A 121,896-nucleotide genomic window follows, 5' to 3' on the forward strand; every position below is an offset into this window, starting at 1 on the left:
GGCCTTCCTTACAAGATGATAACAAATGAAGCCATATTTACAGGTAACCTGATTTTATAATTGAAAGTCCTAGATTCATCTATTAGAATTAATAACCAAATAAATGAAGTACTAAAGATTAGAGAGAACAAAAATCAGCCTCTGAAAAGTCTTATTTTTATATAATAACAGTGAACAACTGGAAAATAAAATGATGAATGAAAATCCACTTTCATTAATGTCACACAAATAAAATGCCTAGGAATAAGCTGAGTAAAAAGACAGAGAATATATATGGTGCAAGACATCAAAGATTTTCAAAAGAAACTAAATTACTAAATAAATGGAAGGGAAACAATATTAAGCTAGCTTTTCCCCTCAGAGTTCAAAAGACTCAAAGCAATCAACATCAAAAGCTCACCATGTTTGTTTATTTGTTAGAAATTGGCAAGTAATTCCTACTCAGAGAAATTCACTATCATTCAAGCTATGTGATTCAAACCAGGGACAGTGAAACGCATGATATTCCTATTTCAATACTGCATTCTTTCTAAAGTGTTCACTCAGTCTGGTAAAAATGTAAGGGTCTCTAGTCTAAAGTCTTGTTTAGCTCAGAGATGAGTGAGAAGCAAGGCCTGAGTCATTCTGACATGAAGTTTTACTGAGTACTGAATCTGTGAAATCTAAAACCTCCTGTACTTCTAAACGACAGAGCATGATAGAACAGCACAGCCATTGCCACTTTAAAAGGAGAAATAAGAGAGTGGAGAAAATCTCCACACGAGCAAACAACAGTGCTAGCACTATGACTCTGAGGCTTGTTCAAAACCTTTGACATGATGGGTGCTCCAGGACTTGTGTAAGACCTGATAAAAGTGGGCACCCTAGCATCCCATGCCTTGGAAGGCGACACCCAAATCACTCACGAGAAACAGCCTTGATGCAATAGCAAGAGGATTTTTTATTTCAGAACTCTGGGTTCCACAGCCATACACCGTGCAGGGATAGAGGATTGTAGACCCCGAGTGCAGAATTGCCACAGCTTTTATAAGTTTACAACAAAGCCCGTGAATCACAAACCAATCATTCCTTAGCATCGAGAGCCAACGTAGTGTGAGCCAATTGATTTGTACCACTCCATAGTTTTTATGCCAATCAGTTTAAATTATGGGAGCCTGTGCTCTGTGGACCAATTAGTTTCCTATTTTCTTGGAGGTCTATAGCTGCGTGAACTCCTGAATGGGGGTAATGGCGTAAGCAGTTTACAGAAGCAAGATAAGCAGATAATTAGCTCATTTCCAGTTACCTTATGAGGCCAGGTTCACCTATTTAAGGCCTTTTTGCCTAGCTCTTAACAAAGGGCGGGATCTGGAATATGACCTTTTACCTAGTTTCTATCAAAGAGCACAAAGAGCAGGCTCTGGAATTTGAAGTGTTTGGGGCTCCTTAGAAGGCTGGAGTTAGAGCTTCTTTGGAGCAAGATAGTATTTTAAACTTCTGACTTCTTGGGGTCATTAGAGTTAGGCTGTATTATTTTTTATCCTTTCACTTCCTACCCTGGAGCAGTGCCCAGCCAGTCTTACTGGCTGCAGCTACATCAGCTGTTCTCTTAAACCAGAATCACCGGCCATTGGTTGGACTAATCTGAGGTCTAATTGGGCCTCTTTACCTGGCCTCCCTGGATATTGTCCTACTTAGAAGATATTGGTTTTGCTTTGTTATTTGTTTTGTTTCGTTTTTCATATACTTGTCTTTCTCTACCTGGGTGCCATGGTTCTCTGAGGCATCTCTGCCAATGAGATACAATTACCCTACAGCCTACTTAGGGACACACACTGAATCTGCATCTATGCTGCTGGAGTTGTACTTACAGTGAATACTAAGTGAGGGCCCAGAATTGAATACAAACATCTTCTGAAAGATAGGAGCTGGGGTAATGACGTTTCCTTTTGAGTAAGTCAGCCCTCAAACTTAAACTTGAGACTTATGCATGGAAAATACCCTGCAGTGGCCTTGGAAAGTCTTCTGGGTCAAAGCATTTGTTCAGGACAATAGATTTTGCCTTCTGTCCAGATTGTAGACTGATTTTCCAAGTATCTCAGTGTAAAGAAGCTGACTTTCACTAAGATGCTAGATCTACAGGATTATCTTCTAATTTGCCATCATTCTTAATATTTTCTCTGGAAGTATTTCTCAGTTTTTGCTGTTGATGTTGGGTGTTTTTGTTTGTTTGTTTGTTTTTCTTTTTGTTTGGGTCTTTGTTTAATAGAAAAGCTAAAATCTTCCTACCTACAATTTTGAGTTCTGCTTTCCTTTTGCGTAAACTGTTCTAGGTCATCTTTCTTCCTGTACTCAAGGATAAAACCACCTGGCCCCACTGATGCTTTCCTTAGAAGTTACCCTTGCCAAACATTCCATTTCATTTCTTATGGGGTTTACAAAGCACTGAGATCTGAGCACAATAGCCATGTTTTTGCTACTTGATAATAAGCTTTCTTCTGCTTTCTAATAGCATCTTCTCGTTTCTAGCTGAGACCCTGAACCATGGCGATGTTTACAGCATGTGCATTCTTCCTCTCCTGGCTCCTTCCAGCCTAACCATTTGGAACTGCTGATTCATGGCCATCATCTTCCTTAGCTTGTACATCACCTCTCTTTCGGTGTCTCCCTCTTACCCAATTTCAAAGCTATTTCACATGGTTTATGCATCCCTTACAGCAGCAACCAACCTTATGAGTAATAATTTTCAGGTTATTGTGACAAAAATATTGCAGAATATGTGGTTAATAAACAACAGAAATTTACTTTTCATAGTTCTAAAGTCCAAATCAAAGTACTGGCAGACTGAGTATCTAACAAAAGCCAACTTGTTAATTAATAAACTTTCATGAGAGGGCTATTTTTGGAAATACAGACAGACATATCTACGTCTCTCCACAACATCATTGTTTATTGAGCAACAATAAATTCATGAGCCGTATTTTTTGTGCCTTTAATTCATCAATTCCTTTTAATTTAATGTGGTAACCATGACTATTGGCAGTTGCAGGTTCTTTTTTTTTTTCTAATCTTAATTACTAACATTAACTCTCAGATTGTACATTACATTTCAGGAGATGCATACACACATGTGCATACACATGCATATGTATTATAGAATGGATGTGAAAGGATTATACAAATTTCAGTGTTCCAAGAGGGCTACCCTCAGGCATAGAGCTGATATAATGGCCTGGAGAGTCATGGGAGTTGAGCCTTGAAAACGTCATGCCAAATGATAGAATTCAGTCTCAAAAGACCTACAAATCACTCAATTATATATTATATATATTTTTTGGTGAAATGTGCACAATGGGCAAATTTAGAGATTTAAGAATTAGTTTATCAGTTCTAAGAGCTGCACCTGGAAGTACATAGGAATGAATGTTAATGTAGGCAGAGCCTTCCTTTGGGTGATGAATAAGTTCTGTAATTTATAATGTTCATGGCTGAACAAACCATAATTGTAAACCACTGAGTTCAGTATTTTAAACAGGCAAATCAAATGCTGTGTAAATTAAACCTCAATAAAGGTATTTTAGAAAAGAAGACAGAACTGTGATTAGCCTCAGTTTTGTGATATGGTTTCTCTCTATCCAAGAACATCTTCCTTGAAGGCTATCAGCAGAATATAAAGCAATACCTTGATGACCAAAATATTTTACGGAAGTCATTTTTGCCAACTTTAAGTGAAGAAAATATCTTTAAGGGAAGTATAGATAAATTTGACTCTGAATAAAATTCTGAGATAGGAAAGTTCTGACGAATGTCTTTTTCCTTGCAAAGCTGACACACCATGATGAAAACAACTGAAATTTGTTTTTATTTACAAATAAATCAACACTTTAGAAACAAACTTGACAACAGCAAGCTGTTATAAGATCATTCCACTCATAGAATGGAGTAACATTTATTGAACAATGATCAACGGTCTTCAGAAGTCAACCTCCCTCTGAGTTTTCCATGGTGTTAAATAATATGTTGGCTTCAAGTTCTGACTGATAATCAGTCAGAATCCCAGTATTTGATAGCAGGGTTAAGATGGATGTAGGTTACTTTAATCATGGAATTGCAAGCATACTCCATGAATTCAAGCATATTTGCTGAATTTTCTTACCTTGATGCTTATTTATTTCACAGTGTTTTTATTTGTTGCAAAAAATGACAATTTTTCTTATGCAATTTTCAGTATACTACAATACTAAGGAAAACCTTTTGGCAACACACATTTTAAGCAAAAGCTGCATTGCTTGGGATTCTAAACGCAATTACAGGGCAAATGTGGCAGCCCGATACTACTACTTAAGTCAATAACGCTAGCAGTAAAAGCAATAAAACAATTAAGATTTAGATAGATACTTAGTCCATGCATATTAGTTACTTTGATCTTCATAACCTTTGAAGTATCTATTATTAACTATCCCAACTTTGCTGATGAGAAAATTGAAGTTAATAACTTGAAATACATGCCTGAGTTCTCAAAGCCAGTAAGAAATTTCATGTAAAGAACTGTGTACTTTCAGATAATTGGGTAATAATCATAGCTTCGAGGTCATAGCCCCTGTATTAGCTTGTCTTTGCCTCATGTTAAGCACCTAGAATTAACTGCTAAAAGGTTACAACTGTCATTTGTGCTATTAAAAACATTCTTGACTCACTGCCTACAGAGCACACAGTGAGACTGTACTTCATAGCTTTCTTTCTATTCAATAGTGCCATGTGATCTGTCCTGGCCAATGATTTGTGCCCAAGCCAATAATAATAGCACAATAGTAATGATGATGAATTGCTTCTGAGCCAGAAAGGATAGATGGAAACGGAGGTGCATGTTAGTGTGTTTTGAGGGATACAGTGAGTACATTACTCTCACTTTCATTGGTCTATGATGGGCCCATGTGCTCCACCCACATGTAGTCATGTATCCACATGATTTAATGTATAACGATACTTGGTGCATACTGCATCTTCTTAGAACCCTGCAAGGAACAGGAACACTGTTCACTAAGCCAGTCCATATTTTGTTCATTGTAATGTCTAGGCTATGTGTGAAGAGCTGATTTCTTGCCTGTAAGCCCATGGTGACTCCCTGTGCAGTAAAATGTGCCTCTTGATCAGATGTAATGTTATGTGAAATGCTTATATTGAGCATGATTAAGACATCATATATATATATATATATGTGTGTGTGTGTGTATATATATATATATATATATCCATTTATGGTGATGTCAGCAGAAATATTAATGGCACAGAAAGCAACATTCACATCTGGAATGTGTACATTTTGAGTAAGCATGAATATCTACCCAATCCTCAAGAACAGAAGTCCAATGTAATCAGTCTGCTGGCAGAGGGGGTTGCTGGCTTATCCCATATACCAGGCATGCTGCTCCAGGGAGGGTGTCATTATTGGTCTGTGCTGTAGGCAGATGAGACATGCAGTAGTAGAACCTAGCAGGTCAACACTGGTGAGGAAATTCCTATATTACTGACCTGTACATGAGCTCTGTCTTGGGAGAGTTATCCCAGAGTGCATGGCTCTGTCTACCTTACCTTTGAGTCACCTCTATAAGGTGGGATGATTCACATGCTAGAAAGTGAATCTTTTTAGGCGGTGGCTTTGCATTCCTTGACAACTCAACCCAGTCATTTCCAAGTATCCATGAATTGGTATAGATTTAATTTTCTAGGCTTTTTTTTCTCTCAAGGCAGAGTATCCAACCAAACGGTATAATAGAAGAATAGTTCTCAACCTGGGGGTAGTAACTCCATCGGGGGCCAAATGACCATTCACAGGGTCTGCCTAAAACCATCAGAAATATTAGATATTTACAACTCAGTTCATAACAGTAGCAAAATTATACTTACAAAATAGCAGCATACATAATGTACTGTTGGGGATCACAACATGAGGAACTATATCAAAGGGTCACAGCCTTAGGAGGGTTAAGAACTGCTGTACTACAAGCTTTGTCTCCTAGGAGGGTGCGCCTTCATTGCTGTTTTCAGTGATTGAGGGGAATGGGACTTTTATCTTTTTCTTCCCCATTTAAATTGGTATTAGCCTATTATGAAGAATAACAATCACGCCAATATTCTGGCAATAAAGGGACAAGATGGACCTGGGACCTTCATTACAGTGCCACTACTAAAAGTTTTGGCCCTTGTTAATTTAGACTATGGTCTAAATAAGAATTCTTCCATTAAAGTAGTCCCTTTTAATGGGGAGCAGAGATTTCAGGAGTCTAATGGGGCAGAGCGCAGATGCTGAGTGATGCAGCTGGACAGGCTTCGGAGAGGCTTGCCACCTTTGCAGACAGCAACTCTAGTCCTGGGTACCGGAGGCGTAGCAGACTTGGGTTTTTACATTAAGGTGAAGCTGAGTATCGCAAGAAAGATGATTTGGATATTAGTGAAAGGGGTGAATTAGAGTAGAGACTTCCTATTTTCCCTTATTGTCCTCCCCTTTCCCTCTTCATCTTTGATGACAATCAAAAGAATCAATATGGTTTTCTCTGCCTTGTGAAACTTCAAGATACCTAATGACTTGAGTTAGACATGGGGCATAAAGAAACAAAACATAAAGGGCCATTTTTTATGACAATTGCAGGGATGTTCTTTAAAAAAAAAAAAGCATAATGCTGATATCAGGAATATCCGTGCCCATAGCAACATGGGAAGGTGATTTGGTGGCTCAAAATCAGGCAGCACTCCCCAACCCGTGGGGCATGTTTTAGGCTGTGATCTGAGCTGCATATCTGCCATTCCTTCTATTGATCTTTCAGAGTCTGTTTTATTTTTTATGTTGTCTGGGTAATTCAGTGAGTCACAGTATCATTAAGAGTTTCCCGGTTCAAAGTCTCCACATTGGAAACTTCAGGCATCTCTCCTTAGCTACAGTGAGATTAGAGAGGAAAACATAAATTGTTTTAATAGCTCGCATTCTTTGTAGACCTCAGCAAAGATTCATTCTGAAGGAGTATGTCTGGTAATGTGCTTTACTAATATATTTCATGGTTCTCAACCTAAAAACCATTACAGTTTGTTTACTAAGGAATATAAGACAATCTGTATGATAAAACCGAAGGAGAAACTGGGACCAGACTGTCATTTCACAAGTCTTACTAAAATTGACAGGACTATAGATAATTCCTGGAAGACTGACACAACACAGTATTTTGGGGACAGAAACCATAAGGCAAAGAAACATTTTATATATTTAAGTGGCCAGTGACCAGGCTGGATGCTGTGTGGGTCATATCCTGAAACACATAGGAGGTCCTTAAATAGTGCAAAGGGAATATATTGAGGAACTGTCTCAACCAGAAATAAAAATATTTAAATCGGGAAGCTTTTTATCTGTTTCCCCTCCCCATTTTCTTTTTTCAAACTGTGTTATAATCAGCTGGCCTCAAAGTGGAAGTCCTCTCTTCAGCCTACCCTGTGCTGAAAGGAGAGACACACACTCCCATACCTGGCTCTTAAAAGAATCTTCATTTACATATTCTAAGAAAAAAAAAAGATAAGACCAAAAGGAATCAATAATAAAAATGGAAGCTAGTTCTAACATATATCAATTTGTACTCAGTTTTTCATTAATTTTGAATCTATCAAAAACAAGCAATGAACAACTTAAGAAGCTCCAGCTTTGTACTGACTGTAGGAAAAGGCACGCAAGATTGTTTCTTTCTCCTTACAATAATACCCAGGGCTGCTGGCAGGCCTTGAAGCTTGGAAACATTCTTGCACATTAACTTCAGGAAGAGTTCCAGGAGAAAGCTATATTAGAAAGTAGCTGAAAATAATTGTTCAGCCTCAGCTTCCTTAACTCGACAGTAAAAGGACCACAAAGTCCAATTTCTTTAAGTCAAAAAAAAAAAAAATCAATCGAAAACCAAGAGGTTCTGATGTCTTTAATTTTTGGATTAGTCTTTGTAAAGACAGACTTGGGAAGGAAAAAAAAATGTCACAACCCAGGAAAAGGGCACTTTTAGGTACAAGAAATCAAGCTGGGTCAGCTAGCTGGTAGAGATCCTGCTACCTCACTCACAAGCTTGGTAACCCTTAGCTGTGTCAGCGCGAGAACGCCACCTCCTGTCCTCTGGGTCTCCACTGCCCACCCTGGCGGGGTTCCTAGAGTCAGAATTTCAAGCCCAGCTGCGGATCAGAGCCAGGTTGGAGCTTGGCAGGCCCCACCGCTCTCCCGCCCCGGCCCGGCGCCGCCGGCTCCGCAGTTCCGCGTCTGCGCACGGCGAGGGGCAGGAGCTGGGCTGGCCAGGGAGGCGCAGGGCGCCTCGGGAGCCAATGGGCGCGCGCGGGGGAGCGGGGCTGGCGGCGGCGGCCGGCTGGGCGCGCACTGCCGCGATGGACGGCGAGCGCTTGGCGTCGGGCTCCTCGGAGCTGGCGGTCGGGGAGAGCCCGCGGGGCGGCGCCCCGATTCCGAGTGGCAGCGGTTCCTGCAGTCTGCTGCAGGCCGACGTGCTGGATCTGGACGAGGACGAGGACGATCTGGAGGTGTTCAGTAAGGTGAGGGCAGGGGGCCATGGCCGTGGCAGGGACTGCCTGTCCAGGGAAAGTTCCAGGGTGACTCAACTCTCTGATGGATCTGGAGCTGGGGATAGTACACCCAAGCCTGACCCAGTGGTTCCCTTCTCCTCACTTTTATCTTACCAGTGGCAGGGCCAAGGCTCATGGAGTCTGAAAAGTTCTGATTTTTTCCCCCCTTCGTCTTTGCATTTTTCCTAGCTTGACAGGGACATTCCTTACAGTGGGCGGGTAGCCTGAAACTGCTCCTTCCTCTCCAGGCTTCCTGACGACAATCCTAAAGTCTAGGAGAGCGATTGCCTTGCTGCAGGGAGGTTGATTTTTATTTACTGTTGTTATGTGTAACTGGGAGAGTTGAGTCATATTGTAAGAGCGTCTGGAAACCTGTGACCATTGGGTGTAGAAATCCTTTCAGGATTGAGAAAGCCTGGCCTCCACCACAGGCAGAGCTGAAGACTTTAAGTTGGGCAGTTATTCTGGTCCAACCCTCAGCTCCAGCCTGCATATTTCCTTCCCATTTGCCTTGGAAATCTAGCCTCCAAGGCGCTCCCTGGCTAGTGTTATAATTAGACAGAAATGGACAAGCGGGCATTAGTGAGAGACTTGGTGCAAGCTTGCTCTTCCTGAAAGTTGGAAACAAACAACCAAAAAATACCTTTCTTGGGGCACAATCCAGCCTCACTGCAGTTTTTCAAAGGTGCTCAGGGGGAAGCATTGTATCCCTGACTGAGGCGCCAGTACTGTAGTGAGGTGTTTCCTTGAGATGTTAACTCAGCCCACCAACTTAAAGCTGTTAAACAGAAGTTAGCAAGGAACTGACACACTTGGACTCCAACGCCGCCACCAAACTCACAAACATCATTTTGCACCCCTAGAGCATGGGAGGGGGTACAGCCTGTTGCATTCTAAGTAGATGGTGTATCAGTTATGTGTGCTTATCCTTTCTTTTTATTCAAATTATAAAACTGAAATTATTTCATGTTTAGTTTCAATATTAGAAAATTTTAATATCTATTTGTGTGTTTATGCACACAAACTTGTGTGTGTGTATGTGTGTGTGTGTGTGTGTGTGTGCGCGCGCGCGCGAGCATATGTTTCTGTATTGCACAATTGGAGATCAGAGCTCAGCCACCATGCGGGGTCTAGGGGATTAAACCCAGGTCAACAGGCCCCACAGCAAGCATCTTACTGAGCCATCCAGCGTCCCAATACTGTTTTTTTTTTTTTAATTTTTTTCTTCATTATACACATACTTTATGTTCAGACCAGTGTGAAATGTACAAAACTGAGAATGGAGTGTTGAGATTGGAAGTTGTCTATCAGAATAGCCTGGAATTGCTGCGAAGTCTCCAGATGGCCTCTTTCTCCAGGCTTTGTATCCCAGGCCTCCCCGGGAAGATCCCCATCTTAGTGAAGCCCTGTGGTCAGAGATGCCTCTAAGGTGGTAGAGCTGTTTGCTTGCTTGGGTCCTCAGGAATGTGAGTTATAGATGCTCTCCGTGAGAAGGAAATGACGGATTGGAGCCATAAGCCATTGGAATGCACGTTCTTCCTACATTGCCTAAAGCAGTATCAGAATTGGGGAAATCTCCTTAGGGATCCAGCAGTTTGCTGAGCTTTCTTTTTTAAAGGTTATTATTGGAAGTCATACACTCCACAGACAGCTGTACTGGTGGTTTTGTAATCTACTTTAAAAAAAAAAATGGGATTCTAGACCTTGTATGTTTCAGACGTGTACAAATGCTCCCGCCCGACTTGCTGTTGCTTAACTTCTTGTCCTTGCTGCCTGGAGAGCGTTAAGAACTGTGCCCTTGGAGCCTATGGGTGTAGTAGTGGTTAAAGTCTAAAGAGAACACTCTGCTGGAACACTATTCAGTTACTCCCAGGCTTATTCCAAGTTGTTAAAACTTTCAACCATTAACCACAATTAGACAAGCAAAATGATGAAAGACTCCACTGGACCAATCTCTCCATTTTCCTCTTCTCCTCTTCTCTCTGGAGCTCTGCTAGCATCCAGCCTGCTTCAGGATGGGGTCTGCTCAGGAGTTCGGAAGCCAACTCTCTCCGCCCCATAGTGCTTTAAGATTGGTGACGTTTACATCGATAGTCACATTTTCTCCATAGACTATTTGTGAATCCATTCCCGTGTCCCTCTCAGATCACCCTAAAGGATAAACACTTCGATGAAAATATTTTCCTTCCACGGTATATTCTACACACACGGCAAATACATGTTCTTCTGTAAAAAGCTCTAAATGTTCTTGGGAAAAAATGTGCAGTATGTGGTTCTTCCTATCATAGTCTTGATGCCTAGATGTCAAGATAGACAGACACTAAGCAGCAAAATGCCCAGGGAGGAGTGGAAAAAAAAGCAAGCTGGGTTGAGTTGAGTTTTCAAAAATCCACCAGGAAGGAATTGATCTCAAGTCTCAAAAAAAAAAAAAAAACAGAGACAGAGAGAGACAGAGAGACAGAGAGACAGAGAGAGAGAAGAAGAAGAAGAAAGAAGAAGAAGGAAAAGAAGAAGAACAAGAACAAGAAGAACAAGAACAAGAACAAGAAGAACAAGAAGAAAGGAAGTCTTGGTTTAAAAGAATAACTAAGGAAACCAGAGAATATAACCAATGTCACATGGCATTAAGGTAAAAAGAAAAGAATATTCAAATAACCGCAAATCATGTAAAATTTGTCTTTGAACTTGGTCATAAGGAAATGAAAGAAAAATTAACTGAAAGAAAAGAGGCAAGTTTCTTACTTTTTTTTTTTTTTTTTTTTTTTGGCAGATATAGACATGTGTTATACAGGTATCTGGTTTGTATAAATGTTTCCATGAGCATGTGATGTTCACTTGGGTCCTGAGGTTGACTTCCGGTGTCTTCCTTGTTCACCCAGTGAACCCAGAGCGGGCATTTTTGCTAGTTTGGATAGACAATTTGCTTCAGGGGAGTCCCTTTATCTTTCTCCTGTGTTGGAATTAACAGGCTACTTCCTGTTAACTAATTGGCAGGCGGCTTCCAGCCCCACCCCGCCTTTTACTTTGGTTCTGGGGATCAGAGCTCTAATAATCATGTTGTACAGCTAGAACATTACCTGCTGTGCCACCGTGCAAGTTCAAAATCTCTTCTTTTAGGGACACATTGAACATTATTTGAAAATTATATATATACATAAAGCTGTCCTTTTATTATACACCATCACGTGTACTTACTTTTGATATGTAGGACTTGTAGCTTCAAATACAATAGATAAATATGTTTCTACAAAACAGTCGATCAGGGCTGGAGGGATGCCTCAGTGGTAAATTGTGTTTGGTGCTCTTGCAGAGGTCCACAGCTCGGTTCCCAGCCCCCATGTGGTACAACATGTAACCACCCATAACTCCAGGACATCCTAGCCTCAGTGGACACCTCCACATCCACACATGCACACACATCCACATATAGTCATATGAACTAAAAATCAAATAAGCCCTTAGAAATGGACCTTAAAGAAGTTTTGAAATATGAGGATCAGGAACAGATCTAGTTTCAGTCTCTATCAAGACCACGGAATGAGCCACTTTGTGTTTTGTTTATAAACTTTGCAAACAAAGAGCTGACCTGTAGAAGCCACTATGTCTTCTATGAATATGGAAATTTTTAGGTTATTTTATGATTAATAGAAGTTTAATAACAGACTAGCAAAATAATAATAATAATAATAATAATAATAATAATGTTTGTTTTGGAGGGGTTTAAAGGAATAACACATTCTTGTATAAAAGGCTATTTTTGAGAGATAATACATTATGATTATTGAGACACTCAACTTTTTTATTGCTATTATGGAATACCTAAGACTAAATCACTTTATGAATAACAGAAAGTTACTTATCAAAGGGTGCTAGAGGCTCAGGGATAGGTGGTCAGTTCAGCTGTGCAGAAGCTCCTGTACATAGCACTATATGGCTAGGGTAAGTGGAAGAAGGAGTCCGTCACATTTCCAAACAGGAAGCCAGAGGGACCAGGCGAATCCCCAGTCTTGTTTTATATAAAAGATTCTCTCGAATGAACCAAGTCTGTATCCCATGAGTACTCCTTTAAGCCTAAGCATCTCGCAGTGCACTGGCTGGTTTTGTGTGTTAACTTGACGCAGGCTGGAGTTATCACAGAGAAAGGAGTTTCAGTTGGGGAAGTGCCTCCATGAGATCCAGCTGTGGGGCATTTTCTCAATTAGTGATCAAGTGGGGAGGGCCCCTTGTGGGTGGTACCACCTTTGGGTTGGTGCTCTTGGGTTTTATAAGAGAGCAGGCTGAGCAAGCCAGGGGAAGCAAGCCAGTAAGGAACATCCCTCCATGGCCTCTGCATCAGCTCCTGCTTCCTGACCTGCTTGAGTTCCAGTCCTGACTTCCTTTTGTAATGAACAGCAATGCATAAGTGTAAGCTCAATAAACCCTTTCCTCCCCAACTTGCTTCTTGGTCATGATGTTTGTGTAGGAATAGAAACCCTGAGTAAGACACCCAGTAAATCTAACCTTCTTTGGATTCCACCACCTCCAGTAACCACACAGTGACAAAAAGCTCCTAAGACTATATGAAAACCACAGCAGTGACAGAGGGACATACAATACCAGCCAACTGGTCTATCGGATATATATCTATCTATATAAATATATAATATTTGTAGCTATAGTATTATCTATTATTATATTATATATCATTAATATATATTAATTATATATGTATCGTATATTTATTATATATTAGTTATATATTATTTATCAAATACCATATAGTCTACATTCTATTTATTATTTATTTATAATTATACAAACATAAATATATATAAAGTTTAGAAATCTATATACTTCATGTGTGTTTTCCCAATTTCTTTTTTGTGTTAGATACTCTACCAGTAATTATCCTGATAAAAATCTTTCTTTCTTTCTTTCTTTCTTTCTTTCTTTCTTTCTTTCTTTCTTTCTTTCTTTCTTTCTTTCTTTCTTCTTCCTTCCTTCCTTCCTTCCTTCCTTCTTTCCTTCTTTCTTTCTTTCTTCCTTTCTTTCCTTCTTTCTTTCCTTCTTTCCTTCTTCCCTCTCTCTCCCCTTCCCTCCCTTCCTCCCTTCTTTCTTTCTTTCTTCTTTCTTTCTTTCTTCTTTCTTTCTTTCTTTCTTTCTTTCTTTCTTTCTTTCTTTCTTTCTTTCTTTCTTTCTTTCTTTCTTTCTTTCTTTCTTTCCTTCCTTCCTTCCTTCCTTCCTTCCTTCCTTCCTTCCTTCCTTCCTTCCTTCCTTCCTTCCTTCTTTCTTTCTTTCTTTCTTTCTTTCTTTCTTTCTTTCTTTCTTTCTTTCTTTCTTTCTTTCTTTCTTCACTCTGTAGACTAGGCTGGCCTCTAACTCAGAAATCCACCTGCCTCTGCCTCCCAAGTGCTGGCATTAAAGGCATTCGCCACAAATGCAGGGATTACTTACAAGATTTATTGTCTGCATTAAGGCACCAACAAGGTCCAGTGAAACACTAAATCTGAGAGTAACAGAAATGCATTTGCATTGCTGTGCTCTAAAGGGACAAGGTGTGAAACCTGTCCCAGGCTGCAGTTGTGGAGAAGGGGGGCAACTGTGCTTAAAGGGCAATGCGGCCACTGCCAGCAGGGCTGCAGTGACAGTAGAGACACAACATGGCACATGCATTCTGAGTTCCCCTTTACCTTCATTGGATGACATGCTCATGTTTCTCCCCAGGAGAGCTGCCACAGTGAGATCATGATAGGGGCAAGCCTTCTAGCATACAGCACTTAGAGGGAGCCTGAAGCTGAAAATGAAGGATAGCTTAGTTAGACCATACATAGGACCAAAGGGCAAAGAGTAGCTTCAGATGAAGATTACCAGTTTGTATCTCTCAGTTCATTTGTTCATCTATGATGCAACCTCCATCCTTCTATCAAGCAACGGGATCTGTGTCTCTTTCCTGGAATCTCTGCATGGAGAGGGTGTGATTCTCTTGACCAATACTATGGTATGATAGAAATGGTGTTTTACTGGTTCCAAGGCCAGTTCACAAAAATTACTACAGGGTCCTCTTTGTATAGAGCACTGTCTGAAAAGTGTGTGTGTGTGTGTGTGTGTGTGTGTGTGGTGTGTTTGTTTCAGACTGCTACATTTTTGATATTACTTGTCTTGAGGAACTGGATATTGAATACAGGGCCTTATGCATGCAAGGCAAGGATTCTCCCACAAGTGCCATTCATATCCCCTAACTGATGCAGACGGATGGATTGTTCCATAATAGTAACAACTACAACAATTACTAAGCTTGTGTAATGTCATCAACATTCCCATTTAACAACTTTTAGTAGTGGTTTTGGGAGCAGAGCTATGACATTTAATTGGGCTGAATGTTAATTAATGAGGAAGATTCTAGTAGTCACTGTGAGAATTCAGCCAAGGCATATCTTAGTAGTTAGGATCAGAGCATCCTTCATGAACCATCCTCCACTGCCTGTATTTGAAATCCTGGCTCCACTGATTAGAAAATTAGAAAACAGTTTCTCTGGGGAAGGTCATTTGATGGCAATGACTCAGATGAAGACAAACAGTAAATGTGAGGATTAGATGAATGTCTCTGTCCCTCTTACCTTAAGGCCTGTTTCTGTATTGTGGCTCAGAGGGGTGAAAGCAGAGGGGAGGAGATAGGGACAGAGAGAAGGAGGGAGGAAGGGAGAAGGGCAAATAACTGTAGAGCTGATCATTTCTAGTCCACCCACTGGAAATTTCTCTGCAATCACAGCTCTCTCACATGTGAAGTGCTTTTGTCTATTTTTTTCTAAATGAAGGAAGGAAAGACAAATATGAAATCCCCACATTCTCTGTTTGAGTTAGCATATATGATCAGTTTTAATATTAAAGGAGGAAATGTCAGGCTACGATGCACTTGGATGAGACCTCTTTATAGGGCTGTTTTATAGGTAAGCGTTTCATGTGGAGTTTGGTGCCTGGAAGATCAATACATACAAATTACCACAGGAGTTCCTCTAAACAAATGCTGCTTTTTCAAGGTCACAAGGAGCATTTACTGTGCTGTAACCTGAACTATCTGTGCCTCCTCTGAAGGTGTTCCTCCCTCCTATGTTGGCAGGGGTATGGGGAGGCGTTGATAGACTTGTGTCAGAAATGGCAAAGAATTGCTGTCTCATCTCCAGACGAGGATACTCCATTCTCTGGAATGCTGTATTAAAGTAGAGCCTGCAGCGATGCCATCATCTTCATTGACATCTGAAGTTGACAGAAGTTTTGCTATATCATTGCTCTTCCCGTACCCCTCCCCCACACGCTGCAGGCACCCTGAAGGAGAATAAGCAATGGTACTCACCAAGGTCATGTTTGGGTAACTGTAGCTGTAAAGAAAGTCTTCAGAAGAAGCAAGGTACTTTAGCTTAGGAAATACTTCGGTTTATTCTTTACTCTTTATGAAGAATCATTGTGGGCTGGGTGAGTTAAATGTTTACAGTGTGAGGGTCACAACCAGGACTGTAGAGTGAAAAATCAGTGAAGTATCATTCAGTTCAAAGTTGAGTTTTGAAAGTGTTTGCTCCCATGGGAAAGGATTCCCGGATGGAAGTGTTAGAACTCCACTCCTGTTGGGCAGGTATGTGGGTGTGAGAGTGTTTCCCAATGTAACTATTACAGCTCAGAAGGGAAAGGTATCCTGGCAGAGCCAAGGAATACCACAAAATCACACCACACAAACACACACAAGAGATTTATTGAGCCAGAAAAACAAGTGAAGGTTGTCTACTTGGGTGAGAAGCAGCAGAAGACTAAACAGAAGACAAGGTTTATAAAGGGTTTCTAGGAGAGCAGGGGTGAAGCTTTCCAGGGTAGCCTGGGATTGGGGGGATTATGTGGCCTGATCTTGGGGTAAACTCAGGGATTGGTGAATTACGTTTTTCCTGTATGGTAGGGTGGGGGCATTCTTCTGCCTTGAGTCTGGGAGGGGAAGTCTGGAGGCTGGGGCCTGGCCATTGGAGCTCCTTAGAGACAAGGTCTAGCCACTGGAGCTCCTTAGGGGTGGGGTCCAGCTCCCCACTCATATAATGTATAGGTGGAATCTGATGGCTGGAGTCTCCAAAGGTGGGACTTGCACACTGCAGAGAAATATGTCTTCCACTGATTCAGGAGTTGTGCTTAGCCAACAAGTTTTCTTAATGCAATTTCTGAAATAAGAAGGTTTACACAGTGCCAGCCTGAGTCTTGTCACTAAAGGTGATAGTACAGCCTGGATAATTAAATAGTATCAGAGGAAAGCCGGGTGTGACTCTTGAACTATCCTTAAGAATATTTCTCCTAGAAACCCTTTATAAACCTTGTCTTCTGTTCAGTTTTCTGCTGCTTCTCATCCAAGTAGACAACCTTCACTTGTTTTTCTGGCTCAATAAATCTCTTGTGTGTGTTGTGTGGTGTGATTTTGTGGTATTCCTTGGCTCTGCCAGGATACCTTTCCCTTAGGAGCTGTAATAGTAAGGGGTATTCCAATGCAGTTTTAACATGCTATGTTACTTAGGTGCTATTTTAGTTGTGGTTCCCAGGTACCACAAGGAAGGCAACTCTTATAAAGGACAGCATTTAATTGGGGCTGGATTACAGGTTCAGAGGTTCAGTCCATTATTATCAAAGCAGAAAAATATGGCAGTGTCCAGGCAGGTATGGTGCTGGAGAAGTTCTACATCTTGTTTCTAAGGCAAACAGGAGAGAAGACTGACTTCCAAGCAGCTAGGAGGAGGGTTTCCAAGCCTTCTCCCACACTGACACACTTCATCCAACAAGGCCACACCCCCCAACAGTGCCACTCTCTATGGGCCAAGCATATTCAAATCACCACTTGTGGTTACCTCTGAGAATGGGCTGTTTACTCCCCACATCTTCTGCCTCTCTTGTATTCTGTGTGCTCACACACTTGGGTGAGTGGTCATGTTCCCGATGATCAGTGCATGAATTAGTTTTGCTCTCTTCTCTACCCCTTTTACTCAGTGTCTTGATGATCAATTGCATATCTTATGAGCTATTTTAAAATGCAGTCTCTTAGAACCCATTGCTGAAAGGATGACTCAGATGCTTCTGAAGAGGATTCTCTGGTGGTGATCTATGTCTGCTTCCTTGCCACGTGTGAGCTGACTGTGGTCTTTACCTCTGTGTGATCAAGAAAACAAAATTCTTCCTGCAATTTATGGTGTGACTTAGAACTACATCCTCTCAGAGTACCTCTTCTTTCCATACAGAGAGATAATTGTTTTCTATTCTGTGCTTTTGGTGACACTATTGTGAATGGCCTGATATCAATGAATTCTGCCTTATAAATAGATAATTTTTCTTCTCTGTAATGCTTTCATTGCTTGCATGTTCCCAATAAACTAAGGTCATTCAAAGTAGTAGAGTAGAACAATTAAATACAGAATGTTTGGTATTTAGTATCCATTTGTATTGGCAAATAATATGGGCTTTGACAGTTTTAGATTTATAGACCCAATTATTAACAATAACTTGCTAATTATCTAGTTCCAGTAAAGTCAGTTTGCATTATATTTTTTTTCTCCAATCCAGATATGCCACTAAGTAGAAGGAAACCAAATTATTCTTAATCAGTCGTAGGTAATGTTATTTCCACATGACAGAAACCTAGCTGGGTTGAGCCTGGATCTGGATAAAGCTGCCTCCTTGTATTGAATGAAAGAGACAAATACCAGGTGCACAAATGACAGGGGAATCATTAACAAACTCCGTTTTTGTAAAAGTAAGTCACTGGCACCTGACTCAGAGGGCTTGGCTAGAAGGCTGGGAGGCAATTCTGAATGTAAAGGGGCAACATGGTAAGAGATGAATAGTTTATAAAGCAAAGTTTAAGGCTGGAAAATCCAGTGCAGAATAGGGCAGAGACCTCTCCAGCAGTGGTTCAAAACCTTCCTAGTACAGTCCTTTGTGTTGTGATGACCACCAGCTATAAAGTTACTTCATTTCTAGTTCATTGCTGTGATTTTGCTACTGTTATGAATCATAGCATAAATATCTGATATGCAGGATCATCTGAGGCGACCACTGTGACAGAATCATTCAACCCCAAAGGGACAGGAACCACTGCTGTATAGGGAAGGGGATCGCAGCTCCTTTAAATAGACACAAGTGTATGTTTCTATTTGTATTGCTCTGAAGCAATATAGAAGGTGGTCACAGATACTTTGGGAAGCTGTTATCATCATTTTTAAGACTTCAGTCTCTAAAAGGAATATCTTATTCTCTTCAGTTTTGTGTTTATTTCCTTGAGGGATCTAGAGGTATCTCCTGGCACATCTCTGAAATAATAGCCTGTTGCAGTTTTTCATGTAGGTAGAGGAAACTCAGATGCCTGGCTGTTCAGAATCTGCCTGCTTCAGTGTCTGCTTATTTGGACTCAGCATTATAGAGAAGATGTGCAAATAAAGTTAAACATTGACATCATTGCCTCATATAGATAGATAGATAGATGGATGGATGGATAGATAGATAGATAGATAGATAGATAGATAGATAGACAGACAGAGGTAGAGATAGAGATAGAAATAAAGGTAGAGATAGATAGAGATTTTAAGGTTTCTATATTTGTTGTTGAAAAATCATGTCATGAAAATAAGTTGCCTGATTTGGAAGAATGTTTGATTAACTCTAGTAGTCTGTCAACCCTGATGGACAGCACAGTGATCTGTAGTGGAGATAAAAGAGGGACCTCAATTTTTATCAGATACACTGAGATCACTAGAACACAGTAAGATCAATAGTAAAAAGGATATTTTAATCAATTTTAAATTATTGTAATTATTATTGTTATTATTATTATCATTATTATTATTATTATTATTTGTGTGTGCTGACTATAGGTGGCCTTGGTGACAAGAAGAAAGCATCAGCTCTTACGGGGCTGGCATGATGGCACTTGTGTAGCTGCAAAAGTCAGTGTCGTGAGCTCTTTTGGGTCTTTACATTCCATTCCCCTGCCTCAGGTCTCCATATCTAGATTTTAAAAAAATGTGCTTCTTTAACTGCTGAGCCGTGTCTCTCGGTCCTTTATTTTTAATTTTTACTTAGGAAGATACTAATGCACGATATGTTCTCTCTTTTAAGGACCAACTGTACTGAGGTACCTTTTACATATATTAAAATCCACCCATTGTTGTGAGGGAGACAATTTCTTAAGTCAGCTAATTGAGTAAGACTGTGAATGCAAAGGAGGCAAAAGATTTTTTTCGGGCCCCCAATAAGATCTGTCATAAACCCAGCCAAATCCACCCACTACTCTACTACCCTTTGCCTTCAGAGATTTGTTAATTATGAGTAGAGCTGTACCTGCTATGGAATTTTATATCTGACTTCTTTAATTGGCAACTTTAGTTTTGTTTTATTTTCTCTGAGCCAGAGTCCATTATATGTCTCAAGTTGACCTCAGACTCTCAGCCCACTGTGTCCTTTGCCCTGAATACTGAGGTTGAAGGCACATAGCACCGTGACCAATGTGCTGTGGTATTTTTGAAGTGCCTTGTTGTTGTATTTTTAATCATAGTTTAAGATTATTCATTTTACTATCAATTTAAATTGTTGTTAGATTTTGCTTTGTCTGAGTCGAGGCCTTACATGGCCCAGCCTGCCCTTGAACTCATCCTTCTTCTCTGTCTGCCTCTTCCGTGCTAGAACCACACAGGCCTGTGCCGTCATTCCTGCCCACAGAGGGGTTTTTGTTGTTATGATGTGATTGGTAGACACTTATGTGTTTCAAGACAAAAAACAGTTTCATCCTTTAAAATGAAATCTGAACAGTAGAAAGTCTGGTTCTAATTAAAATGGAAACCTTGCTATTTGTGACCAAAACCATCAGATTCTTAGCAGATGAGTCTTCAAAAGAAAAAGAGAGAAAAAGAAAGAAGAGAGAGAGAGAGAAGAGAGAGAGAGAGAGAGAACACTAATTGTTTTTCTTGTACAAAGAATCAGATAATTGAAGGGGAATATCTGTTTCGACTTCTTGAGCATCTTCTATTTTCACTAGAGTGCTGTAGTACAGCGATCTCAAAGTCTCATTGGTTTACTCACAGTGAACACTTATTTCTTGCTTCTTGCCCCGTTGGCTGGGGCCGAACTGTGCTTCTTGGTGGGCTGTGAGTCTGCCCCGCAAATCCTCTTCCTTTTGAGTCCGTGCTGAGGAAATGGCTCACAACTAAGACACGCAGTTCTTTTGTTAGAGGGAGAAGAACCCTGATGGCCATGGGCAGTGGTTCTGGAATCTTTTGTTCAGATGCATCCTGCTGTCCAAGGCAAGTCTCTGGTTCAGACCTCCTGACTGATTTTCCTTGATGAGAAAGGTAAATTCCAAATTGCCTGGCCATTAAAAGGTGGCGTAGTCCTCTTGCAGGATGAATCCTGCTACCTCTGACCTTGGTCCTGTAGGAAAGTTTTAGGCAGCTAATGCACTGGGGCGCTCTGAAGAAAGAAAACGAAGTTTGTAATAAAGTATTAAATATTTTTAAAAGGGACAAACTTTCCGTGAGATAATACATCCTGGAAGTGTAATTGAGGTTAAGTGTAACTGCATTTGGCTTTACGACTAATTGCTTGTAACTGGCTAATGCCCATACTTTGTCCCAGTCAGATCAGGTAGAAGACACAGCTTCTCAGCAGGGTCCAGTTACGTGGCAAACACCTTGCTGTTGGATTTCAAGGGCCATTCATTCTGGAGTTTTCCAGCTCTCTCAAGGACTTACCACACAAAGATGTGAATACCTCAAAGTCTAACTAACTCAGTTCGTTTTCAACTGTTTATTTGTTGGTTGTTCTTTCATTAAAACCCACTATCCATCCCTCCATCTCCTCTCTGTGCCTTCAGTATTGACCTCTTTCCTGTCTTGGGTGGTTGATAATTTATGGTACTTCTCCTTCCTCAGGATTTAACAGTGACTTGTGAGTGTCTCCTTAGAGCCCTCCCCTTCCAAGGCAGCTTTAAAACACCCTTCCTTCCTGCTCTTTCAAGTTTTTCTCAGCAAGGCAGCAAGGTTTATGGTTCACTGAAACCTACTCTTCATTGAGTAGGTTTTTTTTTTCTTTTGTTTTCAAGCATTTATAGACTGACAGTGGCTAAGTGATTGAGTGTACCTCCAACTCACATGCCATCCTCCTGTCTCAGCTCTCCAAAGGCTAGGAATAAAGTTTCATGCAACCATATCTAATTAAAAACAAAAACAAAAGAAGGTCAGCAAAGCTTACCATTGCCTTACAGGCAAGCGCTCTTGTTTTTCTAGGGTTTATTTACTGTTTATAAATAAACATATTACTTCCTTCCCACCCACCCAGCTACTATAGAAGCTCCATGAGAGCGGGAGTGCCCCCAGTCCTGACCCCTCTTGCATCTTGAGCCCAGTGCCAGACTTACAGTATCACATAATGGGGATTTGGTGAACATTCGTTAAATGAAATAAAACCATGGTAGTAGGTGCTTTATTTATTTGTTTATTTATTTGTTTGTTTGTAGTGATAATGGGCATATGTTAGCTCTGTAAATTTTGGTATTCCAATACAACTTAAACTCTGGTTGGCAGTTAAATCGCATTTAACTTGCATTGGGTTGTTGAGGGAATTAAGCAAAATAATACACACAAATCTTGCTCCCAGGCCGGGTGGCAGTGGTGGCTCACACCTTTAATCCCAGCACTTGGGAGGCAGAGGCAGGCTGATTTCTGAGTTCGAAGCCAGCCTGGTCTACAGAGTGTGTTCCAGGACAGTCAGGGCTACACAGAGAAACCCTGTCTGGAAAAACCAAAAAAAGAAAAGAAATCTTGCTCTCGCATAGGAGGCTCGGTGTTCCCCAGGGAGCTTCAGATGGCCCCCTTCTCTTGTGCAGTCGTCTACTTTAGATTTGTAAGGAGACCTGCCGAGGATCCTATCAGCATATTTCTGCCTTTCTGGGGCTTATGCTTGCTTTAAAGACTGGATGTTATGACAATATATCGATAGTCTAGATGGAGATAGGAATTATGACTACTTAATTCAGTATGGGATATAGAGCAAAACTTTCCGTGTACTCAGAGGAGGCTCTGTGGTGATAAAATATAGGATGTAGTATACTTTTAATTTAGAATAAATAGAACATATATTTTTCAATTATTGTTGAGATAGATACCAAAACTCTGTAAATGTATTCTAAATGCTGTACCTCATGTATAATTCCCTTTTTTGAGGGAGTCTTTAAATATTGAGTGTGTCTATTTGAATTGTCTGTTGACTTTTCCAGTATGTAATAAGCACATATTACATCTTCCCAGAAATGATCTCGAAACGTGTGCTTTCTAGGCCCTTTGCCTGGAAATGTCCATCTAGCCACATCTTTGTTCAAGGGACTGGTTTCAGTTTATTATGTTGTAAGAGCCACTTACCTATGACTTAAGAGCCCTCCTCTGTGGGCTGTGCTAAAAACAGGTCTGCCTACATGTCCCAGTCAACTGTGCAGCATGTGTGTTTGTAGGAGTCATACTGCCAGCCTCTTTAGAAGTTCTAGTTAGAATATTTTTCCTAGCTTATTCTGTTTCCAGTTAGTCATCACCATATCCACAATTGGAAAGTTGGCTGATGTTTCCTGTATGCATCCAATACCCCAGACTGGCTTTGAAACGGCTGCTTTACAAGGCTTGTTATCATGTGCAGACTTAGCATTCCTGGTGTAAATAACTTTGAAACAATAAAGCAGTATCCGTTACTTAGGCACACATGTGGATGCCAATCATTAAAACAAAAACAAAATTCTAATTTGTATCGCTAAATTTCATAAGAATACCACAAAGAAAACTAGTCAACAATTTTTCCTTAATCATGACTATAGGTTTATTATACTTAAATGTATGATATTTTTATACTTTTTAACTTTTAGGATGACTCTTATTCTGAGGATGTAGTTAAGTGGATGAGCGTTTGCCTACCATAAATAATGCCATAGGTTCTGTCTCATCACTACAAAAAGTAAAACATAAATATAAATTTAATAGGACATTCCATTGCATTTGAAACATACACAGTTTATATGTCAGGTAGCTATCGATAGGGTTTATTATAACATAAACATGGTTAGATATGGTTGAAGATATATTTACTTTTGTAAGTTTTACTAGAGCATAAGTTCACAAGGTCATTTATATACGGTCTGTAAACAATTTCACATTATAATAGCCAAGTTGAAAATTTTAAACAGATAACAGATAGCCTAAGAATCTCCAAATATTTACTGTTTTGTCTGCTAGGGACACAGATACTGCATGTAACACCTTCTAACGGACATTACACACGTCACATTTATTATTTATTTATTATCTTCTCCTCATTGCCCCTCCATGATTCAAGGTAAAATATGACTTTTCTGAGAGTTCACATCTGAAAAATTGAAGGTCAGAAAAGCCAAGTAACTTGACCAAGTTCACAACTCTGAATAAAACTTGAGTGGGGGCTAGCCTTTTCCTGAGTGGACAGATTTTTTTTCTCTCTTAATGTACTATGTCAGAAGCTTCTTTTGTGTTGCTGTAATATAACACTGGAGATTGGGTAGTTTATAAAGAAAAAAAAAATCATTGATGAGGAAGCTAGCTATTCCAAGATCAGGAAGCCTCATCTAGTGAGGGCTTCTTGCTACTTCAATCCCTGATGGAGATGGAAGGACAGATCTGGCAAGTGCCCGCCCAATGCAGGAGGCAAAGAGCTGAGTGTCCTCTGTCACTGGGCACCACAGAGAACAAGAGTAGCCCTGTGAGAACAGAGATCTGATAGGACAGTGTGTGGGTCAGTGAGCGGGCGCAACGGCTAAAGACTCTGCTGTTGATGTCTGAGGACTTAGTTCAACCCCCCAGAGCCCACAGCGGTCACAGAGAACCAACCCCGAAAAGTTGTTCCTTGACCTCCTCCATCCTTGGGTTGCAGGGTAGAGTTCCACGCCACAACTCTTTTTAACAACATTGTTAAGAACTCATAGCTGTCCAATTGTGTGGTCCCAGGTCTTATAGGACATTTTTCAAAGACTGCAAAGGAGAAATTAAACTCTGGAAAAGTCAGGATCTCACTGCCTTTCATTATCATTACACTGCTAATTAAATCTCCACATGAGCTTGGGTGGAGACAAAGCATGCTGTAATTATATAGCATTCCCCCCCCACCGCCCCCAAGAGGGAAAATTGTGTCAAGTAAAAATTATGCAAAAATGTCTTTGTTCAGAATGTTACTGTAGTGTTCATAGCCCAAGGAAATGTAGTCATATCCAAGGCAGCACTCACTGTTAAGAAATTAACAGATAAAAGAAACCAAGGAATGGATAAATGAATTGTAGTACATACTTATAAGGAAGTATATACTACCGAGAAATAAAAATTATGTCAAACAAGATTAGGAAGTCGTGCGCTCCGCTACAGAAAACAGCCGTGGTAGCGTTTCCTCCGATCACGTCTCTGGCTCTCTTCTCGGGCCTGTCTCACTTATTTTTATTATTATTATTATAAGCAGGCAGATTGGAAGGATTTGTAAATCAAAACACAGCTGGCAAGCCTAAATTTAGGTCCATCAAGATGAGTGTCTTTCTTTACAACAGCTTCTTCAAGTCCCTGTTTCTCAAACGCCTTCCACTTGACGCACTTGATGTTGCATGTTTTTTTTGGTTTTTTTTTTTTTTTTTTTTTTAACCAGATGTCTCTTGGTGTTGGTGTTTCTGTGTCTCAGCATTTTCATTCGCATGGCCCTTTTATGCCAGTATTCTGATTTATCACAGTTCTCACATTCATTTATCTTCCCCTTCTACTTGTAAAAAGAAAATTGTTGTTTGGGACACAGATGGCAGATGGAATTTAGCATTATCAGAGTATTCATGTTATATTTATGAGTGGTCCAGAGTAGCTTGTTAGTAAGGGATAGTAAAGAAGGACACCTACCCCTGCCACCCGAGAGGTCATGGCTCACCTTTGAATGTGTTTCTCTTGGCTTTTATCTTCTGAACATTCAATTACTGACAAGCCCTTCTGGATTTTACATTTCAGTTGTAGGTGTCATTTATTTCACCTGTAGAGTTTAGAAACTAGGAGAGAGACAGAGGCATGTCCTGGGAGCCCAAGATGAGTTGGGGATTAACCTATAAAAAAATGAAAAAAACAGAGCAAGCAACTTCATCAAGTGTCTTCCTTCCACACTTGCCTCCATCCTTTGGTGTTTACAATGTACAAAGGTAAAAGTAAAAACATTGTATTCGTTTGTTAGTGCTGCTATAACAAATGATCAACAGACCGGCATGCAGGCAACAAAGAACTTGGAGGCCATGCTCCTCACCTGGGCTTTTTCTATAGCTATCATTGTGTTTCTTCTTTTCCTTTCTTTTCTCCTTTTTATCTGCCCTTCCCTATTTTACAAAATACCTTTTACAAGAATACCACTTATATTAAGTTAGATGTCACTTTAATGAAGTAATGATTTAATTTTCCAATTGAAATTGTGTGGATGATGTTGTGTATATGGAGGGGTAGGGAGTGGTGGGGGTATGGAGGGAACCTCTGGGTTCCCATGGAACCCAGAGGTTTGGGATTTTACTGGAGCTAGAGTTACAGGCCATTATGAGCCACCTAATATGGATACTGGTATCTGGACTCAAATCTACAGGCTCTGTGCAGGAGTTTGAGGCCAAATGGACACGTTTAAACAGGTCTACAAAGGCCTTGTCAGGGGTAGAGAGATAGCTCAGTTGTTAAAGTGCGTGGATCTCATTTTGATTCCCCTAAACAAACAAACAAACAAACAAACAAATAAAAGCCAAATAAAACTCAACCAACCAACCAACAGCAGCAAATCCAAACCAAACAGACCATAACCACAACTTACAGCCACAACCACAACCACAACTACAACCACAACCAAAACCACAACCACAACCACAACCACAACCAAAAGAAACAAAAAACCAAGTTACATGCATAGAACTCAGGAGATAGAGACAGTAGATACCTAGGCCCCCAGCACTCCCTGCTCAGCCAGCTGCTCCCTGAGACCAAGTGAGATGCTGTCTAAAAGGAGGTAGACAGCTCCTGAGGAATGATACACACTCTCCTCTGCTCTCCACATAGTCACACCCGCAAACACGCTGGCACCCACCATAAGTGCATCCACACATGCATGAGTATGCATGACCACACAGAGGCACACAAGTTATCCTTAATTGGTGGTAGGTAATGTTATTTCCACATGACAGAGAGCTAGGTGGTTTGAGCCTGGACCTGGATAAAGAGTCCCATTCAGAGGTACTAGGTGGTACTCCTTCAACTATGAGTTTAAGAGAATTTGGGGTATTAGTTTGGAGGGCACTGTTGAACTGAGAGCAGAAAACAGTTATTGAACCAAGAATAACAACAGAGAAACCTGTATTTTATTTGTAGATGATTTTGCCATTCGTGACATTGATTTCAGAAACTATAGGTTTCCAAGTTGGGAGACAAGGAAGAAGGAAGGGGAAAGAGATGGTGGGGATGAATCCTTTGTTAGAGAAAAAACATGTGTTAAGGATTCATTTTTCAAATCCACCAGCCACACAAGGTTAAATGGCTTAATTGCTTCTGTGTATCTCATTTCCCTCAGTTATTTATATCAAGGTACATTTTTAAGTAAGATTACCATATATTTTTTTTTCCTCTTTGTGGGAGAGAACAAATCTAAAACACGTTGGATAGCTGGTTTTAATGGAGGTCTTGAGAGTGTTTTTGAGGGATTCATGGTAATTTAAATCCCTCTACTGAAATCATCCATGCTGCTAAATATTCAGCCTGTAATTTTCTTCCTTTGCTGGATATGGAAGCATATTTTTATGACACTCCACTGCATGCCTCAGAATTGTGAGCCCTCATAAGCCAACCCAGATCCTTCCCACGCTACAAAAGGCTGCACTTGAAGCAGAGAAAACAGAACACAAAATTAGTAGGTAAAAGAGGTGGGTGGTGGTGAGCAGAGTGGGTGGGTTCAAGAGAGGGCTGGAGTACGGGGCTGCACGCAGGTCAGGGAAGTCTCAAGGACGTTTGTCTACCAAATTAAAGCTCTGTCAGTTTAGAAAACTGTTATTAATATGGGATGGTTTGTGAAAGAAATTTTTGTACATACTGGTGAACTATTGGCTGAATTCTGTTCATGGCTTCTTAGGGTTCTGTTGTGTAGCATCTCATAGTTTATTTTAGATAGTTATTCTCTTTTTGTCATTGTTGTGAACTTTAAATTATCTATTTAGCTATCTAACATCGATGAGCTGAAAAAAAAATAAACACAAAATAAATGAGTTCCTGTCAAATGGACCCAGGCAACTCTCTTAACTTACTGTCATGTTTCTTACTGCTTCTGAACATTAGCATGTACAGGGTTGACTGGTGCAGTTTTAAAATAGTTGTCTTATTCTAAAACCAAATACATTGATCTTTTAAAATATTTGGAAAACGAAGAAAGCCACATAGAAAATAATATAAACCAAGAACAACATCTTTGTTAGGGAAGAACAAATTTTAAGGATCTATTTCTTTCTAGTCCGCTAAGCATAAAAGCTTAGATGGATTGTACTTGACCGAGATGATGTGAGATGTCTCAGCATCTGAAAGGACTTCTGCTAACTTACTTTGTTTCTGTCTGGTTGATAAGTTTGTTCTCTGTGCCTTTTTATTTCTTCTCCCCTTTGTTCTACTTCCCTTTCCTAGATCAGGCATATAGGAAACATTGGCATTCAATTGGACACAGGTTTTTTTAAACTCTTGTTTTAGTGACCACATGGAATTTTTTTCTAACTACTGCATTGGGTTGGAGAGGGGCTCAGGAGTTAGGATTGTTTACTGCTCTTACAGAAGATCCAAGTTATAGTTTCAAATACCACATGGTATGGTGTACTACCACCTGTTACTACAGCTCTGGGGGATCTGACATCTTGTAAAGGCTTGTGTAGGCCCCTGCACATGCATTCACACATACACACACACACACACACACACACACAAACACACACACACACACAATCAGTCAATATATATATACATATATATGTATATATAATTAAAATAAAATAGATGTTGAAAACATACAGAACATTACTTTGGATCATCTTATTATGGTCTATCATTTGGATAGAGTTTATTTTATCCTGTCATGGAGATGAAAATTATCTACCTAATTAAACTTTTGTTTCAGGGAATTTTCTTGTTTCTTTATTTTTATGTATCTAATTAACCATAAAATTTGTTCTTTACTACTTGGCTCAAATCTTGCCTGGCAGGTTTGGTACCTTGGCAGGACTACTCTGTTTCTGTAATGGTGTTTTGTTTTGTTTTATTTTATTTTATATTTTCTGTGTCCTCACATGTAGTAGAAAAATGGTTAGTTATTGCCCTCCCCACCAGTCCCACAATAGAGTTTGCGAAAGCGACTTATTAAGACTTTACCTCATAACTCAATCATGTTTCTTAAAACTATTGCATTAAGAAGTAAGGTTCAAGCCAGGCGGTGGTGACGCACGCCTGTAATTCCAGCACTCTGGGAGGCAGAGGCAGGCAGATTTCTGAGTTCAAGGCCAGCCTGGTCTACAGAGTGAGTTCCAGGACAGCCAGGGCTACACAGAGAAACCCTGTCTCGAAAAAACCAAATCCAAAAAAACCAAAAACCAAACCAAAACAAAACAAAAACCCAAAGAAGTAAGGTTCAATTTGTATTTTAGAGATATTGAGAATTGTATTTGAGAATACAAATATTCAAAGCATAGGAATTCTTGAAAGTTTATAACATTTTTCATTGTTATTAAGGTAGTATTTATGAGCAAGCATGAAAATAAATGTTTAGTATCCATATAAAAATACTTACCGAACACATCCAACTATGAGTCCAGAAGTGCTTTTTGTTTTTGCCGTATTTTATTAATATTAGTAACACCTCAGAAATCGAGAATTGTTACTCATTCTTCTCAAGTCATTTTTTTGTATGAGTGTGTGGGTTATATGTTTTTGTGTATACATATATATACACACACATATGTATATATGTGTGTGTATATATATATATATCTGTGAGAAAGAGTGTTCATTATATGTGTGTATGTGCTATCATTTGGAGCTCAGAGGTCAGTGCTTCATTCAACTTGGACTCAATATATTCAGATAGAATGGCAGGCCAGTAAGTCCAGAGAATCAACCATGTCTGCCTTCCTGGTCATGAGATTACAGATATGCACACCACACCTGGTTTTTAAGTGGTTCCTGGGGATCTGAACTCACATCTTCATGCTGTGCAGCAAGCCCCTCCTTCATGCTGTGAGCAATCTCCCATGCGTCTGATGTTAACTTTGTAAGTGCTTTGTTCCTTAGGATGCCTCGCTGATGGACATGAACTCATTTAGCCCTATGATGCCAACATCCCCTTTGTCGATGATAAACCAAATCAAGTTTGAAGATGGACCAGATTTAAAGGATCTCTTCATTACAGTTGACGCGCCTGAGAGCCATGTCACTACAATTGAAACTTTCGTCACTTACAGGATCATAACCAAGGTAACTTCTGAGGGAGCAAGATGCCATATGCACTCTGAGCTTCTGTAAACACTTCTTGGTCATCGAGTTCAGTGTTGCAGAATCTTGTCCATTGACTTTTCTTTCTTAAAGCCATTTGGGGCAGGAGATTTCATCTGACATAACTTTACTTGGTTCCTATGAAATTTGATATTTGAATTGACTTTATAAAATGGCCCTTTTTAGTTGAGCAGCTAAGAATAAGAAGACGTAGGTTTTTAATCATAGAAATGACAATTAGCCTGGAGTGGTGGGCAGTGCTTTACATCCTAGCACTTGGAGGCTAGGTCAGACAAAGCTCTAGTTTAAGGCCACCCTGGCAATGCAGAGTTCAAGGAGAGCCTGGTTTCGTGAGGCACTATCTCAAAAGAAACACTCCAAATAAGTAAATAATTAGATTGATTCCTTTGGAAAAGAAGAGTCCTGTGTTCCTAATACAGAGAGCAAATCAGTAAAACCAGGACACAGCAACATTTTATAGTGATAGATTTTTCTGAGGATTACAAAGTGTAATACTGTTTCTTTCTCAGATAGAAGCAAACTGCCTCCGTAGTGTGCAGGCGGAATACTTGTTCAACAATACAAGAGAAACTGATTTGGAGACCAAGTTTGGCCTTCTTTACACAGAGAAAGCTAATGTCAGACAAAACAAAACTAAATATACTCTGTTTCATTAAGTCCATTTTTTTACAAGCAATTTCTCTCTGAAAGTTAAATGTTTTTTTGTTTGTTTTTTTTTTTGTTGTTTTTTTTTGTTTTTTTAGGAAGGTTCACCCCTTACCAGTGTAGCTCTCTGTTGCTAAAGAGCATCTCTGCAGCTGAGAGGTTCTGGACTGTGCCTCTGCAATCTCATCGCTCAGCACAGCTGCCACACTTGGCCCTGTGTTCCTGAAGTGTAGCTATGGACTCTCTTTCCTTGGCTCCTCATTTCCTCCAGTGCAAAGGGCAATCAGTCCCTCTGAGCCAGGTCACGTGAGCTCAGGTCGGGGCCAGCTCTGCCCACAGACTCATCTCTTCTACCCTTGAGCCCCTTGTCTGCTCAGGTAGAGCTGTTTCTACGCTCTGAGTATTACAGCTACCTCTTGGTCTCATGAATCCAAATATGTATTTCCTTCTGTCTTACATCTCCTAAGATGGAATGAATGCTATTTATTTTTCAAAACTCAAGGTATGAGCTGTCTAAGAAGGCTTCTCTAGCTGCTCCATGCCTCCCAGCAGGTCCTCTGTTCTTTCAAAGGAACCCTTAAGGAATGTAAAGTACCAAGTTGTTACAGAAATGAAACTGAAAATGTATCAATTCCAAGCCACATAGTCCTTAGAGCTAAAAAAAAAAAAAAAAAAAAAGAAAAGAAAAGAAAAAAAAAAACACGACATTTTTAGTAGCTGGTTATGTAACTCAGAGTGAGCCTTGCTCTGACAATTGACTTAAGTGAAGTAATCAATATAAAACTTTTAACTATGTGTAGTAAGTGGTCAGTAACTGACAAGTAGAAAAGGGCATGTGGATTTGATTTGTATTTATGTTCAGGGAGTATGAGCTTCTTAAGGAAGAGTTTTGTATGTGTGTGTGTGTGTGTGTGTGTGTGTGTGTGTGTGTGTGTGTATGTGTATGTCTCTGTGTGTGTCTGTGTGTGTGCTTTATTTTTATGTGCAATCCTGCTTTGTCTACATAGATGTTTGTGTGAGGGTGTTGGATCCTGGAGTTACAGACAGTTGTGAGCTGACATGTAGGTGCTGAGAATTGAACCCAGATCCTATGGAAGAAGTTAAGATCCTCTTAGCTGCTGAAACATCTCTCTAGCCCTTCAAGGAAGGTTTTGTAATTCCAAATACAATTTTCTGGATCTACTTGATTAAAATCTAACTCTTTTCTTGAATGAGTGAAGGAAGTCTTTCACTATTTTTGTGGTATCGAGAAGGGTTTCAGCAAGAGTGTGTGGAATTGAGCAGAGGTTTCTTTCTTTGCTGTGTGTCATGGGTATTTTTTATCAACCTCTTTTAAAAAAAATCAGTTTCTTAATCTTTAAATAAGGTGAGAGCAGTAACTTTGAAGACTTTTGTAGAAACCTGAATAGATTGGTATCAGAATGCTGTCCAGAGCAGACTCAAGGCTCATGTGCATCCTCTCCTAAGACTGCCTGCCTTCACTGGATCTGTGAAACAGTTATTTGTATCCCATCATTTGCACTTCTCAGAGATACCCTGTTTGAAACATCCAATAGGTCTGATTCTGATCAGTAACATACCGTGAATTATCCATATTGATATCATATTTTAATCTACTTCATTTAAGTTAATTTAAGGTGGGTAGGCATGAGAATGTATGCACATGTTGCCACTGCACATGTGGATGTTAGAGGACAACTTGAGGTAGTTCTTCCATGAGAGTCCTGCGATTGAACTCAGGGTTGCGTGAGTTGACGGCAGGCGTCTTTCCCTGCTGAGGTATTGTACTGTCTTCCCACATCATTCTTAAATGGGCTACTTATATAGTAGTAATGACAAGGATGGCATTAGGTTGTATGATCCAGATGGCATCAGTGGTGGGGACTCTGAGTGAACATTGTTTGAACCACTGTCTACATTGATTAATGACAGTGATATTGGAATGTATTTTACCAGCTGATTTCAGTGGTGACTACACTGACAGGTAATGCTTTAAACACATTCTACATACTAGAAAACAATTTGAGAATTTGCACATTATTACTCGTTCTCACTTTCTTCCATTGCAAAATGAAACTCTAGAGCCTTGCAAGAGGTGTTCAGCATAGTCATCGGCAGAGCTGGACTTCAGCGTGACCCTTTTCCTTCCGTACATCTTTTTCTATTACGTTTTTACCTGTCTGTGTATGGATGTGGCAAACTTGACTTTCAGGTTATCACAAACTAAGTGCCCTTTTCTACTTTCTATTACTTTTATCCCAGTATATAAACTGTACATATATACTGTGAATATACATTACATATATAAATATATAAACATCTATTAGATGTAGGTTGTGTTATCAAAATTATTTGTTATTTGCTTATTATAACTAATGAAATAATTTATTCTATAAAGTTTTTTTGAATGCTAGTGTTGTTCAGTTATGAACCTAAGACTCTATCTCTGGTCAGGGCACACTTGGTGGGCAGATATTTCTGCTTTCAAAATATAGATGATGATGGAAAAATACAATGATGTTAATTTATGAATACTTGTTTAATTTTGAATTGTATGAAGGAAGACATAAACTTGTCACAAACATTGGACGTGTATGGATGGCTTCTCTGGGGAAAGAAGAGAAGTCACTAGCCAGCTGGGATGTGTTGAATGTGTTAGCCTCTTGTGTGCACTTCCTGAGTGCTCAGAGGACTCCTGGGCCCAAGCCTACCTGGTGTGTTCAGTGCTGAGTATCTTGTGTTGGCAAGCTAGGCATGAATTGAAATATATCCTCAGCTCCAGTTTCAGTTTTATAATTTGCCATTCATCATACTGAGGTCTATATACAAAGTCACCTGTACACATCAATAAGCCGAGCTTGGGCTAATTTAACAGTAAACCAGCTATATAAGGGACTCCCACATTCAATGCATCTGTTTTATGAGAAAAAACCTTTATTCTTGAGACTGACAATCTTTTTTTTTTTTAACTTTCTTTACATTCTGCTCATTTTCCCTCCCCTCAGACACCACTCCTCTAGCCTTCCCCAGACCTCCCTCCCCTTCTTCTCTGAGAGGGCACCCCCTGGGTATCTGTCAACCCTGGCACATCAGGTCTCTGTGGGTTTGGTGAATCTCTCCCACTGAGGCCAGACAAGGCATCTCAGCTAGAGGAACAAATCCTATGGATAGGCAACAGCTTTTGAGATATCTCTCACTCTAGTTGTTCAGGACCCACATGAAGGCCAGCCTGCACATCTGCTGCATATGTGGGGAGGCCTGGGTCCAGCTGTGTATGCTCTGGTTGTTGCTTCAGTTTCTCAGATCCCCAAGGGTCCAGGTTAGTTGACTTTGTTGGTCTTCCTGTGGAGTTCCTATCCCCCTCTGGGCCCCAAATTCTTCCTGCTTCTCTTCCATAACATTCTGAGGCGATTGCTTGGACGAACTGCTTTATCCTTTGGGCACATAGAGATCCCTTTCCCTTAGGGATTATGGAAATAAATCTAAGATATTAACTGTGATCTTTTCTCCCATATTATCACCATGAAGCATACAAATGCCTGATAGTATGCAGGCAATAGCTGTTGTCCTCCACTGATGGACTGATTATTAAGACTCATTTATCTCAAAAGCAGTTTTGTAAATCTGAGCTTAGAATACCAGCATTTGTTGAACAAAAGTATTTGTAACATTGCTTCCATAGATACTTGCATTCCAGTTAGAAGCATTATTGATACTTGAAGCACACTCTTTAGAACACATGTTCATTCTGTTGGGATCTGTCATCAAATTCAGTTCATCTTACGGCTCTGAGTGAACAAATATGACGGCTCTAGGTGGGATGGTGATTCTAACGTCTACTGTAGGGGAATTAGTCATCCTCTAAACTCAGATGACTATATCTGCTTTGCCATTTGTATCCCACACAAGGGGAGTATAAGGTCCTGAAGTAGAAAGAAAGAATGGTCTGCTTAGAATTGAACTCATTTTCTATTTTCTTCAATTGTTGTTATATGCCATAAAATTCCTTTAAGCCAGTGGCAGCGTGAAGAGGGCAGAATGGACTGATTCTTTGATAGGGCTTGGCATCTTTATGCTGGAATTTTTAATAGATCATTTTGTGTTTACTAAAGACTTGGGAGTGGCTGTGAGAATATACAGCTGAATCACATTCTCACCGGCCATTGCTTGAATGCTTTCATTGGTATTAATGGTCACACCAGTTTATTGCTTTGGAAGTGGCTCATGAACCTGTTTGTTGTGCCTGGTGCTCGGTCCACTAGAGAGTGACTAATTGATGCTTTGTGAGTGTATATGCAAGCATGATGTGTATGCATACATACATCCACATATCAGTCAGTGTGCATATATGTTGTTAGACATGTTTTTACTGGATGTAGATTTTCTGTTCTGACTGTTTCCATATCATGTGTCATTTTGTAAAATAACTACATTTTTGAAGTGTTTTGTGAACATTTAGATTCCTAAGCTGCTGCATCTGATGTGTCCCCACCTTTTCCAACTGCAAAGAGAACGTTTACTAAGATATACTGCATGATACTGTAAATACAACTCTTAAGGATGCTGTATTTCCACAAGCTCCTTAACAATTTCTAAACCATTAAAACTGTACCCTGTGACATAAACTGCTTAATTTTCAAGTGGTTCACCCATGTACATAGTTGTTATTTACTATGATAGGACATATGTTTGCAATATTTTTTATTTTATTCCATCTTTACTCCTGTAGGAAAATCTCAACCTAAATATTACAGTATATAATTTTTAGTATGCGAAAATTCAGTTAAGTAGGGCATCAGTTTAAGTGGTTATTTTCTCATGAGATGCTAAGTATGAACTAGAAAAGTGCTACTTTATTTTAGCCTGAGGTTTAAACAGTGGCTGTGAGGTTGATATTGAACCCATGTCCTTGCCACATGAGTTGGCACAGAGTTTTGGTATAGTAGGAAGAGAGGATTTAATATATTTGCTAAAATTTTAGGAGTTTAAGCATGGAGCTCAAAAAAAAAAAAAACCCCTCTCTTGAGAAATAACGGGAAAAAGATCTTTTCACATTAAATATCCATTAATTATATTCTTTTGGAAAAGTGGCAAAGTCACTCTGAAAAAAATGATAGAATTTTTACACACCAACAGCAGATTTTAGAGAAAGCAGTTCACTTGAACACCTTCCAAGAAAACAGTATTCTCAGGCGTATTCAGGTTATTTTCCAGATTTTAAAAATAGATCTTTCCTCAAATTCTGAATTCTAATCGTGTCAAGAAAAGAATCATGTTTGAGACCCACATTCAGAGCACACTTTCTAAGCGAGAAAGCCACGCCAGAGTAATAGTAGTCAAAAGCCCGCGGGAGCCAGATGGCTGTTGGAAGACAGATTTTTCAGTTTCGACTTCAGATTTGAGTATGGTGTTTGCTTTCTTTGTGGAAAAACCGGAAAGTTCGCTTAATTTCATCTGGTACATGAATAGATGACTGGAAAAAGAAAATACAGGCTGACAAACACTGAATAATTAAGATTCGAGTTTTCCGAGGGACCTATTTTTTTCATAATATCTAAAATAGAATTAAGCAAATGTCTTCTGTCTTATACTGTACGGGCTGTTATGTTTCTCTGCTTCTCTCAGACATCTCGTGGAGAGTTTGATTCCAGTGAATTTGAAGTCAGGCGACGCTATCAAGATTTCCTTTGGTTGAAGGGTAAACTCGAAGAAGCACACCCCACTCTCATTATTCCCGTGAGTTTATAAGGGTTTTGGGTTCTTGTTGTTTAGAATATAGCCACTGTGTTTTCTTGAGTATGTTAGAGTGTCTAAAACATAATACCAAACATTATACCTTTAAATCCACTAAATTTTACTTATCTTAGGAACATTTATTTCCAAACTCTTTGATTTAACTATAGCTTTTTTAACTACTATAATAGCATGGAATGATACTTCATCCTTCCTGACTAGCTTTATGTTTTTAAGTATATTATACTTATTTATTTATTGTGGGGATAGCCCAGGGATGCTGTCATATAGAGAGAGTTCTCAAACTACTGGAGGGAGGGGGGAATTCTCCTTCTATCACATGTGTCCCCAGAGATTGAGTTCAGGTCATCAGCCCGATCTACAGGAGTGTTCTCTTCTTCGTGAGTCATATTCCCAGCCTGTAGTATGAGTTTTTTTTTAAAAAAAAAAACTTATTTTTATAATAAATGATGAGGTGTTCAACTGGTCTTCAGAATCTTTGCAACCTTGTATGACATGTTATATGCAAGATTATGTGGGGGAGGGGGTTGGTTGTTTTTGTTTTGTTTTACTTTAATTGTGATTTGTGTGTGAGCATGTATGCAGGTCAGAGCCCAACTTGTAAGAATCGTCTCTTTCCTTCCACCCTGTGTATTCTGGAGATCACACTCAGGTTGACAGCATCTGCCTTTATGTCCTGGGCCATACTTAGTTCTGGCTGTTCCCTAGCACTCCTCTGTGACCTCTGTCCCCTTATTTCTTGTATCTGTCTCTGTCTCTGTCCCTCAGTTCCATCCTCCACCCTCCATCACTGCCATGGACATGTGTTCTCACATAGTTGTTTGTTTTGTTTTTTGGTCTCAGCCATTGCCAGAAAAGTTTATCGTGAAAGGCATGGTGGAACGTTTCAACGATGACTTCATTGAGACCCGCAGGAAGGCACTCCACAAGTTTCTGAACAGGATCGCTGACCATCCAACTTTAACGTTTAATGAGGATTTCAAGGTTTTCCTCACTGCACAAGCCTGGGTAAATGTTCTGTTTTATGTTCACAAGGCCCTTAGTACCATGTGTGCAGCAGCTGCGTGTCCCTTCTTCTCACCGTTACAAATTAGGCAATGGTGTCCTTGAACTGATCTAGTGAATTGTTTTAGAAAATATTGGAGATATATTAGAAAACATTTTAGGTATAACCCTGGTGTGCCAGTCAACATGTTGATCATCAATAAACAAGAGAGAAATCTGTTGTCTTCTTCATATACACGTATTCTTATTTCTGTTAACTTTTATTTAATGAGGAATACTATTTGCATATGTAATCAACATTGGTCAAGCATGAATATTTTGTTCTGTGTGTATGTGATGTTTATGTGTGTTTTTGTGTGTGTGTGTGTATTTGTGTGTTTGTTTGTGGTGCATGAGTGTATGTGCCCATTCTTGTGTCAACACATTCATGCTAGAGCACATAAGTGAAGGTCAAAAGACCTAAAGGAGTCATGGAATGACTCTTTCTCAGGAATCACATATCATATAGCCAGCATATTTACATTATTATTTATAACAATAACAAAATTACAGATATACAGTAGCAACAAAAATAATTTGATGGCTGGAGGGGTTACCACAACATGAGGTATTAAAAGGTTGCCGCATTGGAGAGATTGAAAACCACTGATCTATAACCTTAGAAGCTCATTCCCAGAGGATAGTGTATGCATTACACTCAGAACATGTTAAATCAGAGACTGTAAGAACCGCTTGACAGGTACAGTTTGTACTGCTAGCACTGAGGTATGCTTTCTGAGGGAAGTCAGGGGTACTCCTGGATGGATGGCTTGTCTGGTCCGTGAGGGTTACTCTTTGGTCACAAATGTGTTTTCATAAGACATTTTGGCAAGAAAACCTATGGGAAGACAGACAATATCTTATTCCATGTTTGAGTTCATGGTATATTGCCTATAAATCTGCAAATCAGGAATTATTTTTATTCACAGTTTATGTATCTCTTTCTTATGTTTTGCTCTGTAACTTTTATTTCATCCCAAACAAGCCCATGTTTTCACAAATGCCACGGTGCCCCCTCAGCACCTAGTGAGCTCTGATTTGCATTTTATTGTTTGCTTAAGCACACTGTATTTCTCAAGGGATGATTTCATGGCTGTATATCTGTTTCTTTTTCCCTATCTGTAGCTGTCTTTCCTATTGTTAACTCTGAAATAACTAAGCACAGGTCTTATTAAAGAGCCTTGTCTGCAGCCAGCCAGTCAGCGGAGGTGGTGTCCCAGTTTACCCACTCTAATTGGCTCAAGAGCTATGCTCAGAAAGTCTGGTTATAAACTAGAATGAGAACATGACAGAAGAAGAATGTGTCCTGTGTGGAAGCAGAGTGTGTCCTGTGCAGAAGAAGCAGAGTATGTCCTGTGTGGAAGTGGAGTGTGTCCTGTGTGGAAGCAGTGTGTGCTTTGCAGAGCAGAGTGTGTCCTGACCAGCAATGGAACCTCTGCAATGAGCTTGCTGTGATTTCCCCCACCCACCTCCTCCTGTTGCCTAATAGCTCGAGGACCTTGTTAAAGTTATTCACCCTACCAGTCCTCCTATTTTCCTTTGTAAAGTAAAGGAAATAGAAGCTATTGTGGGTTTATTGTCAGCTGTGCATGTAAGACTGTGCGTATAGTTACAGGAACACATCAAGCTCTCGATAAATGTTACCTAGTATACTTGAAGAACTAATTAAGGTTTCCACTCTTGTCAGTAGTGATGTGGGTCCTCAGAAATCTTCTCTGGATCATTTGTGTATGGAATCTCTTTTCTAAAATGTAGACCAGGGGCTGCAGAGATGACTCAGTGGTTAAGAGCACTTGATGCTCTTTCAGATGAACTGAGTTCAGTTCACAACTGTGGGACCTAACACCTTCTTTTGACCTCTGAGGGCACTGCATCTGTCCTCTGTGTGTGTGCTATGCATGTATATGCATGTATACAGGCAAATATGCACACATGCACATAAAATATAAATGTAAAAGATGTAGATTGCTTATCTCACATCTTCTTAATCACTTATCCCTTTGTTTTGTTTTGAAGACTTCTACTCTGAGGAAGCACTTTCTACATGTTTAAAAGAGCAGTTTGAAATGGAACATTATACAGTAGAATGAGGTGTAGGGGGATGATAACCCCCCAAAAAAATAAAATCAGAGGCTTTAAAAGTGAATGCTTTAAAAGACACACCTGGAGGTTCGTTGTCGTTGTCTCTGTCTGCTTTACTGCAGCTGGGAGTGCTGCCGATTGACTCGCTGTACTTACTGCACTTTCTGCTTCTAGGAACTCTCTTCTTATAAGAAGCAAGGCCCTGGCTTGCTGAGCAGGATGGGGCAGACAGTCCGAGCAGTGGCGTCTTCCATGCGAGGAGTGAGGAACCGGCCAGATGAGTTCATGGAAATGAATAACTTCATTGAAGCATTCAGCCAGAAAATAAACTTAATAGATAAAATATCTCAGAGGATTTACAAGGAAGAAAGGGGTATGTCATTAAAGACTGAGCACACAGATACCCAACCTCTTTCTCATCTACACTTTGGCTGTGGTGGTGGGGTGTGGTGTGGTGTGGTGACAACTTTTTAGGGTTTTACTTACAAACAATGCCTCAGGCCCTGACATCCATTGAGAAAGTTTGAGGAACTGAGGAGTTGGCTCGGCAGTAATGTGCTTGGTCTGCTTCCTCTCTGGTATCCTGACTTGAGTCGGATCTCCCGCACCCGTGTATCATAGCAGGTGGATGGATGTCTGATGCTGGGGTGACAGAGTTAGGCGGCTCTCGGGGTTCATTGTTCAATAAGTCTGTTTGTCTGTTTGAATCACTGAGCCTAATGTCACACTGAAGGACCCTTCTCCTAAAACCAAGTGGGCAGCTCCTGAGGGAGAACACCCAAGGTTGTCTTCTGACTCCGCCCCACTCCCGCACATGCGTGCATGAGCACCCGCTAACACAGAGAGACACGTTCACACCCGTTCACACATACACACCCTCTCCCATATGCACATACATTTCCTTGGTGATGTGGAGCCCTAGCTGTTCTATCTTCCACATGAAGATTATGACATGACGGCAATGCCAGCCCTGAGCTTGAGATTTTCAATTTAGTTTATGAAGTTGGTGTCAAATATTCAACGTGGACCGTGTCTCAAAAAATGAAACAGTGGCATCTCAGGAATTGAATTTCAGCATTTTGCTGGTACTGAGGAGAAAGATGTGTTAGTTCATAAAAATTTACATATTAGAAAAATAGTGGACTTTCCTATTATCTACCTTTTAAAAACCATGCTAATCCTTAGTCTTTATTGATTCTACTCCAATTGCTTAATGATATTTATTTTCTAATTTTAAAATTGTAGGCGGGAGAACCAGCAAACATGTTTTTAATATATGTTGGTACTGAAGAGGAGGAACCACTTACAAGCAGAAGTCACTCTACTGACACCTTATTTGTGAATTTGTAACTTGTCTATATCCATCACTAAACTGGAGATTTTATTTTATTTCTAGTGTATACTATGTAGGTAGCATCCATATGGTAGAAAAAGAGATTGACTCCTTGAGGGTATCCTCTGACTGCCACATGCAAAGTGTGATATATGTGCTCCACCCCTCCCCAAATAAATACATATATGTATATAAAAGGGGAGGGGAGGGAGAATTGGAAGCAGGAGAAGGCTCAGTGGTTAAAGTCCATGATGTGGAATCGTGAGAAATGAAGTATGAATCTTCAGCAATCATATCAATTCTGGGTGCAAAGGCATGCCTCTGTAACCCCACAGCTGAGCAGCAGAGGGGAGATCTCAGAGGTTCGCTGGCCAGTCAGCCTATACCAAAAATAGGGGAGCCCTAGATTTACATGCCTGGAAATAAAAGATGGAAAGCCATAGACCAAACACCACTAGCCTCCAAGTGCAGACACATGGATGAGCACGCTCAAACATGCATGCATACATATATATACATACATAAACATACAGAGAAGTAACAATATAGAAATAATTTAAATATAAAGCAGACATGTTTTATTTTTGTAGATGTACAGATTATTTTGCTTTGTAGTGACTGAATGCAGTTTAATGATTGGGTTTGATTCTCCTTACAGCTGTCATTTTCTTTCTATATTTCTGTCTGTCTGTCTTCCTTTCCTTCTCTTTTTTGCTTTCCTTTATATTTCCTGTGCTCCCCCTTTTTCCTCTGTGCACAGGGCCTCACTATGGACTTCTGCCTAGTCTCCCACCTGCTGGGCTGTCAAGTGTGCACCACCACCCCTGCCTTACTGTTTTTTCTTATTCTCAGGAAGTGAATTAGTTAAGTCGCTTCTGTGACTCTAGGTCTGTGAAGCAGATTCCTTGTGCACAGTCGAGTTGGACAGCAAATCAAAGCATGCTTGGAAACTGCTGGCCCCTGAGGGCCCCAGAGATGTCCATAAGCTTTGAATTTACCATCACGGAGAACTTTAATGGCTTCAGTCTTTGTGAAGGAAGCTTAGTTCTTGCAGATTTGCTAAATCTGAGTTCTTGTTTTTAAAGTGAATGCTTCTGGCCCAAACTTGGAGAGTTCTCATTATATAAGATCGGGAGGGTATAGGGAAAATTGGGGGAGGAGAAACCATGATTAAACTATACTGTTTAGTGAGAAACACTAATTTAAAAAAGAAGAAAAGGTATGAAGCATACATAAGAGAACTGGGGACAGGATTCTACTCGACATATTGGAGATTCCGTTAGGAATTTTGAAATTTAACCTGTGCAGGGTATTCTCACATCCATATCAGGAAACTAGCTTGAGAGCGGTTACTAGTGCCCTCATTTTTGATCATTTTTATTCTGCACGTTAAAAAAAAAAAGACTTGGTTTTCTTTTCTGATTCCATATTTATTATTGTGTTGTTTCTCTGTGCTATAAAATAAAGAAGAGATTGCAGCTGTACCTGCCTGACCAAGCCCGCTCAGTCAGTCAACAGGTTCTCCAACGCAGGACTGAGGATTGAAAAGAAAGAGACAATTAGAAAAAGCTGCAGCATGACCCCAGTCAATTCTGAGACTGCAGGGCGGGTTTAATAATTCTCAATCCATTTTTATACCAATTTAATTACATGCAGGAATTAAGGTCAATAGTAGTACAATAAGGAATAAGCAAGACAGTGAACACAAAATTGTCAAGGCAGTAAGCAAAGTCCCACATCATTTCAGTGACAGTTGTTTCCAAAGGTGTGTAAGGATGACCAAAATACCTGAGCCTACTTTCTTGCCCAAGCCCAGAATCTTGTCTGAAGCTTGCTTCTGCTATAACCTACTTTCTTATTCTGCCTTAATGTCAGATTCCTGCTTGCCCTTGTCCTCAGCCAATGTCAGACTCCTGTCAATCAGCACGGCACCCCAATAAGGCTCTCCACACCTGCCCTAGACCTCACAGTATACTTGATACATATGTTACTAGCTGAACTCTTGGAGAACTTACTAAATGTTGGTGTGGGGGTGTGGTTTGAAAGCTGTATAATTTTAAGAAGGCTCTACAGTAAAAATTAGTTACTTGTCTAATGAGGACCATCAGCGTACACACATACTGAGAACAGAACTGTTAAAAATTTTGTTTCTTGTTTTGGGGTCATTAATCTTCAATAGAGATGAGCCCAGACTCTGAAAAGTGAAGAACTCTGAATAAAACTTTTTATCTTCATGAGATAATCTTAACTTCTTGAGTTCATTTGATCATAGGAAAACTTTGTGCTAGTTGTAGCTTTGAATGACAGGATACATTTCAGTGAATTATACTGGGTGGAAAAAGGTGAACTCTAGAAGATATTGTGTGTACGGTGATTCCTGGAGAGTAAAGGAAGAAAGCCTATAGTTTTGCTTAGGTTAGTGGGTAGTAATTACTGTTGACGAGTTTGTATAGTTAAAAGAACAGAAGAAAGACACCTTTTGTTTAGAACCTTGGCTCTGCATACTTAGATACAATATGTATATATAATTACATGATAGGTGGAATTTTATAACAACTATGAAGGTTGTATAATATAATTTTCCAAGCTAGGATAATAGAAAAGAATCTAGTTTTGATTATACTTAGTAGCACTTCAAAAACTGACTTGCACAATCTGCAAAGACTGGTTAGTTAATGACGGATAATAGAAGCCTTTGCTTATATCCAAATGTCAGAACATGTAGAGAGTGAGACAAAGTCCTTTCATGCTCTCTATGATATGGGAATTTTCAAAAACTTTTTATAGAAGCTGGAGAGATGGCTCATCGGGTGAGAGTTTTTGCTGGTCTACCAGAGGATGTGGACTCACAGCAGTCAGCAAATCTAGCTTCAAGGGTCCCAGCACCCCTTTCTGCTCTCTGTGGGTACCTGAACATGATGCATACACTCACATAGCCAACCGAATGAATACAAATAAAAAGTAAATCTTTAAAAAATGTAAACTGACAAAGACACTTTCTTCTAGACTATTTTGATGAAATGAAAGAATACGGCCCTATTCATATTCTATGGTCAGCCTCAGAAGAAGACCTGGTTGATGCATTAAAGGGCATTGCCAGCTGCATTGAACAGTGCTGTAAGGCCACGGAGAAGCGGATGTCCGGCCTGTCGGAGGCTTTGCTCCCTGTCGTCCACGAGTATGTGCTTTACAGTGAGATGTTAGTGGTAAGACCCTCTCACACGAGTCTCAGTGCTGTCCACGTCGTGATGCGCTCTCTGTGTTTCTACCACTCTATTATGTTTTAGTCGGATCATGTTTTAGTTCCATGTAGATGCCTAAGAGACAACTGTTCACTGTAGCCATGAACCAATGGCTGAATGACCACACAGACAACAACTGGGATGCTCAATAGGAACACCAACAATTTATGTGATTGTCTTCAATACAAAGTATCCTCAGTCAAGATTTACTTAAGGAACAGTCTTCTAACATTCAGTTTTGCTTTAAAACATGTCTTTCTTATGCTTTATAGATTTATTTCCTTGAGAGTTGCTTGACTGTATCATTTATGATTTTAAAACATATTTCATATATTTCATATGTTATATATAGAGAATATATAATAAATATATATTATATATTATCTTTATTGGCTATCTTATAGTATATATTATTTATTACATATAATAAATAATATATAATATATATTTCTATATATTATATAGAAAGTGATTGAGTAGGGTCTTCATACATGTATGCTGTGTCTTCAGACTGCTTCTGAAAAGAAATTGTCCAAGTTAAAATGCTTTCTTACACCACGTAAAAAGCTTTTTTTTTCTTTATATATTCATCTTACATTCTTCCTCAGTTCAACTTAAGATTTCCAGATACTTGCACTTGTTTGGTAATATTGTCTGCAGTGACAGCGGGTTTTGTCCTGTATTGTTCTGTGCTCTCAGTATGCAGGCACCTTCTGGTGTCTAGTATTTCAGGGAGATGTTGGAGGATAACATTGGAGGTGTAAAAGCATATATTCCAACATAACGCCTTTGGCTTGAAATTGTGGCCATAACTGATATCTCATTTTATACACCTTGATCTCTAGTAATTTTTTTAATTGTTTCTATCTTGGTAAGAAAAAGTAACATAACCATGTAAGCATGAGTTATTTCTCCTGTTTCTCATGTTTATCCTTTACTTGAGAGTCATTAAATCTTGCATGAACTTTTCAGACTTTTGATGTTACCTGGATTCTGTGGAGTTCTCTAGAAACAAAGACTCCTTGCTTCTCAGAGACTCCATGCTTAGTGGTTGCGAAGTCTTCTTTCTCTCCGTCTATTGAGTCAACTGCATCTCTTGTTTTGTTTTGTTTTGTTTTTTTTCATTAATCACCTCCCCTTGTGATCCTTCATAGAAATATAGTTTGTCTGTTTGCTTTTATCAGTTAGGTAATACTTATTGCTATGTTAAAGTCAAGCTAGAAACCATGAAAGCAAAATCTTATGCAATTAAAGCTCTGAAAAATAGTCATAATAGCCACTAGAAAGACCCATTATATAACTCCTTTATGGACTGATTTATTTTTAGACACCTAGGATATAATCACTAGTTTTTATATTACATTTCTGCTTCTGTTTTATACTGAGATATTTTCATCTGAGTTAAAATAATCACTGGTGATACCTTAATAAAATGATTAAAATTATATTATCTTTATTAGCTATCTTATAATATATATTTTTAGTAAAATATATTTATAAATTAATGCACAGTATAGAAGTAGAATTTGAGTATATGGGACTTAATGATAGTATGAATCATTTAGATTAGAGGAAAGAAAATGTGACTTAACATTAATCAAAGTAAATGATATAAAGGAATTTGTGACAACTAGTTGAATTTTCTATTGTTTTTGCTGAGATTGGGAAAAATTTTAATGTTTAAAATAATTTTTGTGTCTTATATAATGTAAATTAATTATGCAAAGTTGGATTCATTATGACATCTTCATACATGTAAATATTTTCATTAACCCCTTCCACTCTGGATGATACTTTTTCTTCCCAACTTCTTCTTTCATATCTTGTTTATTGATTGACTGAATGACCCACTAAATTTCATTGGGATGCTTACAGGTCAGGGAAGAGGTGGTTATAGAAACTAGAACAACTTATTAGTGGTAACGGAATTTCTCTCTGTCCCCTAGCAACTGTTAACAGCCTATAGATTCTCATAGACACATGAGGCCTCATGCGCTGCTGAAATCTAGCAGCTCCTAACTGCCTGGAAATTACCAGAGAGAGGCAATTCTGCTAGGAGAGAAACTTGATTCACTCTGTCTCTAGACACATTTTTAATCCACTGATTCCCAGTTCTCCTTGGAATGCTTCAGAGCCATGTTGTTCAGTTTGTCCACACACCTTGAATCTAGCTGCTTCCCTCTATAAAGCATCTCTTCATGTGCTGCATCTCTCCTGTCAATGGCTGAGTTCGTTTCTTACCCAGAGTCAGTTTTAATATTTCCTTAATTCACATTGTAAAGCCCAGTGAAAGAGGACTATGGGGGACAAGTGCTCATGCCTCTGATGTTAAGTCTAAATGTTGAAGGACAATTGAGTTACCTAAAGAAAGGCAATGTGAAAAGCAGGGAAAATATATTAAAGGTGTAGATTGGTGCTACATGTTCATTGATCCCCAAAGGTGTTTTAAGTATAGAGCATTGAAACATGAAGTTATAATTGTTCAAGAAGATGACATTGGGCCATCAGCTAAACAAAGAAGCCAAACCTTAGCTAATGGATAAATTTTATACATTTTGAGTCTTAGTGAAATTCTCAAGGTATGAATTTATGTTCCTGCTCTCTGATTCTGTGCTGTAATTACTGGTTTGATTAACTGTCTTTTTTGGGTCAAAGAAGATGGCCCACTGATTATAGATATTTTCAGGTTAGTGACTCAGGTGACCTCTCAGGTGCCCCAGTGGATGATGGGACATATGTTTCCATTGCTCTCACTGACCTTTTGTGTTTACTTGTTCTGCTCTCTGCTCTCCTTGAAGCTTTCACCATCAAATATTAAGCTTGTATGTTATACTTGAACTGATAAAATGTACCCAGGGAGACCTAATACAAGATTTATAAAAAATAATTTTAAATACTTGATTACAGTTGTGATTTCAAAGAGTAAAGAAACCTACTCTATAAAAATATTATGATTCCAAATGACTGATTACATCAGAAATACATTCCTGTTGATTATTTATATTCTAAAATATAAATAGTTGTTACAGGCAATGATAATTACAGCAAACCCCAACTTGATTTACCCTTTTGTTTTGATATGAAGGGTGTTATGAAAAGAAGAGATCAAATACAAACAGAACTGGATTCCAAAGTTGAAGCTTTGACCTACAGAAAAGCTGATGTTGATCTGGTATGTCTTTAAGTTTGTTAATAGAGTCATTTCGAAGCCACTGTCTGAAAAAAAAAATGTGTCAACAATGTAGAGCTTCATTGTGTGGGTACTTCTAACTATTCAATAAATAATACTCAAAGTTCTGAAAACCGATAAAATACTATTCTTCAAGTCTTCAAGCTTGACATTCTTGTTTTTCGGCCTTTCTGCCTTGCATTGACTTGAGCTGTAAGGAAATATGAATCTGATGGTTTCCAAAGAATACAGTGTTTCAAGTGTTTGTAGAAAGTACTTACCATCATATCAAGTCGGTACTTAGCGGAAAAATTCCCACTTTACACATGTCTTGGCAAATAAACTCCTTTTTAAAGTTTAATCCTTTCCTTAAATATATGGGAGATTTCAGTCATGAAATTGGATATTTTAATGAATTCTTATGTTTTGCCATTGTGGGGAAATACCATTAATTGTCAATTTTGATCGATTTTTTTTGTAGCACCTTCCCCCCCATTTTGTTTTTGTTGTTGTTGTTGTTGTTGTTGTTTGTTTTTTGCTGGAGTACTCTAAATTAATTGAATTTCTGACATTATATCATTGGGTTCACAACAATGTAGTATTTATAGTTTGTTGCATTTGAAAATTCCAGCACAGCCTGACCAGAGTAGAATTTCTACTTCACTTTTACAACTGGAGACGACTTGGATGGGAGAGTTTGCCTAAGCCTAATTGCTGTTGAAACCAGTAGTGCTGGAGGGGGTGCTGCTGTCTGTCACAGACCACATTGCTTCACAGTGAAAACATAGAAGGAAGATTGACTCGTCCACATGCTTTACTCAATGGAGAATACTTACTTAGTTTAAAGAGATACTCAAATTATCATTGATTAGTTATTGAGTACACTTGATCAAGTTGGTGGTGGGGTAATCCTTGAAGCCCTAACTGTACTATTGTTACCTCCTCAACTTGACCTGGTTGTGGTTTTTGATTCCTTCTCCTTGCACTTCATAATATAAACTTTTATTTCTTAATTCCTTCAAAATCTCCTATATCCACTCCAACCACTATCCCTGCTTTGGCTCCTCTCCAAATCTCCCTGTCCATCATCCAAACAGTTTAAGGGCAGGAATTGGTAATGTGTTCACTGAGTGTTCCCCGCTTGTACTGTGCGGACTATTTAATGAAACAGTAAAAATCATGATGGCCGCTCTGACCCCCGAGCACTTGCCGCAGTTCTCTTTCTACAAACTCAGCTTTGTGTGAAACCGATGCTTCATTCAAATCTGACTGGGAAAGTTACTCGTGTGTCTTATTCTATATGTTTTCCAAACTGAAATTCAGTTGTCTGAGTGGAATGTGAGTGGGGAGTAGTGAGCTGCAGTGGGCAGGGTTGAAGAACGCCATGCACAGAGGAGGATAATGGGAGATAGATATGGAAGAGCCTAGTGATCAAAGGAAGAGTTGTAGTTTTCTTTACATAACACTGAAGAGAAACGAAAAAAAAATCAGCCTTTTGTATTCAGGCTTGTATGTTTTGTTCTCTTTAGAGACTGCTAGAAGGAAATAAAAAGTGGACACATATACAGAAATTTTAAATATATCATTTGAACATTAGAATTCATTTTCCATTTGAGAAATTGTTTTAACAATTATTAAAACTAGCGGTTTGACAAAATTCTCTTCTTGAGTAAATACTAGACATTTTAAAATTCCCAGGGAATAATAACATGCTTTATCGAAGCAGCATTTGTTCAGGATGGCCCACCCTCCTATGTCATATTTTTATTATTAAAATTTAAGTAATTTGATTGATTAGTGACCAAGTGAGTGCATATGTTCATGTGCACACATATGCATATATGCATGTTTGATGTCTATTATATTAAAATCCTCATTGTTATGAAATTGAAATTTTAAAATATAGTTATTCCACTATATTCCATAACATTTGAAATTAATGTTTGAAGCAGTCATCTAATGAAAGCATTGCAAGTGTTCTTTTTAAATTACTGTATAATCATGACAGGTTTTAAACTTTTATTTTTTTTTATTGCTTTTACTCATCAAAACAGATCTGTCTTATAATTCACAAGATTAGTATAATGATGTATAAAATTCTCCATTTTCAAAGGATGTGTTTACATGTCCTTTCATTCATCACATAGAAATGCCCACCACAGTCATGTGGTTTATACAAACTAAAATCCCTCTGTGCCATGATGCCTTGTTAGTAACCTTGCAGAATCACTCACAAATGCGTCTGCCGTGATTGGTCGCTGAACAACCAAAAAAAAAAAAAAAAAGATATTGCTTGGAAATATGCAAGATGTGTGTCACCATGGAAACCTGCCCTTGTGAGGTCCTTCTAAGAAGCAGGCCTTTGCAGTCACCATAGCGACCCTGGCAGAGAACTGAATATAGCACTCTGCTTGGTTGTTTACCATGGCAACTTAGACAGGGCCACTTTGGAGACAGCGTTGGGGCCATTTCTATGGAGACCTCCTGAGGCTGCCTTTGGAGGCTTTATCAAACCCACATTGGGATAGGATGCCACATGCACACTCAATAAACAACAGTAGGTAACTTCTTACGATAAGCTGGGTACAATGATGTTCCTACCAAGTATTCAAAAATTAGGAGGATAGTAATGACTCCATCGAAAGACAACAGCAGCATAATACTGATTATATGATGCTGAATATATCAGGTGACCTTTAGCTGGCTTGCGTGGTACATAATACCAGGCTCTAGTCATTTTACATTACTTGTAACCATATCTGCAGGCTAACTAGTAATGAGAGTGTGTTTTTGCACTTACCACCCAGGTTATTGTAAAGTGGCTGCTTTTTTGAGTTTGTGGTCTGTAGTTCTTATCTTGAAGCTGCAAACGAATGGGTTCAAAATGGCCTCTGCTTCCTAAAGGCTGAATATTCTTTTCAGGTTCAGGTCAGCTGCTTACTGAAAGTTTTGTTGTTTATGCTTTAGAATCAGATAGACTTACATACAAATGCTAGGTTATCTACTTATTAACTATGTCATAGGACACATTTACAACTTCTTATAGCCTCCTTTTACATAATGTATATTTGCAGAAATTATTAGCACCTTTGTAATAGGCTTGCTGAGAGACTGGATGATACGATGCTAGTAAATTGCTTACATTGTAGCACACACCCAGTAATTTTTCCCTGCCATTATTTTGAAGCTATGGAGAGAAGAGATATTTGTTAGGTCCTGAATAATGACAAATATGTTGTCCATTGTTGTGCAGGGAGAATACATTTTTGAAAACCAGAACATCGAACTTTCTATTATTCATTTTATTTGTTTATATTCCAAATGATATCCCCCATCCTGGTTTCCTCTCCACAAACCCTCTAACCCATCTCCCCTCCCCTTTGCCTCTGTGAGGGTGCTCCTCCACCCACTTACCCACTCCTACCTCTCTGCTCTAGCATCCCCCTAGGCTGGGGCATGGAGCCTTCATAGGACCAAGAGCCTCTTCTCCCATTGATGCCTGACAAAGCCATCCTCTGCTACATATGTAGCTGGAGCCATGGATCCTTCCATGTGTAGTCTCTGGTTGGTAGTTTAGTCCCTGGAAACTCTGGATGGTTCTGTTAGTTGATATTGTTCTTCCTATAGGGTTGCAATTCCCTTCAGCTCATTCAGCCCTTCCCCTAACTCTTCTATTGGGGTCCCCAAGCTCAGGTGGTTGGCTCTGTGCATCTGCATCTTTATTGGTCAGGTGCTGGTAGAACCTCTCAGGGAACAGCCATCCAGGCTCTTGTGAGCAAGTGCTTCTTGGCATCAGCAATAGTGTCGAGGTTTGGGATGGATCCCTAGGTGGAGCAGACTCTGGATGGCCTCTCGTTTGGTCTCTGTTCCACTTTTTGTCCCTGCCTTTCCTTTAGACAGGAACAATTCTAAGAGAATACTTTTTTGCAAAATGGATATTATTAAAGGGGGCATAAGTTTATAAAGCATACCAAATTGGGGAGCTAAGTGCATATGTGTATTCAAGGGTCCTGGAAGCTGGCAGAATGTAGCTAACAGAGGATGGAGGCAGTTGGTAGGGAGCCTTTCTCCTCACAGAAAGGAAAGGAAACCCCATGTTTTGATCTTTGTAACTCCAAAAGGATCTTGAACTGAACTGGTAGCAGTGGGTTGGTGTACTGACTGGTTTTGGGTGTCAACTTGACACAGGCTGGAGTTATCACAAAGAAAGGAGCTTCAGTTGGGGGAGTGACTCCAGGAGATCCAGCTGTGGGGCATTTTCTCAATTAGTGATCAAGGGGGAGGTCCCCTTGTGGGTGGTACCACCTCTGGGCTGGTATTCTTGGGTTCTATAAGAAAGCAAGCTGAGCAAGCCAGGAGAAGCAAGCCAGTAAGGAACATTCCTTCATGGCCTCTGCATCAGCTCCTGCTTCCTGACCTGCTTGAGTTCCAGTCCTGACTTCCTTTGTGATGAACAGCAATGCATAACTGTAAGCTGAATAAACCCTTTCCTCTCTAACTTGCTTCTTGGTCATGATGTTTGTGCAGGAATAGAAACCCTGACTAAGACAGTTGGGAAGGGGTTAACTGGAGAGAGATAGATTGAAGAAGATTCCTTGTTACCTCATGGATGAGAAGATACACTACCTTTCCCATTTCTAGCTGGTGAGAGGCAAGTGGTATGTATCAGCACTGAGAAATAAAATAAGTCAAGAAGAAATTTAGAAATACACCACCTCAAATCATAGTAAGGTGACCTTTTCAGAAGAGATATAGTCAACAAAATTCTGACCAACTTTCTGACCAGCTGCCGTGAGAGCGTCTGTTCCAGGCAGGAGAAAGACAAGAAGGGTGACCATAAAGATAGGTGCTCATGTATCTTACATGTTAGAGGGCAAGGGAAAACAAAACAAAACAAAATGACACAAAATACTCACTTAAAAATGATTGTTTCTGCTGACTGGAAGGAGAAATATAGTTGGTCATATTTGGACTGTGTTTGAAAGGAAGAGCTCTTTGTAAGTTGATGGATTATACACAGTGAAATTAGGAAAGGTAAGAAAGATTCTGAGATCTGAGGGCTGAGTAATTGGAAGGAACAAGTTAATATTAATTGGGAAAGGGAAGGCCCTGGGAAGAGGGGACTTAAGGGGGAGTATGAAGAAACCAGAGCTGACCATGTAAAATTGGTATGTCTATCAGGTGTGAAAGTGGATACCTTTAGTGGTAAATTATACAAACAGAAACTCCATGGATTAGAGCTGGGGTGTAGCTAAGATATTATTTAAAAATTACTAGTAAGGGGGTGGCATTCAAAGTAATGGGATGAGCTGTGGTCACTAAGGGGAGAGAAAATAGTGAAGGAAAAAATTCTGGCCTTGGCTTTGACATACTTGGACTTTAAAAGGTCAATGCAAATGGGAAAATCAAAGAAGGAATAGGTAGTGAGAAGGAAGAGAGGAAACTTATACAGTTTGAATTCTGGTTGGCGATTCAATGGATGAATGAAACACAAAGATAATTAGGACTATTCAACATTTTAACCAGTTTTCTGTTGAGATATTCAGAGAATTTAATAGAGCATAATTTACGTGGGTATGGGTCGACCATTTCATGATGCTTTGAGTGCTTTGAGTTTTGTGCTCTGATAGAGGAGAAGTTTAATGAAAGAGAGACTGTGCATTGAGGAATAAAGAAGGAAAGGAACAGAACAACTGATATTAGGAGGAGAAATAAAGCTGTGTGGGAGCTAGTGTACTTTGCAGCTTGGTTAAGTTTTCAGTCAGAGTTTCTGTTTGAAAATGCTTATTCACTCCCCCACCTAAGTGTAAAATAAATAAAGTTCATCTGTGGTGCTAAATATGGCTGCATATCCTTTTTATTTTTATTTTTATTTTGGAATGAATGATTTATAGTTTTTCACTCAATGCAGCAGCACTCGGATATAAATGAATATGAATACATTTGACATTTAGCAATATGTGCCTAGACTGAAATTTGGATCTAGATATAATGCCATAGCTGTTTAGCACTATATTTATGTGAGCAAAAAAAAAATACATTTTCATAAGATCATTATAATACAAATTTGCATATAGCCGTTTTCAGTAGCTCCAAGCAGATACCAAATTAATTCAGACTGGTACTTGCTCTGTATGACTTGCTATTTTTAAAACAATGTTTTACTCTCATCCTCAAATGGTGGTTATTAATTTCCAAATGTTCTTAGTGGTGTGCTAAATCTGCACAAAGGAAGATTGCCTTCTTTCTGATTCTAGAAAGCCAAGGAGCTATGAATATTGATCTAGGAAGCTGTTAATCAAGACAGGAGCAAGGAAAGCCGCACCTTCTTGTATATTGGCTGGCACACCTCTCCTCCTTGACCATTTAAGGTTTTTTTTTTCTATATGACTTATTCCTAATATGATGTACATACATCTTTTTCTGTGTGTGTGTATCAGTATAGAATACTTGCATGCATCTATGCATGTTCCCATGTGTGTAGATGACGACCATTGTCTTCATTGATTGCTCTTTATCTTACATATTAAATCAGGGTCTCTGACTGAACCTAGATCTTACCAATCAGACTAATTAGCTTGCTTTGGGATCACCCATATGTCTCCTGAGTGCTGGCCCTATAGTTAGGGTGCTACCCCATCCTATCTCCCACCATTCATGTAGAGGGCAGAATCCAACCTCTGGTCTTCACACTTAGGTTCCAAATGCTTTATACACTGAGCCATATCCCCAGCATGAATTCCTTTTGACTTTTCTCATATTGATGTGTGTCCCGAAAGATCCCCAGGCAACGTGTACACATGCTCACACAGTCGCAAAGCAGCACATGACTCTCTGCTGGATGGGAAGGAAGTTTGTTCCTTGTATACTTATCAATTTATCCTAAATGGCATCCCAGACACTTTCTTTCACGATTTTGGACAGTATTATAAAAAGAAATTTTATAATCAACCACAGAGTGGGGATATGACTTCCAGAATTGGCTTACTTCAGCTACCATACATTCCACACAAAAGCAGTCTTCTCCAAAACACTAGCAGAATAGTATGAATGCTGGAACAAAAAAAATAACACTACTAAGCATACCTCCTGTGTACAAATAGGGCAGCAGCATCTTGAATCCACGAATACATCGCTGAGTGGGAATGTGGAAAGAATGAGAGTCATGCTGTAACAAAAAGGTCCTCATCAGCCTTCTCCCAAAAGAATATACCGGGGATGCTTGGATTCCTCTCCCTTTCGTGGAATCATTGGTTATACATAAATTTGTGTGTGTGTGTGTGTGTGTGTGTGTGTCCTATTTATAAAAGCTCATCAAAGACAGTTTTAGAGAAAATACTAATGAATATTTGATAAAAAGATGGTGAACGTAATCTGTATGCAGGAGGCTGTTGAGCATGAAATTGTTACATGGGTATTTGTTTTCCTTAATCATTTTTTGTTGTGCCTCTAGCACTTCTAATACAGCAGTCCCTATAGAGAATTTTAAGATAAGGCCTTGATTCCAGTCCAAGGATTGCCTAGGCTGGTTGAGAGCACAGCATTTCCTGGCAGAGGTCATGGGCTGATTTTGTAGTTTAGGGCAAGTCCCTTACACTCTGTTGTACTCCTTCAGCTAAGAGGGAAGCGAGGGAGAAGTATATTAAAACCCTTCTCCAGCTCCGAGCCAAAGTTGACTAGCAAATTTTAAAATATATTAGCCCTTCTTTGGAGTGTAAACTGTGCATTTTCATTCTTCCTCATCAAAATGTGTAGAGCATAGGAGTTGTATGCTTGCTTGTTAAACTTTCATATCACCCCAACCCCAAAACAGAGGAAGAAAGGCTTGGGGTTAGCTCTGTGGACAGCTCTTGTCCGGCATTAGTTTTTTTAATTGATTTTTTTAAAGGGAAGGAGGCAGCATTCAAAGTACTAAATGGTGTATTAGGCATTCTATCCAGTGGAATTGTACTCGAATGAATATTTTAATGCCTCTGGATTTATACAGACAATTTGAGAGTTGTGTTCGAGGATCATGGGAATTGTTTTAGTTAAGGTTCTGTGTCATTAATGTACAATGAAGGCCATTTGAAGGTGTGCCACATTCTACTTGAGCTGAGCCTTGGCAGCACTGAGCACATTATCCTTTTCCTTTCTGAGGACCCATGAGAAGGCTTCCATTTCCTCTTGGCAGCAGTGGTTGAGCTTCCTGGGTTTTGAGTAGTGTCTTCAGTTCTCTTAGGTCTTGACTTGGTCACCCGATCTGATCTCCTCCTGTCAGCCCACTTTTTATATTCATTTCCTGGATGGTGATCAATCCATCCTGATGTGCTGCTGTCTGCCACATGCTTGCTTTGCAGAAGAGATGGCCACACAGCTGGCTTCATCTTGTCTTATTTCCATGCCTAACATCTTTTCCACTATTGTTGTTTTGAAAAGGATTTTTATTTTGCATATATGTGGGTAGGTTACCTGCACGGGCCTGAAGGGAGCATTAGATCTCCTGGGGCTGTAGTTACACATGGTTGTGAGCCACCTTATCTGGGTACTGTGCACTACACTTAGGACCCCGTGTGCTCTTAAAGGGCTAAGTCATTCCTCCAGCTCCTGTACTTTTATCTCTCTCCACCTAATGTGTGAAATTATGCTAAATCCAACATGGGGCATGTGAGACACATATTAACAGGAGCTAGAGGTAAAACTCCAAACTCTTCTACAAGACCAAGCACGTTTATACAGTGTATTCCAGACCAAATTTCTTTAATGTTACATCTTTTGGAATGAGCAGACTATCAGCATGTCATCTGCAGATACAAACACAAGTCCTGAAATGGCTCTTTTCCCTTTGACCCAGAAAACAGCAGATACTTTGGAGGGGGCGGGGGCACTTCTAAGATGTTGCCAATGAAATTATGTAGAGAAGTAGTTTATTACTCTGATGGTGGTGGTGGAGGGGACTGGATAGTGTTCCAATGGCCTCTGGGTTTTCATGATGGGGGGAGGGCAGGAGAATGGAGAAGGCCAGCATATACTGGAATTGTTGTTGTTGTTGTTATTGCTGTTGTTATTGTTGCTGCTGCTGTTGTTGTTGTTGTTGCTGTTGTTGTTATTGCTGTTGTTGTTGTTGCTGTTGTTGTTGTTGCTGTTGTTGTTGTTGCTGTTGTTGTTGATGTTGTTGTTGTTGCTGTTGTTGTTGTTGTTGCTGTTGTTGTTGCTATTGTTGTTGCTGTTGTTGTTGTTGCTGCTGTTGTTACTGTTGCTGTTGTTGTTGTTGCTGTTGTTGTTGCTGTTGTTGCTGCTGCTGTTGTTGTTGTTGCTGTTGTTGTTGTTGTTGTTATAGCTCATTTTCTTAGGGACAAACTTAAGTTCGACCTTTCTTCAGGCTGTTTTCCCTCCTCTATCTTCACTTCACCAGGAAAAGTAACAGATGGGTAAGTAAAAAGAGGAGTTTGAAAATCTAGCCTTTCTTTCTTTCTTTCTTTCTTCTTTTTTTTAAGTATTTAAAACAACCTTCTCTGTCTCATATTTGGATTTGTGATTTTCTTTGGGGGGTCCTTCCACCGTGAAGATAATCAGTTAAACAGCTGTACTATCCAGACATTCAACAGAGTTTCCCTCCTTTTTTTTTTTATTTAAACATTTTGTTAATAAAGAATGTGCCCTGAGGGTCTGTCTTACATATCTCTTTCACTTCCAGCTCTGCTTGGACACTCAATAAATATTTGATTATGCTTACAGCAATAACACACAGGGAGCCAGAAACCTGCAGGGGGCTTTGATTCTCTCCCCCTTAACGTGTAACCTTAATTAGACATTAGCCATTCTTTGTCTGTGCACACCCAGAAATAATGCTTCCCTTAAAGAAAATTTATTTTTGAAGAATTCATTTTTTTTAAATCTACAATTTTGGGTAATGAGTATTTGCTAAGTTATAAACGTGAAAAATTACATCATGCATAATAATATCTTCACATGTATCATTTGAAGTATGAACAATTTTATTATTTATTAGTACGGTAAAACTTTTTTAAAATGTTGCCAATTTGAGCATGGTAGTATATATTCATAGACTTAGCACTGGTGAGGCTAGCTCAGGAAATGTGTAAGTTCAAGGTCTGATTTGGTCTTCATGTGGTGAGATCTTGTCTCAAAGGAAGAAAATTGCTTATGATTTTTCTTTGCTTATATTTAAGTTTCTTTATAGTAAGCGCATCTTGATTTATTATGAATTTGCAGGCTTTGGGTAGTAAGCCTTTGTCTCTACTCAATCATTAATTAGCTGGAAAAGCAACTGGGGAGAAACTTGTGGACATATCACCAAGTTTTAAAATACACACTAGAGGGCTGAAGAGATGGCTCAGTGGTTAAGAGCACTTGTTACTCCTGCAGAGGATCCAGGTTCAGTTCCTCACCTGGAACTGTTACAGACATCTCACAACTGTCTGTAATATAAGTTCTAGGGGATCTAAAATCCCTCTGGCTTCCTTGGGAACAAGATATTCATGTGGTGTACAAACATACTCTTGAAAAAAAGAATACGGAATATGCTCTAGGCCCAAACTTTCCTTTTGTAACCAGGTTCAATATTTTCTGGTTGCTTATTGTATGCCAAGCACTGTGTTAAATCTTTTGCTTCCATCATCCAGTGGATATTCCTATGAGGTAAACAGTAGCTGTATCCACACCCCTGTTTTAAGAATTTTTCTATTTTCTTAACTACATGTATAAGGGATTGTCCATGTGTGGGTCATGAATGTAGGTGCCCTCAGAAACCAGAAAAGGGAGTTGAATCCCCTGGATCTGGAGTGGTAGATGGTTTTGACCTTCCTGAAGAGGTTGGGTACCAAATTCTAGTCCAATATAAGAGTAGCAAGAGCTATTAACTACTGAACCATCTCTCTAGCCTGAAATCCCATTTTTATATAGAGAAAACTGAGGTCTAAAAACTCAATCAATAAGTATAGTTACATACATATATAATTAAAAACAAATGGGGTATGGCAATTTGTTGTTAGTTATTAGTTCTTTTTAATGTCTGGGCATATGTAGAATATCATCCATAGCAAATAAGACAGACTGTTTCTACCTTAAGGAACATATAATCTACCAGAAAGGCCTGGAGAACAAGTAGAACAAGATACTGAATGGCTGTGATAATTTTAGATAGATATTTGTGCTTTCAAGAAAGTAAAGCAAGGTAATATGATAGAAAACTGTATATAGTGATAAGAGTATGTGTGCCTAGGAAGGCAACATTAAGAGGAGATAAGTAATGGTAGGAGACATTTGGAGCACAGTATTAAGTATAAAAAATGTAGGATCCACGATTCTCTGAAGGGAATAGGTTCAGCGGGTTTCAGGAGCTTGGATAAAGCACTTGAACCTAGAGGGTAAGACAGGACTGGTAGTTGTGCAAGGATAATAAAAGGAAGTAATATACTCTGTAGGCCTTGGAGTTTGCCCTCAATCTGATGCATTACTTCTGCATTGTGTTAGGACAGGAAAACAGAAGCCTTTTGTATCTCAAAGTGACAGACTTCACAACATTTCTAAGTACAGCTCTTTGGTTTTTCTCCTTGAATCATTGAAAATAAAGGTGCGAACCTTATGGTCGTGGCCATAGAATATGCCACGTGTCTTGAGAACATGGCCATCTCCCCTGTATCCATGAGATACTCGATAATATCAGCAGGTTCCCATTGATCCATTCCGAGCATCTGTGTTCAGATGCCATGCAAAGTTTTCCATAGTTCACTACTGCTGTTAACAGCATCTAGGGGCTTCCTCCTCTTCTTCCTCCCTCTTCCTCTTCCTTCTTCTTCTTCTCCTTCTCCTCTTCCCCCTCCTCCTCCTGGAATAATAATCCCTTTTTTCCTTAGCCTTCATGATCATCAGGCCTTCAAAGACCACAGGTCAGCTATTTTGTGGAAGCTTAAGTATTTATTTATTGGATATTTCATCTTGATTAGATTATAATTATTAGTATGGGAGATTTCACTCAAGTAATTCTGTGACCATCTCATCAACTCCCATTGGGCAGTCTATGGTCCTGTATGAATCTTAGTAATGACGGTGCCCTCTTTAGTCACTGGTGAAGGGGTTTACCAAGCTTCTCTAGACAATCACTCCTTTTCTTTTAGCCATTACATAAATAATGTGGGGAGCATCTTCAAAATGAAACTTTCATATTGCCTGTATGTGGGATATGTTCTTCCAGCTGGACTGACTTGTCAGGCCTCAGTAGGAGAGGATGCACCTAGCCTCACAGAGACAAGATGTGCCAGGGTGGGGGAGGGGTGATAAAGGAAGGCTCGTGGGAGGGGCTAGCCAGGAGGTGGGTGGAGAGCAGGAGGTAAGTAAAAATATATAATGAATAATAATAAGCATCATCATAGATTTTAAAAAATGAAACTTTCTCAGCTTGTTACATAGCCATCTTACCTAGGTATTGCCACACTGATTTCCATAGTTAAGGTTACTTTTTATAGTTCTGTATTGGAGGCACTCAGAATTATTTCTGGCTAAAGTTTTAATTTAAGGTTTTAATTGAAATATCTGTTTACATATTTAGTTGTTCATCAATTCATATATCAATCGCCTATATTTATTTTTAGATAACCATCCAGATTTGCCAAAGCAGCCTAAGACCTAATAATATTTTCTCTAGTGATTTTTGATGCTGTCTATGAAATATACCTGAGGTTCTTTTTTTAATTCAGCTTGTGCATGTGTGTGTGTCCATGTGTGTGTGTGTGTCCATGTGTATGTGTGTCCATATGTGTGTGTGTCCCTGTGTGTGTATGTATTTATGTGATCGTGAATGTGCATTTATGTGGAGATCAGAGATAAACATCAGATTCCATTTCTCGGAAGCCATCCCCCAAGATTGATTGAGAGGCTCTCTCGCTGGACCCCCCAGGCTCTGTGATTGGTTAGGCTGACAGGCTGTTGAGCCAGGGATCTATCAACACAACGATGGCATCACTTAAGTGCACCGCCATGCCTAGCTTTTAACATGTCTGGCAAACACTTTGCTGGCCAAACCATTTCCTCAGCTCCCTACTTTAAATGTAACTCCTTTAAGACCTTGCTCTCTGGGATACTGCAATAGTGGCAAAAAGCAAATTGCCTCATAATTCAGGTACTCGAATATAGACTACTCTATAGACCTGAAAATATGCCTACTAGAGTTTGATTCAGATGGATATCTCTTTCAAAATATTACTCCATTCTCCAGTGAGGTGATTGAGATACCCAATAATTCCAGAGGCTTTTTAGGGAGCCAATCAAAGCAATGCTCTTTATGGATGCTTTAGGGATGGAATCCCTTCTTACTGACCGGAACATATAAATATAGTAAATATAGGAACTTAGGACCTTCTGAAGCTGTACTGTCCTGTATGGCATACACGAAATAGGTGCCATTTACATAAAAGTTGAGTAAACTAAACTTAAATACAAAACTCAGATTCCTCACTTACACTAGCAGCATTGCCATAGTCACATGTGGCCACACTGTGTGGCTCAAAGTAGAGCATTGCTCCCTGTATGGTGACCTTTGTTTTGAGTGTGCTGTAATTTTAATGACTGATTTTAATCAAAGAGAAGTCATTCGCACGAAACCTTAGCTCTGATAATGATTCAAATAGGGTGATGGATGTCTGAAGACACATCAGGGGAATGTGCTTAATTGAAGTATCATTTATATGCAATACCAAAGCTAAGTTATCATGACAGTCAGTCACCAGATTTTTTTTTCCTGCTACATTACTTTCCCATTACTATGACAAAATACCCAAGTTACATGACATTTAAGGAAAGAAGACTTATTTGGGGGTTTTAGAACTTTCAATCAGAGGTCAGTAGTCCTTGTTATTTAATTTTAGGGCCTTGCGTGAGTCATTACATCATGGCAGTAGCGTGGCAAAGCATGTTGCTTGCCTCGTGTGCCATGAAAATAGAACAATGAAGAAATGGGCGACCTACAGTTCAGACTTGGGCATATCTCCAGTGATGTAATACCTTAAAGATCTACTGATTTCCTATGGTGGAGATCAAACATAGGCTGTGTGGCTCTTTGGGAAATGCATCCAGACCTGTCCCATGCACTCTGTCACCTAAATACCTTTGACCCTACCATTCAATATGTGTACATTTTAAACATATGTTTATTTATCTATATACTTTTGTAATCGTGTTTTCAGCCTCTTTCATAAACAATGGATGCAAGAATACTAAAAGTTCTGATTAAGCTAAAATGGAATTTCCCCAATGCATGCAAATACTGAGCTGTCCTATACATGCTACATATACCTGCAAGTTCCTCTGCACCATCAGAGGTTAGAGAACCTGGAGCCTAGGCACAAGTTGATTTTTTTTAAAGGGTTTTATAAATGGACTGCTGGAAGCCCTAGAAAGAGAAGAATTCTCAATGTCTCTGTGCATGTTTGCTTGTGCAGAAGATTCAAGGGGGACCTCATCATTTCCTAGAAGGGTACTATTGAAGTAATTCACTTTCTGTGCTTGCAGTATACTGAGAAGCTGTAATTACTATCTGAAGGATGCTAATGCTGATGGAGATGCTGGCTTCAACAGTGATTCAGCAGCGGCATTTGTGGGTGTTTCCAGACTCAAGTTGTCATTTTTAGAGAATTCATTGTGTACTATTGAACACGTTACATTTGGATAATACATCTGCAGTAGATTTCAAGGAGAAAGGTTTCTACTTCTTGAGAACAGTGTGAATTGTAAAGTATGTTAAGAAAGGTACTACTTAGCAACCACGTGTGTGCCTGAACAGCATTGTATAATCAAGCATTTAATTTCTTCAGACACATCTTACCTCTCTTATGAATCAGAAAATAATACAATTTTATTGTTAAGAGCCCTCTTCTCTCTCTCCTGCAATTTAATTAGTGCTTGTTAAGGAGAGGTAGCTGTCAGATTAGAATTTAATTTTTGAGGTACCTATTGTCTTCTGATAGAGTGGCAATCTAAATCTTTTTATTTAGGTATGTTATTTTCAAGAACTTTTCCGAATGATAATTTCCTCGGCTTGTCTTATTGTGAAGAGAAAGTTTTAACATTTGAATAAATTGAGTGGCTGAGCTTTTCCTTTTCCATAAAAGGAAATCATACAGAAGTCATTTAAAAAAAAGAAAACAAGAGATATTTTGAGTATGAATAATAATTCTCAAATTATATTATTTTATTGAAAATTCAGTGTTATGTGCTTTTATGGATAGGATCATTCACATTTTAAGTTTTTATGGTAATTTCAGGTATTAAAAAATTCTTAGAGAAATAATAGGAAAGCAAGCCAAGCATTTCACTTCCCCCAAGATTAATCCTTCAATCTACAATTTCCTATAATTCCCATATAACAAAAGGGAGATGGTGTAAGTCAGAATGTATCAGAGCTATGTGCTGAGCATGGAGACAGGAAGCTAACTGCTTTAATGTCGTTCCCTCCCCAGCAAAGGGCAAACTTCTTAGGATATTTACATAGCTTTAATATTTCATGTCGTGCTTGTCTATGAGTTGTAAGACTGTCACAGGCCTGGTAAGAGAAGCTGGGTTCTTTCACTCATATTTTGCCCCAAACTGTAAATAATTTTCCTTTCCAATTTCCATTCTATTTCCCTTGGCAATCAAGGGAAACAAAGCTATGGGTCTACCCTAACTTGATGGCCACATCGGGCTGAAGGATGTGGCTCAAAAGGAATGCAGAGCTTCCATAAGGAAAGGAAAGCACATGTAGCAGAAAATAATTGTGTTGTCCCTGGTTCTAAAGTATTTCAAGACGTTTTCATTCATAATGATGATTCCTGTATGGCTTAGTTACTTTCCTACCAGTATGAGAAGACACCATGACCATCATGGTGGAGCGTCTGGCAGCAGGCAGGCATACATGGCATAGGAGCAGTAAGTGAGAGCTCATATCTTGACATAACAACTGTGGGGAGAGAATGGATAACATAACAACTGTGGGGAGAGAATGGATAAACGGTGGGACGGAGGGCAGGAGGGAGGGAGGAAGGAGAGAGGTAGGGAGAGTGAAAGCGTGTGTGTGTGTGTGTGTGTGTGTGTACACATATCTCAAAGTACAACGTGCTTGGTCTATATGATGTTACTTGAATATATGGTTTCAGGGCGGTCCTTTTGTTATTGGACGTCCAGAAGACTCATTCCCATCCTCAGTATTCCATAGCTCCCTGCAGTCCCTTGAGTAGCATGGAAGCCTCATTGGCTTTCCCCATCCGTGGTAGCGTGTCTATAAGCCAGTGACACAGTGAGGATAAGGTATGTTTACTTTTACTATTGGGCGTTATAATATCGCAAATCAGTGGTTAAAGGTTTAATGATTTAATAGTTAACAGCAATGTGGCTATCTCTGAAAAGCAGGTATGATTTCCCCTATGATTATTTTTCCTTATTTTTTAATTGAAAATAGATTCTTCTCTTGTATATTACATCTGTTTGGTGGGGGAAATGGGTATTTTCTTGATTTACATTTCAAATGTTTTCCCCCCTTCAGAAACCCCCTATCCCCTCCTTCCTCCCCCTGCTTCTATGAGGGTGCTCCCCCTCCCCAATACTGTCCTCCCACCCTGACATCCCCAGTCAGGGGTATTGAACATCCAAGGGCCTCTCCTCCCACTGACAACCAACAAGGCCATCCTCTGCCACATATGTGGCCAGCACCATGGGTCCATCCAAGTGTATTCTTTGATTGATGGTCCAGTCCCTGGGAGCTCTGGATCTTGACCAGAGTTTCCCTGCCCTCCACTCCTCCCAGCTCCTCTCCACCAACCCTTCCCCCAAGCTCTGTAATGCTTTAAATTCCCTTCAAAAGAGGGCAAGCTTCCAAGAGACAGCAACCAAACACGACAGAACAAGACACAGTAAGACAAGGCAAAAGCCTTCATCTTGAGACTAGACAAAACAGCCTGTTAGGAGCAACAGGGTCCCAAGAGCAGGTAAAAGTGTATTATTTTTTTAAACAATGATAGACCACACAGGTATTGAAGAAAGTTAATCCATGGAAGTAAACTGTAGGGAAGGCCTCCATCTCTGTCTGTCTCTCTGTCTCTCCTCTCTCTCCTCTCTCCTCTCTCCTCTCCCCTCTCTCTCCCCTCTCCCCCCACTCCATACACCCCCATCCCCCCTGTCCCCTCTCTCCTTTCTTCCTCCTCGTCTCTCTCTCCCTCCCTCTCTCCTGCCCCTGAGCATAAGCATGTTAATATACACATGCAATACAGCTGTGATTCAGAGGACAACCTAAGTGAATAGATTCTCTATTCCCTTAGGAATGTGGCTCATGAGGACTGAGCTTAGGTCATCAGCCTCTGCAGCAAGTGCTTTCCTGAGGAGCCATCCCACTGGCCCATCGACTCATATTTGTACAACCAAGATTTTGACAGAACTGTCGTCAGTCATGGCAATTAACTCCCCTAGAATTATAGTGCTGAAGTATATAAATTATTTATTAAGTATCTAACTCAGAAAACACATTTTCCTCTGACACATGGTTTAATGTTATATGTAGTTTAAATTTTTTATATTGTCAGAACAGTTCAATTTCTGTCATGAAAAGGATCCAGAATGCATCCCCCAGTAAACCTTTAGACACACCAGTTTCTAATGCAAGCTTTACATTTCTTTAAAGCTCTCCAACTTCCCTCATTTTTTTTCCTAATTCTGTACTTATTAGTCCTTGTGCTAGGTGTATGTATACATGTACGCAGGCATACATGCCTGGATGCAGAGACAGTAACTTAGGGTGTTCTGCTCTATTACTCTCTGTAGGTACCTACAATACAAGCTTGCCTGGCCACGCCCTGCTTCTTATATGCATGCTAAGATCCTGGCCCTGTGCTTTTGCAGCAAGTGCTCTTAGCCAGCCCTGGAGAGCTCTGGTTTTAAGTTTCACATGAGTGTCCCTACTCAATCCAAGCTGTCCACAGAAGAAAATAACTGAAAGAAAAGTCTAACTTTAATTTTTTCAAACCCTAGTTTTTAATGATGGTTCTTAAATGCTTTAACCTTCCATTTAGTCCACCACCCACCAACAGTAGTGGGAAAAAAAGGATATGGGGGAGTGGACCTGTTTAGTTATTCTTTGGAGCAACTCTCATCTGTGTTATCTGGAAATTACGGCAGTTCTGGAAATAGGCCGTTCAGTTCACAGCTTAGCAGCAGCTTGATCCACTTGAAAACACTTTAAGGATATATTAACAGCCCTATTCGGTAGAGTCAGGCTATCAGCAGAAGGGACACTACCTAAAAGGGACAGCCAGGCCTCAGCACTAGTGAGCAGGAGAGACCAGAAGGAATGCCAGGAAAAGTTCTCAACTGTGCCTCTCTCAGTGAAGGGGCGATCAGCAAAGACTCAGAGATCAGCAAAGCTGTGAGACCAACAAGCATTGCACAGCTAGCTGTACCAGCAAGCCAAGCTCAGCCCCTGTCATGTCCATTGAGTTCTTTTTATATCCCTCTAAACATCATGTGTCCTCTACCAGTCTTGCCTCAGCACGTGTGTCTGTCTCAGCTGACATCACTCTGCCAATCAGCCCAAGCCCGAGCAAGGGGCAAGAAACTGTAGCACACCACCAGCTGTTTTTTGATGTGTTTCTCTCTATGGAGTTCTGACAAATGCAGCTCAACTATACAATGTAAGGTGGACCACTACATGCGTGTCTTTTGCGAAGAATCCTTCATCACATGTCCTTTTACATGCTTGCTTTAGGCCAACATCCTTTCTTCTGTGTCTGCTTCAGCAAAATGTTTCTTCCTGAGTCTGCCTTAGCCTTTCACATGTGTCCACTTCAGGAAAATGTACCTTCACAAGTTTGCCCCAGCAAAACACCATCCAACACAACTGAAATGGAAACCCTTAAGTTTCCATTTCAGAAAAGGGCAAGTAGAAGCTTTTATCTTGCTTTGTAAGTTATCCATTAGACATCTGCAGGCCCACATAAACAGTGCTTCAGCCTCTATGTGTACCTATCTCAGTACCCAGAGGATATCTTCTATAATCTCTTCAGTGCATCTCTAACGCTAACATGTATAGTGAGGAACAGTTTGGTGTGAGTAGCCTGTGATGCTACCTGAGACCATGATGGGGTCCTATCCTTTGCTGTCACTGGAGACTATATCTGGGTTCATGGTCCTGCAGCAGCAGGGGTCTGTTACTATCAAAGGACAGGTGAACATCTTTGGTCTGGACTGACACCAGTAGACATATTTAGAAGGACATGAGTAGGATTGAGATGCATGATTTGAAACACACACAGACACACACACACACACACTAAAAAATTAGGGGAAAAAAGCTTTGGTCCCCGGCATGTTGCTAGCATATTCCATAAGATCCTGTGGAGTGAGTGCTGCTTTCTTATTTTATAGATTATAGATCAGGAAATTTACCCTGTGAAGTTCTTAGGCAGGAGTGGACTCCTAGAACCTCAGAGCCTTGTGCTTGAAATCATTGGTCTCTTGTATGATTATGCAGTTTTAACTTTTAGACAGAATTTGGGAGGATGAAGCAAAACTAACTTGCTCACATGCTAAACAAGTCAGCCAAGTGAAGTAGACCATAAATGAGGAATGGCAGTCCTGTAGCCAAGCGCATATCTTCAAGGTGGAGATATCAACAAGGCAGGTGCTTCACCCAACCAACACACTAACACCTTTCTCCCTCACCCTTGGGAGAACCCTGAGCAGGAAGGAGCATTATGCTAATGATGCCATCCCACCTGAGTCTGATTACCTCTGATTGTTTACTACTTACTTGTGTTTTCATGTAATGTCATCACATGGCAATTTGGAGCCATATTGAAAATCTATGGGAAATAAAGGTATCATGTGGATATTAAGTCTCTCCTAGAAAGCTGACTCCCAGGGACAAAGACTTTTCCTTACGTTTCTCCTTGATCCCTTGATGTGGGTGGATCTATGCCTGACTCACAGTAGGCACATTAAAATAAAGATCTTTATAGGAATGAACATTTTATGCTAAAACCGATTTTTTTTAATCCCTTGTTTTTAAAGAGAGCAAGAAGCTACATTTTAGTGACAAACATGTTATCAAAGAACATGGATAAAAAAGATCTTTCTCTGTTAGTTGTACTTGCATGGATATGTATTTTGTAAATATTTTTTAAAAAGTAACGGGGGATTAAAATTTATAAAAACCATTAGTGAAAATTATTTAGATCTGTAGACTTCTGAGTTAGTTTCACTTCACATCGGGGTTTGGAGTTTAAGGAAAAAAGACTCAGGGTGCTTAAGGGCTTGGGAGACAACATGATACAAACATTAACAACTGTTAAAACAACTTAATGGACCACAGTTGTGAAAATACTCCCATGAGGCCATGCGAAGGGGAGGCTGGCATTGTAGTAAACATGACTAATGTGCTAGGATTCATCCACTTTCTTCTCTCCACTGTCCTGTATGACACACACCTTATACCACGATGAGCAGGAAGACAATACTGTACTGGGGTCTGGGGGAGCACTTCTTCCTTAGTCATTGGAATTGTAGAACAATTCTCCAGACAATCGTAGGATGATTCAAAGAAGTAAACAGTAATGTCCACTTTTAACAAGTTAGTGAGGGGACTTTCTAGATTCAACTGGAACTCATGCAAACCTCAGGCATGTTTTATTTTCTCCTCTGGCTTCCTTGTACATCATTAATAAATAACTGAATTTAGTCATCAAATATACCCTTAATTTGTAATACGGTGATAAAAGTGTTTGACTTATCTTGGAGTCTGTTTCCCCCTATTATTTCATTTAGTTTTTATCTGTGACTTTGTCTATTCTCAGGCATTAGCAGACTTTAATTTTGCTTTGCATGAATAATAATTGTCAGAAAGTATGTTCCAAGTTTGCCACAATTTGTTCCTATTCTTCTGTCTGAAATAAAAGGAATTTTTTAGTGAAAAAAAATGCAGTTTAATCCCACTTTATTTCCCTAAAGAACTCCAAAATTTAAGAATCTTTTTTAATAGTATGTCTCATGTGCCTCAAGAAACTTTGTGGTTATTGCATTGGTTTTATTTCTTACAACATCTACTATGTGCCCTAATCATAGTATAATTTATTTATTAACTAAGTGATCAGAGGCCATTACATTTTTTAAATATATGCTTTTCTTTTTTAAATATTTTATTTTATATGTAGAGATGTTTTCCCCAAATATATACCAATGCACTGACTATATCTGTTCCTGGAGTTCCCAGGGACTAGAAGAGGGTCTGGGATCCCCTAGCACTGAAATCACAGAAGGTTGTGAACTGCCATATGGGTTCTGGGACTCAAACCCAGATCCTCTGGAAGAGCAGACATTGCTCTCAACTACTGAGCCATCTTTCCAGCACCTAATATTGCTTCCCTTAAGTTGATTAAATGAGCTGCTTTCAAATTATCTAATCACACACACACACACACATACACACTTTTCTTTGGAGTTTTGCTCTGTCTTGGTATGAAAGAAGGTCTCACTGTATAATCCAGGGCAGCTTGTAACTGGCGCCCGTCCTTTGATATCAGGTCTCTAAGTGCCTATAAGGGAGGCACACAGTGAAACCTATGAACTAGACTGCTCTATGGGTAGAAAGAGATGGCTATTGGGAGAGCAAGCTGCCAGGCTGCCTTGGAAAATAGAGGATGGAAACTGGTAGGGAAAGCCTTGTCAATTTTATGAAAAAGGTGTTGTGGGAGGTAGGCGGAGAGTAGAACAGCCTGAGGGTTACCATGCGGACCTTTGATCTGTAACAGGCTGGTAGGCTTAACCAGGAGCTAGCTGCCCAAGGTAGTTGACACTAGGAGTAGATAAGTGTCTTAGGGTTTCTATTGCTGCACAAACATCATGACCAAGATGCAAGTTGGGGAGGAAAGAGTTTATTCAGCATAGACTTCCACATTGCTGCTCATCACCAAAGGAAGTCAGGACTGGAACTCAAGCAGGTCAGGAGGCAGGAGCTGATGCAGAGGCCATGGAGGGATGTTTCTTACTGGCTTGCTTCCCCTGGCTTGCTCAGCCTGCTCTCTTATAGAACCCAAGACTACCAGCCCAGAGATGGCACCACCCATAAGGGGCCCTCTCCTCTTGATCACTAATTGAGAAAAATGCCTTACAGCTGGATCTAGTGGAGGCATTTCCTCACCTGAAGTTCCTTTCTCTGTGATAACTCCCTGTGTCACATTGACACACAAAACCAACCAGTACAATAAAGGAGGTAGTAGCTTTCCTGGTGAAGAGAAACAGCTTTTCTGTTTATGTAGTCAGAGTCCTGACTGGGATAGGTCCAGGCCTTAATCTAAGACACTCTCAGCAACACTGCTGTTTGTGGAGGAGGGGTGCTGCTTGGACCTAACAGTGCTGAGATTGCTGGTGTGTACCACTATAGTAGGCTTCTTTGGGGGCTTTGAATAGACAAAATTAAAATTGCTCTTACATAATATTTTCTATAACCTAGTCACTATGCATAGAAAGTTTCCTGAACATTTTTACATTTCCAGAATTGGTTCGATTCTATTATAGGTTTATAGGTTTGCCGGATTTAATGATTCTATTTCATTAAATGTGAAATTGGTCAAATTACTTAGAAAAGGTAAAATGCTTACAATTTTCATATAACTGATACTGTAACAATTCAAAGCAAATGATTATATCAGAGAAAGTTACAAACAAATACATCCAGTTTTATCTAATTGTGAATTTTCACGATATGAACATTTATTTTATAGAACCAGTGTTTTAAAAATTTACAAATGAGTTCTAGTACTGTGTGTATGTTGTTGTTAGTTCTAGAAGAAATTAAAACAGCATCTGAGAATGAAAATATAAAGTGAAAAACCAAGGGTAGTGGCCAACTTTCCAGAAACTTCTAGCCATAGTCAAGTGGCTGTTTTGCTTTGGGATTATGGTGAGACAGAGCACCTTGTCCTGGGGAGGGCTGCTCTCCTCTTGTCAATTGAGAAGGAAGGGGAGAAAGAGCAGGGGCAGAGGTCCCAGTATCTCCCTCCAGGGTATGTCTCCATTGAGACATTAAGACATTGAGCTTCTCATTAGCTCCCTTCCCGCAAGGTTCTGCCACAGGCTAGTCGCAGTAGAACCGGCAGCCACCTTAAACCATGGGTCTCTGCAGGATGGTTCCCATCCAAATGATAGCTTTTCTGTGAGGGAGAGATGGCTCTTCAGAGTGAAACTGTGTGTCTGCTGCTCCACCAGGCAAAGCCCTTCTCTGGGTGGTCCCCATATTGTTTGACCCCTTTTCCGAAGCTCTGTTATTTTACCACTTACATATTCAGCCCTGCTTTCGTTCCATCAAGATGGCAGTTCACATAACCTGTCACTTGCCAGCTTGACAAAACTACCAACATTAGTACCCAGAGTCTGGAAATTTCAACCTATCAATGTAGTCTTACCAACATTGCCATACCAACATTGAGACTTAGCATCCTTTTGTAAAGGAGTGGATTTTAATAACCATCCAATATTGTGACACTCAGGCAAGAGGGGCATTTAGGGAGAATGACCACATCACTATTGTCGCCTTGCCTTGTTTCTTACCTCACTCCATCTGCATTTCCCTTTCACATTATAAGCCACTTGGACTTTTCTCCTGGTGCCCATACCTAGCCGGTCCCGCTTCTGCCTTCTAGCAGTCAGTCTCTACCGTCCCTGGTATCACAAGAATCTGTTGGTTGAGCTCCTTCAAGAACTCTTTGTTACACTCAAACCTCCCCAGCAATCTTCCTTAAGACTCCAGAGCCACCCACCTGCTCACCTACCACTCTGCTGCTCCTATTCTAGGTCCCAGTGATAAAGAGCCTCCTCATTTCTTCGGAGCTCCAGAGTAGGGGTGTGTCTGGGAACCTGTACTTGCCTTGCCTTGCCGTGCCCTTCACATGAACTGCTCCTCACGTTGTCTTTAGCCGGATGCTTTGTATTCCTCCTGTCAGCGGGGCGTTCGTGAGGACTATGTCTACTCCCCACCCATTAGTACCTTGTGTAGACTCCATGCGTGCTGAGTGGATCGCACAGAGTGGGTGGCTGAGTGAGTGAGAGCAAGCCACACCTTCCTTGTTCTTTTGCTTAGTGATTTTCAGAGTTCCTGTTTCCAACCCACTGTTTTCCTGTCTTCTCTCCTCCCTCCTGTCTCTTTCAGCCACTATGTCTTATTCTATCAAACGCACGGTCTTGCCTGTTCTGGACGAAGCCTCCAGTGTTTTATCCCTGCAGAATCCATTCTGCACGAAGCCCATTGTACCTCCCAGGCTTCTATCTGCTTTCCCTACTGCATCTCTTACCTTTTTCTTTGACTACTCCAGACTCTGCTACCATCTCTCCCTTCTGTGTCTCACTTTAACAATGCCTGTGCTCATGCTGGGTCCTCACCTAGGTCTGAGGCCCTGGGAATAAATGGTCAACATAGCACCTGCCCTGCAAGCAGACTTAACCTTCCATCCCGTATCTTTAAATTCATTTGAAAACTTCCATCCATGGTGTATTATGTTCTTTCCTTTACTCATAGCTCTTGGCTTTGCTTTATTTTGCATGCATGTATCATTATAGATGACAGTCTTTGAGAATGAGAGCTGAATTAGTTCATATTTGACCATCACAGGCAAGCTAGGGCAATGCACAGTCATGTGCTATTGGCATACAAAGAACACATATGTGGCAGATATTGATTTGAAACCCTGTTATGTCTTAAGTCACTATGGTCTTTGTTGGTTCTTTCTCCCGGGTTCCCAGCTTCTAATAAAAGAGATAATAAAACCCAATTTACAGTATGTTTATGTAGATTAAATGTGGTAATACCTGCAAAGCATATAACTTAAAATGATAGCCAATGGCATAAATGAAGCAAGTGTCCATTAGTGCTATTGTCACTATTGCTACAGGCATGCACAATTAGAAGATCTTGTTTTGTCTCCTAGTATTAATGTGTTTCATTTAACTCTATGGCTAATTTCTAGCTGAACAAAACTGAAACTAGAAGTTACCTATTAGCTTTACTATTAAATATAAACCTTTTCTCATTACCTTCCAATATTCTATTAGCACATTTTTTTGTGGTCTTAGAACATTTCGCTGGTAATTGCTTGCTTTTTAAGGTTTCACCTGACAGAGGAGCAATTACTGCAAGTGTTTGTGAAAAGAAAAGTTAGGAACATATTCAGCTCTCTCCACCCAGCCTTTTCTGCTCTGTTTTGCAATCGAGAATATTAAATGAATTCCAAATGGTGACAGCTAGCAGAGCCTGCTACTTCTTAGTGCCTGGTAGACCAGGACCCTGGAGGGGTTTCCTTGGCCACACTGGAGGGGTTTCCTTGGCCTCGCGGGTCTCTAACACATTGTAATTTCTTAAATGTGTTTACTTTTGTTGGATGACCATGTTCTGTCAGAATTCAGATAGATGGCAGACTCAGAATACCTAGTCTTTGTAACAAAGCAAGTAACAAGGGCTGGCATTGGAGCTCAATTTCTGCAGTGCTTGCTTAACAAAGTCCCACATTAGACCCTCAGAATCTAGGTGTGAGGATACAGGAAGTGAAGGCAGTGGAAGGGTCACAAGTTCAAGGTCGTCCTCTGCTGTGTATTGAGTTTGAGGCCAACATAGATTACATCAAGACCTAGTCTCAAAAAAGAAGTGAGAAATTAGTAGTCCACTGAGCAACTTAGGAGAAGAGCATCTCAATAGGTTATGCTTTCTTTTTATTTATTTATTTATTTATTTATTTATTTATTTATTTATTTATTTATTTGGTTTTTCAAGACAGGGTTTCTCTGTATAGCCCCAGCTGTCCTGGAACTCACTCTGTAGACCAGACTGGCCTCTAACTCAGAAATCCTCCTGCCTCTGTCTCTCAAGTGCTGGTACTAAAAGAGTGCGCCACCACCACCCGGCTAAGTTATGCTTTCATGGACCATTAGCATGATACAGCACATACCATTCTTTGACTTGGGCATCTTGTGCTTCTTACTAAGCAATGTTCTTTTGAATTAAAACCACAAGACGATGATTCATCATGCAGAAATGCTCTCATTTTCCCTTTTTCCAACTGAAATAGTGAACTATCCAAGAACAACAACAACAAAATGCAGCAAAGAAAACACCAAGAATTGATCACTTACTCAAAGTGTATGTGTCATCCTCCACACAGGTAATGACAGAGTTTAGAAACAGCACTAGTGATTGAAGTAAGACCCAGGCATTGACAGAAGAACGACACCAAAGTACCAGCAAGAAAACAGGATGTCCATTGTAGCAACCAGTGCTAATGGTGTGATAGTCTTGGTAGTGATGGTTTAGGACAAACATCTAATAGGCAACTTGTTAGACACTATGTAAGTCAGTGCTTTGCTGTTCATATGCTTTTTTTTTTTTGAATCTCTATGAGATGAATGCTACTATTTTTATGTTTGTCTTATAGATGGAGGACTTAGGACTTCAACCAGGAGCCTATATAGTATCACATAGCTTATTAAAGGTAGTAGCAGGATTCAACATGGAATCAAACCCATTCCCAACCCTCTTTCTTAGTTCTGATGGTATAGAGAGACTTTGTCCCTGAAGTCAGAAAACAACTTCTCTATAACTGTTGTATTCTGTAGCTGCCTGCAGCTACTGCGAACTGGGTTGCTGGAACAGAAGCTGAGGGATAGATGGGGAAGCGGCAAAAAGAAGGAGGCCAGGACAATTCTTTACCAATCGAGGCCCCAACTTTAATTGAGGTCAGACCTTTTAACAGTTTGGACAAGTCCCTCCCTGCAGACTCAGGGCTGAGTTCTGGGGAAAGTCTTTTAGCGGTCCTAGGCTCTAGTGCTCAGGCAGCTGGGTGGGTCACCTGCTTAATTCAGGAATTTGTAAACCTGTAGGAACATTGAACTTAACCTTCACTCTGAGTTTCTCCACCCTAGGTGGAGCAGGATCCTCACTAGCACTGGGTTCCTTGCTCTAGGCTGGGAGAAGTTCACCTTGACCAATGTCAAGTACACTCCACCCTAGGGTAAAAATTCCTGCTGTAACCTACTTCCCTATTATGCCCCCTAAGGTCAGACACCTGCCAGAAGTCAGGGATTGTCCTTGGCCAATGTCAAGTTCCTACCATGTGGCTTGACACCCCAATATGGCTCTGTACATATAACTGCAGCGCCCTTTGGACAGAGCTGGACCATCATCAGCCCATCTCTGTTTAATGGACTTTAATGTAACAGCATACAGAGTGACAGTCAGCAATTTCACTGTAAATTGGATATAACAGTGGTAACATTTTAACTTTCACAGCAAAGGCAAGAAGACAAAATATAAGAGTGGAATACTGTGTTTCCTGAAGTCAGTTTCTGGAGAGCCTGCAAGCCATCCAGTACATGCAAGTATATAGAACTGTATAGACTACAAAGCTAAACAGAAGAGAGTAGGGTTATAGTTGATGGGCCGACCTCTGTTCCTAAAAGAACACAGTGACTCACAAAGTGATTCTTGACATCCCTGAGATAATTCTTCCTAGGAAAGCAAACAAGAAAACAACACACCAGGAATCCTACCACTAAAAAATGTAAATATCCCATTGGGGATATATAGTATTGTTTATATGCAAACACAGGTGTGTGAGCACACTCTAGTGTCCACGTGTCTGTGGTGTGTGTGTGTGTGTGTGTGTGTGTGTAAAATCTGTTCTGTAGGAAAATAAAGTGTAAAATCAAAAACACAGAAATAAAATTTTACATTAAAAGAAAAATCCAAGCATCAGTAAAAATATTTTTTACTGGCTTTCCACCCTTTAAACATTCTCACATTGTCATTTCTTTGAAAGAAATGATTGTGAAATGATGTCCCGTTATAAGTCAGTCGGACCACAAATGATGTCAGTGTATAATGTCCCTTTTAAAACATGAAAAGAATAGTGTCATTCCCCTGAGAGAGATGTCATTCCTACTCATGTCTCTTGACTTAGCTCTGGTTGGGGAAACTCCAGAGCCCTTCTATGGACTGCATAGCTATTAGATCATTCTGCTATTTCTCTCACCATCTCAAGGGACCTCCTCTGCTTTTTAAATCGACTCCAGCCTCTTGCTCCAGTGATGCCAACCATGTATCTACCTCCCAGTCTATGTCTTACCCATGCCCTCTGCCCAGACAGCTTTAACCAAGACAACCACATGTTTCACTCTCAGACGTCAGCTCTCAATTCTAATGGTATTTTCTTACTTAGATTTCCTTTGGTCACCGTGTCTAGCATTTCAGTAGCCTAACATTTCCTCTCTAGCATTGGACTTCATTTTCTACTTTAGCTTGTATTGCAACTTGATGGTTCATATTTTATTTATTTTGCATATAGTCTATCTCTCCCCAAGAGAGAATAAACTCTAGGAAAAGCAAGAATTTTTGTCTTATATCTTCAGTACTGAATCTTTCAGCCCCAGAGGCATGCCTGGTGCAGACGAAAGACTTAATAAATTATTCTGAGTATATTAACAAACACATACATATGTGAAATATGTCTCAATGTGCTAACTCTAAAGACTAAAACAGTGGACAGAGTGCTCAAGTTTGGTGGGGATGAGGAGGAAAAATGTAAATATTTCACTAAGCCCATGTAAGGGAGGATGGACAGACATGTTGAGATTGTGAACTTGCTTGTGTTCAGTGTGTTGGACAGTTTTATTTCAACTTGACATGAGATTCAGCTGAAAGGCATTTTCTAATTAGTGATTGGTGTGTGAGGGTCCAGCCCAGCTGATGACCCTGGGTTCTATAAGAAAGCAAGCTGAGCAAGCCAGGAGGGCCAGCAAACCAATAAGCAGCACCCCTCCAGGGGCTCTGTATCAGCTCCTACCTCCAGGTTCTTGCCCTGTTTGAATTACTGTCCTGACATCCTTCAGTGATGGACTACAGTGATTGGAATTGTAAGCCAAATAAGCCCTTTCTTCCCCTACTTGCTTTTTGGTCATAGTATTTCACCACAGAAACAGTAGCCCCAAACTAAGAAGCTAAATTGTATAAGTTAATCCCCTGGGCCATCACATTTGAAAACATAATCTCTGTGGCTATGCATGTAATTAATTTAGCTTCTGGTTAAAAAAGTTAATAATAATAATTAAAATCGGGAAATGTGACTTAGACGCTAAAGTGAAGAACATCATATATCAACATAAATATAGATATCATCACCGTTAATGATAATGATTGTTAAAGTAATAATATAATTCTTTTATAGATGTATGCTATTCAGTTTTCTTTGTTTTGTAAATAGTGAAATTGAAGCATACAGTTCGAGATCTTATCCAAACTGAAGTGCACATGTGGCAGACTCTAGAACTGTGCAGCAGGACCTGTGGAATGTACCGTGCTTTCCTCTTGTAACTACTGTGCCTGGTCAGCACTTCTGACTTCCACACGGGAAGCAGGAGGAGCTATTCTTAACTGTAACATAATAGACTACATGAACTCAATGGTTTCTCCACGTGGCCAGACCATACGCGTCAGCTTACCTTTCTCTGTGGTGTCTTCAGCTTACAGAGGAAATCGGAAAACTTGAAGATAAAGTGGAATGTGCTAATAATGCCCTGAAAGCAGACTGGGACCGGTGGAAGCAGAACATGCAAAATGACCTCAGGTCAGCATTCACAGACACAGCAGAAGAGAACATCCGCTACTATGAGCAGGTGAGCCTGTGAGCCTGTGGTTCTCGGAAGCACTTCCTGGTTATGTGGTGTGCTCTTGACGGTCCACCTGCTCAGCTGAAAGAGTCAGGAAGAGTCTGAAGTCACAGCCTCCTTGGTGACTCCATACTGGGGTGCTTCCCTGTCTGTTGGTTGCTCTGGAAGGATGTGCAGTCCTCAAAAGAAAGCTGGATGTTCCTGGTGGTGCCCTTACTTTCCCGTTTTCTATGTCTATCTTATAAAAAGTCTGCAAAGGGAGAAACACAGCAGACATTTGATGGAGCACAGAATCAATCCACAGCTGTCCCTGAGCCCTGTGTTTCTCCATCCCACAGCTACTTACAAAGCGACAAGGGAAGAGCAGCTGATCTATAGATCTATCTATACAGAACTAACGAGCATTTGGGGGAAGCAGGTCATGCTTTCTTAGCATTTTTCTTTTTGAATTTTTATTTGAATTTTGCAACTAACAGTCCTCTAAGAGGTCACTTTCTCAAATGAATTATGTAATGTTTCTGCTTTTCCACCCTACATAGTCTAAATATACTTTCCAGGAAGAATATTTAAAATACATGTCTCTAACGGTGCCTCTGGCAAGAATAATAAATATATGAAATTGGTAGATTAGGGAATTTGTTCTATATAGCTACAATAATTAACATCTTATAAGTAGCTTAAATTCAGTAGTTTTCTCTTTTGAAAGATGAACTAATATGGACATATTCATAAAATAAAACTTAATTGTGCATTTATTTTAACCAAGCATTATGCTGTAACCCTGAAGAGAAGAGGTTGATGTATGATGGCAAGGGATGACAGTCCTTTTTCCATAGAGCGTACCCGGTATAGGAAACAGTTAAAACAAGGCATCCTAGAAACCATGATGCACATTCTATTATAGAAATGCATTGTGGGGAATCTAACCTAATGTAAAAGAGATGCGTTGACCCTCGGAGAATAGGTCAAAACTTAAAGATGTGAGAAATCAAAATCCACATACCAAAACCTCATGGACAAGAACATAGAAGTGAGGGACATGTTCAAACCATTTAGCTGTGTTGGAGGAAGAAGTGGGAGCAGTGTTGAGATAAAGATTAGGCTGATGAACACAGTATCAGTTTAATCTCGTCTTTCCTTCTAAGAAGGCTAAGGAGTTTTCATATGATGATGCTCATTCTTTTGCCTTATTGTTGATCCTGCATTCATATGCTTTATGTAATCCAAACATCTCAGTATGTCTGTAAACCTCAGGTTTGAATGATCTGAAACACTTCTCCTTAATGAAGTCCTTTTATCTACGTAAGGTGTCAGTTTCAGGACTGTTTAAATCTGCAGTGGTCATTCCTTCTCCTTGTGGTCCAGCCTGGGCACAGTTACATTGTGGCATCTTAGTGACAATCAGCTGAGAGAAGGCCATGAGTCTGCCTTGTAGAGTTGGACAGGCACACAGCCGTTAAGGTGTGTCCTTTTCCTGCAGAGAACCTGAGTATGGCCCTAGCACCTGTGTCACACCACACACTGACTGTGGCTTCAGGTCCAGAACATCCAATGACCTAGAACTTGCTGAGTAAACCAGTCTGACCAGGAACTCATAGACATCTCCCTGCCTCTCTCTGCCTCTGCCTCTGCCTCTGTCCCCTGCTCCCTGCCCCCTGCCCCCTCCCCCCTGCCCCCTGCCCCTGCCCCTGCCTCCAGTGCTGGGGTTAAGAGTGTGTGCTACCACACTAGGCTTAAGGTTGAGCTTTAAAAAATAATTGTGGGGGTGAATATTCTTATTAATTCAGTTGAACATGACTGAAATATTTGGGATTTGGCAGGACATCTTACCTAAATGTATATTCATGTCATTCTTGTGCTAAAACTTGGTTTATACTGAGAGACCCCAACTCAGTGTTTTTAGACCCCTAAACAACTAGCCCAGTAACTTGTTTTTCTGCTTTCAGCTTGAGAAAGATAGCCCACTCTGTTCTAGTTCCAATGTTTAACTATACAATGCCCCAAGGACATTTGCTCCAGATAAACTCTAACCTTCCTTAAGGCATAAACTATTGCCTTACTTCCTTATTCTGTACTTCCCCATTCCATGCATAATTTGTCCTCCACCCTTGCCTTGTGAATTGTGTCCTCCACCCCTCGTCTTGTGATTTTTCCCCTTTAAATACCCCGACTTCATTTGCACAGGGGTCCCACAGTCCTCTACCCCTGAGTGTGTACGGCTGTGGACCCCAGAGCCTCTGGAATAAAAATCCTCCTGCTATTGCATCAAGACCATTTCTCGGGAGTGAAATGGGTATTGCCTTCTGAGGTGTGGGGCGCTGGGGCGTCGGGGTGCCCTCGATTTTGGGGGGTCTTACAATACACAAACATCACTTCCTTGAAAACAGTTAAATTAACATTAACATTCTTAGTCACTACAAATGTCTTTCTTCTTTCATAGCAGTTCACCTCACTGGGTTGTGTTTCTAACTCTGCCCCAAAGTGAACTGCATTTCTGTTACTGAAGATGCATCTTACGCACCTATTGTTTGGAAGAACAATTGATTTTTATGATTGTAACTTAAAAAGACCCTGCTCCAGACATCCCTTGTTGTTTCCTTGGTGATAAATCTTAACATATCTGGCACATCATTCTACAAGGCATAAGGGAAGTCACCCATGAGTGATCAAGAAATCTTAATGAGTAGAAAAGCTTCACAGGCCTAAAGATCAGCAGTGTATTGTCATCTGTTCACTTCAGACTGTCTCAGACACACAGAAAAATGAAGGGTTTCATGACCTTTCCATCCCCGTTTAATTTAATCATATCATCACAGAAATGTCTCCTTTTTCTTCAACATTCACATAGATAAATTCCCAAAGGGTCTATTCCTTTTGCAAAAGATAAAATAGAGTTCACACATCTGCCTTTGGATTTACTTGTAGAAAAGGAAATGATCACAGATTGTATAATTTCAAATTTACATATCAAAATGACAGAGGGAAATGAGATTACACCTATGCAGAACGGGTCTGAGTCAGAAGCTGACAATTGGCACTCTGAAATGTCATACTCAGATTCCTGACTCTGGGAGACATTTGACTCTGGCTAAAGGATGGATATAAAACAGTGCTCCATTATTTTCTACATGAAGCCCACACCCAACTCGGATAGTACCAGCATGCGTCTGTTTGTGTAGGGGACTAGTCTGCACAGTGTGTCTGCAGTCAATTTCACTGTTCTGAGAACATTGTGAAGTGTGCTTACACAAACTAAGATAACCTGGACCTCACTAGGAGATGGGATATTATAGGAATGCTATCGGGTGGGGCCTGTGACCTTGACTGAAGAATAATAAGGAGCTCAACATCAACAGCAGATAAACAAATTCTTTCGAATGTGGTAATGTGACAGGGATATTGGAACAATATAGTATGGCATATGGAATTAAAAGTGGATTTCTTTCATTGTTTTTTATTATTCTGGATGCTTATAGTGATGGAGAAAGCTTCAAAGAATGTTGATCCTGAGAGAAAAGAATTATGAAAGTGCATTCTTATGAAAGCATTATTTTGGCATCACTGACTTTTTAGCTATCCTACCTCCTCTTACATATGAGCACACAAGGGACCTCCTTGGACTTCATTTCAGGGTAGCTGACTCTAGGTTTGACAAAAACCATAAAAGAAAACAGTGACCTTTTCCCTAGTAGAAAACTTGTCTTGTGACATAACTGTGAATTTTAAGGCGGTTACAAACAACCCTGATTTATCTATAGTTTAGTTGAAGGCCCTTTGCTCTTAGAAATGTCTTTGCTTTCTTCATGTACTAATGCACCATGGACAGCCTGACCTGGATAAAAAGGATAGGGAGTTGACCAGAGGGAACTGGAAGATGCCTTGAGGGGTGGAGCTGTACGACCCCCAAAAACCAAGGGTGCCCCAGCACCCCACGCCTCAGAAGGCGACACCCAAATTACTCTCGAGAAACGGTTTCAAGCAATAACATGAGGATTTCTTTATTCCAGAATTCTGGGTTCCACAGCTGGACACCGAGCAGGGCTAGAGGACTATGGACCCCCAAGTGCAGAATTGGGACAGCTTTTATAAGTTCACAACAAAGCCAGCCAATCATTCCTTAGCATCAGGAGCTTGGAAATCACCAACCAATCATTCCTTCACATAGAGAGCCCACGAAATGCAAGCCAATCGCTTTGTACCATTCCATAGTTTTTAGGCCAATCAGTTTAAATTATCGGAGCCCAATTTCCTATTTTCTTGGAGTCTGTGGCTGTGTGAATTCCTGGATAGGTAATGGGGTAAGCCATTTACAGAAGCAAGATAAGCTTAGCTCATTTCCAGTAACCTTGTGGGGCCAGGATCACCTATTTAAGGCCTTTTTGCCTAGGTCTTAAAGGGTGGACTCTGGAATGTGACCTTTTACCTAGTTTCTAACAAAGAGAGGGCTTTGGAATATGAAGTGTTTGGGGCTCCTTAAAAGGTTGGATTTTCTATTCTTTCAGAGCTAGTAAAGGGAACTGGATTCTAGACTTCTGTAGTTCACAGACTCTTATGTTTTTTGGTTTTTCTTTCTTGTTTGTCCTTTTATTTTTTTTATATTTAGTATTACTAGTGGGTATATAAAAATCATTATTTTGTAACCTTGTGTTCTATTTAAAAGAAAAGTAATGCATACTTACTGAGAACCACCACATAGAAATTAAGTAGTTATCCTAAAGTAAAGAAGACATAAAAGTTAATAACTCCATCTCCTACAGAAAAATAGATATTAGTGTAATTATAGAAAAATAATTTGCTAGCCCAAGATTATCATACTGATTAAATAAGCATTTGCATGGCCCTTTTTGGAAATGCCCACATTATATTACTCTTTTATTTGGGGCCATGATGATTAAAATGAATGTATTTGGAGTTTTGATGTCACATTTATCAGCTTTTTACATAATTTTTCAAGTAGTCATAATTTTCATGCATTTATAAATCATTATGTAATTAGATATTTACTAATACTTAAAATGTGTGTATTTTTTTCTATCTTAAGTAACACTATTAAGCCAGCTGTACTGGCTGAGGGGAGGGTTGGGCAGAGGCTTTGGGGGAGGGGACAGGGGCACAGTAAGGGAAGGGGTGCTTGTGAGAAGGGAATGAGAGAACGAACGCGGAGGCCAGCTAGGACTTGGACATGCTGACACCTGCCACAGATATAGATCAGTGGAGGGAGAGGCATGTGTCTGTTTTGCCAGAGGTAAGAAAAATGGCTCTTACTTGCATACAGAATTGTTTCATAATTTCCTGAAGAGTCAGAAATCTTTCTATAGTCAAGCTTTGCCAAGGACCAGCCTCAGCTTGGAGAGGGGTTCTGAGGGAAGGGGTGTCTGGGATAGGGAAAAGAATGACTCTAAGTCATATCCTGGCTCCAAGCTGATGGAAGACCTGTGTTCTGCTTGCTATTCTAAGAGATCTTTCTGTCCACGTCCTGCTTGCTTGTTTGTCTGTCAGTTCTCCAAGCAGTTCTCTTTTTATCCTAAAAATAATTCTGCAAATGGCGCCTATCCCGGAGAACTCTAGTCCAGTCTTTTATTTTACATAGGAATCCAGTCATTTTCTGCAGATTTCCTTTTGAATATCTTATGAATCTACATCCCTCCTGCCCAGCCCTTTGTTTCTTTGGAGACAGCAAGCATACTTTTTTTTCCCTCTTACTGTTGCCAAAGAATTCAGAGATCTGTCTGCCTCTGGGAAGCACAGAAGATAAGCTAATTGGGTGGGGCCCCATTACCATTTCTACCTTATCTGGGCCTAACCTCTGTGTGTGTTGGGGGAGGGGGGCTGGCCTTGAACTCTGAAATCTTTCTGCCTTTTTATCTTTCTGGAAAGGTGGCTCACAGGAAAGCTGCCTTTGTTCCTTTAGATTCATGAGGCCCTTCATAATTCATATTACATCCTTATATTTTGCATAGTTGAGAAATTATATATATTTTGCACTCATATATTTAGAGCTCTTTCACATAGCCTTAGTGTTGTCCTGTAGGTTCCAGTGTTTACCATTTTGCTTAGACTTAACCACACCTTCAATTCCTGGACTCCTGCTGTTTGTAATCCTCAAGGAGTCATTAACAGTAACTGAGAGGACACTCATCAAAGGAAAGTGAAAATATCCACATTCTACGCAAACTAGCCTTACACCCACAGCAGCCTTGTGGATACACCTTGTGGATACACCCACAGATACTTATGAAGGCTCACACCAATGCCCTGTCCCAGGGCTAGGAACCTTGTTACTCTGTCCCCACAGCTTGAATTGAGCCTAGACTCAGTTTTGGAAGAAGTTAATGTACCTACTGTTTTGAGGAGAAACAGTGTATACTTTGGACCTGACGCTAATACCAGCAATACAAACTATTTGCAAGACTGCGACAGAAATACTTAAGCAGTTGTCTAAATATCTCTTTTTAAGTCTTAAGATAATTTTGAATATTAGCTATTCAAAATTTGGGTAATATGACTATGAAATAACCAGAAGTACTGTTTAATGAATTTCAAATGCAGACCAGGAACTTGAGGGAGGGCCTTAGGGACTTGAACAAATTAGAAATACAATGGAAGTGAAAAGTACAAAGAAAATGCTATCAGGAAACCCATTGTTTTGTATACTAGCAGGGCCAGAATGACCACACCAGGCCTAATAGATCCTTGTGAGGTTTATTGAGAGAAAGGGCAAAGTGGCTGAGGAAAGAGAAGGGTGGGGGGGGGGGGGAGATCTGAGGGGCCTTCATATAAGGATGGTGATGTGGTCACAGGTAAAGGTGAGAGGTGAGCCAAGTGGATTCTGGGAATATGGTGGCTGTTGCCTTGGCAACAGGTGTGCAGGTCACACCTACATGATGTCTTAGGTTTTGGAGGTCAAGATACCAACACTAACCTTAAAATAAATGAAAAGAAACAATTCTACAATTACCAATGAAATATGCACAAAAATGCCACAATGAAATCCAGTACTTTATATTCTGATTTTCAAATTAATTAAAAAAAAACTATTATCAAACCCATGTGTGAGGCACTGTGGTAGATCCAACTTTAAGTTTATATCTTTCTCATATAGTTAAAGCTCATTATGGAAAAAATAATATATATATATATATATATATATATATATATATATATATATATATATATTCACTTGATTGATACAGCTTTACAGTTTTGTTTTGTTTTTTTTTTTTTTTTTTTTTTTTTTTTTTTTTTTTTTTGAGGCTGTGTAGCCCAGGATAGCTTAGAACTCACTCTGTAACCCAAACTGGTTTCAGGATTGGGGCAATCCTCCTGCTTCAACCTCTGAGTGATAGAATCACAGGCAGGCATCGTTGCAGTTTGTGCTGATATTTTTAATGGACAATTGTTTAAATTTGCTTTGTTCAGTTGCTTGTCACAGACAGACCTATAGAAGGATTTGGGGCATATTGGCACCACAAATGTTTGAGTCCACATGGACCGCTGGGAAGTAGAGAAGCGTTCATGGTGAAATGCATTTTCTGGGAGGTAAATGAAAACAGAGAAAAAAATTCTTAGCAAAGGCAAATCTCTATCCAAATGGGCACTACTGCAGAGGAGTTTCTAAAATCCAAATTAGTTATTTGTGAGCCATTAAAAAATTTCATACACATACAAAGAATAGCTTAGGTCTTTTTCTATGAACTAAGTAATAGACAGACAGACTCCAGGGGTTCTGAATGTTCTCCAAGCATAGTTACCTATGCATAGGTATTCGGGAATGCAATGCCTCCCTTGTTATGTTTGGAAAATGGAAGCCCACAAAGTGTTGCTTTAACATCAGTTTTACACTACAGACTTGACACATTTTTCTGATGTGGGAAAAAAAAAGGCTGAAAACCAGTCTGGCCCAAGATAGAATAGCTCCCAAGAATTCTGATAGGAGGTAAAAGTGTATTGATTATAATTATAAAATTGCTACCTAGGAAAGATCCTGATCCAGATTTCTGTCAGAAATTTCATTCTTTGGAAGCTGAAGAATCAGAAAAATTACTTTAGTAAAAGGAGCAAGTAGAACAGCCTCCCAAAATTTTATTCTAACTAGCACAGGAGAAATGTCACCTTCATCTGCCATCAGCCTAAGGATAAAGTGCTTTTTAAATGCAGAAGGAAAGGTAAGGAGGGAAAGTCTTGCCATTTTCATATTCCCTAGAATTTAGTAAAGTGGCTTGAAAATTTATAGAAAAGTTAGTTACACTTTCAAAGTCACAGACTTTGAAAGAGGTTGTGACCTAAGAGGAGTGAGCAGTTCCAAAGAGAGAAAAGTGAATCCTGTGAAGAATCAAACGTGATTGCACCACGGCCCGTGGACTGCCACCATGACTCGGGAAGATGAAAGCAGAGTTCATTTAAGGATGAGTCCAGGAAGAATGGGGAGTGTCAGGGGTCTCATTTCAGGAGCGAGTGAGGCTTGAGGAGGGGGAGTTGAGAAACTTCCAAATAGTACCAGAGTCAAGTGTGTGGAGCCTCTTTGAACTAAAGAAAGGAAGATCTAATAAGCCCATGACATTATTGCAATGAATCTCTGATGGAGACAGTCCAGGAGAGAGAAAATGGCTGCTTGGTTTCTGTCCCACCTCAGTGGTCTCAATCAAGGAGGGAAATGGAAAGAGAATGGATTTGCCCATCAGAAAACCAAAACTGAACAACGGTGTACTTGAAGAGGTTAAATGAAAACTATCCATCCCACCCACAGAAAGAGAAGCCTGGTTATTTTATTTTCCTGCCAGGTGTTATGAAAACCCTTTGGCAGCTAGAAATCCGAGTTACAGCCTCAACTGAAGCTTTTAATTCTAAACTGACTCTTAGTACGGAGACTGGCGGTCTTCCACCCACCCCCTTTTCCCTTTCTAGATGACTGTGAAAGTTAACTCCAGAAACTTGGAACTCTGGCACCAGTTTCTAATTAGTGTCCTCTGCTATTTGGATAAGTGTCATACATAGTCACCAGCACTTCTCAGTTCTCTGCATGAGTCACCTTGGGAAGACAAGGTTGGACACGGGAAAAACTTTACTTAGGTAGAGTTTTTTCCCTGTGATTCTGAGCCTCAAGAATGCAGGCAGTGTTTGGCTTTTCTTTTAAAATCTTGGAACAGAGATTCAGTAGGTTATATTAAAGTGGATTTAGTAGTGTGTATTAAATTGTTACGTTTCTTTACATGTTGCCTCTCAGGCTGAATCTGAATAAAAAGGCACAGTGTTTTAATAGTTAACCTCACCCTTATTACTGCCAAAGCAAAGAGGAGCTCTAGGGATTAGAGCAAGCCAAGAACACAGTCCTGAGTGACATGTATTGCCCACATGGGCATGTTCCTGACGTAGAACCACAAGGCCCAACCTCATGGACGTGTCTTGGTCACTGTGGGAATACTATTTCAGAACATCATTATACACTGTGGTATTGGAGTGCTCCTATGTGTGGGGTTGGGGGAGAGGAAGGGAGGATATTGTTAAGTACACATACCTACTTAGGTTAATAGGCTCAGAAGTTTACAATTTTAATCATCCTAGTCATTTTGTGCCAGTTAAAATGTTTTAATCCATTTCCTATGCCTTTGTAACTTTCTCTCTTAGCCACTGGAAGACACTATTAGAAGCCAAACCATCTCAGGGTTGGGAAATTCAGGCTTACTGTAGTGTTTCTGTGTGGACCATCCAATTCATGAGTGTGACCATCATCATCAAAGAGAAAACAGCCACTTCTTTTTATCCTGGTGCCATGCAATGTCCATCTATTAAATAGCTAGAAGTTCTCACCTAACTTTAAAGACAGATCAACATTCCTGATTGTTTAATGATTCATTCTGTCATCCTTTATGTCTTCTACGTCATAGAAATTTTTGTGAGCAATTAGTTCTTATTTCAAATAAAACCAGAGGTATGCAATAAGAATGAATCAAGCAAGAAAGGAGGAAATCCTATGGACTTAGGATGTTAATAATTCTGTTCTTACTGCCCAGTGGCTCCATAATTGACTATAGATTCCAATTCACAATGGGCGACTTATTTTTATTTTGAATTTGTTTGGACTGCCCACTGGAGGCAATTGCTATAATATGTTCTCCACTCACCAGAAGAAATATGACAGGGAACAAAGTTTTTGTAGATACTAGGAAATGACATTAACAGGTGGAAAAATGGTCACTAGAAATTTTCTCTTTTGTATAAACAAAGAGAAAGGAACTAGAAACAGAACTAAAAGAAATGTACATTTAACATTAAAGCATGGCAAGATGTGGTGGTATATGCCTATAACTGCAGTACTTTGTCAGGCTGAGACCAAAGAATTGCCATGACTTTCAGGGCAACCTGTGCTCTACATGGTAACGTACAGACTAGGCTGAGTTATAAAGTGAGACTGTCTCTGAAAATCAACCAAAAGAAAAACAAACAAACAAACAAAAAAACGAAAGAAAGAGAGAAAGAAAGAGAGAAAGAAAATAAACAATGAAATTTTCTATCCAAGTTAGACATTCAAAAGTAATAATCCATGCATTGCTCTACATAACTGTGCCTTTTTTTCTCATATAATTAGTAAACACTTTTGGTATTTTGGAGACTTCTGCTGTCTCAAAGCATCTATTAAAATAGTCTCCTCATGACTTTATGTCCTGAAATATAATTATCTCTCAATTATTCTTGCTAATGAACAGGAGTTTATACATACAATGGGGAGGTAAAGGAAGACACCTGCTTTCCTCATACTTTGCACTGGGCATGCATTTTTGAGGCTTAGGTGTTTAGAGATTTAATAGGAAGAGATTAGGAAGGATTAAATACTTTAGAACATACAAAGGATATATATAAGGATATCACATCTTCCAAAAGGGGGGGGCAACTAATGAAAAGTCTAGAATTAGCTGTCAGCATTGCCTCGTACTCATGATACCCATTGGCTCGTGTCAGTGAAAAGTAACAGTCTTCTCCTGTGTCCCAGCAGAATGCATGCACACACACACACACACACACACACTCATACAGTCACACACTCACATACATACACATGCACCATAAACCTTTAGGAGAACAAAAGAAGAAAGCGTGGGAAATGCAAAATATCATAGCTGCGATCTAATCAATTATTTGATGAGAGCAGGGTAACTGTTCTCACTGTCATCTTCTGTAGGGTCAATATATAGTTAAACAGGAATGAGCTTGAGAAAGGAAGCTTCTAGTCGGACAGTTTCAAGCTGATGAGCCTTCTGTGATTGGCTCCTTATGTCAAAAGCAATACTGGGAGGAGGAGACCACAGTATTTGAAAGACTATGAATGCAAATTCAGGCCCTTGGATTAGTTTCTCCAAGAAATAGTCGTAACATTTCACTGCCCCAGTAACCCAACCCATGTGCGAAAGTGAGAAAAATTGAATAAATAGTACCCAAGGCACCTTGTGTCTTTATCAGACTAAGTAGTCAGGCATCCACAAACTACTACAGAATAATAAATAAGTGGGCCACAAGATGGCGTCTGTAGCTAATGAGTCTTTTTGCTTTAACTCTGGCAGCTGTTAAGCTGCATACACAGCTTACATTGATTGTAATTGCAGAAAGGCAGTATATAAACCCTGATATTTCAAAGTTGCTGATATTTCTATGGTTAAAACTTGCAAGGTAGCTCTCAGAATCTGGATTTACACTTTTACAAAAGTGAGGTTCCTCTCCCCATTTCTCTCCTGATTAGTTTGGTTTGGTTGTTGCTGCTGTTTTCTTGTTTGTTTGTTCTTGGCAATATGGGGAATTGAACTCAGGGCCTTTCATATGCCAGGAAAGTGCTTTACCACTGAGCAACATATTCAGAACACGTGAATATCTGCACATTTCTATTTTGAAGTAGAGACTCACTGGCTTGCCCAGCCTGGCCTTGAACTCACACTGTGGTCCATCCATGCTTTGAAATTGCAGTCCTCCTGCCTCAGATTCCAAACTAGATTATATTAAGATTTGTGCTGCTAAGATTAGTGTGTCTCCTAAACTACTCATTTTACTTGGGTCTGAAACTGCAATACAGAAAACAGACTTCAAAATGTTAAATGAAAGAAAAGCAACAGACTGAACCAGTTAAGAGGCAGTCAGCACATGTAGGCTAACAGTAGTAACTATGGTGATGACTGAAAAGATGTCTCATGTGCCTCTGGATCTTACTTTTGGAAACCATATCATGGTAATTATCCTGCAGATACCAAATACTTGGGGGAGTGTTTAAAAATTTATGATCACTATATTTCATAATGTCTCTAGGCAAGCACAACTAGACAAAATTGTAAATCTTATGTAATTCCGTTCACCAACTTCATGTTTGCCTCAGTCAAATGGGGACCTTCCTTTTTAGTGTAAACCCATTTATTCTATAAGTGGGTGAAGAAGCCACACAAGACAGAGAGTCACAGTGTGGCATAGACCTCACATTCCACAAGGCGACCCAATTTCAGTACCAACCCCTAATGCAGATACTTCCCACGGAAAGCTGTTGCGTCTATGAGAACGTTACTGTCACCACTGAATCTTTTTAAACCTTGATCACATCTGTTTGTGGGATTAATGTGCACCTGAGAACTAAGGAGACATTTGCCTGCTCTGGTAGCAAAATGTTATCACCTCTGTTGAAGCAGCAAGAGATTTACTTTAAAACTAAAAGTTAGTTTTGGAATTAAAGCTTACCTTTCCTAGCATCTTTGTTCGAAGTTTGGCTCTGTTTCCCAACTACTGCCTCTCAGAGTTCTCTGCTCTCAGTTGGCCTTTGGCTGTAGAGCACAGGCACCCGGAGAGAATGCTTGCTGGATTTTCAGTCACAGAGGATTTGTCTTGAACCTTGTTTGCAGTTCCACCCCAACCTGGCTAACACTCACCCACCACATTACTTAACCTTCCAGAGTGTAGATCATTCACTCTGTGCTATTGGGAAGAAATAGCACAGAATTCTATGAACCAGTTTTGTTTGGTTTTACTTTTAACATTTATTGTTTCCCATGTGTGTAGGTGTGTGTGCACCGCACCGGGGCATGCCTAGAGAGGTCAAAGGGCAATTTCGTGAAGCCAGTTCTCTCCTCCTACCTCTGATCTGAGGATCCAACTCAGGTCAGCAGGCTTGCATGGGAAGGGCCTTCACTCTCTGAGCCTTGTGACTCCTAAATCCATTCTCCTAACTAAAATAGAATTAATCTGATTCCGTCAGAAGCCACTTAAAAAAAATGTGACATGTTATTCAAAAAAGGAGAGCCTTTTGTTGTTATAAGTTGTCCTACAGTTGTATAAGAAACTCAACTTGGTAAATCTAGTTAATACTACAAAGACTAGACCAGAGAGGCTGTCTGTGATTAATATCATTTTTAAATTTATTTCCCTCCTTCCGATTTATACAGATACTAACTAGCTTGATTGATAGTGGTAATTTAAAATAAAAAAAAATTAAATGCTTAGTCTCAATTTAAAGCCAAATAAATAGAAGTACCTTATTAAAAAAGCTAACTTACAAAGCAAGTACCACTAGGTTTTGAGAGACTGGAAACTTTCTCCTTATTGTTTTTCAACTGTCACAATGCTGATCACAGGAGATCCTCTTGGAACTAAGGTGCTTCACTGTGCCATGTGAACTGTCTAATGCTTGAGGTCTTACTGAATTTCTCCAGTTCACGATGACTTGAGAAAGAATAACGAGAAGTGAGAAATGTTAGGCATCAGCTTTTTAATATTTTTGTTACATTTATTTATTTGTTTAGCGGTTGAGTGTGTGCACGTAGAGATCAGTGGATAACTTGAGGGAGTTGCTTATCTCCTTCCACCATGTGGATCTAAGGCAGCGATTCCCAACTTGTGAGTTGAGACCTCTGTAGGAAACCTCTATCTCCAAACACATTTACATTATGATCCATGACAATAGCAAAATTACCTTTAAGAAGTAGCAGTGAAAATCATTTTATGATTGGGGGTCACTCCAGCACGAGGAACTGTATTAAAGGGTTATAGCATTAAGATGTAGGGGAACAAACTTGGGCTGTCAGGCTCTGCAGCAAGCAGATATATCAGCTGAGCCATTTTTATTGCCCCTTTTTATTGTTTTTAAGAAGATATTTTATAGATTGACATGATTTATGTACCAGTTATCAGGCAACTCAACTAACTACTACCCCCACATGAGTGGAAAGGAACAGTTAACTAACTAAATATATTTATGTAAGGTAAAATATAATAATAATAATAATAATAATAACAATAATAACAATAATAATTCAAAAAAAGGACCAGAAAGATGACGTAGTACCTAAAAGCACTTGCTACTTGCTACCAAGTCAGGACCCAGATAGTATAAAGAGAGAACCAGTTCCCACAGGCCTTCCACATACATGCTCTGGCATGTACTCCTCACTCTTACACACAAAGTAAATAATCAGTTAATAAATGTGATAAAATGCCATGTAAAAGAATTTTAAAATCTCTGAAGAGATTGGATGGCCTCATGAGTAACATAGTTCAAGGCCAAACCCAGAATTGTCATTGACCTGAAACCCAAGCAGAAATGAGGCCAGAGGACAGGAGGTCAAAACTTATCATTTAGAAGGTAGACATCAAAAGAACCCAGGAAAACAGCATGTTTTTATGTTGATCAGCATGTTAGCATTAGTGGTTCAATACATTTACTGAGCATTAGCTGAATGCCCATTGTATCTAGACTCCATCTTCAATGGTGTGTCTACTACGAGAACTAGAGCATGCTTAAGAGATACACAGAGAATCAACTCCCATATATACATATTTAATATATATTGTCTTTTCTTAAAAATTGACCACCCTGATGTCTCCCATACTTTCTTCCCACCTCTCCTTCCAAGTAGTCCTTCTTCTACTGTGTAAAAGATATCTTGTCATGTTTGCCAGTGACTTGTATACTTTTGTGGTGACGTAGAAGATCTATCATTCTCCATATGTCAATGAATAAACACTAGCTATGGTCCCCAGATTATTTGCAATGCTTTAAATATACCTAGGTTATTTGAACTTCAGCTTCCTCACTTGTAAAATAGAGTTTGTGATAGTAATGTGTGTTGTATACTGTTGTTTACTGTGTGTTGTGTACTATTTGAGTGAAAGAAAGCATGATGTATAAAACAACCATTGTAATGTCTGTTGAATATTCATAGCAATGTATGCAATGTTGATTATACATCTTACTCTATTGGAGTTGTTATGTAATTTTTCAGTAATCAAAATCCATAAAATCTTTTCTCTACCTCAAGTTGGAAGATGGCAAGAAACTCACTAGGTAGCTCATGTCTCTTTACCATGTGTCAATGGCCTTAGTGCTTACATTATAAATAAATGGTGGTTCATAATACTAATCCACATGGTTGGTAATTAGCATGCCACAGCCATTATTAGACTGGCTTAGTTAAAATACAATAGGATGGTGGTGGAAGAGAGACTGTTGAGGGCCAGTGTCATTCTCAGTATAATTTGGAGTCTTTATTGTACATGAATTCTAAACAAAGAAAGCTGCTGGAAATTTCACGTTGACTTTTAAGCTGAAGAGTGGTCAGTTTATTTAAGTGGTAGTTTGACTGAGTTTATTTGAAAGCAGCAAATGCTTTGGATGGTTCTTCATGGCTGACAGCTGCTGGTTAGGTGACCTCTCTGAGGAGGGACGAGAGCTCAGCAGAAAGGGAACATGGGCTCTCCCAGTGTGTGGAGAAGATTGTGGATCACTTTTCTGTTTGTATTCTTTTTTCATTTTTATACTTAAATTTGCTGAAGGATACCTGAAACTGAGTTTAAACTGGAAAGAAAAACTTATTCTTACATAACCAATATTTATTGCATATCTGCATAGAAGGTAAACTTTAGGATTTTTTTCTTACAGATTTTCTTTCTCAGATGCATATACTTTCACATCTATTCTTAATTTGCTGAGAATTTTTTATTTGATTGGGAATAGATAGTCTTTGACATTTGGCAAATGCTCTTGAGTATTGCTGCCCTGGAGATGATGTTGTGTTTGATATGTCAGTGATATTGAATATTGATAAAACCTTACATTTCAAGATAAAAATCCACTTTCATATTACATATAATTCTTTGTATAGATTACTGGCATTTCCTTACTAATTTTTTTAGAGATTTTGCATCTATATTTCTGATCACAATCAGTCTATAGCTGATTTCTCCTACAATGGCATTCACTCGAGTTAGCTGGAAAGCTCGCCTGTGTCTTCAGTCTTCTGTTTGTATCTGTGCTACTCAATTTGCTGATCTTTGCCTTTTGCGTGACTGATGATGGTTCCATTTCATCTGAACTTCAAGTGCAACATCATAAAGCTTGTGAACTTTCCTTCTTGAAGTCAGTAGCATCTGAGCTAAAAGAAAAAAAAAGCCTTTTTGTTCTTCAGTCTTAGTAAATCTCATTTTTTCTTTGTCATTGTTACCTTGTGGAGTTGACCCTTATGTGTTTTACCATCAAGCCCTTTCACGCTGCCCCATCTTCCTTTAAGAATATTACTAATCTTCTCAGAGATTCAATGTTGAGTGCCATTGGTTTTTCTCTAATATTTGTCCTATAGTCTTTCATTGATTCCCACTCTGGTTTGCCCACAGATATACAAATGCACATACATGAACCTGCTGCTGCTTGCTTTGGCTTTAATATGTTTGCTGGGTGCTATTTGTTTGGCTTTTGCTCTTTTGGTTTTTAAAGTAGAAATTAAATGTATGAACTGCAGATCTTTTTCTCTTCCCTAATGTAGGCAATTAGACTTTTTCTGTTCACTCCCTTAGTGGTATTTAGTGGTGTATGGGAGTTTTTGATATATTGTGATTTCTTTTTAATTCTATTAGAAATACTTCATCATTTCACCTTTGGGTTACTCTATGGTCCAGGAGTATTTAAAATTCTCCTATTTATATTACAAACACTCTGGGTTTTTCATGGGTTTCTCTAATTGGTTTTTGTTTTTGTTTTTTATCTTCATTCTACATCATTCAGGGACATGTGGCTTGACTCTTGTATATACTTGCTAGGGACAGCAAACAATGACAGGGACTGCCTGCAGTAGGCCAGGATGGAGACATCTCAGAAGCCTGCAGCAGCTCCTTGTAGAAAAGGATGGTGTGTGGGACCCTGAGAAGCAGGACACACATCCCTCCAGGGGACCCACCATCTGAAATAAGGGACTGCCTGCAGTAGGCCAGGATGGAGACATCTCAGAAGCCTGCAGCAGCTCCTTGTAGAAAAGGATGGTGTGTGGGACCCTGAGAAGCAGGACACACATTCCTCCAGGGGACCCACCATCTGAAATAAGGGACTGCCTGCAGTAGGCCTGGATGGAGACATCTCAGTAGCCCGTGGCAGCTCTTTGTAACAACAGTTGTTCCCATTTCTTCTAATCTTAGCCCTGGACAATCACTGTATAGATTTCATTTGTGCGTTACTGTTTTTCATTTGGCCTTGGTGTGCATAATTATTCTATTATATCTGACTTTCTTACTTCTTTCTCCTTCTGCTCTGGAGAATTCTGTGAAACTAGATGTTGCCTGATGTAATGATTGTTAAACAATTAAAAATTGAGACATGAGGCACAGCATAGCACAGTCCTAATGTCCCAGGTGCATGCTGTGTGTCCTCATCTAAGAAAAAATGCAATAACTGCACAATGGTAGTTCCAGATTATGCTTGACTTGCACAGAAAGTTTGATGAAATTATTAGAAAATGAATTAAAGCCAACATTGGCACCCCAAAGAAAGAAAAAAAAAACTATTAAAGCCGTGAAATGTTTTGCATAACATTTGAGAGTGGTTCCTGCCAGGATAAGCAAGTATAGAATATGTAAGATCTTAGATTAATAAAACTAAGTCAAAACACTGGGACTCTTAGGAGAGTCATTGTGTGCAATGTGCAGAAGCAGAAAGCTAGCTGAATGATTGAGTTAAGGGTTAACTTAGTTCTTTCTGGCCAATGCCTGGCAGCTTTGCCCATGTCATTTATCATTAGAGCTTTACAAGGAAATGCAAGTACCAGGCCTTGGAGCACTGAGCTCTGAAGTATAATAGTTAAAGTTAAAGTTTAAATAATGATAAGTTTGCAATTATTATTTTGGCTATAGGCCTGGGAATAGGGAAGCTTGAAACTTTGGGGAACAATTGTAATTCTTGATTCTTTGTGGGACATGGTTATTCTTTTGAATTTGATTTGACAATGATTATATGATGTCTTTTTTTAATCTGCTTTTGGAGTATCAATAAAAGACTGGGGCAAGAAGAAGGCAAATGAGAATGTAGAGAGCATGTAGGGAACATGTAGAGAGCATGTAGGAAGCATGTAGAGAGCATGTAAAGAGCATGTAGGGAGCATGTAGAGAGCCTGTAGAGAGTATGTATGGAGCATGTAGAGAGCATGTAGGGAGCATGTAGGGAGAATGTACAGAGCATGTAGAGAGCATGTAAAGAGAATGTAGAGAGCATGTAGGGAGCATGTAGAGAGCATGTAGAGAGCATGTAGAGAGAATGTAGAGAGTGAGGAGTGAGGAGTGAGCGCGTGAAGAGCAACTGAGAGAGCGAATCCAGAGAGCATGAGCACAGCTTGTGAAGAGTGAGTGAAGAGAGAATGTGAGGTGTGTGTGAAGAGTGTGTGTGTGAGTGAAAGGAGAGTGCATGTGGTGTGTGTGTGAGATGTGTGTGAAGAGTGTGTGTGAGAGTGAAAGGGGAGCACCCAGAGGTGTGTATGAGTGAGAGAGTGCAAGAAAAGAAAAGTGCACAGGAGAAAAGCAGAGTGCGCAGGAGAATGCAGAGTGCACAGGAGAATGCAGAGTGTGCAGGAGAATGCAGAGTGTGCAGGAGAATGCAGAGTGTGCAGGAGAATGCAGAGTGCACAGGAGAATGCAGAGTACGCAGGAGAATGCAGAGTGCACAGGAGAACACAGAGTGTGCAGGAGAATGCAGAGTGCGCAGGAGAATGCAGAGTATGCAGGAGAATGCAGAGTATGCAGGAGAATGCGGAGTGTGCAGGAGAATGCAGAGTGTGCAGGAGAATGCAGAGTGTTCAGGAGAATGCAGAGTGTGCAGGAGAACGCAGAGTGTGCAGGAGAACACAGAGTGTGCAGGAGAATGCAGAGTGCACAGGAGAATGTAAAGTACGCAGGAGAATGCAGAGTGTACAGGAGAATGCAGAGTGTGCAGGAGAATGCAGAGTGTACAGGAGAACACAGAGTGTGCAGGAGAATACAGAGTGCGCAGGAGAATGCAGAGTGTGCAGGAGAATGCAGAGTGCGCAGGAGAATGCAGAGTGTACAGGAGAATGCAGAGTGCGCAGGAGAATGCAGAGTGTGCAGGAGAATGCAGAGTGCGCAGGAGAATGCAGAGCGTGTGCAGCCTCGAGCTGCGAGTGAATGAGCGAGAGAGAAAGAGCAGAGAGTGAGAAAGAAGAGAAACTTTAAGCCTTGAAAAAAAATTGCCTGTCAGCTTGTACCCAAAAAGTAGTCTGTGTATATGTATTATTCGCCTTCCAGATATCCCAGATATCTCCAGTTGAGAACTCTGATCCTGTGTCGAGGCTGGACCCCGACATACACTAAGGTTTTTTATGACAGGGTCTTATTCCATATTCTAGTCTGGTCTGAAAATTACAGTGTAGCGAAGACAAAGGAACTAACAATGAGAAATACTCAAGCATCAGTCTCCTGTGTGTTAGAATTACAGCTGTGGGCCACCACACCAGATTTTTGAGACCTCACATAGGTTCAGAGTGTAGAGCATGAACGAGATGTGTTCTCTAGTTTTGTAGATAGATGCATTAGGTCAACTTGATCTATCACATGCTTCAAATCTGTATCATTGTTTTTCTCTCAACATGTTAAACAAAAGGACCTAAAAACCAATCTTAAATATGTTTACCCTTCTCCTTTTGTTCAAAATATCTTGAACCAGTGTCTACTCACATAAAAGATCTTTATCTTGATAAGGGTCATTGTTCTGAAGGCGTTAGTAGTAATATAGTATTATTATTCAGTCTTTTCCTTGACATATGTTTTATATAGACATAATTCTTTTTCGTTTTTCATTTTGCAATTATATTTAAAATACATAACAAATGTAAACATACTACAGGTGGGTATTAGTTTTCTGTTCAGTACACAAGCTATCCATTCTTTTTTTTTATTTATTTTTTATTGGATATATTTTTTATTTACATTTCAAATGATTTCCCCTTTCCTAGCCCCCCCACTCCCAAAAAGTCCCGTAAGCCCCCTTCTCTCCCCCTGTCCTCCCACCCATCCCTAAGAAGAAAGGAAGAGTGGCCCCTTGTTCTGGAAAGACTCAATGAAGCAGTATTCAGCAAAACCAGAACGGGAAGCTATCCATTCTTTTGAGAAATGTGCTTTGTAGACATTTAAATTGACTATTGATAGGATTAAGCTTGAGTGTGTTATCTTGCAGTTATTTTGTATTCATCCTGGTCCCATTTTCTTTTTTGGCTTTGGGGGATTAATAGACACTTTATATGATTTATTTTCCCACCTATTGGTGTACTGTATATATTTCATTGTTATCTCATTTTGGTGATGTTTTAGCCATTAAATATTTAGTCTCAACACCCAGTCTTAGCATAAAATAAAACAAGTGATAGCATTCTCAGACCTCTTGTGCTAGACAGGGTGCATGAAGTGTATGTCGAGTTACAAACATATATCCCTCATACCTAATGTAATGAGATCCGAAGGCAACCGCGCCTGTTTGCATCGGCACCAGGTCCAGATGCCAATGTGTGCCTTTTAAGGTCCAGATGAGTAACGCTGAGCTTTCTTTTCTCACCTGACAATGGGATAACAATTCATTGTCTTAGCAAACTCTTCTTTCAGCCTCTGATACAGTTTCCTCTTATTTGTCAAGAGTATCTCTCAGTAAAAAATAGAATACTAAAGCAGAGAGAAGATTCAGTTGGCATAGTACCTGCTACACAAGCTTGTGTACCTAAACACCCCATGTAAAAAGCCTGCAGTGGAGGCACAAATCTGTCATCCCCGTGCTACGCAGGCGGAAATAGAAAAAGGCTCGGCGATTGCTGGCCTGGCAGCCACTCTGAGTCAGTGAAGTCCACGTCCAATAAAAAGATCCTGTCTCAAAAAGGAATTTACAGAGCAGTTAAAGAAGGCACCCAGTGGCCTCTGAGAACACACAAAGAAAACGTATACACCCATGCAAAACACACACACACTGAGAGAGGCAGGAAGGCTATTTAAATATCTTAGAAATGATAAATGCTCTCAAGCTGATGGAAGCAGTGGGGAAGATTGCTGTCTCAGTGTATCTGCTGGGTTGCATTTTGAATCGTCTTAACACTTGACCATCGATCGACTGCAGCTAATCCCTCTCATGATGTTCCATTATACAGTGCCTTGCTACATGGGAATCATTCCTCACGTCACAGACTGACCTCCCCTTGGAAGAAGATTCCGAAGATAAACTTTAATCCTATGGAAGACTCCTGTTTGGTCTTTGAGAGACAGCATCTATCAACCAAAGTAATTTTTTTCTGGATTGGCTGCTCCCTTTACAAAGAGGATGGCAAATGATTTTGCACTGTCTGGAAAACCAACAATGTAAACACTCAGGTATTCCAGGTCATCAACGTGAATTTGTGATATAAATATATCTATCTGGATATATAGGTCTATTATGTGATATATATTCTATAGATCTGTTATATGGATAGATATTTATGTCTATGTGGATGGAAAGATATTTAGTGTAATTTTAATTATGTTCTTAAATTTATGTGTCATTAATAACAAATAGAGGTTTTTTCTTACATATTTTACTGTGGAATATTACATTTTTCAATATGTTGCAAAGACTTGGTTTTAATAAAATCTTTAATAAGAAATGGGTGTCTATGATGTGCTCATTTTCTAGCAGAGGTAAATCTTCTGAAACAGTTTTAATGTTAATTCATTATATATTATCAAGCATATTATGCATGCGCTTTAATGTCATCATAATTTACTTTGATATTAAGAATTTGAAGTAAATGTACAAAACTATTTAACATGAAAAATAATTGTTTAAAATTTTATTAAATAAAGTGGTTGTTTTCAACAATGTAAAATTTTTCCAAAGCAGGTCTAAGTAATTATTTGTCTTATTATTTAGACATTGTCATACAACCTATTCACAGTAATAGATTCTCCTTTTTTGTAAATTTTTGCATATCTTTATAACTTACATCCAGCTTTTATTTTTAATGAATACAGTATCTTGAGTCTACGTGTTAGAGAGCTGTTCTGTGAGCGCTTGTGGTCCACATTGGTGGAGAACATTCATATGTGGGTCTGTGTTTTGCATGCCGCTGGGGTGTGAGGACACCACTCAAGGAAACTAGGCTATGTTCCTTCCTTGTTCTCTCTGGGTGAGAAACAGAACAAGCTGGTGCTGAGGCTATGGTTCTCAAACTCGTGGGCACCCAGATGCTACTGGGAAACTCAAGGAGTTGAGAACAGGGCCCAAAGGACTGAACTGAGCCCAGGGTGCAAGAAATCCGACTTAGCCCATGATGAGTGTCCAGAGCTCAGAGGGGCCTTCTGCAGGAGACTTAGGCAGCCTAGCTCAGTGATGAAGTCTTACTATCCCTACAATGGTCCTTGATGAGCGAGATAGTCTTCTTGTCCAAACAGTTTATTCATGGTGGAAAGGGTCCAATCAACTTATTCGGAGTGGACTAGAGATTAAATTTTGCAGGATGGAATGTCCAAGAAGCTAATGGACTAAATCCCCAGAGCCAGCCCACTGAGATACCTTATTAGCATGGAGAGCACTAGGCTTTGTGCTATGTGACCAGTTGTATTGCCCTCTTAGTGAGGTGTAGTCGTCATGTGCATCAGGACAGGAATGTGACCGGGAGCAGATTTAATGCCCTACTGTTCTCAATTATAAGAATCCCTGGGGTTCCTTAATCTGCTCCACCAGATTCTCTGGCTGGAGATAGAGTTCCACTTGCCCCCATATGTCATGTGTATTTTATAGTTAGAACGTGCCATCTTTCAGAAACAAGTTGCCAAAGGACATGTTTTCTTTACTTTCCTCAAAGCAATTAGTTTTACAGAAAAACAAGCCATGGTTTGAGGGGATATTCCATTTGCTATTACATGGAATCAATGAAAATCATAATATATTTTTAAAAACAGTTGTTTTTAAGCATTTCCAATACATATAATTGTTTAGAGGCAGGAAGTTCAGTTCTAGCCACTCCCTCCTTTGATTTCAGCTCCCTGGAGGTCAACTAAAAACATTGTACCTTAACTGACTGATAAGTCAAAGCAGAAGATTTGAGACAGGGTCTCACTATGTCATCCTGGCTGACCTAGGCCCTGCTTTGTAGGTGAGGGTGTCTGAATTTGGGGAAATCCACCTGCCTCTGCATCCCAAGGACTGGATTACACAGTTGGTAGGATGTTTGTCTTGTATTCACAGAGCCCTGATTCAAATATTAGCACCACATCAACTTGTGAGGTGGCAAAAGTTATCCTCTTACTCAGGGTGGAGGCAGGAGAATTAAGGCTTTCTTCAAACGTAACCAGTGTTGGCTACATAGCAAGTTTGAAACTAGCCTTTGCTACATAAAATTATATATATAATTAAAATATTATGAATAATAATTAATAGAATAAATAAAATATTTAAGTCTATGTATATATGACATATATATGTATACATGATGTATATACGTATATTTATTTGTGGGAATGAAGTTGCTTAGCAGGCTGGGGCATGGTGGAGAGACAAGGCCTCCGGGGATAACTGCAGGTTTAACTTGGAAGTACTGCTCGGTCTGTTCTGTTCACAGATATAGAATTCCATATACAATGACTTATACATCTCTTTTCTATTTATTTTACTTTAGTTTTTCAGACAAGGTCTCACATTGTTGCCAAGGATGGTCGGGAACTCAGAATTGAGTGAATAAGAAATATTATTTGGTATATTTTTTCTAAAACCAGACAAACACAAAGTTATATCCCAATGTAACATAAACTGAGATTCACAATCTTGGTTTAAAGTGGAGTAATAGCTTCCTGCCCACTGGTTCCTACTCTACATAGGGAAGGAAAGAGTTTGTCCCTTCTAGTATCATGTCAGTTAAAAATCTCCAGAAACAAACTGGTTTGGGGGAAATAGCCAAGCTTCTTGTCACCTTCACTGTCACAAGTGGATAGGAACTAAGGTCAATTCAACCTTCTAACGAAGCACATCAGAGAGGAGTGTTATGGCTAGATTAGAGGAGTGTTGTGGCTAAAAAAAATAAATGTATGAGTTTCAATTAGATCACATGATAAATATTCATCATCCAAAATAAAGGACATCCTTGCCCACAGGAAAGAATCCTGGGCCTGGGGCAATGGCTCAGTCCTTGAGAGCATTTGCTGCTTTTGCAGAGATCTCAAGTTGGAATCTCAGCCCAATAACCTCTGACTGCAGTTCCAGGGGACCCAACACCCAGTTCTTGACACCAAGGGCCCTAGAAACACGCCCACTCTACTTGCACAGACTCTGGCAAATGCTCGGGTAAATTGAAAATTAAAACAGAAAAATAAAAGGGTAAAGAAATGACATTACATGTCCACAACGCAATTTTAAATGAATATGATCGTTGTAGAATTACATTTACTTAATTAGCACTGTTCATATGCCTGCAGTTCTAAAGCAAACTAGGACTGAAGTAACAATGGCTCTTCTGAGCACATGGATGAGAGATTACAAGTGTAAATAAGCCATGAGTGCTGTACCTGTAGTTACATGGAAGGTCAGTCATACTTTGTTGGTTAAGAATAGTCAGGAATGTGAAATCAGAGCTGTTAGTGTGCTCATCTCTATTAGGAATAACGTTTACATTAGATTTGATTGAACATGAGCTCGGTATCTGAAATGCATGCCTATATTAACTACTGAACACATCCACTGAGACACATCCCTATGGAGAAGATAATGGAAGACTGTGGTCTCTTTAACTGGGAGGTTGAGCTGTGATTATGTTACCATGAATGGAATAAACAGGCATGGCTACACCTGCCCTTCCCTAAAGATCAAGGTCAAGCTAGTATTTACAGAAGGTTCAGAGTCCTGACATCTTCTGTGGTTTAGATTTCTTTCTCTGATTATCTTAAACCAGGCTACTGCCTAGCAGCTTAAGGTCATAGTAAGGTAAGTGTCTGCACAATGGTAATGTGACTCCTCTAAGGATTCAATCAATGGCTGACCCCCATAGTCATGTGGTGTTTTGATTCCTTTTATGGTTCATTCAGGTGATTTGAGACGGAGCCGGGCTCTGTTTCGGATTTTGGAAGCAGTCAGTTTCAACATATCGCAAATGAATCCTTCACAACTACTGATATTGCACAGAAACAAATCATGGCTAACGCAGTAGTATTAGACTCATCTATATCCTTCTATATGAATTTGCCCAAACGACTTAATGTAGCATCGATCTTTGATCGATTTTTAAGTAGGGGATCATCTTATTTCCATTTCTTCTGAGGGTAAGGGGGACAATTAAAGATTTCTGACAACAATCCTGGTATGTCTTCCAGAATATCTGTTCACAGTTCCATCCGTCAGCTGGGCCTGAGGGTTGAGAGCAGAAGAAATAGTTGAATTTTGTCTTTTCACTTGTCTGCTTAGTTGGATTATCCATCCCAGGGTCATGATCTTCAAGAGCCAGGACCTGGTGTTACCTCGATCAACCTTTAACAGATGAGAAAAATTCCAAGAGTATCAGGCCCCTGCCAATTGTCTTTTTATCCCAGTCCTTTTCCATTCTCCAGCATTGCCAGCATAGAAGCCTCTTTTCAGCACACCCTTTGAAGGCTTTCTGACATTTAGACTAGTGGTCATCCAACCACAAGGTTCTAATTCATTTCACCCAGGCACTTTTCCTTGATCCATCACATAGCAAGAAAATCGAAGAGTGATGTACGTTGGTATTCATATAGCCAAGCCTAACTGTATGTGTGAGTTGTTTTGAAATTTTGCTGACACTGATTCTTTAATACAGTAAGAACTGTTGTAGTAGCTTTACGTAAACAAAAGTACATGTTTTTAGAGCCACTCTGACAAGACCATAGAAGCCTCAGATATTTAGTCAGTTGCTATGACTGTTTTGGTGAGTGTGTGTGCAAATGAATTTAAGACTACTTCTTTTTGCTGGGCAGTGGTGGTGCAGGCCTTTAATCCTAGCACTTGGGAGGCAGAGACAGGCAGATTTCTGAGGCCTGGTCTACAGAGTGAGTTCTGGGACAGCCAGGACTATACAGAGAAACCCTGTCTTGAAATAAATAAATAAATAAATAAATAAATAAATAAATAAATAAATAAATAAATAAATAAATAAAAAGACTGCTTCTTTTTAATTTAATTTTATTTTTTAAATTCATTCACTTTATATCCCACTCACTGCCTCTCTTCTGGTAACCCGGTAATCCTTCTCTCATCCCCATTCCCTTCTCCTCTAAACTGGTGAGGGCCCCTGGGTATTCCCCTACCCTGACCTACCCTGACACTTCAGGCTTCTTTAAGACTAGGTACTTCCTCTCCCACTGAGGCCAGATAGGCAGTCCAGTTAGAAGAACATATCCTACCTACAGGCAACAACTTTTAGGATGGCCCCCATTATAGTTGTTTGGGACCCACATGAAGACCATGCTGCATCTTTGCTGCATATGTAGGGGGAGGTCTAAGTCAAGTCTCTGAGAGTCCCAAAGGTCCAGGTTAGTTAACTCTGATGGTCTTCCTGTAGAGTCCCCATCCCCTTTGGGGCCTGTAATCCTTCCCCCTACTCTTCCATAGCAGTCCCCAACTTTATCTACTGATTGGCTGTGGGTATTTGTATCTGTCTGAATCAACTGCTGGGTAGCTCTCTGCCTTTCAGAGAACAACATGATCTTGTCTATAAGCATAACAGAGTATCAATAATAGTGTCAGGGATTGGTGCTTACCCATGGGATGGGTCTCAAGTTTGGCTAGTTGTTGGTTGTCCGTTCTCTCAGTCTTGGCTCCAATCCCACGAACCTACATTTCTTGTAGACAGGATGAATTTTGGGTTGAAAGTTTGTGGATGGATTAGTGTCTCTATCACTCCACAGGCTTTCTGCCAGGCTACAGGAGATGGCCTCTTCATATTCCATGATTGATGTTGTGAGTCACAGCTAAGGTTGCACCCATTGTTCTTGAGCACCTTCCTTATTCCAGGTCTCTGTCTCATCTCTTTGGGTCTGTGGAGTGTAACATGGTACCTGTATTTTATGGCTAATATACACTTGCAAGTGAGTATATACCATGCATGCACTTTTGGGAATGGGTTACCTCACTCAGGAAAATATTCTCTAGTTCCATCTATTTGCCTGGAAAAGTCATGATGTCTTTGTCTTTAATAGCTGAATAGTATTGCATTGTGTAGCTGTACCACATTTTCTTTATCTATTCCTCAAGCTTTTAATTTAATTATTTAATTTTTTAAAATCAGTCACTTTACATAGCACACACTGCCTCTCTCCTGGTCATCCCTTCCCATAATCCTTCACCCATCCCTATCCCCTTCTCTGAACTGGTGAGGGCCCCTGGGTATCTCCCTATTCTGACACTTCAGGTTTTTGCAAGACTAGGTACTTCCTCTCCAACTGAGGCCAGACAAAGCAGCCTAGCTAGAAGAACATATCCCACCTACAGGTAACAGCTTTTGGGATAGCTCCCATTCCAGGACATCATGGTTGTTTCTAGTTTCTGGCTATTACAAATAAAGCTACTGTGAACATAGTTGAGCAAGTGACTTTGTGAGATGTTGGAACATCTTTTGCATACATACCCAGGAGTGGTTTTGCTGGGTCTTGAGGTAGAACTATCCCCAGTTTTTTGTTTTTTTTTTTGAAAAAACAAATCTATTTCCAAAGTGGTTGTACAAGTTTGTACTCCCACCAGCAATGGAAAAGTGCTCCCCTGTACTCCACATCCTCAACAGCATGTGCTCTCTTGAGTATTTGATCTTAGCCATTCTGATGAGTATAAGATGGAACCTCTGGGTTGTTTTGATTTGCATTCCCCTAATGAAAACTTTGAACACTTCTTTCAGTGCTTCTCAGACATTTGAGAGTACTCTGTTGAGAATTTTCTGTTTAGCTCTATACCCCATTTTTAAATTGGGTTATGGGTGTCTAACTTCTTGAGTTCTTTGTAAATTTTGGATATAAGTCCTCTGTCAGATGTAGGGTTGGTGAAGAGCCTTTCCCAATCTCTAGGCTGCTTATTTGTCTTATAGACAGTGTGAGATGTCTTTGCCTTAGAGAAACTTTGCAGCTTCATGATATCCCACGTATCAGTTGTTGATCTTAGAACCTGAGCCATTGGGGTTCTGTTCAGGAAATTGTCTCCTGTACAAATCTGATCGTGGGTGTGTCCCACTTTCTCTTCTACTCGATATAGTGTATCCAGTTTTATGTTGAGGTCCTTGGTCCACTTGGTTTTGAGTTTTGTGGAGGGTGATAAATATAAATCCACCTTCATTCTTCTACATGTAGATATTCAGTTAGACCAGCACCATTTGTTGAAGACCAGTACCTTTTGTCTCTTGTATACTTTTGGCTTCTTTATCAAAAATCGAGTGTCCATAGATCTGGGGGTTATTTCTGGGTCTAAGATTTGATTCTATTAATCAGTGTGTCTGTTTCTATACCAACAGCATGTAGTTATATTACTATTATCTGTAGTACAGCTTGAGGCCAGGGATATTGATTCCTCCAGCAGTATTTTTATTCTTTTGAAGTGTTTTGGCTTTCCTGTTTTGTTTGTTTGTTTGCTTGTTTGTTTTTCTAAATGAAGTTGAGAATTGCTCTTTCAAGCTGTATAAAAAATTGTGTTGGAATTTTGATGGGGATTACATTGAATCTGTGAATTTCTTTTGGTGAAATGGTCATGTTCACTATGTTAACCCTACCTAACAATGAACATCTTCTTTCCATCTTCTGAGGTTTTCATCTTCCTTCATAGCATGGAAGTCATACAGTCTTATACTGAAAAGAACAAGTACTATTACATTCATGGTCAAGAGCCAAGAGAAATAAAGCAGTGCACACATTTGTATTCAGCTCACGTTCTCTACCCTTAGGTAGTTCAGGATCACTTGCTTAGGGAATTGTGCCTCCTATAGTGGGCATGTCTTCCCAGCTCAATTAATGTAATCAAGATAATTTCTCATGGTCATACCTATACAAAAACCTGGTCTAAATAATTAGGATCTTGCTAGATGATTCTATGTTGTGTCAATTTGGCACATAAAGCTAAATATATACTTTCTTATCTTTGTATCAATAACAATTCCCCTACATTTGAAAATGTATTGATGTCAGTCTTCACATGCCTATTTTTGCGTGATGCATTTATGTTTCTTAAAGCTATTCTATTTATTATTCCACATGAATTTGAGAATTGCTCTTTCTAACTCTATGAAGAATTAAGTTTGGATTTTGAAGGGTATTGTGTTGAATCTGTATATTGCTTTTGGCAAAATGGGATTTTAACTATATTAATCCTGCCAATCCATGAGCATGGGAGGTTTTTCTAAACTATTCTCAACAACAAAAGAAAATCTGGGGGAATCAGTATATCCCTGACCTCAAGCAATACTACAGAGCAATAGTGTTAAAAATTGCATGGTATTGGTACAGTGACAGGCAGGAGGATCAATGGAACAGGTTTGAAGATCCAGAAATGAACCCACACACCTATGGCCACTTGATCCTCGACAAAGGGGCTGAAAACATCCAATGGAAAAAAGATAGCCTTTTCAGCAAATGGTGCTGGTTCAACTGGAGGTCAGCATGCAGAAGAATGCAAATTGATCCATCTTTGTCTCCTTGTACTAAGCTCAAATGGATCAAGGACCTCCACATAAAGCCAGACACTCTAAAGCTAATAGAAAAGAAACTGGGGAAGACCCTTGAGGACATCAGTACAGGGGGAAAGTTTCTGAACAGATCACCAGTATCGTATGCTCTAAGATCAAGAATTGACAAATGGGACCTCATAAAATTACAAAGTTTCTGTAAGGCAAAGGACACCATCAAAAGGACAAATCGGCAACCAACAAATTGGGAAAAGATCTTCACCAACCCTACATCAGGTAGAGGGCTAATATCCAATATATACAAAGAACTCAAGAAGTTAAACCCCAGAAAACCAAATAACCCTATTAAAAATGGGGTACAGAGTTAAACAAAGAATTCTCACTTGAAGAACTTTGGATTGCGGAGAAGCATCTTAAAAAATACTCAACTTCATTAGTCATTAGTGAAATGCAAATCCAAACAACCCTGAGATTTTACCTTACCCCAGTCAGAATGGCTAAGATTAAAAATTCAGGAGACAGCAGGTGTTGTTGAGGATGTGGAGAAAGAGGAACACTCCTCCACTGCTGGTGGGGTTGCAAATTGGTACAACCACTCTGGAAATCAGTCTGGAGGTTCCTCACAAAACTGGGCACCTCACTTCTGGAAGATCCTGCTATGCCACTCCTGGGCATATAACCAGAGGATTCCCCAGCATGAAATAAGGATACATGCTCTACTATGTTCATAGCAGCCCTATTTATAATAGCCAGAAGCTGGAAAGAACCCAGGTATCCCTCAACAGAAGAATGGATGCAAAAATATGTGGTATATATATATATATACAATGGAGTACTATTCAGCCATTAGAAACAATGAATTCATGAAATTCATAAGCAAATGAATGGAGCTGGAGAACATCATACTAAGTGAGGTAACCCAGTCTCAAAAGATCAATCATGGTATGCACTCACTAATAAGTGGATATTAACCTAGAAAACTGAAATACCCAAAACATAATCCACACATCAAATGAGGTACAAGAAGAACGGAGGAGTGGCCCCTTGTTCTGCAAAGACTCAGGGTAGCAGTATAGGGCAAAACCAGAACAGAGAAGTGGGAAGGGGTGGGTGGGAGAACAGGGGAAGGGAAGGGGGCTTATGGGACTTTCAGGGAGTGGGGGGCCAGAAAAGGGGATATCATTTGAAATGTAAATAAAAAATATATCGAATAAAAAAAAAGAAAGGAAAAAAAAGCTATCCTATTTAAATTACAATTTAAATCACAATTAAATATGTTCCAAAAATTGGACTACCCATAGTTCTAATTTATATTCTCTTAATGTAAGTCATGGAGAGTGAAATGATTTTACTTTTGAAATCCTAAAACATGACCATGAAATTCTTTCAAAAGTTCTGAAGAGCAGTGCTTTCTTAATTGTTGGAGAATCATACTAATAATAGCTAATCGAAGCTGGTTCAGTAAGGCATTTGATAATTATGCATCAAGATATTCTCCTTTTACTTGAAGTATCATCATGACTGGTTTTAAGAATAAAGTGTCACTTGTTTATTTGAATAATCTGGAATTCCAAATCAACCAAAGCTCTTCACATTAAAATATCACCATTTATGCATCTAATAATTCAATAATTCATTAGTTACATAACTATCCCTCAACTAATAGGTCCTAAAAATTGTTATCAGTGCTGCTGCAAACAATAATGGTTAGTAAAACAGCCTTGAACAGTCCCAGCAAAGCCAAACATCTAATGAGGACCCAAATATCTAGTAAAATGAAGCTCAATTAATGTGATAACTTGTCTCCAAGTTTGCTTTTTAAAGTGTCAAGAATGGGGTGGCTTAAGACAACAATCATCTAACAATTGGAATGCATGAGATCAAAGTACATGGAGAGACATGCCCTCAATTGTGACTCTGATGATGATCTAATTTGTAATGTTCATTATCCCATAGAATATAAGTGCATCTCTCCAGCACTTGGCCTCCCTTCTATGTGTCTCCACACCATCCTTCCTCTCTAAATCTCTCTGTAAATTTCCCAATAATGAGGGTGCTGGTAATTCTGGATGAAAGTCTGTTTTTAATGACCATACTTCAACTTGATTGTTTGCTGAAATAAATTGATCCTGAAACATTAGAAGTTAGAACTTCAACACATCATTGTTTAGAAGCACACATTTTTACCATGTGTGCACTATCACTGTCACTATCAGATGTATGTTTTGGGCTCAGTGAGGGCACTAAATGTAACCTAGAGCATCGATTTCACACTACCTGAGTGGGGAAGGACTGGTGAAGGAGCCACAGAGTAAGAACCAAGGACCCAGAGGAAAGAGGCAGGCTGGAGAGGACAGAAATAGTACATGCAAAGGCTCTGTGGTCAGGGGAATCCTAATTGTCAGAAAGAAAAGAAAAAAAATGAATAAAAGCAGCACACAACCACAAAAACAAACAAGAAAAACAAGCAAGCACTCAATAGCAATGACAAGCCATAGTGACAAACTGGAGGACAGGAATCCAAGATGAACTATTCAATCTTGCTAGACTTTGTTCAGGAATTTTCAGCAATTACCAAATCTTAACTAAAGATACTATGTTTACAACGTATTCAATCAGGATAGGTTTTATTAGTGCACACCAGCAAGTAAAATAGCTATGGCACAGAACAGTGGTTCTCAACCTCTGGGTCACAATCCCTTTGGAAGTCAAACAATCCTGCCATAGAGATCCCCTAAGACCATCAAGAAAGACAGATATTTATATTACAATTCATAACAATAACAAAAATATAGTTATGAAGAAGCAATGAAAATAATTTTGTCATTGGGTATCACCACAACATGAGGAACTGCATTAAAGGACTACAGCATTAGGAAGGTTAAGAACTACTGCCATAGAAGGAAATAAGTAAGCTAGAAACAACAGCAGGTAAAGAAAGTCAGTATAAATGTGAACACCACCAACATCGCAGGCAATTCAGAGGATCATAACCGGTGTTCATATTCAGAATGGTTTGAACTAGCACTGCCAGACTTATTATTGAAGTGTCTGGTTACTTCATCAGTAGTTGGTTAGCAGTCACTGTCATGGGGAACACACTACTGAAACCTTCTCTAGAAGATCCCAGGATTTCAAAAATAAAGGATATCTCATGATTAAGAATCCAGGATATCTTCCATCAGTTATATCATGATTACGATTATGAGCCCAGGATATTGTACATCAGACATAAATTTAAAGAGATATGCCAAGTTTATATGCATATCCATATAAAAGTATGCAATGATACATGACTTTATAGTCACAGTAATATTTTAAATGTAATTAGAGTAAGATCAATCTCTAATTACCTCAAGTACCTGTCTTTGACACAATCTCTGACACCTTAACCTCTACTGAAAAATTAAAAACATTGACTGATAAAGGATGATTTTGAAAGATAAAGACCAACGTAGCAGGGAATTTGTTTTTAAAAGTAGAAAGAGCAAAAGAAAGAAAGAGAGAGGGGGCATGGAATGAGGGAGGAAGGGAGGAAGGGAGGAAGGGAGGAAGGGAGGAAGGAAGGAAGGAAGGAAGGAAGGAAGGAAGGAAGGAAAGAAGGAAGGAAGGAAGGAAGGAAGAAGGAAGGAAAGAAGGAAGAAAAAAGACAGAGGAAAGAAGACAGGCAGGCAGGCAGGCAGGCAGACAGAGGCACAGGCAGGCAGACAGACCGACAGGCAGACAGAGGCACAGACAGGCAAGCAGACAGACAGGCAGACAGAAGCACAGGCAGGCAGACCAGCAGGCAGACACACAGGAAGACAGATGCACAGGCATGCATGCAGGCAGGCAGGCAGGCAGGCAGACAGAGGCACAGGCAGGCAGACAGACAGACAGGCAGACAGAGGCACAGACAGGCAAGCAGACAGACAAGCAGACAGACAGGCAGACAGAAGCACAGGCAGGCAGACCAGCAGGCAGACACACAGGAAGACAGATGCACAGGCATGCAGGCATGCATGCAGGCAGGCAGGAAGCCTGTCCAAACAATGCTGCAGTTAGCAGTGATGGAGGCAGACAACTCTGTGTGCTCGTGCATTTTCATTCTTCTGAAAATGTCTTGCCCTTGTTGAACTCTTCTGTCTATCAGACTGTCCTCAGACTTAGAGCAATTCTCCTGCCTCTGCTTCCCAAGTGCTAGAATTCCAAGTATCTTCCACCATACAATCTATGTATGCAAGATACAATATCTCTCCTTGTTTAGTTATCTTTGCACCTGGGAAAATTAATCCCCTGTAGTAAGATTCCAGAGACATAAAAGATTGTCACTTTAAAGAGAGGAAGAGAAGGAATACTGGAAAATAAGCATGGCATTTTATTTAACATTTTTGTTGTTTTTTGTTTGGTTTTGGTTTTGTCAAGACAGGGTTTCTCTGTGTAGCCCTGCCTATCCTGGAGCTCACTCTGTAGACTAGGCTGGCCTTGAACTCAGAAATCCACCTGCCTCTGCCTCCCAAGTGCTGGAATTAAAGGCATGCACTACCATTGCCCATCCAAACATGGCATTTTAAAAGAAAGAACATTTCCACAGTATTAATATGCTTAGGAATCAAGTATTGAGGAACTGACTGCCTAAAGGTCTGTCCATATCAGAATCTTGGACATTCTGCTGAAGTCCCAGGCTTATGGGTGCTGCTTTAGACATCCATTCATGCCTCACTCCTTTCCCTTGACAAGGGACTTCCTTGTCACTTTCTAAGATCATTCCATTTGGATGATTGAAATTCCATTTGAAATTCCTTGACTTTCTTTGGCTTGATAAATTGTTCCCTCTGCCTTTTAGGTTCTGTACATTCTCATGCCTTACCTAATTGTACCTAATCTTTGAAATGTCCTGCTTTCTCTGAAAATTGGAGAAGTTCTCTTTCTCCCATTCCACATGGCAAGCCATAGCTGGGTTGATATGTGATGAAGTGTCTCTCCCTGTAGCTCGATTTTGCATGTGGAGATAATCAGGAATATAAGACTTATTATAATAACAATAATTACTCTCTAATTCTTGGCCTCAGATTTTCAGTTTCAAGCTGTGCTAGTTCACAGGTACCAGAGGAAACAGGAAACCAGTCAGTGCGGAACAAACTAAACAGAAGCACAGAATGAGAGCCAGAGGCATCCCTAGGGATTAATTGCTGAAGCCCATACTGGAGCTGACTGAAATTGGAACTAAGGGCCAACAGAGAATAACAGAAAGGACTTGTTAAAGTATAATACAAGCAAACAAGTCTTATGATATAATATTAGGAAAGTATTGGTTTGAAAATGAAGGAATAAATCCTGGAGAGTTGGTACCATAATTGAGAGTCCTGAGTGCTCTTCCAGAGGAACTGGGTTGGATTCCCAGCACCCATATAATGGCTCAAAAATATCTGTAATTCCAATACTGAATGATCCAACACCCTTTTCTGGCTTCTTTGGACACTACATGCATGGGGTATACATATATATATATATATATATATATATATATATATATATATATATATATATATATGAAGGCAAAAAAAAAAAATACACCTAAAAGAATTAAAGAATTTTAAAAAGAAAATGAAGGAATGAGAATAGGTCAGGATTGGCTTGGCAGTGATGGCACATGCCTTTAATCCCAACAGTTGAGAGGCAGAGGCAGGCAGATTTCTGAGTTCAAGGCCAGCCTGGTCTACTGAGTGAGTTCCAGGACAGCCAGGGCTACACAGAGAAACCCTGTCTTGAAAAAACCAAATAAATAAATGAATAGACAATAAAAAAATAAATTAAGAAAACAAAACAAAAAAGAATAGGTCAGGATGAATATAAATAGAGTGAACCACTGCATAGAGAGCACACAGTGGGCTTGCTGAACTTAGCAAGTAAGGAAGGAACCTTTTTTCCTACATGGCTTTATTTGCAACTTTGCAGCGAGGATTTGCCACAGTTCAATGACTAGTCTATAACACATTTAGATTCAACTCCGGGTGGAAAATTCAATAAATGTATATACACACAATTTCCATTGAATAAAAACAGAACTCTGGAACTCAGGGAGAGTCGTTTAAATATGGGATGGATGTGTGCCCATTTAAAACCAAGATAGATGATTGACAGTGTATCAGACTCCATGATGGCATTCCCTACCCCTATGTTTCAGCTGCACGTTGAACAGCTGAGTATTATGGTATGTCTATATGCATGGGCCTAGACACCTGTTGATTCTTCCCCCCATTTTCCTGTTCATCGAAATTGTCATGGGAGTCACTCAGTTTTGCTTTCATAAAGGGCTTAATGGAAATGACCCACAGAGTGACAGCAAAACAGATGATACTTGTTCCTTTCTCCATTTTTATCCTAAGTTTCCCCCTTTCCCCTTTCATGTCTTTCTCTTGCTGTGGAAGACACACATGTATTTCTGTCGTCCTGTAGAGCATTCTGCCAAAATGAAGCCAGATGCTAACATGACATTAAACGGTAAATCCTGTTAAAAGGCAATAAGCTTTTTTTTTTTTGTGGGTGAACTTTTTTGTCTAATTATTACATCACAAAAACATAAAGAGCTCATAATGGCTTGCTGGCATAATTTGCATCCTTTGGTGAACTGTAAGATGCTAAAATAGAAAATGCAGCCAACGAGCTGCACTTACCCACTTCTAAACTTTAAGCTTGAATTTAGCGGCTGCGTTTTCCTTTATTCCCAGAAGGTCTTACCCAGATTCTTTCTTTTCTAGCAGGTGAGATTCAGAAATTCATGGCAATCAACACATGTTCTACTTAGAAGGTAGAATGTTTCTGCTCCCAGACAAAGACTGTACAAATACTAGAAGATACTTTGCTGAGTAATTCAGATTTAAAGGCTAAAAAATAAATAATACAATTCTCACAAAATTGGTGAACATTATAAAGTTTTCCACCTGAGAAACATAAAGTTTCAGTTGTGGCACAAAAATCCTAAATGCTACAGAAAGCCATGCAAAAGAGCAAACTCAGGGACTGAATTTTCAAATGGCTTCCCCACTGGTGTACTGGCGAGTCACACATTTTTTTTTTTTTTTTTTTTTTTTTTTTTTTTTTTTGGTACTTGTCATTTCTTAGGGATTGCTCTCCATGCTCTGCTGTCACTGTCTGGGAAGTCCAATTGAGTTTTCCACAAAAGGTCTTTGTGCTTTCATTTTAGAACAGGATTCACACATTATCCGCTGCATCTTGTTTTCCTGTATTAGAAAGCAGAGTTGGACTTTGAAATACTCATCTCCTCCTTGTATACTGTCATCTGCTCCGCCAAAAGGGTTTTAAATGAATCATCTTTCTCCTTCTGACAATTTCCTAATGTACTATGTATGACCTGATACCTCTGCTAACATTACACAAACTTTGGATGCCAGACAACTTCACCACCTCAAAGATGGACAGATAGACATTATGTTCAGAGTTCTCTGGTACATAGGGGAGATACCATGCTCCTGGCTCTCATTATAGTTCCATGCAAAGTAGCTTTACAGAGATTCAAATTAAAGGAGCCCTACTTGACAGAACACAGAAATATGACTCAAACACAAAGGTTACTATTCCTTCATATTTTCATGAGAAATTCTGACTTGCTGTTTTGAACTACATACATAGGTGGAAGTCAATTTAGTAATAGATTACAAATCTTTGGTATGTGTGAATATCTGTACACAGTTGTACACATTATAGAGTAATTTACAGAAGTACGATGTTTAATAAGTTTTTCTAATATAAAATTTCACTTGTAGAATTGGGAAGTGGCATGGGATAAAAGAACACGAGGACCTGAGTTCAAGGGCCTAGAAGCATCATAACAATCCAGGCATGACCACATGCATGTCTATAAACCCAGCATTGCTAGAAAAGGGAACAGGAAGGACTGCTGAAGCCTGGTGACCACCAGCCTATCTCCAGGTTCAGTGAGACACCTTATCCCAAGAAAACAGGGCAGAGAATGATTGAACAGGACACCCAAAATTCTTCTCTGGTTTAGCCCTCATTCTTTCATAAACACAGGTATTTTTAGTTCTCTCCTATCAAACACTAGCCACATTCTTCATACCTTAATTTTTCACTAACATTGCCTCTCTTCTTCTTGAAATGTTATCTTTATTTTGAGTAAAATACAACTCCAGTCATTACTGCTAAAGGCTTCTCCAAAGAAACATTTGCAAAATCGTCTAAATTGAACCTGTCCTCCGAGGACATGTGGGGAGAAGCATCTCTGGACAAAGATGAGAACTCTGATCCTTCTCCTGAAATTGTCCAGAGTACCAATGCTCATCCTGACCTCACATTTTTTGTATCTTGGCCAGCAGTAAAACCTCACTGTATACAATTGAGTTGGGACTCCAAGTTACTGGGAGTTTTCAGAATTTATCTCATTAAGTGAAATTTTCAAAAAAAGAAAGAAAGAAAGGAGGAAAGAAGGAAGGAAGGAAAGAAGGAAGGAAAGAAGGAAGGAAAGAAGGAAGGAAAGAAGGAAGGGAGTAAAAAGGGAAAAGAAAAAGAAAAGAAACCTTTCAATATAATGCTATTCAAAAAGTAACTGCCTGCTGGGGCTGCCAAGATGATTCAGCAGGTATACGCATGAACTGCTCTTACAGGCAATTCAGTTTGAGTCCCAGCATCCTCTTAGTGCCTCATAATTACATGTAACATCAGTTTGAGGGCACTCATTGCCCTCTTCAGTTCTCCAAAGACTCTCTACAGACATGCATATACCCACACACAGGTGTACATACACACAATTAAAAATTAAAATCTTTTAAAACATTTAAATCATTGCCCATGTTTGTCTTCCTTTTAAAGACATGAAAATGTTCACCAATAGCTCAGCATCTCCTAATGTTAGACAATCACAAAAGAGATTGATTGGCGAATTAATTGCCAATTATTGAAAACCAAGAGTGCTGAGCATTATCAAAAATAACAGAAGACCCTAACATCTGGTACTAAATGACATTCAGGCACTTCCTTAATTAGTGTCTAAGAATGAAGTTGAGTTGCAGACTCAGATTATTTGTTAACATCTATGTGAACTTAGGCAGTTTATTAACCTCTCTGAGTCTTAATGTTTTAAAATACCATTTTATTTTTTATTGTTTTTATTACTTTTATACTTTTTACAGTTCAGTTGTTACCCCCCCTTCCAGTCAGCCCTCCCACAGTTCCTCTTCTCATTCCTCCTCCTCCTTGTCTCCAAGAAGATGCTACCCCCCCATCAGCCCTCCCCACTCACTAGGGCCTCAAGTCTCTCGAGGGTTAGGCACATTTTCTCCCACTGAGGCCAGACCCGGCAGTCCTCTGCTGTATGTGTCAGGGGCCTTGAACCAGCTAGTATATGCTGCCTGGTTGGTGGCTCAGTGTCAGAGAGATCTCATAGGTTCAGATTAGTTGAGACTGCTGGTCTTCCTATGGGGTCTCCCTCCTCCTCCTCAGCTTCTTCCAGCCTTTCCGTAATTCAACCACAGGAGTTCCCATCTCAGTTCAATGGCTGGGTGTACATTTTCTATGAAAATCTTTCATCAGTCTGCCATGGTTTCCATAACAAAATCTAAAAAGCAATCTGCATGGCAGAAGTCCAAGATCAGGTGACAACAGGTTTGGAGTCTTACAGACTTCACTGATTGACGTCAAGAATGACCATCTTCTCCTTGTAAACTCACATGACCATTGGTTCTCAATTATAAAGAATCTTGTTTAATAGAATAATGTGAGCAACCTCAGTGGCAGTACCTTCAAGTGCTGGCCCGGGGTCTCTGGGAGGCTATAGCATATACTGAGAGTTACTAATCATAGAAGATGACATTTCTCCCATGGGCTCAAAGTTCAATGGGGGTGAAAACAGGACTATCCCTCCCACTGCTTCCTGTGCCCGTGTCTTTTCTCTGTTTTAACTCATGAAAGGTTCTACTGGCTCATAATACTCTTAGTTTCAAATCAAGAAACATTCTACTGGGCCATTATACAATAGTTCCATTGAACCAGAGATGAAGATTGCTCCACAGACACTTTAGGCTTTTACATTTCTGAACTCGTACACAGAAGAGAAGCTACTGAATATATGGGGATGATTAATCCCAGTACCCAGGAAAGACTGGACATTTGCTGCACATTAGCTGAGTGCCTTATGTGCATAGGCTTCCTAGAGCATTTCTTACCCTATCCATGGCCAGTGACTAAGCTCAACATAAAACTCTAACAAATCAATGCAAGAAGGACTCCTAATGACCCCAAACCTCCAGGTAGAGTGGCCATTTGTGTCACTCTACCTATGACAGACTATTACCAGCTTACCAGGATTTCCTGAAGACACAGGGAATAGTAATTCATAGAAAAAAATAAGTAAACAAGCACATTATCAGTATATAAACATAGACGGCAATTGCTGTGAATATTTCTGTTAATGTCTACCAATATATATCTATGTTTATATATATATTATACATATATAGAGAGATAATATGTAATATATAAGAAAATATATTTATATATATATATATGGTCTAATTTTTTGTCAACTTATCACATGGAAATGTGGGAAGAAAGAACCTCAATTGAGAAATTCCATCAGATTTGCACATAAGCAAATTTGTGGAAAATTCTTCTTGATTAATGATTGATGTGGGAGCTCCCAGCCCCTTGTGAGTGGTGCCATTCCTGGGAAGGTGGCTCTGAGATGAATAAGAAAGCAGGCTGAGTATGTCATGGAAAGCAAGCCAATAGGCAACATCCTCCATGGTGTCCTCTTGAGTGACATCTCCAAGTTTCTGGCTTGAATTCATACACTGACCTTCCTTAAGAGTGGACTGTAAGCTGCAGGATTAAGTAATTTTTTCTCTCTAAACTTGTTTTTGGTTGTGGTGTTCATCAGCAACAGGAAGCAAGTGAGAACACAGTGCTTGCTACCAAGCTTGACAACCAGAAATTAATCCCCAGGATACACACGGTAGAAGGAGAGAACAGATGCCTACAAGTCACCCTCTAAGTTCCGTGCATGAACTCAAACACATAAATACATAGATAAATGGGATACATCATATTATGATTTTTCTTTCCTCTTACTACCTTATGGAATGTAAGATAGCTTGACTTATATAATAATATCTACATATTATTAACTTTACTCATAATCTATAGCTTATAAGATATCAAGATGCGTTCAGGAATGAGCCTCATTCGGAGTCTTTGGGATGGCTATGTGACATAGGAGAAATAAGGATGCTGTGTTTGATAAGTAGATGTGTGAGTAATGGTTTGTTACTGCAGTGGACATAAAGCAAATGAAAATGCTCTAGGCAAAATTCTCAGGCATGTTTTTTAAGAACAATAAAGTGGCCTGAAGTTGCAGCTGGCATCAGAGTAGTCACTAGCCATAAGTCAGATAATGTCTTCTGACTTCTTACAAAAATTATGTTAATTTTTACAACCCATTTTTGGGGTTCAAAGTAGAATATGTTTTAAGAGTCCACTTATCCTCAAAATGATTGGAAAAATGTGTTTCATATGCTTTGAACTTTTGAAACATGCAATGCACGTTGAAACATCTCAGTGTATTAAGGCAACTCAAAAATGTAGCTGTTGATTTATTTATGTTGTATGTTTGCCTCTGTTTCCCACAGCTCTGTATCAATGTACTATGTTATTGAATATTAGACAAAGAAGCTTTCAGGATGTGTTCCTGTCGGCCGCTCTCATTAATGGAAGTGTTAATGGCAGAAAAAGGAACATATTTGTTCTCAGGCATTCACTGACTTACGCCTTTTGGCTCAGCATAGGGCAAGAAATAAAAATATTAAAACAATGCTCTGAAAAGAACAGGTGCCAGAGGCTTAAAACCTGAATATTTTAAATAAGTCAAGTATGCGATTTCACATTCCTGACTCATATTTACATTATATTTGAGAAGGCTTATTCTAATTGGTATTTTTATAACTTGCTTTTAGACAACTATTATAATAGTGAGTCTAGACAACGGATGTATAGTTCCATGAGTCGAGTGTCTGTGGTACAGTATACAGTGTCCTTTGCTTATGATGATGTGAACTTTTTTGTCCTTGTTGGGAATTATTGTATAAGCATGACAATATTAACAATCTTAGGCAGACTAAGCCTTGTTATAGTTAATTATTCCGTTTAGCATTTAGAAATCTTCCTTGAAAGTAGACAACAATGAGTCTAATGTATAATCTTGTTGTGAGTGGGAGGTTATACATCCAGAGAGCTGACACCCAGTTGTTAGAAGATCAGGCAAATGCAAAGCTCACTGAAAGGCTAATTGCATTTTGTGTCACCATATGGCATAGCAGTGGAAGAGAGGCCCACTGTGTGGAGAGCACTCCTTCTGGAGGATACAAGCTATATGTTTTGCCATATAGCCAAGTAGATGTTACATAAAAGAAGAAACTTCTGTCCATCTTCTTCACCTTCATCCTTCATAGAACTGTCCATTAACTAAAAGATCTTTAAGAAGGAGTAAGGGGAAGGTAAATTTATATTCATACTAATCCTTGGTTCTAGCAAAAAAGACACTTGAAAAATTATTTTTATTTGTGGTGTATGTGTGCATGAGTGTATGAGTGTGTGTGTGTGTGTGTGTGCATGTGAAAGAGAAAGAGAGAGAGAGAGAGAGAGAGAGAGAGAGAGAGAGATTAATGTGCAGTTGCCTGCAGAGGCCAGGAGGTGAGACACAGAGCCTGGAGCTGGAGCCCCATGCAGTTGTAAGTCACTCATCACAGAAGCTGAGATCCAAACTCTGGTTCTCTGCAAGAGGACCAAAGGCTTTAAACTGTTGAGCCTCATCTGTAGCACACAGGACACATTTGACACGGAGATGAGCAGGTGATTCTCTGAGTTTCCTCTCTTAGCACTTCATTTCCCCCGTTCAACTGCTACACTGAGTTTTTGAAAATGCAATCTCACCCATTCGCAGATAACCTTGGGTCACTGTCATCTCCACTACACTGATTCGAGCAAGCCAAGGATGCTACTTTCAAGCCCATAATCCTTTAGGAATCCTGTGGCCCTGAGTAAATCTAAAAGAAACTTGGGAGCAATATAGTATTGATTCCTGTGTGACACACATACAGCGTTTCATGTTTGTGTGTGACAACTTCTTCCATGGCGCTTCAATAAATCTGTAAACAACAAGAAAGATCATTTCTACCACAGAGGCCAGCTAGTGGCAAATGCACATAAAGAAACAAAGACTCTTGCAATCTGCCTTGATTGTTTTTAAGTAACAATGTTTATTTTTGACAGGATCTGTATCCAGCAGTTTGCAAGCAATCAGTCTTCACTCCATGTTACGCACCAGGACAATCATGTTTTCTAAGATAAAGTCAGTCTTGGACAATAAAATAGCTGTATTATTTCACCCAGCTATGTGGTTCATTCCTAAGGTCCTACCCAAAACCTCTACCTTAAGCTGCCTTCTATAGTCTAGTTATCCAAGAGTTATAATTGGATATTTAATAAACATCAATACCTTTACATTTCCCTGAATTGTTAGACCCACCAGGATATGTAGCAGCAGGGGTATCCCAGAAGGAGCCTTTGGTAAAGTGTCAGCCTTAGCTTGTCAAGGCAGGACAAGCCACACCTACTGCCACCACAGACTGCATCTCTCACATTTAGAAATCTTGTATTGCTGCAGTGAGCAGGATGAGTGTTAGTATATTTGGTGATCAATTAGGGAAGGCTTTCAGAACCACTGATGGATGATACCCTCCCTACCCCTGAATCTCTGAGAAGTCACTTCATTTTTTGGAGCTAATTTCAAAAGTAGGATATGGATTGACCTCTGAAGCATTTCCTAACTTCACAAGGACATAGATCCCTGAGAGACTGAGGTTGTAAGTGACTTTCGTGCATACTCAAAGCCCGCAATTTGCATCAGAGTGTTTCCTTCCTGATACTCAGTTCAGTCTGTGTTGTTTCTTTCGTAGCAGAACCTCAATGAGGGGGAAATATTGGAAGAGTGAATGTGTATTCTCAGTGCACATTTCAGTCACAAGGTGGTGAAGAAAAATTCTCAAAACTGTTTGTTTTCATACTTACGCTTTGTCAAGGCTCTCAAATCCCTTATAAACAAATTCTTGCAATGAAGAAGGAGGTTCAAGTAGGCACATTATCACTCTAAGACTAATTGGCATTTCAAAGCAGTAAGTGTATGCTCTTTAAGTATGCTCTATAAGTTCAGAATGGGAATATACTCTAGTTTAATTCCCTCTGTTGTGATAGAACAGGAACTCAAAACAATGAAGTGACAGGGAAGGTTTGCTGGTCTGAACTTGCAGGCTTCTGTTTGAATGGTAAATGCCCTCCCAAAGGCTCATGGTCTTGCTCCCCACTACAACATACTTACTGTAAGCCATGTGAATGAACAAACCCTTACCATCCAGTTTCCCTGGTCCTGCCTTGATCATTATTGTTGTTGGAGTTTTACCAACATTCACATATGTGTCCCTTGTAGGTTGCACCCTTGAGCTCATAGAAGAGAGACTCACCCCACAATTTGCCAAACATTTTTCTTGGGCAAGTCATTCTTCAACTGGAGGTGTTTAAACCATGGAGGAATTTCTAAATTAACAACACTCAAAGACTTTTGTAGAAATACATTTCCTCCTTAAAAGTCAATTTTTGAGGCATTTGTGTTTCCTATGGAGAGAAATTGGAAACACAAAATAAAGAAAAATTATGTACAACTCTCTATCTCCTTTATACCTATTATTTAGATACATCTAGCATAGTTTACCTTCTATAGTCAGTCATATTTTATATATTTTATGATGGTATAAAGTGAGAACATGACTGTTCCAAGGTATGGCTGAGTTTTATTGAAGATATGAGGGAGAACACAACCAGAGGC

General features: G+C 39.7%; 1 protein-coding gene across 1 annotated transcript; it reads left to right on the plus strand.

Annotated features, from left to right (window-relative positions):
• The first annotated feature begins 8,337 nt into the window (after nucleotides 1-8,337).
• On the plus strand, nucleotides 8,338-99,006 carry Snx7 (sorting nexin 7). Its single transcript, XM_052179343.1, has 9 exons — nucleotides 8,338-8,544; nucleotides 29,937-30,119; nucleotides 36,429-36,539; nucleotides 37,401-37,565; nucleotides 39,858-40,056; nucleotides 44,023-44,222; nucleotides 47,344-47,430; nucleotides 76,945-77,097; nucleotides 98,514-99,006. The coding sequence occupies exons 1-9, from the start codon at nucleotides 8,383-8,385 to the stop codon at nucleotides 98,589-98,591; spliced, it is 1,338 nt and encodes a 445-aa protein (XP_052035303.1). The 5' UTR covers nucleotides 8,338-8,382; the 3' UTR covers nucleotides 98,592-99,006.
• The last annotated feature ends 22,890 nt before the right edge of the window (nucleotides 99,007-121,896 follow it).

The sequence above is a fragment of the Apodemus sylvaticus genome, chromosome 4, assembly GCF_947179515.1.
Source record: "Apodemus sylvaticus chromosome 4, mApoSyl1.1, whole genome shotgun sequence".
In the NCBI taxonomy this organism is placed as follows: domain Eukaryota; kingdom Metazoa; phylum Chordata; class Mammalia; order Rodentia; family Muridae; genus Apodemus; species Apodemus sylvaticus.

Coding starts and splice junctions, on each gene's coding strand:
- Snx7 (XM_052179343.1), top strand. CDS start 8,383: ATGGACGGCGAGCGCTTGGCGTCGGGCTCCTCGGAGCTGGCGGTCGGG. Junction 8,545..29,936: donor ATCTGGAGGTGTTCAGTAAG/GTGAGGGCAGGG, acceptor TTTGTTCCTTAG/GATGCCTCGCTGATGGACAT. Junction 37,566..39,857: donor TCCTCACTGCACAAGCCTGG/GTAAATGTTCTG, acceptor TTCTGCTTCTAG/GAACTCTCTTCTTATAAGAA.